Here is a 117,959-nt window from a genome sequence, read left to right on the forward strand (position 1 = left end):
GATGCCAATGAATGAAAATGAAGTGATTATAGCTTACAAGAATGATTCATCTTCTCACTAGTGTTTGTACTTTTATTTTTCTCTCAACCAAGGCTAGACATCTTTTGTAATTTTTTATTAAAGTCTTGTTGCTCATCTTAGAAAGATTGTTGTAATTGAGAGTATCAACTCTCAAATTAATCTTGTTGTAATCCTAGAGGTTGTATATTTCTAATGATTTTTTTTAAAAGGTCCATTTGGTAAAGTATGAGTTTTAGTGGATTTTAAAATCTCTAGTGAGAAGCTAAAGTAGTGGAGTAGGCTCGGTTCAGCTCAACCACTCTAAATCTTTGTGTCTCTTGCATTCTTAGTTTTTCCATTTTCTAGCTCATAATTCACTATTTTATTATTTATCTTTAAAAATCTCTATAAATTCTTAAAATTTATAAACACCCAATTCACCCCACCTCTTATGTGTGAGGTGTCATTGATTACACAAACCTTACATCTTCCTCTTTTATTCTTTCTATCACTTCATGATATGAATACTAACGCATTCTAAAAAATTCCTCTTTGTCCAACTCTCCCATGGGATTGTTTGATTTTGCATTATCTTAAGAACAAAGAACAACATCAAAACAACCACCTTTTAATCTCCCAAGGGATCTCAAGTAGAAAGGGTTTTTCAAGCCAACCCACAATAATGAATTCATTTTAAAAGATCATTTGAAATTTGTAGGTCCCAAATAAAATTCATATATTCTGATGGAGAGCAACTACCAGTTCCTTGCAACAAGAACTAATATGGCAAGAAGAATAACAGGAACTTTTCCTCTATGTGGCATATGTAACGAAGAAAGTGAAACCAAAGTACATTTATTTAGGGATTGCTCCATAGCTTAGAAAGCAAGGTTGGAATTTAACCTACGTAACAACAATTATACAAATTCTTTAAAATCCACGTAATTCTAAAGGACAAAGGATTCAACTATCAGTCGAGTCGAGTTCCTTCCCTTTCTTCTCCATTCCCGGATCCTGCTTCGTAAGATGAACTTGGGGGAGAGCAAAACGACTTTCTTTACATATGAAATCTTTCTTTATTCAACAGAAAGAGCTACTGCAGAAAGGGGGCAGGACCCGCGGCACCTCCTATACCACTTGGTGAACCAAGGGCCCTTGGAAGACAGACTGATTGAAGCTAGTCGGATGCTTATTCGAAGACTTCTTGAATGGAAGCTCCTTGAGCGGATGAAAGCACTTTGAGCAATGGGGCTTCCTGTAGCGCAACTCTATTAGCCCTTTATCTGGAAAAAGCTGGAAGAAGGGCGAGAAAGAAAGGTTGCCTACTACTAATAAGGGCGAGTAAGAAAGAGAGGTGAGGCCGTTAAGGGCTTAGTAACTTTATTCAATCTAAAAGGTTGGCTAAGTGGGTTGGTTTGGCCGCCTTGTTGTGAGTTGGGGGCATCCACCGAAGATGGCAGCGGGAAAGACGGGAGCACGAACGAGGTAGCTTATGCTTTTGTTTTTCATCCTCACTACCCGGTGGCATATGTAATGAAGAAAGTGAAACCAAAGTACATTTATTTAGGGATTGCTCCATAGCTTAGGAAGCAAGGTTGGAATTTAACCTACGTAACAACAATTATACAAATCTCATCTCACAAGAAATTGTTAGTGAAGATTAACAAATTTCTAATAAAAAGCAATCAACAATCTTCTCCAATTGTTGGAGAATTTAGTATCTAAGGAACCTATGAATAGCTCTCCCTCTACAATCTTAGATGCCTATATAGTTGACTATACTAATATATGGATGAATTTTGATTAGCCAAGAAGTTACCCCTTCAAAGCAATACAAAAAATATGGTGGTGCCCACCATTGCAACATTAGACTAAGTTGAATTTTGTTAAAGACATTATACAATAAGGAAAGAGGCAAAGTTAGCTTTGTAATTAGAGACTATTGATCGTATCGTAGTGGCTCTAGTTGTTGAAAATAAAAGATTCAATATGTGGGGCCATAAATGTATTTTTAAATATGCAATACTATCTTAAAGTTTAGCCAATTAAAAGTGATCTATAAAGTTTAATTTTTGAGCTATTGGGTATTAAATAATCTTGGAATTAATGTGTAGAGATAGAAGTTGTATTTCTAAATTGATGAGCGACTAATTTGAAAGTACTAAAAATTGTTAACTACTATAAGCAGTTATATATGGGTCATGATCCCTAATTGTATTGAAGTTTTTTTTTTTTTTTTTTATCTCTTTGCATCCCCATTAACAGAGAAATTCCAAAGGAACTACATATCAATTGGAAGATCAAAAAGCCTGTTCAATCAGCCACAACAACAATGAATTTAGATATGCTTCCACTATTCTTATTCTTCATTTTCTCTTTGAACCAAGATGGGAATCAAAACCATTTTTAAGTCATTATGTTTGGATATAATGGTTTCAGTAATTTTCTACAAGTGGTATTAGAGCCACCTGTACTTGATTCATAGAGAATATTCGAATATTAAAGATTTTGGGGATTAATTTTAGGTTTTAGAAATTTAGCAATTTTGGGTTATTTGATCTTCTTTTATGTAATTGGTAAAATAGTTTTCTAACAATTACGATATACATACAGTTTTCGGTCATTTATGGTTGCTTTTGGGATGAATTTTACATAGATAAGTTTTTTGAGTTATGTTGTTCATCACCATTTTTGGTTGAAGAAGAAGAAAATATATATATATATATATAATTATATCATTAGGTTTGTGCCTACCTGCGCAATTTCTGTTGGTGTGTCTGCATTAGTGTTCTTCTTCTGATGCGGTTGCAGACAACACTTGGGTGTTCTTCCACTGCCACTTCTTCTTTTCTCTCATGAATCTCTCTACATTTCTATTATATTATATATATACATATAGCATGAGCCCTAGTCTTCTCCAGTTTCATTCGGCCACCCATTAATTGTAACTCAATTTGGACTCTTTCTCAATTCGTGGGCCTTCACATATCCATTTAATATTATAATATATATAGTGCACATGGCGACCTTCACATCCAATTCCAATTTGATAATAACAGTGGCCCGCACATTAAATTACTTATTTATTTTTTTTTTTATTTTTCTTTCTTTCTCCTTTGAATTGTGATAATAAAGAATAAATTAAAAAATCAATTATAATTCAAATACATTGTATATCATATTATTAATTACTTATGGTTGTCTAATATTCTAAATAGGCTAACTGACACAACATGTCACTAAAGTGACCTCTCTTGTGGAGATTAGTTTATTGGGAATAATTAGATGATTATGTGTGTGTGTTTATTCATGCGGGTATTAACTGGCCCAAATGAAGGTTAATATTTGGCCGAATTACATACACACTTGTGGTGGTAAACATGTAACAATTATCAAATTTTCATGTAAATAGTAAGTCAATCCAAAGATGGCCTCATTATTTGACATGAGTTATTGTTAATATTTGATCAGTACAACAAAAGTACCACTTACAATTAATATTACTCTCCAAAGACTTGATATTACTGTTGTGCTAGGTATCTTGAGATGGGACATACCATTATTTGAATTTATTGATTATTAATTATGGATATTAATGTGAGTATGTTTTTATTTGGTTTTTTTATTCTTTATACAACTAATGTGTCTGTTACTACAATATCTGCCAACATAAATTCAATTCACATGCTGAATGGGACAAACTTCAAGGATTAAAAAGAGAACATATAAGTTGTTCTTGGCTGCATGGATCTAGACCTTGCACTCAGGATTGAGCAACCCACTCCTCTTACGGATGAAAGCTCACCTGATGATAGGAGGAACTTTGAGAAGTGATGGATCACTCAAATCACATGAGTCTTATGATCATTAAGTGCGGCATTTCGAAAGCCTTTAAGGGCGCAGTGATGGGATAACTAATGCCAAGGAGTTCCTTGTCGAAATTGAGAAGCATTTTGCGAAAAACGATAAGGCTGAAACAAGCACGCTTTTGCAAAGTTTGATTTCAATGAAATATGAAGGCAATGGGAATATAAGGGAATATATCATGGAGATATCTCACATTGCTTCAAAACTTAAGGGACTAAAGCTAGAGTTGTCTGATGACTTGCTTGTGCATTTGGTATTGATCTCGCTTCTAGTATCTGATAGGATAACTAATGCTAAGGAGTTCCTCACCGAAATTGAGAAGCATTTTGCGAAAAACGATAAGGCTGAAACAAGCATGCTTTTGCAAAGTTTGATTTCAATGAAATATAAAGGCGATGGGAACATAAGGGAATACATCATGGAGATATCTTACATTGCTTCAAAACTTAAGGGACTAAAGCTAGAGTTGTCCGATGACTTGCTTGATCATTTGGTATTGATCTCGCTTCCAGTATCTGATGGGATAACTAATGCCAAGGAGTTCCTTGCCGAAATTGAGAAGCATTTTGCGAAAAACGATAAGGCTGAAACAAGCACGCTTTTGCAAAGTTTGATTTCAATGAAATATGAAGGTAATGGGAATATAAGGGAATATATCATGGAGATATCTCACATTGCTTCAAAACTTAAGGGACTAAAGCTAGAGTTGTCTGATGACTTGCTTGTGCATTTGGTATTGATCTCGCTTCTAGCACAATTCAATCAATTTAAGGTCAGTTATAACTATTAGAAAGAGAAATGGTCTCTAAATGAGCTCATTTCATTTAGAACTAAAAGAAATGTGTGCAAGAGGAATAAAGCTTGAAGCAAGATAGAACTGAAAGTGCTCACTTGGCAAGCACCTCTAAAGATAAGGGCAAGAAAAGAAAGAAAGGATATGAAGCTACTCCTAAAGGTCCAGCACAAAAGAAACAACAAGACAATGGGGGTTGTTTCTTTTGCAATGAGATTGGACATGTGAAGAACGACTGTGCCAAATATCACACTTGGCGTGCAAAGAAATGTACGATTCTTACTTTAGTTTGTTCTGGGGTTAATTTAGCTTTAGTACCTAGAAACACTTGGTGGTTAGATTCTGGTGCTATTACTCACATTAAGTGTTTCTATGCAGGGTTGCTTAAGCTACCGAAAGCCAAATAATAGTGAAAGATACATCTTTGTGGGTGATGGCAAATCAATGGAAGTTGATGTAATAGGCACTTTTAGGAATTGGTTATTATTTGGATTTGAAAGATATTTTTGTTGTACCGTTTTTTCGACAGAATTTGGTTTATATTTCTTTATTGGACAAATCTGGATATTATTATTCATTTGGAAACAATCAGTTTATTCTTTTATTAAATTCAAATGTTTTTGGTACTGGTTAATTATGTGCATACGATAACCTATATTTGCTTGATACTATTGCGTCATATAATGAAACCTTGCATGTGGAATCACGTGGTACTAAATGCAAATTAAACAAAGAAAATTCAGTGTCATTATGGCACAAGTGATTAGGTCATATCTCAAAAGCTATAATTAAGAGACTTGTGTTTGATGGTATTTTGGATTCCCTTGACTTTACAGACTTTGATGTTTGCATTAATTGCGTCAAAGGAAAACAAATCAAAACTAAGAGATTATGTGCCAACAGAATTTCAGACGTCTTAGAATTGATTCATACAGATATTTGTGTACCATTCCCTATGACTTTTTGGAATGGTCGACAATATTTTATATCATTCATAAATGATTACTCACGTTATGGGTACCTATATCTCATTCATGAGAAATCTCAGTCCTTGGACGTGTTCAAAGCTTTTAAAGCTGAAGTTGAGAATCAACTCAACAAAAGGATTAAGAGCGTCAGGTTTGACCATGGTGGTGAGTACTACGAAAGATATAACAGTTCAAGAGAACAACTTTCAGAACCATTTGCCAAATTCCTAGAGGAATGTGAAATCTTCCCATAATACACCATGCCCGGATCCCTTAACATGAATGGTGTAGCTAAAAGACGAAACATAACTCTTAAGGATATGGTAAGGAGTATGATTAGTCATTCTACCTTACCAAAATCACTGTGGAGAGAAACATTAGAGACTATAGCTTATATTCTCAATAGAGTACCAACTAAAGCAGTTGTCAAAACACTTTATGAGCTTTGGACAGGCAAAAGACCTAGTTTAAAGCATTTTCACATTTAGGGATGTCTAGTTGAGGCAAGGGCTTATAGGCCACATGAAAAGAAATTGGACTCCAAAATAGTAAGCAGTTACTTTCTAGGTTATTCTGAGCGATTTAGGGGATACAAATTATATGACCCCACACTTAAGTCAATTTTTGAAATAAGAACTACAACATTTTTTAGGATGTTGAGTTTGGGGGGAGAAATAAGGTTAGAGGCATTGTCTTTGAGGAGAAATCGATTTCGATTCCTACTATTGTTTCTATACACATGTCATTGATCAAGAAGAAAATCAGGAACCTAAACAAGACAATGTTAATCAACCTCTCATTCAGAATGAAGTAATTATTCTTGAAGAATAAACTCAACAACCTCAAGAACTAAGGAGATCGAAGAGAGAAAGGAGAAGTATTATCCCAGATGATTATATAGTATGTTGCGCAAACAGAAGGCAACCCAAACATACACACAATCTGAATCTCTGATATAAAATCCTTTCTAACATACAACAGAGTCGAAATCGGAAACCAACATACACCACAAACAAGTATGAATAAAAAATGGAAAGCAGAATGAACACGAGAGATTTATCGTGGTTCACCCGAAAGGGCTACGTCTACGTTGAACTCCGATAATTGAGAGCTCACTACACAATCGGAGTTAAAAATAGGGTTTACAAACACACTGTATACAAGCCTCACAATCACTCGTATTTACAGAGACAATTTCTCTATCAAAAATGCCTCAAAATCATAATAAGAAATAGATCAAAAGCTTACCCTATTCGAACCAGAGAGAAAACTAGAAGGAGCCGAAGAGGGTCTGATTCATGGAATGAGAAAAACCCCCTCAAGCCCTAACGAAAACACTCTCTCTCGTTTGTCGTTGTACATATCCCGATGCACAGTAAATAAATAGGGGTCGCATGATGCATTTGAAGGGCTCAGATTGCTCCAGATAAAAGGCAGCATCGACGGTCCGGATTACGAAAGGACAAGACAAGGGGCATGATCGAGATGAAAGATGCCCGGGCGGTTACCGAGCTACCCTTCAGTGCCATGTGGCACTGTTGCAGCTGACCCTCCTGCCCGGGTCCTTAAGTGAGAAACGGTGTCGTTGGGTGCTTCATTGCCAACATAGTATTTCTCCAAGAACGTGAGGAAGACATTGGTATGGTGGATGATGATCCAATCAACTTCCATCATGCCATACATGATTCTAACTCTCAAAAGTAGATTAATGCCATGAATGAGGAGTATAAGTCTATGCAAGACAATAAAGTTTAGGATCTTGTCCCATTACCAAAAAAAGCAAAGCCCATTGGTTGTAAATGGATATTTAAAACCAAGAAACATTCGAAAGGTAATGTGGAAAGATATAAGGCTCGTCTTGTAGCTAAAGGCTTTCCCCCAAAAGAGGGTATTGACTACAAAAAAACTTTCTCTCTAGTTTATACGAAAGACTCTTTCAGGACTATTATGGCGCTTGTTGCACATTTTGATCTTGAGTTACATCATATGGATGTTAAGACGGCATTTCTCAATGGCGACATTGATGAAACAATTTATATGGTGCAACCAGAAAACTTTGTGTTAGGACCTAAAGAATATGGTTTGTAAATTAAAAAAATCCATATATGGGCTTAAACAAGCTTCTCGTTAGTGGTACCATAAATTTCATCAAGTAATTATCTCATTTGGTTTTGAGGTAAATGTTATGGATGATCATGTGTATCAAAAGTTCAGTAGGAGTAGCATGAAACCAAGAGATATCTATCAAAGAATTTTGATATGAAAGATCTTGGTGATGCCTCTTTTGTATTAGGGATTCAAATACACCGAGATCACTCTCGGTATACTCTTGGATTATTACAAAATAGCTATATCAATAAGGTGCTTAAAAGATTTGACATGCAGAATTGCTAAAGGAGACAAATTTAGTCTCAGTCAGTGCCCTAAAAATGACCTTGAAGTTAAGGAGATGTAGAAGATTCCCTATACGTCAGCTGTTGTGAGTCTAATGTATGCTCAAGTTTGTACACGTCCGGACATAGCATTTATTGTTTGAATGTTAGGAAGATATTTAAACAACCTTGGCATGGATCGTTGGAAAGCAGCAAAATAGATTATGAGGTACTTACAAATAATAAAAGATTACATGCTCACATATAGAAGATCAGATTAGTTGGAGATCATAGGGTATTTCGACTTTGATTATGCCGGATGCCAAGACAGTAGGAGATCCACTTCAGGGTACATTTATCTGCTAGTTGGAGGAGCCATTTCTTGGAGAAGTGCCAAGCCGACACTCATATCATCTTCCACCATGGAAGCATAATTTGTGGCATGTTATGAGGCATCCAACCATGGAATATGGCTATGAAAGTTTGTCACTGAGTTGCGCATCTGGGATGGTATGGAAAGACCACTTAAATTATATTGTGACAATAAATCATCAGTTTTGTATTTCAATAACAACAGGAGCTCATCTAAGTCTAAGCATATTAATATAAAGTTCCTAGTTGTGAAGGAAAGAGTGCAATGTGAATAGATTTCCATAGAACACATTAGAACAAACTCCATAATTATGGATCCTCTTACTAAGGGATTACCACCTAAGATATTTCATGAGCACACTGTTCATATGGGTGTTGTATTGTGTGAGGGTGTTATATTTTAGTAAGAGTTTGTATTCTCATTACTTTATGTTTGGTTTTGAAGACATTCTTATATTTGGATATTTTCTGTATAGAAATGAAGTATTAGTTCATGTCACTCTGTTATATTATGCTCAGTATCAATCTCACTAAGGAATAAGGTAGGATTAGTTGGAAATAAGCATGTTTGGATCACATCACATGTAATTTTCATGCTACACATCCATGATTAATCTATGTAATTTAGTTGTATTGGTATACGTGACCATTGATGGATTTCAGTTACGCTAAATGTGACAAAGATGGCTTTGATCCTATATCAGTATGATTAATAGATGAAATTATTCGGAAATACCCTTAATGGTGATAGCAAAATTTTTTAAGCTCATAAGATTGTGCACATTTGTAAGGTTATATATGTGGCCTAGTAGGAGATTGTTGAAAATAAAGGATTCAACATATGAGGCCACAAATGTATTTTTAAATGTGCAATACTATCTTAAAGTTTAGTCAATTAAAAGTGATATATAAAGTTTAATTTTTGATCTATTGGATATTTAAATAATCATGGAATTAATGTGTAGAGACAGAAGTTATATTTCTAAATTGATAAGGGGTTAATTTGAAAATACTAAAAATTATTAACTGCTATAAGCAGTTATATATGGGTCATGGTCCCCAATTATACGGAAGTTTTTTTTTTTTTTTTTATCTTTTTGCATCCCCATCAACAAAGAAATTTCAAAGGAAATATGTGTCAATTGGAAGATCAAAAAGGCTGTTCAATCAGCTACAACAACAATGGATTCATATATGCTTCCACTGTCCTCATTCTTCATCTTTTCTTTGAACCAAGATTGGAATCAAAACCATTTTTAAGTCATTATATTTGAATATAATGGTTTCAGTAATTTTCTACACTAGTTGCAAACATAGGCTATGTGGAAAGTGTGGAATACAGGAAACAATGGTTGAATATAAGGGTTTTAAATGCTACTGTAACGGCCCGTGATTCGGGATTTAAATTAGTTATTCAGTTATAGTATTAATTTAATTTAAATAATATGTTAATATATTTTATTCCTGATGATAATAATAATAATAATAAACTTCATAATAGGGCTTGAGGTAATTAATTTCTAAATCTTTGGGGATGTATGAGAATGTGATAATTTATGAAATGTTGAATTATTTAATGGTAGATGGAAATAATTATTTATTAGGTTAATTTAAAGAAAATATTTAATTATTTTATTTTTGGTAGGTAGGTATTATTTGGAAAGAGTTAGGGTATAAGTGTAATTATCAAAGTGGGGCTTAAGTGATAATTCTGAAAAATTCAGGGTCTGGGAGTAATTTTTGAAAATGGTCGTGAGGCCTTTTTAAAAGTAATCGGGTGTGTATTTTATAGTGAATGATGGCTAGAGCAAGCGATTGGCACACGTGAAGAGCGAGAGGCAGACATGGGTTCAATTTTGCTGGCGTGCGCGCAGTGGGGGAAGAAAAGAAATTATTTTGGCAGCAGAGGGCGGGCCAAAACGACGCTGTTTCGAGGTGCCAGTGCAAGCTATTACGCGACCACGTGGCATACGCTGGCGTGTCCGTGCTGCTGCTTCCATGCCTCCTCTGTATTGTGATTTTCAAGGCCAAATTGGCCATGCTTTCTGGCCGATTTTTAATGCTTCAATTGAAGCTAAATTGGAGGCAAAACAGAAAGCGATTGGGAGAAGAAAAAGGCTCGCAGACACTGGCGAAAAAGGGAGAAAATAGAGGAAAAATTCAGAAAGTTGATTTTATTTCGTGCAATTGAAGATCTGAAGGATGAGGTAGGTTAATCAGCTAATATTAAACATTTTCTACAAATTAAATCTTATTTTTAGGCTGTATTTTGGCTTATTTTAGTGTTATTATTACTTTGCAGTGCGTGGGCATTTAGGGCAAAAAATCTGCGCAATAAGGCAATCTCTCTTCACTTTCTAATTTTTAGTGACCTCTTATACCCATGATAGCCTCGATTTTATACCGATTTAACTAGATTATTGGAGATACACGTATAGGCCTTGTATCGAAACTTAGTGTAATTAGTAAAAATTACTAATTTGTGTAGCGGTAGAGCAAGAATGTAGGAATCTACTATTAAAAGGCAAGTTCTAAACCCTCTCTGTAAAGCCTACAACCTTCATGTAAGTCCCCGTTGTTTCTTGTATTTTACCCCTCCCTTACTCCAATTCGACTCCTAGCATTACTTATTGAGTTATTATTCATTTGGTATAATTTAAATTAAATTCGGGACTTCTAGAATTTTAGTTGTTGAAAGCCTACTGGAGTTTGTACTGCCCTCATTCCTTTCGGAATGATGCCGAACCCAAATTAGGGACTAAGTTCTTAGAGGTACGGGTTTATTTATGGAGTTCTCGTGTGTGGGTCGGCTAGGGCTATCGAGCAGTAGGGCAGGGGTCGGCTGTCTAGTGATGGAGTAGACTAGTATACGGCCTTGAAGTGGATCAGCGGGCGGACACTCCTAGTCACTAACCATTGACCAGTGTCGGACACTGCTGACTAGCTCTGCCATTATGTGATTTACTGCATAATTCGATATATTGTATTACAGTTCATGATTTAATATGCACATGGGTACGGGATGCATGTTAGGTATTCATTTATTAAGTATGCTTGGACATGGACATTCTAGCATGGTTAGATTGCATCTGATATGTGCATATGCATCGCGTGTGGTTTACTATGTGGGTGGAGTATGGTCTGATGCCTAGATGTATGGGCGCCAGTGTATCACGTTGATACTTACTACGCCATTTCATTTTTATATGTATTGCATGGTTACCGACAGTTCACAGGTTTTGGACGGGAGGATCGTTCTGAGGGAGCCTACGGCTCGACGATTCTACAGCTCAGGTGTTGGGAGGACCGACGTGAGCACCCAAGTGACAGGAGCACCGACCCGGGACGACGCGCACAGGTTTGTTGGAGATATATGTTGTCTTTCAGGACAACGGCAGGTTGGTATGGGACTTGCGTGCCATGTGACTTGTGTGGGCCCCAAGGACTGATACGTGCTTTTATTTACGTTTTTATACTGTGTTGGGTGTCTCATGGCTTGTGTGTGCTTGGGGGTTGGTGTTCTGGGGAGAGTTTACTAGATATGTTCAACCTACAGCTTTCCTTTCTTTATACTTGCTGAGTCTCTTGACTCACTTTGCTTTCCATCATTCCAAGTAGTGGCAGCGTGGGTTAAGGGCAAAGGAGACAGCACCTAACGGCAGAGTCGATATGGTGTACAGTCAGTCCCGTCAGTCCTCGTCATTCCCCCGTCAGCCCTAATTAATTTTGATGTTTGAGAGGGATTTACTCTATTATTTTTTATTGAACCAGGTCATTCCTCGTGTCTCATGTATGCTTGCTCAAGAGTCTGTATACATTTATTTATCATGTGACCGCTATGCTAGCTGAGTACCCATGGTGCATGCATGTGTATAGCTTAGTTTCCGCTGTTTTAATTATTGTGTATGCATGCCAGGATAGTTTCTGACTTGTGTTTCATTCTTTCTCCTTCCGTAGGCGTTCTCGTTCAAGTAGTCCAAGTGGTTGGGATATCCGGGCAGGGGTGCTTACAGCTACAATAAACATTGCAAACATCATAATTGAAAGGGATTATTTTATGACAATCCCTAACAAGATCCAATACATGAATTTACTTGCAATTTGCATGTATTACACTCAAGCAATTCATAACTAATTGAACATTTTTTAATAACATTATAGTTTAAAACATCTAAAAATATGGGACCAAGCTTGTCCATTTCTTTGCAAAACTAAGCACCAATCTAATTGGATGAATAACTTCTAGTTAAAGGCTATTTTCATTGCTTTGAAAGATTCTTGTTGTTAATACTCCTGGTTATAAAAAATGCATGTTTCAATAATATTCAATATACATGCATATACAACTAATGATGCAAAGAAAAAAGACCACCAAAACATTTGTTCGGAGAAGGTGGTAACTAGATTGAACCATGAGTATAACTTTAGGTTATTGGATTTGTAAAACAAATTGTGATGTTGCCCTAAGGCTCGTTGGAAAGTTACTCTGATTCCTAAATTAGACACGAAGCAAAGAACAATATATGGAAGAGGTGAACGCTCATCTTGGTGGAGGATAAGTCTTCCTTTATTTATACTGGTTTGAGATCATCCTTCACTTATTAGGATTAAATCTCCTTAGTTAATATCAATTAGGAACAATAATCTTGGACAAATTTTAGAAGACTAGGCTTGTCAGTGGTGACTATCTTCCTAAGTTTTTAAGAAAAGGAATCTATCTTGAGATTATTGGGATTAACCTTAAAGTAAATCAAGTCTATTGCAAATTATAGGAGAGACTCCTAATCATGGTTGGATTCAACCCTTGTTCAAAATTTATCACAAGAGTTCTTATTTGCTAAGACAAGCTCCTAATTGTGGATACTTAGTAGGTAATATCTTATGATTCTCACGGCTCTAACTAAGCTCTCCATGATATTGGTATTCAAGCCCCAAGCTAGCCCAAAAACCCTAGAGCTAAGCTTAGCCCATATGGCTGCCACAATTGAGCTTACCCCAAATGGCTAACCATATTGAGTGAGGTTAGTCACCCTAGTCTATGTAGTTAAAGAGGTCGAGTCTAACCCATAAGGACACGTCATGCCTACAAACTTGGGGAGTATCAACAATAATATTGAAATAAAAATTTTACACAAAAATAAAATGACTTTTCAATAATAATGTTTTAGGAAGAAAAACACATAAAATTGATTTATAATTACAAAAGTGCAATTACCATGTTATTTCCACTATTTGTATACCAATTTAATGAGGATTTTATTTTTATAATTGCATATATGAATAGATGAATTTGGATTTGGTTGAAGTGAAAACTAGTTTAACTTAAGTGGTAGTAGAACAGAAAAATTTTAACTTTCTCAAATCATGAAAACACCAAATGACAATTTCTCAAGACTCGACCGTCATATTTTGGGTAGAATCTTACTCAATCCACATGTTTGGATTCATAAGAATTAATTAGATAAAGATTAAAACTCTCGAGTCACCAAAACAAATAAAAAAAAAATTAACAAGTTCGCTTAAAATAACAAATATTAATGAGTTTACTTGAAATAAAAAAATAATTATTAGACTATATAAATATGTTTAAAAGCAAAAGTTAAAATTGTCCTTTCACTTAAAATTATGGATCTGATCATGGACCTCTATGTTTTTAATTTAAAGCAAAGATCCCTTCAAAAGTCCTTATGGTGCTTTAAAATATGTGGTGGATCTAGGACTTCTAAGTCTAATGGTCAATCACTTTTTAAATAATAAAAAAATATTCTTTTAATTTTTTAAAAAATGATCCCATTAAAACAACATTAATGAAGCATTATTTTTATAATTTTTTAAATACCCTTAGAATTTAATTTGATAGTGACGTAAATATATTCCTTGCCTTACCTATTAATAATTAAATATCTTTTCAGAAGCGAGTTTATTAATTTTTAATTAACTTATTTAATGTAAATAATTTGCTTAGGTATATTTTGGAAATTACCCTTGAAGAAGAATAATAAGTGTGAATTTTGTATCATAAGAATTAAATATAAAAGAAATATGTTTTAAAAACACTGCAATATCAGTTGAGCTTAAAAAGTAACACCAAAATCAACCTATAAAAGGAATATTTTTTTTCCAATAAAGACGTGCTGTGGGGCCCGCCAAAGCCACTGTGGCATTGGGCTGGGTCACCAAATTGGAGAACTGGCTGGCCCAACATTAATCGGCCATCAGCGTTACAACCTGGATTACTGAATTACAGTGTGCCATTCTTGGAAAAAAATAATTTAATTTACGGTTCGACCCAAAATTGGGCATCCCTTAATTTTGTTTATTTTTCTTTTTTTATGTATTATAATATTGATAAATAGATAAAAAAAATATTTTGATTATATTTAGTTTTTACAATTTAATTTTAAATTTCTTTAGATGGTGTTGCTAACTAATAGTTAGATAGAAAAATATAAGATATAAAAAATATTATAAATTTTTATCATTTCTAGTATATTTATTAAATTTATCTAATAATAATTGAAATAAAAGTAATGTTATTTTTTATCTTAATATTTTAAAATATGTTTATGTTATATTCTATTCTAGCATCATCCATTTATGGTCCAGACTCAGTTCAATGGGCTGGCCCAATCACCTAGAGCTTGGAAAGATCCTAGCGACCTCGTTAAATGAAACCCATACATCACCGAAGCCCGAAGCCTGTAACGCAAGCACCTTACGGGCTCTTGATAAAATTCCTGGCGAGCTCTCAACGATCGACTAACGGGTTCTCTATAAAACCCTCAGTTCGCTGTACCACCTAGGTCGTTGGCCTAAGACCATCAGCTCGCATAAGTGGTAAAACTGTTGAGAAGTCAAAGGTAGGGACTATTCACTTTATCTGCAACAACTCATGCCTCTCGTAATAAGGATCCCACTCCCGATTTTGTGTAGACGATAAGGGTTATTTGTCCCCCATTATACACTCATTGTATTCCTTTATGTTATCTAAATTGTAAAAGCCCCTCAGTATAAATAAGAATGATAGATATCATGAGGGGCAGAGACAGAAGGAATAATCAGATATCGCCATTCTAAAGGAATAATCAGAGGGCAATCGTGAAGTGGACATCGTTCTGGTCGAACCACGTAAAAATCCTAATGTTGATTCACTTGGGAGTTCTTTGTTTTTCTTCCTCTTGATATTTTGGACTTATGCATTGCGGCCCAAAAAATGAATCGGGATTGGCTGAAATTGAACGTTGACAGTTTATCTCTTTTCTCTTAGGATAAAGATATTTTAATTCTTACAAATAAAAAAAAAGACGTTGGTGTCTTTCAATGTATTTCAAAATATTTAACAATTAATTTGATAAAAATATTAAAATATTTTTAATATTATCTTAATTATTTTATATTTTGATTCAAAAGTATTTTAATTTTATTTTACTTATTTTAATAAATAATAAATATAATTTTAATTAAAAATAATTTAATCTCTTATTTTATTTCCGCCCGCCTGCATTTTCTATTTTCTTCGTCTCCGTGAAGCAAGCCCTCGTATCCATCCGCGCTCTCCCTGTGATTCATCCAAGCAAATCCAATCACTTCCGGCCAAACCCTAGCGAGAATTTGCGCAGATATAGAGAAGAATTTTATCTGTATATGCAGAGAGAGTGAAAGTTGAGGAAAATAGAGTGTTTTGGATGTGATAAATGGGTGCTGCAGGGTCCAAACTCGAGAAAGCGCTGGGCGATCAGTTTCCCGAAGGCGAGCGATACTTTGGCCTCGAGAATTTTGGCAACACGTGCTATTGTAACAGCGTTTTGCAGGTCAAAAACGTTTGCCCTTCACTTGGATTTGATGCGTTTTCTTTGATTTTTATCCGTCTACGCTGGCTCGTTCAATGATTGATAGATATGGTACGACGTTTGTACCGGGCTTTTTTCAGAATTAGTGAAGATTTGTTGCTCTTGAGTTGAGAATAACAGATTCGTGTCTAGTTTGATCGGAGCGTGTTGACAGTGTGTGATTTTCTCGTTTGATTGGTGCAGTTTCTTGCATTTGCTTGTGGTTGTAGTTGTGGTCTCCTTCTTGGATAATTGAAGAGGCGTTTGCTTAGTGCCTGTGGCTCTTCTCTTTTCCCTTTGCTTCCTGTGATTTCTTCTTCTTTCTCTTGTTTCTTTGTTTATTTTTCCCCTTTTCCTTTGTCTTTTCAGTTGGTTGTGGCTGCCCAGATATGCATACTTTTGCATTCAATGTAAATGGTTTGGCTCTTGTAATGTTTGGATTGAAACATTACATTCATGTATGCTAGATGGTCACTCTGAATGTTAAGTTCCAAAACTTTGACTCACATTGGTGATTACTGATGCCATGTCCCGTTGACACAGCGAGATGCAGAACAAATTTACCTTGAATATGATGAAATAATCACTTTTATGTATGCTAGGTGGTTACCCTGAATGTGAAGTTTTCAAACTTAGGTGTCATTTGCCATGATGATTCCATTCCTAGCCGTAGGCTCATTACCCAATACTTGGCTTTCATAACATCTATATGAAGCAATTACCTGAAAAGAAGTATACAAAATAAATAGAATTTTGTTCTTCACAGAATCTCTGTTAACACTTCATTAACATGGAGTTAGCTAAATCAAACTCAATTAATTTTCAATAAATTTTGTCCTTTGATCATTGCAGATGGGTCCCACCTGAACTCTTGGTTGGTGATTCCCCTAGGAAATGGAGGGAACCAGGCCCTTTTTTTTTTCCTTGCTAAATAATCATTCTGAAGCCTTTTTTTGTAGCACAAAGATTTATATGTGGATTGTAGAGGTTTTAGACTCATGAAATAAGTTTTGACTTGCAACACACAATTTGCATATTTAAGATTCTCTAGATGGTGAATTTCACGAGCATGAGGGAAGGAAAATTGAGTGGTATGCCTTGATAAAGGAGTTTTTTTTTTTTTTTTTTTTTGGGGGGGGGGGGGGGGGGGGGGGCTGTTTCAAAACTATAGGTTTCTACCATGGTTACTATTTTATGGTTTACAAGCCATTAGAAGATCCTTACAGTGAATTTTTTAAGGAAAGATCCTTCTGGATTGGTGTGTCATGTTCTAGGAGTTGGTCATTCTAGCTGTTTTATTACGAAGTCACTTGGTTTGGTCTGAATTGTGGTGGCATTACATAATGTTTAAGATGGGCAACATTAGGAGAAAGAAGGGATAAATTTGGATGTTATTTGCTCAATGTGTACTTGTGTAGTATTTCAGAGAAAGGAACCTCTGTCCTAAGGATTGGGGGCTCAAGGCTCATGGATTGAAGAAATTTCTTTTCTTTTAGTGGAGAGTAATTGGGATAGCATTATGATATTTTATTGAACTCTTGATTTATTTTAAAATAAGAAAAACACAAACACTTTTTAGGAAGGTGCCATATCACTTGGGAGACTATTTAGGTGGCACCAAATATGTGTGAAACACTTATCTAAACTTGTGCTAATACTTTTTAATTTTTCTAGAGCTTGAAACTTCTTGGCACTAGGGGCAAATATGTCTTCCCATGATGGAAATACATGTACATTTTGTAAGTACATAACACTTAAATTATAAGTTTGAAACAAATAATAAGTACAAGATGGCCAAAATATTTTGAATTAGTTGTTTATGTTATTGCAGATGATATTGTCTTGATAGATGAGATAAAAGAATGTGTGAATAAAAAACTTGAATCATGGAGACATGTAGAATCCAAAGGTTTTAAACTAAGTATATAAAAGAATTGATCCATGCAAGATGTTAGTTCAGTAAAGACATAAGTGTGGATGATATTATTGTGAAATTGGGAGATTAAGTTATTTCTAAAAAAGATCAATTTCAATATCTTGGATCATTTATTTGAAGGAGGGGGAGATTATGGAGGATGTTGTTCATAGAATCAAGGCGAGATCGTTAAAGTGGAGAAGTGTGTCCAATATTTCATGTGATTTTAAAATCCTCTTAAAGTTAGAGGGGAAGTTTAACTGAATAACTCTCAAACCATCTTTGTTGTTTGATTTAGAATGTTGGATTGTTAAGTGCCAACATGTGCAAAGTAGGAGTGTAGCTAAAATGAGAATATTTGGTGGATGTGCATTCACATAAGAAAAGACAAAATAAAAAACAAGATCATATGTAATATTTTTGGAGTGGTGCCTATTGAATATAAAATGAGGGAATCACTATTAAGATGGTATAGACACACCTTTGAGGTGAGTGAATGAAATGGAAGAAATTTGTAGTAAAAGAGGGAGAATATAACCAAAAACCATATGGTGAGATTTCAAAGGTGATACAAAATGAAGTCCAGGAATCAGATGGTGGATTTAAAAGGTCAAAATCAAACGATTTTTAAGGAAAAAAATGTGGCAAAAGATATTAGAATGTTGGAGAGGCTAACTAAATGTGGATTGAAATTACTACTGTTATTTGAAATATGATGAAAATTGTTTTGGGAGAATCGAAAGGAAAAAGTCCCAAACTAAAGGGTTTTGTGGTGGGATGAAGATGTACATGGAAAAATCAAATCTAAGAGAGTTTGGTACAAGAAAATCTAAAGAGGTATATTTTGGCCACAAAAGAAGCAAAGAAAGAAGTTGGTCAAGCAAAGTCAAACTTTAAAAGTTTATACCAATTACTTGACACAAAAGAAGGGGAAAGATGTGATATATAAAACTAGCTAAGGCAAGAGAATGAAAAACAAGGGTTTTGGGCCAAGTGAAATGCATAAAAGACGAAAACAAAAAAATACTTATAAAATGAGGGGGGCAATCTAGGAGAGAGGAAGTGGTAATTCTTGATTATTCACTGAAGGCAGACAAATAAGTGTTAGGTTGGGGCATTTTAGTAATTCTGAAGAAGATGGGAATTGCATGTTCTATAGATGTATATGTCTAAATGAAACAAAGTAAGCATTAAAAAGATGAAGAATACAGTAAATCAGTTGAACTAGATAATATCTTGATAGAAGTATGAGAATGCATGGGAGAATAGGGCCTTTTTGTTAACAAAATTATTTAATGTGCTCCTTAAATCAAAAAAGGATGTCAAATGAGTAGAGGAAGAGCAGTTTAATTTTTATTTATAGGAATAAAAATGTTGTTCAAAGTTGTCAAAAGTATAGAAAAATTAAGCTAATGAGCCACACTATGGAACTTTGGGAGGAAGTGATAAAAGAAAAGTTAAGAAGAGATGTCAAGGCGTTTGAAAATCAATTTAGTTTCATACTTGGTAGGTTAACAATGGGAGCTATATACTTGTTGAGATGCCTAATGAAAAGATATAGAGATAAACAAAATGATATGTATGTGGTGTTTATAGATGTAAGAAAAGTTAATAACGAAGTTCCTAGAGAAATCTTATGGAGGATCTTAGAGAAGAAGGGAGCTTGAACTACTTATATACAAAGTTATTAAAGAGATGTGTCTTAAAATAGAAACATGTGTTGGAACATGTACGGGAGAGATTAAAGCTTTTCCAATTACAATTGGATTACAACGAGGATCAATATTAAGCCTTTATGTCTTTGCCCTAGTAATATATTAACTCCCTAAGCATAACCAAATAGAGGTGTCTTGGTTGATGCTATTTGTAGATGATGTTGTATTGTTGGATGAGGCAAAAGGAGTTGTCAAAAGGAACTTTGAAGAAAATATAATTCCTTACTTCATTTCGTGAGTAAACAAATATATTTACAAGAGTTCCTAAGAATTCTCCTAGGTTTTAGGATTAGATTACACTCCTAAAAACTAGGGATAGATTACAATCCTAATTGGTAGGACTAGATTACAACAATAGCTTTATAAATTACAGACTTACATACATAGATTAAATTTAAAAACAAATCAACTTTAGCTTCTTTATCCTTTAGGCTCCTTATCTTCTATTCAACACCAATTATTCAAACTTCAATCGTTAACACTCCCCCTCGAGATTGAGAATGGATATCATCCATTCCAAGCTTGCTAGTCATCATTTGATACACGACTGCAAGTAACCGTTTAGTTAGAATATCTGCCAGCTAATCATAAGATGATATGTATGGTGTACAAATCAAACCACTATCCAACTTTTCTTTGATAAAATGCTTGTCTACTTCAACATGCTTAGTTCTATCATGTTGGACTGGATTGTGAGCAATACTTATTACTGACTTATTGTCACAGTAGTCTCATAGGTGCTGTCAAAGTGATATTCAAGTCGTCTAGTAATATTTTCAACCAAAGAAACTCACACACTCCTAGAGCCATGGATTTGAATTCAGCCTCCGCACTTGACTGGGCCACTACACCTTGTTTTTTGCTCCTCCAAGTCACAAGGTTACCCCTTAGGAAGGTACAATAACTGGATGTAGATCTCCTATCCACTAATGCCTTTTCCTGGTGTCCCTTTCAAATAATGCAGTATTCTATAAATTGCCCTTAGGTGAGTTTCTTTGGGATTATGCATGAATTGGCTAACCACCCTGAAGCAATACCTGAAAGGTTAAAGAAAGTGTAGAGCACAAAGTGAGAGAAAGAAAGAAAGAAAATCAGCTCTCAATATTCACCAGTGAATCAAGTAATACAAATCTTAAGTAACATAACAACAAGCTGAATATTTATATCCAGCGAGGATCTAAGCTAATGAGCGCCAAACACAAATAATCGTAACTCTTAAAGCAACAAAACATAAGATGTACAATAAGAAACAACAAATACAAATACATCCTCTAATATTCCCCCTCAATTGAAATTGCTCCTTGACTGCTGAGTCGAGAGAAGACCTTGGTAATACTGTCTTCGAAATAAGAGAGAATCTCAGATGCAACTGATCACGTAACGGCTAAAAATGACTTTTTGCTAAGCCTTTAGTAAACACATCCGCAACCTGATAGTGAGTAGGAACATAGCGAATTTCAACCTCCCTTTTCTCAACTTTCTCCCGCACAAAATGAAGATCAACCTCCAAATGCTTAGTGCGAGCATGAAAAACAGGATTTTCAGCAATGCTTTTGACTGGAAGATTATCACTCCAAAGAACAGGAACCTGAGCAGTGGAATAACCAAGCTCAGAAAATAAGGATTTTAACCACATAACCTCAGTGATGCCCATAGCAATGGCTTTGTATTCAGCCTCCTACGGACCGAGCTACAACCGACTGCTTTCGGGAGCTCCAAATAATCAAATTACTTCCAAGAAACACACAAATCCTGCTAGTAGATCTGCGAGTAACTCTACAGCCAGCGTGATCGGCATCAGTGTACATCGTGAGAGAAAGATCAGGAGAAGAAGGAGAGAAAAATAATCCCAAACCAAGAGAATCTTTAAGATATCGAAGCAGCCGCTTGCAGGCAAGACAATGCTATTGCTTGGGAGTGGAGAGGAACTGACTGAGTCTAGTTACAATGAAAGCAATATCTGGATGAGTATAGGTAAGATATTGTAAGGATCCAATGATAGTGCGATAAAGAGAAGGATTAGAAAAAGATTCACCCTCAGCAGTTAAAGATTCAGCCGTGTTCACCGGTGTCTCACAAGGCTTACAATCCAACATGGCTTCCTTCTTTAAGAGATCCATAGTATATTTGGTTTGAGTGAGATAAAGACCATTAGGGTTACGGTGAGCCTCAAAACCAAGAAAATAGCTAACAGAGCCGAGAGTTTTGAGAGCAATATGAGTATTCAAATCCTGAATACAAGCTTTTAGAGTTGTGGGATCTGAACCAGTTATCAATATATCATCAACATAAATCAAAACAAACAGCACAAACTTAACAGTCCTCTTAATAAACAAGGAAGCATCAGAAACAGCCCGATTGAAACCCCAAGACTGTAAAGCACATCTCAGCTTGGTATACCAAGCCCGAGGAGCCTGTTTTAAGCCATAAAGAGATTTCTTTAACTTGCAAACATGAGTAGGAAACTGAGAATTCACAAACCCGTCTGGTTGAGACATGAAAACATCTTCATTCAAATCACCATTTAAGAAAGCATTGTTAACATCAACCTGTTGAATATCCCACCCAAACACAACAACCAAAGAAAACAAGACTCTGACGGTGGGAGCTTTAACAACAGGGCTGAAGGTCTCAGAAAAATCAATACTGGGGGTTTGATGAAATCTCTTGGCAACCAAACGTGCTTTGTAACGAAGCACTGTACCATCTGCCTTAAACTTTACCCGAAAAACCCACTTGCAGCCAATAACATTCATGTCCTTAGAGAAGGGAACTAAAACCCAAGTGTCATTACGTTACAATGTAGAATACTCTTCTTCCATAGCCTAGACCCACTATGAATCTAAGAAGGCCTCACAAACAGTGGTAGGTTCCAATGAGCTCACTAAGGCATGAGGAGAGGATGTGGAAAGAAGTTTAGCCTTGGATCTGGTGAGCATAGGATAAAAAGAAGGTTTAGGAACACGAGATGAAGGAATAGAAGAATGAGAGGCAGGGGGAGGTAGCAAGGACTGAGATAACTGAGGAGGCAACTTCTCCAAAGAAAGAGATGATGAAGTTACAGGAGAAGAAGAAGTAGCAGAAGGTAAAGAAGAATTCGGAGGTTGTGTTACTGCAAGGGAAGAAAAGGTAGGAAATGACTGAAAGAACAAAGTAGAAGGACGATCAGAAGTGGTAGAAGTAACAAAAGACGAAGAAGATGCAAATTGAAACAAGCTAGGATAAGGAAACTCATCTGGATTAAAAAGAACATGGCGAGAAACATATACACGACCAGAAGAGTCTAAACACTTATAGCCAGCATGTCCATGACTATACCCAAGAAAGATACATTTGGTGGAATGAAAACTGAACTTATGTTTGGTATAAGGATGAAGATAGGGAAAGCATGCATAGCCAAAGGGCTGAAGATGCAAATATGAGGGTGATTTACGAGATAGCAGCTCAACTAGTGTGCAAAACTGAAGAGGAGCAAAAGGAAGTAAATTGATAAGATAAACTGTTGTTTGGAAAGCCTCAACCCAAAATTTAAGAGGCATAGCAGCATGATTGAGTAACGTGAGCCCCATTTCAGCAATATGATGGTGTTTTTTTTCAGCTACACCATTCTGCTGAGAGGTATAAGGGCAAGTAAACCGAGGTTGAATGCCATGTAATTGTAGATAAGGTAGAAAGACTTTAAACTCCCCTCCATTATCTGCTTGTAAAGCTTTGATCTTAGCATTATACTGAAGTTCAACGAGTTTATGAAATGTGGTAAAGACAGGCAAAGCATCAGATTTTAACTTGAGAGGATAGAGCCAAGTATAGCGAGTGTAGGCATCAACAAAGATAATGTAGTAACGATATCCTTCCGTAGACAAAGTGGGAATAGATCAGAATAGACCAGTTCAAGTAGTCTAACTGCTGTGATTTCACAATTAGAAAAATGAAGCTGATGGAGTTTACCAATTTTGCAAGAGTCACAAAAAGAAAGAGATGACAAGGAAAATGGAACATGGATTTTATTCAACACCAATCGCATTACATTGAGTGAAGGATGCCCAAGCCTGGCATGCCTTTGTTTGCACAAATTGCTTGTTTGAGCAACATTTACATGTACAGTGGAAGAATCTAACTGATTACAATGGTGAAAAGAAAGACTATCACATGAAGAAGATGTACTACATACAAAAGACCTAGGATGAAAAGAATGAGCTGAATGCCTGGAATCAGCAGGAACAAAAGTTGAATTCAGTTGATATAGACCATCCTTAAGCTCCCCTTTGAGTGGCACTTGTCCGGTATTCTTGACCTTAATCACACAAGAATGAGAATCAAATTCAGCAATAAGACCATGATTCTTAGTTAATTGAGAGACACTGATGAGATTTTTCTGCATGTTAGGAACATGCAAACATTTGGTAAGGTAATGGAAGAAAAAGGCGGAGAATGAGAATATAACTGACCAAGGCCAACATTAGAGATTGCTAATTTCTTACCATTTCCAACAGATACTTTATCACCACCATTGTAAGGAGTATGCAACAAGAGATTTTGAAGATTAGTGGTGATGTGATTTGTGGTTCCAGAATCAACAAACCAGGACTGATCTGAAGCAGATGGTTGTCGGTCTAAAGGTTGCTGAGGAAAATAAGGCTGTTGAGGAAAATGAGTATAGTAAGCACTCTGGACCGAACCAACATCATTCGAGTAGACCTCATTAGAGTCACTTAAGGAGGCTAGATAAGCTCTAGAGTCTAACTGTTGATTCACTAGTGAATTACCAAAACTAGTCTGACTTGAAAAAGATTCAGACGTCCTCTGAAAATTCTTGTCAAAGCGATGATAACATCGATCAACCAGATGACCTGGTTTACCACACAATTGACAATAAAAGCGTCTACCAGACTGACGACCACGGCTGCGTCCTCCTCGTGGACCAAAACCACCTCCTCTTTGATTTTGACCACCTCTCATATGCTGCTGGAAATTATTACCTCCACTTTTCTGATTATAATCAGTCAAATTGACTTGCATAGAGGATATACCAGAGTCAAAGTTAACAGTCGACAGTGGTAAGTTTTTAAAAGCTAACCTCTGTTCATGTATCAACAGCAAATATTGGACTTTATCCAGATCTATGTCATTCATCTGATACGTCACCAAGCTAACTACAGTCTCGTAGTCATGATCTAAGTCATTTAGAATTGCAAGAAGCAATTCTTTGTCATCTAAAGGTTCACCCATAGCAGCTAATAAATGGCCGATAGTCTTAATCTTGAGAATATAGTCGTTAATCGACAAGGCATCCTTCTTAATTAGCCGTAACTGCTGCTTAAGTTGAAACGACCTAGCAATGGTTTGCCTCAAATACAAATTCTCAAGTGTAGACCATACCTCAGCCGATGACTCGCAGTGTATTACCTGCGCTAGAACGTCTTTATCTATCGTGGAGAACAACCAGCCAAGAAGGAGCTGATCTGATCGCAACCATGTCATGTACTCTGGATTCAACATCGTTCCTCCAGCATCCTTACTGCTAGGATCAGCAACATACTTCGACGGTGGTGAAACTTTATTCAAGAACGAAAACAAATCGAAGGCGCGAATTGTGGTTAAGATTTGCGCCTTCCAAAAAATGTAATTTCCAGAATCCAATTTGATCGGAATGAATTGAAAAACTTTCGCAATCGCACCAAAATCAGATTGCGAAGAAAGAGAAAAGACAGATGCTGAACGAGGTGGTGAAGAGGAGGAAGCACTTTGAGCAGACAGATCCATGACTTACGTCTTCAGCTCTGATACCATGAAGCAGTACCAGAAAGATTGAAGAAAGTGTAGAGCACAAAGTGAGAGAAAGAAAGAAAGAAAATCAGCTCCCAATATTCACCAGTGAATCAAGTAATACAAATCTTAAGTAACATAACAACAAGCTGAATATTTATATCCAGCGAGGATCTAAGCTAATGAGCGCCAAACACAAATAACCGTAACTCTTAAAGCAACAAAACATAAGCTGTACAATAAGAAACAACAAATACAAATACATCCTCTAATCCACCCCTTACTGCAGATGCAATATCTGGCTATGTTATGATTAGGAGCTCTTTTGACAACTCAAACAATGTTTACAAGTGCCAATTCTCTCAACTCCTCACCTGAAATCAATCCAAAACAATAGAAATAAGAAACTGAAATTGTAAAATCAAAATTAAAAGAATGAAAATAGAAATAAAACGTTCAAACCACAAACACGAGACAACAGTTTATCCTAGTTCGGATTGCTTGAAAGCAACCCTACGTCCAGCCTTGAAATCACCCCAAGAGCAGTCTTGATTTAATTAGAAATCAATCAGTACAACAGTCTCTCCTTCTTCGAGTACACCCATACAATTCTCTCCCAAGATTACAAAGTGCTATCAATCATCTAGCCTTTCCTCTCAGAGAATACATGCACTCGACAGAATTTCATATCCATAAATGACTCCCTTTGCCTTTTATTTATAACATAAGGCAGACATCCCAATGAAGACTTTTAGATATTTACAGTTTAACCCCCCAACTATCATTAATTACAGATTGTGATATAATCTTTTATTTAATTCTTCATTGACCCTCAAGATACACTGCTTTCACTAATCTTATTATCCTATACTCGAGACAACTTTTTAACAGGCCGAGTATGAGCTAGGTAAATCAGCCTACCCACTAGCCTTTGATAGGACCCCTTATCAACTTTATTATCCTTTAGAACTTCTCCCAATTTGTGATTGGATTCAATTAGAGTTTCAGCTGCCTTACAACCTAGTAGCCCTGTTTCTGTTAGCAAGTTCACAATGTATTTATGTTGAGAGATAAAGATGCCTTCCTTTGAGTGTGCAACTTCTATGCCCAAGAAGTATTTTAATCTCCCTAATTCTTTAATTTCAAACTCATTAATCAAGCATTCCTTGAGTTTATTACTGCCTTCTTCATCATTTCTAGTCACAACAATATCATCCACATACACAAGTAACATTGTCACTCCCTTTGTGGATGAGTGGTGAATAAAGAGAGTATGGTCCCCTTGACTTTGTTTATACCCTAGGATAAGCATCACCTTTGTAAATTGGCCAAACCAAGCCCTTGGGGATTGTTTAATGCCATATAAAGCCTTATTCAATTTGCACACTACATTCTCCTGAGTGGTTGGACTATATCCAGGTGGTAAATCCATGTACATCTTTTCTTCTAGATATCTGATAGGTCCTGATTCATGGGACTTACCAAAGAAGGTCTAAGAGGCAGGGGTGGGGTGGTAAATTGGCTGGCTGGTATAACAGCCAGCCATATGCGTAAGGGATAGAGTGGGGAAATTGTTGAGTTGTTGCGTAACAGAATGCGATTGAGGGGGGAGAGAGGGATATGTGTAGAGGGTGAAGATATTGAGAAGGGGAAGATGATTTTGGTATTGAGTCTTAGGGAGAGTTAAGGGCCTCTCGAATGCCCAGTTTTCTTTTCATTTTGTTAATTTTCAGCTTGTAGTTCCTTTCGATAATCAGTATCCTATCAATTTCCATGCAAAAAGACATTTTTGGCATCATATTGATGCAATGGCCACCCAAGATTAGCAGCTAGAGATAGGAGTATCCTGATTGTATTTAGCTTTGCAACAGGAGCAAATGTGTATGGGTAATCTATGCCATATACTTGAGTGTATCCCTTGACCACTTGTCTTGCCTTATACCTGTCTAATGTCCCATCAGATTTATATCTAACTGTGTAAACTGATTTACATTCCACCGGGTGTTTTCCTTTAGGCAATTGGACCAACTCCCAAGTTTGGTTTTTTTCAAGAGCTGATTCCTCCAATTCTCATCCCCTATAGCTTTGGTAAAGTGTTTGGGAATAGGAATGATATGCATGTTGGTCAAGAAGGTTTTATGTGGGGTAGATAATTTGGAATAGGACAGAAGCAAATGCAAAGGATGCTTGGTACAGGTTCTAATGCCTTTTCTAAGGGCAATAGGCCAATCAAGGTCGCTTTGAGAAATTTCAGTCTCACACACAGGTTCAATAGGTTTAGTTATAAGTATTGTTAGGGTTTGTCTAGAGTATTGATGGCAGTGATAGCAATGTTTTGAACAGGTTAGTATGCGATTTTAGAGGGTAGAGATAGGCGGTGGCCTCCCTTGCAATTAGAAATTAAGTTGGGGGTTAAACCGGTAATATCCATATTGGTTTTGTAATGGCCTAGGAATTGTCGCCCTAATATTCTATAAATAGGAAATGGGGGACTAGGCATCATTAATGCATGATGCTATTGTTTCATGAGAAAGCTTTGAGAGAGGAAAGGCTGTGATTTTAGAATAGCTTTTGTAATCTTGAGAGAAGGCTTGTAATCGTGGGGTGCAACCGGGTGTAGTGTCATTATTCTTTAAATCAAAGAAGGCTGCTCTTGGAGGGTTCTTAGGCTAGATGTAGGGTTGTCCTAAGGGGCAATCCGAATCGGGATAATCCGCTTGTCTCATGTGGTTTGCTTTACTTTCAGTTTTGTTTAATATTTCAGTTTGATTCTTTAATTTGTTCTTTCAATTTTGTTTGTGAATGTGTGTGGTTGAGAACGGCATAATTTCCATCTAAGAAATTTGATCCAGTGACCCTAGGTATAACAGGTATAGAAGTATCAATGTGAGATTTACCTGATAAGATTTCAAGAGGGTTGGTAGTGCTAGTATCAACAACAGGTTCAGGAGTTGAATCAGATGCTTGGACTTGTATAGGACTAGAAACCAACCTTCTCCTTCTTGAATAGACCTGTAGGGGAGGAGCACTTGGAAAGGGCTCCTCCTGAGTCATATTTGATGAATCCTTAGTATTAGTCGGGGGAAAATAAGGTGGAGAGAAATCCAGGTCCGGTAGAGATGGAAATTGATCCCTATATGTGATTATTTGATTGTTATGAGAATGGTCAAAATAGGGCATGTTTTCAACAAAAGTCACATTAGTCGACATAAAGAATTTTTTGGAAGGGGGGTGGTAACACCTATAGCCTTTTTGAGTAGAGGAATATCCAATGAAGATGCATTTTAAAGCTCGAGGTTTTAACTTACCTCTATTAGGATTATGAACATGAACAAACGATACACACCCAAAAACTTTAGGTTTCCAACAACTAGAAATTTGAATGTTAGGAAAGTGTTTGATTAGGAGTTGAATAGGGCTATGAGATTCAGGGGTTTGGGAAGGCAACCTATTAATAAGGGACATGATTGTTAGAATTGTTTCTCCCCAATAATGTTTAGGAACATTATAGTGGGAAAAGAGTGCTCTAGTAACTACAAGTAGATGCCCATTCTTCCTCTCAGTCAACCCATTTTGTTGAGGAGTATAGGGACAAGAGGACTCATGGATAATCCCTTTTTGTTGGAAAAAATTTGATAGGGATTGGTTGAAAAAATCTTTGGTATTATCAGACTTTAGTCTCTTGATTTTCACCCCAAATTGGGTCCTAATCATATTATAGAAATGTCATGACCCAAGGAATAATAGAAGGGCATCATTGTAATAAGGTTGCAATGGTTTGTTAGGATATTTTTACAAGTTGTTAAAGCACATGGGTGTTGTTAGGATGCTGTTAGAAATTAGTTAACTAACTACTATACCTATAAAAAAGCCTATTGTAAGAGGAGAGGATATGCATGAATTGATGAAATGAAATTCTGATTCTCTCTACAATTCTCTCCCTTCTCCCTCTGGTTTCTCCCTACTATTTCTCCCCCATTTTCTCTTAATATCTCTCCCTTTTTCTACTGATTCCCCCTTTCTTTAATTTTGATTTCTTCCCCAATTCCTCTTCTAACCTATCACAAACCCTAGGTTCGTGACAAGAAATTAGGAAAAATGGTGCTCACTTTAGATTTATTTTTCATAAGAAATAGCCACATCACTCTAGTGTAATCATCCACAAACACTATAAACCACTATGCCCCATAAATATTGGGAACGGTTGAAGGGCCCCAAACATCACTATGAATAAGAGAGAATGGAAGAGAAGTTCTTTTATTTGATAAAGGATAAGTCACCCTCTTATGTTTAGCAAATTCACAAACATAACACTGAAAATTTTTAACATCAAAACCCTTAAACAAAGCTGGAAACATGACACTAAGAGTGAAAAATGAGGGGTGACTGAGGCGATAGTGATGCAACCAAATCTGATCTTTATTAGATTTAACCAAACATGACACATAATTAACTTTTTCCTTTTGCTCCTGCACACTTGGCCCCTCAAGATAGTATAGACTAGCCCTAGCCTTAGCAAGCCCAATCATCTTCTTCGATTCCTGTCCCTAAATTTCACAGAAAGTAGGATAGAAGTTAGCACTGCAATTGTTGTTTAGGATCAGCTTTTGAATGAAAATAAGATTAGTGAATAGTTTAGGGACATGGAGAACATTCTTGAATGTGAGATATTCATTGAGAATGGCATCTCCTTGCCCAACAACAGTGGTTAAGGACCCATCTACCATGGCTATTTTCTTGGAACTTGAACAAGGGCTGTAGGTAATGAAATAATGGAAAAGAGGGGTCATATGATCTGTTGCCCCTAAGTCTAGGATCCAAGAGTTAGGTTGGGCTATTCTCGAAGCATGTAGGGTAGGAGAATGAGAGGAAATACCTATAAGTGCAAGGGAATAGGTATCTTTTCCCTTTTTGTTGAGAGATTCTAGAAAGTTCCTTAGCTTCTCAATCTCTGCCTTGTTAAGATCCAAGCCATCTCCTTGTTCTGGACTCTTTTGTTTAGTTTGTTGTTGGTTGCTAGCCATATAGGCTTGACCTTGGTCCCTTGATTGTCCTCCTTTGGATGGTTTTCCATGTAACTTCCAGCACCTCTCTATGGTGTGCCTAGTCTTTTTACAAAAATGTACACCACTTCTCCTCTTTATCCCCAGCATCACTTCCCTTCTCCCTTCTTCGACACGAACTATAAAGATTACTTCATTTAGAGAGAGTAGATCTTTCTTACCGAGGATTTGAACTCTTACCGTATCAAACTCCATATTAAGTTCAACTAGGAAGTTATAGGTTCTTTCTTTCTCCACGAATCTCTTTTGTAATGCTGCATGTTCACAGCATTTCATCTTTAGGCATTGGTAATGATCCAATTCCTACTATAAAGTTTGTAATTATTGGCATATTTAGTGATAGATCTTACCCCTTGTTTAGTGGCTGCAATTTTGGTCCTTATTTCGTAGATCTGTGCAGCATCTTTCACCTCAGAACAAGTGAGTTTGACTATCTCCCAAATGTCTCTAGCAGTTGTTAAAAACATCACCGTATCATTTATCTTTGGTACCATTGAGTTCCACAACCATGACATCACTAAGAAATCCTCCTTATCCCATGCTGTAAACATAGGATCTTCCTCTTTAGGACCAATCCCCAAAAGATGGCTTAGCTTCCCTTTTCCCTTGAGAAAAGTACGGATTTGCTGTGACAACTTCAAATAATTTTTTCCATTCAAACGTTAAGCTGCCGAGAGATTTTGCAATTCTCCTCCCAAGCCTATTTGCCAATTCCAGTAAACGGAACTTTCGTGGTGTTGCTGGATTTAGTTGTATTCGGCATAGGATTAGGGTCAGAGACAGTAGACATTCTATCGGGTGAAGAAAAGGGATCAAAGAAAGCCTTAACCCAATAAAGTGGTGACAATGGAAGCCTAAGAATGTCAATGGAGGCTGGAGAAAGGAAAAACAAGAAAGGCAATGAAGGTCGGGAAAAAACCCTAGAAGGATGGATGGCTTTGATGCCATGTCAAAAGGAACTTTGAAGAAAATAGAATTCCTTACTTCATTCCATGAGTAAACAAATATAAATATACTAGAGTTCCTAAGAATTCTCCTAGGTTTTAGGATTAGATTACACTCCTAAAAACTAGGGATAGATTACAATCCTAATTGGTAGGACTACATTACTGTTGTAATAGATCTCACCAACACATACCCCACGATTTCCTCTTCAAGACAGAACACAACCTCTCTTCATGACTCAGAATAGTAAACCAGAAAGCCACAAGAAACAACACAGAATCACAAACACTCACACACCAAAACAAGAGGATTTATCCTGGTTCAAAACTCTTGAAAAAAGATCCTACATCCAGACTGGTATGACCTTGCTTACACTATCTTGAAAACAGAATACAAGATTACATATGCTGTTCACACACCCTCAACCCTATTACCAGACCAAGTACTAATCGGAGATTACAAAGAAACCCTTTCCTCTCACCTATACACAACACATACTCTTCTCACAAGATAGACCGCAAAAACAAAAGAATAAAGAGACCCCCCACACCCTTTTATTTATAGAACATAGAGGGCTTGAGTTACAAGATTGAAATAACCGCATGCCGCTATTACAAGACTACCCCTGACTAACATGGTTCTAGAAGATTTATTCTAACTACTTCTAATCAACATTATGTTACCGAGTCCTAGTCTAATCCTTAGGCAAATATTTCAACAATTACAACAATCTCTTTATAAATTACAGACTTACATATGTAAATTAAATTTAAAAACAAATCAGCTTCAGCTTCTTTATCCTCTAGGCTCCTTATCTTCTTCTATTCAACGCCAATTATTCAAACTTCAATCGTTGACAGGAGTAAATACTAAGATTGAGATATGGAACAATACTTTAGAATCTAAAGGTTTTAAATTGATAGGATTGGGGACCAAATACATGGAATGCAAGTTTAAAAATATAAGTGTGGATGATGTCATGATGAAACTTGAAGATCAAATCACTCTTTAGATGTCTTAGATTTATCATCCAAAAAAGGGAGAGATTAATGAGGATGTAACCCATAAAATTTAGGCAAGATGGTGCGCTAGGCATTTTATGTGATAGTAAGATTTTGGTAAAGTTTAAAGGAAAATTTTATAAGATGGCAATAAGATGATCTTTATTGTATGAAATAGAATGTTGGGCAAAAAGTGCTAATGTTTACAAAATATGAGCATAATGAAGATGAGGAAAATTACAAATGAGGTTTTTTTTTTGTAATAAATTTGGAGTGGCTTCTCTTAAAGATAAGTTTCTTGAAATACAATTAAAATGCTTTGGTCATGTGAAGAAGACCAATAGAGGCTCTATGAGGAGAGTGGATGGAATGGGACAATTTTTTAACAGAAGAGGTAGATGAAGACTCATGAAAACTTGGTGGGAGACTCTTAGCTATGATACAAGTTATAAGGGCCTTACAAAAAATATAGCCATAGATAGAAATGAATGGCAAGCTAGAATTCATGTAGTCGACCCTACCTAATGTGTATAAGTCTTGCTGTGTTGTTATTCTTGTTGTTGTAGACATGTAAAAAGAAGACCAATAGAAGTACCTGCGAGGCGAGTGGGTGAAATGGAAGAAAATTTAACAAAAGAGAGAGAGAGAGGAAGACTGAAAAAAAAAAAAAACTTGGGAAACCCTTAGACACAACATAGGATATAATGGCCTTACAATGATATGGTCATGGATAGAGCTGATAGGAGATTTAAAATTAATGTAGCAGACCCTACTTGGTGGGATTAAGGCTGATGATTGTTGCCGTTATCAACTTGTTTATGAATGGATTTTTCTGATATCTTTAGGATTTTTTATTCACACATCTTTTGTGATATGCCAATATGTAAAGTGTAACAAATAATTTCTTATTAGTTTAATATACTAAAATATGAGTGCTCCTCGTGGTGGAGTCAACGCTTATGCTTGTTGTTGTATCCAGGGTATAACTCTGTGTAAACATAAATGAAGAAACTGTTGTCATTCATGTATGCGTAAAATGCATACCTATTTATTAGCATGTCCTTATCATATCATGTTATTAGTTCTTCTGAAAATTTTTATGTTGCATCCATGTGCTTCTTAGATTTGATTATGTTAGATTTGATCATGTTATAATGACTGTGCATGACTTTTACACAGAAAGATGGACTGCATGATCTTCACCAAAAGGAAGGACCTTACGTTTGCTTGATTTAGTTGCCAGTTTTGTCAATAGAATCCAAACTTCTATGGTCATTAGCACGAAGTCTTTGCATGTTACCTGCATTGGTTGTTAACTAGTGCCAGAAAAGGAAATCCATTAACATTTAACAGTGTCTTAACAAATATTGGCAAGTATTTGAACTTTCACAAAAACCATTATATTAACTTTGGGGAGTAAATCTCTAGAATCAAACAGTCACGTTTTTCTCTTTTGCCTGCCAACAAACCTAGGTTGGTGAAATAGCAGTCATTGCCCATTAAAAGCCGCACTGACTACTTTTTTTTATTCATAGAACAGAGGTTCGAGGCATAAAAAATTATCACTTGAAGATGGCTAGGCCTTCAGGGTTAATCTGCTCTTGGATCTCTTGAATCCATAGTGGCAGCACAGCTGTACAAGGAATTGCTTGCTTTGAGATACATGCAGTCTGTTGTGTATTTTTCTTTCTAACATCATCCCTTTCATGCAGGCTCTTTATTTCTGTGTTCCATTTCGGGAGCAGCTGTTAGAATATTATGCAAACAACAAAAATCTTTCAGATACAGAAGAAAATCTATTGACATGTCTGGCAGACTTATTTACACAGGTACAACTCTTATCATGATTACTCAGTAGTTACATCAGTACTTTGGAGAATTGTCCTACTTCCTTGACCTTTGTGTATTTTTATTACTGACCTATGTCAATTCTTTCTCAGGCAATTTGATTGCTTAACTGCGGAATTGGTCATGTAAATAAGATCATTTTTTGCCTCCTTCATCCTTGCTTAATTCTTTCTTGTTAACAGTATAGAGATTAGTTATCTGATATTAATTGCGGTAGTTCTTTTAAAAAGAAAAGTCAGCTTTGTTTGTTTACTTTTACCCTTGTGGATAGGGTTTTTACTTTTTTTTTAATCATGCTTCTACAATGTAATAGCCCCACCTCAATGATTAATTGTACTAAAGTTGTGATATTATCTTCCTTTTGGTTATTTAATTATACTTAAACTCTCTCTCTCTCTCTCTCTCACACACACACACACACACACACAAAAAAGGATAGTGGGCGCTCTCGCATTTGCATGCTCTTTGAACCACTATTACTGTTCTCAAGTGAACTAAAAAATGTGCTTTTTTGTATGTTTCCTTCTACCATGGTCTACAAGAAGTAGAAGATGCAGAATGTTAGTGTCAACTCCCCCTTGCTTCCAGTTAGTCATCAACTTTTCTTGTCAGCCTTGGGATCTTAACTATCTTAGGATGCATTTTATCAATTGTCATTTGTTCCAATTTTCAGTTAAACAGTGCAGTTAAAGCTGAAATGTAATAATAGGTCTCTCTTCCTCTTACAGCCCACATTGGCCCCTTTCTTGGAGTCAGACTTCTGAGAAATTTTGTATAGCTTTCCTTTTGTCAGGTTAAGCCTATATGTACATCTACAATCTCTGACAAATCAGATGTCAAAAGATGTTGGAATAAAAATGTCAAAAGCAAAATTATAACTTATTGATTAAAAAGGTGGTCCTGAGTTCAAACTGGAGGGACTAACTGCATTTTTTTTTTTTTGGGGGGGGGGGGGGGGTTACTTTTTGGTAGATCTTGCATCAGTTGTAGTGAATTGTTATCTTCCAAAATTGTTGGTTTGAAATCTGGGAGATATTAGAGTTGCCCAGTCCAATATTTCCAAAGTTATGCGTTAAACTCTAATTGTTGTTATTATTATTAATTTTTTTTTGGTGGGGGGCTGGGAATGCACGTGATTATGGTATTTTTTCTTTTTCATGGTGGGTTCTGGTTTGGAGGCTATTTGCTTAAGTACCTTGCTTGAGGAATTGCAACAACAACAATCACAAATCTTAACCCCACTAGGTAGGGTCGACCATATGAATCCTACCTCTCCAACCATCTTTATTGATGTCTATATCTTTTTTAAATGTAATATATCCCTCATCATATCAAAGGGTTTTCCACCAAGTTTTCTCTAGTCTTTCTCTTGCTCTTTTGCTATAAACTCTCTTCATTCTGTTCACTTACCTGTTGGTGCATCTATTAATCTTCTCATTTATCCAAACAATCATAATCACATGTTGCATGTCTTATCTTTAACAGGCCCTACTCAAACTTTATCATGTATGATCTCATTTCTAAGGGCCAGTTTCTTGTTTCCAGTTTTCATCTTCAATTTTATGTGTTCAGTTTCGTTTTTATTTTTTTTAAATGAAAACTTTTAACATGTTTGACAACATTGTCTTCATTTTCAGTTTTCTATTTTCCTTTTTAATTTTTTTATTTTCTAAATTGTTGGCTACTGGGGGTGGCGCTAGAGGTTGCCAACAACTCCACTGGCCTTCTCTTAGTTGCCAGTCAACTAAGAGTCTTGTCGAGAGTCAAGACTCATGGCCCTTAGACCAGATCTGATGGGAGTCGCTGACTCAAGGGAATCGACAATGTTGGAGCTTACAGGTCTCCTCTCTTGGTTGTGACTCCCTTGGTAGTTGTCAATGAGTGATGTGACACTGAAATGTGTGCCCGGTGGTGAGTAGTGTTTCCAGAGGTGAGGAGTGTGGGAAGGGAAGAAATGAAAAAAAAAAAAAAACTAAAAATGAAATTGAGTAACCAAACGGTATGTTCTTGTTTGTGTTGTCAAAATAGTGAAAACGAAAGCTCTACCAAATTGGCCCTAATTATATCTTTGCTTGTCTGGCTGGACGTCACAGTTAGACCACCTATATTATGCATATAGTGATACTTAACTATCCAACAATTTGAGCCATACATCAAAGAAGGTCATGTAGCTATTTGAGAAAACTTTTCTTTCAGCTGTAAACGGTTTTTTTTATTGCATAAAATGTTGGATGCACTTGTCCACTTAACCATTCTGCTTTGGTTCTATAAGTAACATCTTCAATAATCTTTCCTTCTTTTTGAGTAATTGATTTGAGATATCTAAATTGGTCTATTGATCGAGGGTTTGTTCATTTTGTCTTTGCATCGCGGTGATTGTTAGATCCCTAAGAAAAGTTTAGACTAACATAGTCATTTAGAATCGTTGTATTTGTGGTTGTTCATTTAAATGATTTTCTAGGTTCTCCCATGTCAATCAGATCCAAGGATTTGGCTAGGCTTGTCCTCAAAGAATTGCATCAGTCTGTCTATCTTCTACTAACATCACTTTCAAATGGGTTTCTGTGCAGAGAACAAATATTGTTACTTTTTCATCAAGATGATCAAAATATTTGTGTGCATGATGGAATCAGAATACAAAATGCTGGTGGGAAACTGAACTGCTATTATTCACTTTTCACAAAGACATTAAATGCATTATATATGCCTTTTTCACCTACCCAAAAAAAAAAAAAAAAAGAGCTTTATAAAAAGACAAAATACTTTGAAACCATAAGTTGATTCTCATCATTTGTTAAGAATATTTTTAGTAAGTTCTTCAATTTGTCTCTTGTTATTAAAAGGGAAAGAATTGAGAACTAAGAGATCTTTCAAATTATTAGAGAATATGTGAAGTATAATTGAGATTATGAGCCTTGTCTTAATATTGTTAAGCAATAAGAAAACTAAGAAATGAATTAAGTCATTTACTTTTTTTCTGAAGGACCTTTTAGAAAATGAATAAGTCATTTACTTTTTTTCTGAAGGACCTTTTAGACTATACACATAATTTGACTTTTCCCACTGCCAATATTGTTTTTGGTATACTAATGTCTTTATAAATCTTGTTTGGTTGGAGGTTTATATGTGCTTGAACCTGAGAACATTGAACTTTCAGATTATAAGCTGTTGTGTAAAGCAATTTTCTGTCATGAAATATCTCTAGGTAATTTTGTTTCCAAACACCTCACATTTCCATAAGTTTGATTACTTCTTGGCTTTCTTAAATTTCAGAAACATTTTTAGAACTTTGTTTCTGTGAGGATTTATATTCACATATGGGTTGATCAGTTATCAGGTTTGATCTTGGTATTTTGGCTCAACAGGATTTTAATGTATACAGTTCTTTTGTGATTATCTTTCTACAATTTCTACTGCCTTTTGCTGCCTTTTACTGGGGGTTGCCTTTGAGCTTAATTCTTGAATGATACCCTTTTGACTGATTTGTGGAAGATTACATTTAGTCAATTGGAAATTGTGATTGGGTATTATCTAGTCTTATAACAAGCATCCATGTATGCCCACACATTCAAGTGCTCCTATTTAATTGTCAACTTATACTTTTACTGAACCAACGCTTACTCCTCCATAGATAAGTTCACAAAAGAAGAAGACAGGTGTCATTGCTCCAAAGCGCTTTGTTCAGAGATTGAAGAAGCAAAATGAGATTTTCCGCAGCTATATGCACCAGGTATGCCCTTAATATGAACTTTTGGTACTTGCTTTTGTATATTGAGTTTAAGCTACATGGGAATATTTAAAGTGGTATATTTTAGAGGCTGTGGCCAATATATTTGTCTTGTTCTGTCTTCAATTTCAACATTAAATGTGGGACCTTGGCTTATTCTAGTTGTACTGAAAAATTGATGATTTTTCTGTTATGGATTTCCTGAATGAATTTGATTACACTTTGAGGCAAATTCACTCTATCATGACACCTGCAATACTCTGTTCTTTCACATGCTACTTCAAATATATATTTTCCCTTTACAAAGCTTATAGTCTTCACAGCATCATGTAGCCACCAAAGAAATTATTACAATCATACAATGTCCTTGTTAGATTAGATTCAGTATATGGTTACAGGCCTTTTTCTTTACAAAATGGAAATTGGCTCTTGCTTTGAGGGAAGCAGATATGTGTTGTTTGTGAGATTCAACCCATGAACTTTTTCCTGGTTTCATCTATGGTATGTGACCTGTTCAACAGGGCTTCGCTAGCAGCACACAGAACAGGGATTTATGGGCTTCTCTATTTTTGCATTTGGTTAGTAAAGGTTTTGAGGAGGAAGCCATGGGGTTCTTCATACTTATTGAGGTGAGGATGAGGATGAGGATTAATAGTGGTTGAAAAACATAGCCAATGGGCTCACTTATGACTGGAGAATGAAAAGGGCAGAGGGGAGTTCTAGAAGAGTGTCAGGATCTCAATCTTGACAAGGGATTAGGGTTTGATTCTAAGAGAGAGAGAACGAGAGGGAGAGAATTGAGAGAGAGAGAGATTAGAGAGAAATTGAGGGAGAGATGAGCTGGAATTTCATCAACAAATTCATCGATAATTCTCATTGAGAGGGAAAACCTCTGGTATAGGCCCATCCTCATTACAACTAGCTTCACCCGCTTAGCGCCCTTGTCTCCTACTGTTATTTTTGTTACAGCCTTCTAACTGATCTAATTGTATCAGCTTTGCTAACAACTTCTTGTTATGCTACCCCTTACATGCTACAACTTACTCTATACATCTAGCTACCATAAGAGTCCTGACAATACCCCCCGGTTCAGAGCTTTTTTGACTTTCTTGTCCTCAAGAAAGCGAAAGGAGCCTGGTAGTTTGTGGGAATTGCTGCAACAAGTCAAGAAGGTATTCCCAAGTATTATTGCGGGGATGGAGGTGTGTCCACTGCACTAAGACCTAGGTAATAGGAGCGCCATGCTGATAGATCACCCGCTTATCCAGGATCAAGGTTGGCTCGAACGGTGGAAGAGATTCCCCACCCCAATCCGGTAATGTAAAAGAAGCTTGCTGGTCACCAATAGACTTCTTAAGCAGCAAGACATGAAAAACCGAAGAATATGAGAATTGGGCGGAAGCTGCAATGGATCCGAACTTGGCCACAATTTGGGAGGGCCCAAAAAGTTTAGGGCTCAACTTAGAAATTGGAGACTTAGTGAAGGCCTTGGTGAGCATGCCTTAACTTCAAGTAAACTGAGTCACCCACAGAAAACTCCCGCTCGTTACGCCTACGATCCGCAAATTGCTTCATCCGATGTTGTGCATCAGCCAACTCCCATCTTAAGATTTGCAGCACCTCCTGCTACTGCTGTAAGAACTCTTCGATTGCAGCTACGGACAGTGATGACATGGTGGTAGACAAGTAAGAGGGTTGGTAACCATATAAGGCCTAAAACGGGGACATCTTGAGGGAAGTGTGGTAACAGGAATTATACCACCACTGCGCCAAGGAAAGCCATTTGTGCCATTGACGGGGATGGGCTAAACAGAGGCAGCACAAGTAATTCTCGAGACATTGATTACCCCACTTCGTTTGGCCATCTGTTTTCAGATGGTAGACAGTAGACATGTGTAAGCGAACCCCCAAAGACTTAAACAACTCCTACCACATGAGACTAGAAAAAATCTTGTCCCGATCCAAGACAATAGTCCTTGGCACCCCATGCAAACTGATGATCTGATCCAAAAAGATCTGGGCTACTTCTTGAGCCATAAAAGGATGGGAGAGGCCAATAAAATGGGCAAATTTAGTAAAACGATCCACAACCACCATCACACAATTTTTACCTTCCGACCGTGGTAGCCCCTCTACAAAATCCATAGACAAATAGCTCCAAGCCTGCTCTGGATGCTCTAGAGACTGCAACAACCTAGGGTACGCCATTGATTCTGGCTCACATCTTTGGCACACATCACAATGTCACGACCGTCCCTAAGCAGCAACATTTTAATTTTTTCCTTGCAGTGTAATTCTTCTGTTTTACTTTCTACTTTTGGGGTTTATTGTAATTTCCAGCACCAAGTTTGTTAGTTGAAGATTCCACACGTGGGGAGGGGCTGGAATAGGACAAAACTTATGGTTACAGCCGTTAGGAAGGGAGGATCCCCTGTGGCGCGGCCTCCCAGCTATATCAGCTCCGAGGTTGCCCTGAAAAGATTATCGAATATGAATATTGCATTCTGTTTTCCATCTATCTTCTAGCTCTCCTCTCTCTCTCAGACTCTTCCTCTCTATTTCCCTACCTCTCTTTCCCTCACTTTTTCTGTTCTCTCTTCATTATCACTCCTATTCTCCTATTGTCACCTACGGCCGTGACAATAATTGGTATCAAAGCCACAGATTCTCAGCCAACACTTGTAGTATCGGGAGCGATGGCAGATGATACTCGCATGAAGAGCCTGGAAACGCAGCTTCAACAAGTCAGCTCGCCAGTGGCAGATTTTCAAAATTGAACCAATCAACTGGAGCTGGGAGCCACCCGGAATCATGAGGCGATCATAGCCATGGACCACAAGCTAGAGAGTTCCATGGAGGGATTGGAATGAAGACTGAATTCTTCAATCGCGAGAGTATGAGACGAACTAGGAGCTCAAATGCAGCAGTTCATGATGATGTTCACTCAACAGAATTCGGTCAGGATAGCATCGGACTTCCCTCCTAGGGAGAGAAATGAGCTTGTTCTGCAAAGACATAGAATGGATCGGGGAATTGGGACATCCGAACTGGAGATAAACCTAGAAAAGGAGTTGGAGAGGATGCTAGGGAGGGATAGGTTAGAACCTCCCAATCACCATCAACCGGGGTACCCAATGCCTCAAATGGAGATTCCTACATTTGAGGGAGTTAACCCGCGTTGGTGGGTAAGAAAATGCGAGAGGTTGTTCGACTGGTACAACATCCCGCAGGCACAAAGGGTATCGCTGGCCACTGCTTATTTCAATGAAACAGTGGACGCATGGTTCCAGGGGTGCCTTAGTGTAAGGAGCATACATGGGATGAGTTCTCGAAGAAGTTGTGCGAGAGGTTTGGAGGAAAAAGCATGATGGATACCATAGAGGAATTCAACAAACTCAAGCAAGTGGGAGGTGTTGAATCCTATCTGCAAAGGTTTGAGGAGTTAAGGTCGTTCATGATTTGCCATAACCCCCACCTCTCGGAAGCTTATTTTGTATCAAGCTTCATGAGTGGCCTTAGCGAAGAATTGTGGCCAATGGTGAAAATGATGAGGCCGAGAACGGTGGAACAGGCTTTGGAGAGTGCCCGTTTGCAAGAAACCTTGGTGGAGGCAATGATAAAGAAACAGAGTCAACAACAGAGAGGAATGGTTCTGGGCACCTCTAATGCCAGAGGAAAGAGCTACAACCGGGAGGTGACGAAGGGAAAACATGTGGGAGGATCAAACTCAGCTCAATATGGGGAACAACTGTGAGAGCAAAGGAGGTTAGCAGGCCTTTGCTTTCGTTGTGGAGACAAATACCACTCGGGACATCAATGTAGAAGACAAATCCTTCTACTAGAGGGAGACGAAGAAGAAGATCAAAGAGGGATCGGGGAGTTAAACCCCGAAGATGACGACAAGGAGGATAATGGGGAAATTTCCATTCATGCTCTGAAGGGGGTAGCTAATAATAAGATTATGAAAGTGGAAGGCCGATCAAATGGGTGTAACTTGATGATTCTTATCGACAGTGGGAGCACCCATAGCTTTCTGGATGAAGGCATTGCTAAGCGACTGGAATGTGACACCACCCTTAAGTGTGACAGTGGTAAATGGGGATAGGGTGTTGAGTCGGTCGGCTTGTAATGGCTTCAACTGGGAAATGCAAGATGAAATGTTTGTGGCGGATCTAAGACTCTTACAGCTCGGGGGCTACGATGTTGTCCTCAAGGTGGATTGGATGAAAGGGGTGTGCCCCATAAGCTTTGAATTTAACAAAATGGGGGTCTCTTTTGAGAAAGAAGGGAGAAGGATGATGCTGACAGGAGGGAAGGAAACGGGTAGCTGTACAATGATCAGTGGAAGAAGGTTGCGGAGATTGTTCATAGGGAGATGGACCCAGCTGGCACACTTATTCTCCATAGTGGCCATCGAGGAAGACAGAGGAGGAAATGAGGTGCATGGGGAGGTGTTACTGACAGTTATCTCCCCTCGCCATCAAACTGACCAGGTATCATACTCAAACATTCTTAATACATTGTTGTTAGAATATGAGGATCTATTCTTAGAACCTTTTGCTCTTCCCTCTTCCCGAGTTCAAGACCACACCATCAACCTCAAACCTAACACCGAACCCGTTAATATCCGGTCTTACCGTTACCCTCCTGCCCAAAAGAATGAAATCGAGAGAATGGTCAAGGTAATGCTTCAACAAGCCATAATTCGTCCCAGCCAAAGCCTTTTTGCTTCTCTGATTTTATTAGTAAAAAAAAAAGATGGAACATGGTGGTTTTGTGTGGATTACTGCCAACTAAACGCCCTAACCGTCAAAGAAATCGGAGGACATCCCTAAAACAACCTTTAGAACCCACCATGGACATTTTGAATTCTTAGTGATGCCTTTTGGGCTCACTAATGCCCCCGCCACCTTTCAATCACTCATGAACCGTATATTCAAGTCTCACCTTTGCAAGTTCATACTTGTATTTTTTGACGATAACCTTATCTATAGTCCCACCTTTGATCAACACCTATCTCACCTAAACACCACTTTTAATATCCTCAGATCTAACCAGTTTTTTATTAAGAAGTCTAAGTGTGTTTTTGGTCAAGGGCAAGTGGAATATTTAGGCCACATCATATCTAAAGGGGATGTCAGCACAGACCTGAAGAAACTAGAGGAGATGGAATCCTAGCCAAGGCCCAATTCAGTAAAGGCTCTAAGGGGATTTCTGGGCTTGACGGGGTACTACTGACGATTTGTGAAGGGGTACGGGGCCATCAGCAAGCCATTGACGCAATTACTGAAGAATGGAGGGTTTGAATGGGGGCCCTTTGTAGAGGAAGCATTTGTTGAACTGAAAAAAGCCATGAGTAAGGTGCCGGCCTTGGGGCTACCGGACTTTAGCAAACCATTCATCTTAGAAACAGATGCAAGTGGCACAGGTATTGGAGCAATGTTAGCTTAAGGGAGACCGCTGGCCTTTCTGAGTCAGGCCTTAAGCCCCAAGCATTTGAGGCTCAGCATATATGAAAAGGAGTTCATAGTTGTTTTGATAGCAGTGGACAAATGGAGGCATTGCCTAGAAGCGAGCAAATTCATCATTAAAACCGATCATGAAAACCTAAAGTTCCTGCTACAACAAAAACTTCACTCCTAGTTGCAAAAGAAAGGAATGTCTAAACTAATGGGGCTGGATTACACCATACAATATTGGAAAGGGAAGAAAAACATAGCGGCGGATGCACTGTCAAGGTGCCATGAAGAGGGAAGTGTCGCAGCCATATCTTAGGTGGTGCCGGAGTGGTACAATGAGGTGATTGACAGTTATGAAGGGGATGAAAAGATAAAGGGGATAATAAAAAAATTGACGGTGGGAACACAGGAGGAGAAGAGTACACGTTAAGTGGGGGATTGTTGAGGCGTCACGAGAGGTTGGTGATTGGAAATATTATCGGGCTCAAGAACAAGATCATGCAATCTTTGCATGAGTCGCCACTAGGGGGGCATTCCGGCATGCAGAACACTTATGTACGGGTTAAGAGGGTATTCCATTGGCCAAGGATGAAGGCTGAAATTCGAAGATATGTGCTGTCTTGTGACACTTGCAAGAGGTGTAAGACCGAGAACATAGCCTACCCAGGGTTGCTGCTAACGTGTCAATGGATTTCGTGGAAGGCCTACTGAGATCGGAGGCAAGGGACAACATATTGGTAGTGGTAGACCGGTTGACCAAGTTTGCTCACTTCATAGGGCTATCTCATCCGTATACCGCTCAAGATGCAGTCAGGGCCTTCCTTGATCGAGTGGTAAAGCTGCATGGGACTCCCAAGTACATTGTCTCAGATCAGGATCGGATCTTCACCAGTCTAATGTGGCAGAACTCATGAAGGCGTTGGGGACCAAGTTGAGCATGTCCATAGCCTACCACTCTCAATCAGATAAGCAAACGGAGAGGGTAAATCAAAGTTTAGAAACCTACTTGAGGTGTGTTTGCCTCTTACAACCCAAGGAGTGGCATCGATGGTTGTCCCTAGCCCAATGGTGGTATAACACCAACTATCATTCCTCTATTAAAATGTCACCGTTTGAAGCCTTATTCGGGTACCAACCACCAACTTTACTGGTTGTAGAAGAGGGATCCAATGTAGCAACTGTAGAGGAATACCTTTAGCAGCGAAGGCAAGTCACTCAACAACTCAGGCAAGAGTTGGCATCAGCTAGGAACAAGATGAAGCAAGTAGTCGATCGAGAGAGAAGTGAAAGGGAGTTTGCTGTGGGAGACAATGTGTATTTGAGGCTGCGGTATCCCCATCTCAAGTCCCTCACTAAGGGGAAGGTGACTAAACTTAGCCCCAAATATTTTGCTCCTTTTGCCATAGAAGCTAAGGTAGGACAAGTGGCCTACCGCCTGAAGTTACCTGAAGGGACCCAAATCCATCTAGTCTTTCATGTCTCTCTCCTCAAGAAATCCGTGGGAAATCATCCAATGAGCCTGGCCCTCCCTACATTCCCTAAAGAAGTTACTGGGGTGGTGGAACCAGAGGCTATACTCGAAAGGAGGGTGGTGTACAAACTGGGAGCCCCGCTCATGCAGGTGCTGGTCAAGTGGCGAGGCAGCACTTCGGGCTGCAGCACCCGGGAGTATCTACCCGATCTCCCAAGGCAATTTCCCTGAATGACCAGTCTCCTTAGCATTTCTTGAGGATAAGAAATCGATTGAGGGGGGGGGGGGGGGGGGGAAATTGTCACGGCTATCCCTAAGCAGCAACATTTTAATTTTTTTCCTTGCAGTGTAATTCTTCTGTTTTACTTTTTACTTTTGGGGTTTATTGTAATTTCCAACACCAAGTTTGTTAGCTGAAGATTCCCCATGTGGGGAGGGTCTGGCATAGGACAAAACTTATGGTTACAGCCATTAGGAAGTGAGGATCCCCTGTGGTGCAGCCTCCTAGCTATATCAGCTCCGAGGCTGCCCTGAAAAGATTATCAAATATGAATATGGCATTCTGTTTTCCATCTATCTTCTAGCTCTCCTCTCTCTCTCAGACTCTTCCTCTCTATTTCCCTACCTCTCTTTCCCTCACTTTTTCTATTCTCTCTTCATTATCACTCGTGTTCTCCTATTGTCACCTACGGCTGTGACACACAAGACAACACATAGTCCTATAATGTCCGCTTAAGACCAGGCCAATAGAATAATTTTTTGACCTTATGATAGGTGCTTCGAATTCCTGAGTGCCCCCCTATCAGTGAACCATGTAAAGCTTGCAAAATTTTGGACCTAAGCTGTTGACACTCCCCAATCACAATCTGGCCATGGAATCTCATCAGTCCACCCGAAATGGAGTACCCTGGCTTACTGGATGGGTCAAGCAATAACTGCTCCTGCAAATCCTTGGTCCATCTAGCTAATGAATAACTTTCCGTCACCTCCTACAGCCAGTCAGGAATGATAGTGATTATGGTTGCCACTGGCCCTTCCTCAAAACAACGGGATAGTGCATATATAGCTGCATTTTATTTGCCCCTGTCTATATTGGATAGTGTAATCAAGCCCCATCAATTTACTCATACTCTTCCCCTGTAATTGAGTTTGGAGCTTTTGCTATAAAAGGAACTTCAAATTCTCGTGGTTCATGCAGATGATGAAGGATCCTTCTTCACTTCTCTATTGCTATTAAAACAACCAGCAACTCTTTGTCATAGATACTCAATCCAATATGTTTTGGCCCAAGAGCCTAACTGAGGAAGGCTATAGGTCTACCTCCTTGCATCAAAATAGCTTCGACTCCCACACTGCTTGCATACAAAGGGTTGACTGAAATCGGGTAATGGCAAAACTGGCACCTCACTCATAGCTTTCTTTAGCTGCTAAAATGCCTCATTTGTCTGCGTATTCCATTGAAAATTATCATTTTTTTAACAGCTTTGTCAGTGGCTTATGTTGAGGTTTGCCTAGAGTTTTTCAATTGGAAGATCAGTGGAAGCTATTAGACACAGTTAGGGTTTTTTAAGCCAAAGTGTAATTAATGTAAATTTTGGGGTCTAACTATAAATTCCCTATAATTGTTAGTTTTAAAGGGATTCCGCCTCCTCTATAAATAAGAGGGCAAGGCGGCAGTCGAGTATCATCTTCTTCTTTCTTTTCAAGTTCTTGGTTACTATTGTAAGTACATTTGTTCTAGAGAAAGTGAGACTTGTGTATTGAGTTCTTAGGCTTTCTTGGAGTGAACTATGGATTGTACTTGAGCGATAGGATTGTATGAGGGCTTGGGTTTTGTACTGATCAGTTTCTTATCAATAAAAGCTGCTCAATTGGGGTGTTGGATTATTGAATGTAGAGCCAATTAAATTGGCTTGAATCAGGATAAATCTGTTGTGTCTCCTCTATGGTTTGATCTTTTCAATTCTGTTAATTTCTTTCTGCTGTTCATTTTTTGTTCTTATAATTCCATTGCATCTGTGAGTGTTGGAGAGGGTTTATGAGAGAGTTTTATCGCCTAAGGGTATAATCTAAGAGTCCTAAGGTTAACAACTTACTTATGAGCCCATAATTGCGCACAAAACGACAATAATAACCCGTCAACCCAAAAACTCTCGCATTGCCTTAACCATAGTAGGTGTAGGCCAATTCTGCATGGTTGCCACTTTGGCAGGATCCATAGTTACTCCTTTGGTAGAAATAACGTGACCTAAATATTCCACTTGCTGTTGGCCAAAGGCACATTTCGACTTCTTTACATAAAGTTGGTTAAACCTAAGGATCTCAAATGTAGTTCAAAGGTGGCTAAGATGTTGGTCAAATATTAGGGTGTAAATAAGTATATCATCGGAAAAAACCATAATAAATTTGCAGAGATAAGGCTAAAAAATTGTCATGAACCTAGGATTCATAACAGGTTTAAGAGGTAATTGGGGAGAAATTGGGGAGTTAGATCTGAAGAGATGGGAGGAAGTTAGGGAGAACAAAATAGAGAGGGAAAGAAAGAGAGAGATTAGAGAGAAATTGGAGGGAGATTGAGAGAATGCGAGAGAGAGAAATAATAGATTTCAATTATCAATTCAAGCATGCCAACAAACTCCTAACAACAGCCTTATATGGGCGTAATTGCCTTCCAACAGCCTAACCACTTGCTAATAATATATCCTAACAGTTATTATAAACTTATTACAAGATTACTCCCTTTATTATATTCCTATTACAACATTGACCCTCCTATATGTCACGGTGCGACAATGTAGTTGGCCTCAAACCAGTGAAAATACAGAATAGGACCGAGCTAAGAAAGAGAGAAGAGGGAGAATGTAGAGAGAGAGAGAGAGAGAGAACAAGGAGGAAGGATAATTGGAAACTGTTCTATTGAATTTCGATAACTCTCCTACAGGCTAGGAGAGCTGATATACTCGCTTAGGCGGATGCGAATGCAGCAGATTGCTCCCATCGAACGGTTACAACCATAACTTTTGTCTTTTCCTAGGGCCTGTCACGTGGCCCTTTGATTCTAACAAACTCACAGCTGGAAATTAAAAATACAATACTAATAGTAATGCAATAGTAGCCCTAACAGCAAGCAATAAAGAAATAAACAAGAATTTAAAATAGCATAGTGGTGACAATTTCCCCCCCTTTAGACTTTTCTTGTCCTCAAGAAACGTTCAGGAGGCTTGCAGCCCTTGGAAAACGCTGCAACAAGGTGGGTAGATACTCCCAAGTGTCGCCATTAGTGCCTTCTAGTCCCCATTTTACTAGAACTTGGATGAGGGGAGCTCCTTGGTTGTAAACCACCCTCCTATCCACTATGGCTTCGGCTTCCTTCTGCCCATCCTTCTCTTCTGACAATATAGGTAACTCTGGGTTGGTTTGCTCAACCCCATTGGCCCTCTTCAATAGGGACACATGAAATACCGGGTGTATTTTAGTTCTCTCAGGTAGTTGAAGCTTATAAGCCACATTTCCTATCTTATCAGTTATAGTGAACGAGCCAAAGTACTTGGGGGTCAATTTACTCACTGGCCTTTGGCTGATGGACTTCAAATGTGGATACCAGAGCCTCAAATACACCTGCTCTCCCACTTCCAACTCCCTGTCGCTTCTTTTTCGATCCGCAAATTGCTTCATTTTGTTTCTAGCTGAAGCTAATTCCTGTTTCAGCTGTTGCAAGACCACTCTCCTTTGCTGCAAGTATTCCTCCACCGATAATTCCGCAAATGGTCCTCCCACCGCTGGTAATAGCGGGGGTTTGAACCCATAAAGTGCCTCGAAGGGAGACATTTTTAGAGAAGTGTGGCATGTGGAATTATACCATCACTGAGCTAAAGCCAACCACCTATGCCATTGCTTGGGCTGTCTAATACACATGCACCTTAAGTAAGTTTCTAGAACTTGGTTAATCCTCTTCGACTGCCCATCTGTTTGTGGATGGTAAGTTGTCGACATATTGAGTTTAATTCCCATAGATCCCATTAGCTCCTGCCAGAAATGGCTTGTAAACACTTTGTCCTGGTCTGAAATAATGTTACTCGGTACTCCATATTGAGCAACCACTCTGTCCACGAACGCCCTAGCTACCTCCTTGGCTGTATAAGGATGAGCTAACCCAATAAACTGAGCAAATTTTGTAAATCAGTCCACCACTACCATCACGCTATCTTTACCTTCGAACTTAGGCATTCCTTCGACAAAATCCATTGCCACACTAGTCCAAGCTCTTTTTGGTATTGGAAGGGGCTGCAACAGACCTGGGTAAGGCACATTCTCCAGCTTACACCTCTTACATATGTCACATGCCAGCACAAACTGCTTAACGTCCCTTCTAAGGTTGGGCCAATAGAATATCTGTTTAACTCTGAGGTAAGTGTTTTGAATACCCGAATGCCCCCCACTGGTGATCCATGCAGAGTTTGCATTATTTTCTGTTTGAGGTTTCCTCCACCTCCAATTGCTATCTTGCCTTTAAACCTTAGCATTCCATCAGATATGGTGTATCCGTCGACCCCATTAGGTTCCAATACCACTTCTTCCAATATTTTCTTCTTCTTCTTCTCGTCATTGGCATAGCTGTCAATAACTTCTTGGCACCATTCTGGCACCACAGCAGTGATCGCTGTCGAACTCCCTTCCTCTTGGCACCTGGACAATGTATCAGCGGCCACATTTTCTTTGCCCCGCTTGTATTGTATCAAGTAATCAAGGCCCATCAGATTGGCCATACCCCTTTTTTGTAGCTGAGTATGTAATTTTTGCTGTAACAAAAACTTAAGGCTTTCATGGTCAGTTTTAACAATGAATCTACCTCCTTCCAGGTAGTGCTGCCACTTCTCCATAGCTAATAAAACGGCTAGGAACTCCTTCTCGTAAATACTCAATCCCACATGCCTTGGGCCTAAGGCTTGGCTCAAAAATGCCAATGGTCTACCTTTCTGAACTAACACAGCCCCAATGCCAGCCCCACAAGCGTCTGTTTCCAGTATGAACGGTTCATTGAAGTCTGGCAATCCCAAGGTTGGGACTGCACTCATTGGTGCCTTAAGTTTCTGAAAGGCTTCTTCGGCTTCCTCTCCCCATTTGAAGTTCCCTTTCCTCAAAAGTTCCGTCAACGGTCTGCTCATCACTCCATATCCCTTTACAAACCTCCTATAATAGCCGGTTAACCCTAGGAACCCCCTCAATGCCTTTAGAGTCGTGGGCTTAGGCCAATTGATCATGGCATCTATCTTCTTGGGGTCTGTTTTGACCCTTTCTCCCAATATCAAGTGACCCAAATATTTAACCTGTTCCTGGCCAAAGGAGCATTTAAACCTTTTGATGAAAAGCTAGTTGGATCAGAGGACCTCTAGGGTGGTTCTTAAGTGTTTAAAATGCTGGTCCAAGGTGGGGCTATAAACAAGAATGTCATCAAAGAACACAAGTATGAATTTTCGCAAGTAAGGTTCAAATATTCAGTTCATGAGTGATTGGAAAGTGGCCGGGGCATTAGTGAGCCCGAAAGGCATCACAAGGAACTCGAAGTGTCCATGGTGGGTCCGAAAAGCGGTTTTGTGGACATCTTCCGACTTCATTTTAATCTGGTGGTAACCTGAACGAAGGTCTAACTTGGAAAAAATTGTAGCGTTGTTCAATTCATCCATTAGATCTTCTACTAGGGGTATGGGAAATTTATCTTTTATGGTTATGGCGTTTAACTGGCGGTAGTCCACGCAAAATCGCCAAGAACCATCATTCTTCTTAACTAGGAGCACTAGCGAGGCAAATGGAGAATGGCTGGGCCTTATGAAGGACTATTTCAACATTTCCCTCACCATATTTTCAATTTCCGACTTCTGGGTAGGAGACTACCTATAAGCTCTGATGTTCACAGGTTCAGAATTGGGCTTAAGGTTGATGGAGTGGTCTAGGTTACGGGTGGGTGGTAAGGTTTTAGGCTCAACAAAGAGGTCCTCAAATTCCAACAACAATTTATCAATAAGGTGTTGAGAGTATACCTGGCCTTTCCCTCCATGAGGATTGCTAGCTGCCAGGTTGAGCTCCCCCATCACCAGCTTCTCCAGTCCTTCTTCTACAGCTACAATCGAGAACAACTGAGTCAGCTTATTCCAGTTGTTCCTGAGAGCCTTGTGCAACCTCTTTTCGGATATCATCCTACACGTGCCCGTTTCTCTTCCCCCTTTTAGTGTCATCATTTTCCCACCTTTATCAAATGAGATCTCCATTCGATTGAAGTCAAAACTTATGGGGCTCACCCCTTTCATCCAATCAACCCCAAGGACCACATCACAACCGCCTAGTTGCAACAGCCTAAGATCCGCCTCAAACCCTTCTCCTTGCATTTCCCACTTAAACCCATAGCAAGCTGAATTGCTTAGCATCTTGCCCCCGTTAGCCACCGTCGTGCTCAAGGGTATAGTGTTGGAGAGTGGGCACTTCAGGTTTCTGGCCGTATCCTCATCAAGGAAGCTGTGGGTGCTCCCACTATCTATCAAAATTAACAAGCTCTTTCCCTTCACTCTACCTTCCACTTTGATTATCTTATTGTTGGTCACCCCTTTCAATGCGTGGAGCGATATCTCACCACTGTCCTCACCCCCCGAGTCCGCATCTTCTTCTATTTCATTCTCTTCTTTTGCTCCTACCTCCCTTGTACTGCCCTCTAGAAGCAGTATTTGTCTCCTACATTGGTGTCTTGGAAAATACTTATCCCCACATCTGAAACACAACCCGAATTGTCTCCTTTGGTCCATGTTCCGGCTTGAGGATTGGGGTATCCCCTATGGCCTGATCCCGGCATTACCCCTTGCCCAGTCACGATTCACTCCTCTGTCACTTGAGTGGGACGCCCCCCCGGTCATGGTTTTAGCTTGTTGCCTCTGTTTTTTCATCAGGGCTTCCACAACCATTTCTTGTAGCCTAGCACTTTCCACTGCCTGTTCTGGGCCTGATCATTTTGACCATTGGTCGTAGATCATCACTCAGCCCACTTAGGAAGCTGGACACAAAATAGGCTTCCGATAGATGTGGGTCCTGACTGCTCATAAGAGACCTGAGCTCCTTAAACCTCTTCAAATAGATTTTCAACTCCCCTACCTGCCTCAGTTTGTTGAATTCTTCAACAATGTCCGACATACTCCTCTCCCCGAACCTTTCACATATTTTTTCAGTAAACTCACCCCACGTAGGTTGACCCCTTACACTGGTCCAACATTGGTACCAAGTATCGACTACATCATCAAAATAAGAAGCCACTAGTGACACCCGCCTAACTTCTGGTATGTCATACCATTCAAACATCCTCTCGCACTTCCTTACCCACTAACGAGGATTGTCCCCCTAAAAAACGAGTATCTCCATCCGAGGCATGGGAAACCCCGTTTGATGGCGCGGTCCCTGCTCCCCACGACCCTTATCCTGCATTCCTACTTCCTCATCCTAGCCGCTCCCCACATCAAGAGTTACTGGCCTGACATGACCCCTGTTGTGTCGTAACAAAGGTTCGATTCTATCCCGAGGAGGGAATTCGGGGGCCATATTAACTGGGTTTTGACGTGTGAACATCAACATGAATTGTTGGAGTTGGTTACCCAACTCTTCCCTCGTTTGCGCCATCTCTTCTCGCATTTGAACCAGCATACCATCCAGCTTTTGATCGATCGCCATGATAGCTTCATGATTACGACCATTTCCCAACTCGAGCTGGTCGACTTGCCTCTGAACTTCAGATATGGATGAGCTGACTTGTTGCAGCTGAGCTTCCATGTTCTTCATACGCGTACCTTCCGCCATGGGCTAGCAACAATCTGGTCTGAGGTCGAGCTCTGATACCAAATTGTCACGGTGCGACAATGTAGTTGGCCTCAAACCAGTGAAAATACAGAATAGGACCGAGCTAAGAAAGAGAGAAGAGGGAGAACGTAGAAAGAGAGAGAGAGAAAGAGAGAACAAGGAGGAAGGATAATTGGAAACTGTTCTATTGAATTTCGATAACTCTCCTACAGGCTGGGAGAGCTGATATACTCGCTTAGGCGGATGCGAATGCAGCAGATTGCTCCCACCGAACGGTTACAACCATAACTTTTGTCTTTTCCTAGGGCCTGTCACGTGGCCCTTTGATTCTAACAAACTCATAGCTGGAAATTAAAAATACAATACTAATAGTAATGCAATAGTAGCCCTAACAGCAAGCAGTAAAGAAATAAACAAGAATTTAAAATAGCATAGTGGTGACACACTGACACTATACTCCTAGGTACATGACAATTCCCTCCGCCTTAAAATGTTTCTTGTCCCCAAGAAACTTATTATCATTTAGCTGCTCTTTCTTCATCCCACTCCTACCTTCATTTTCTGTTCAATCTCTTTTTCCTTCTTTCTCCTTCTAGGCTTCTTCTTCTTTGTTCCTAGGATTCCAAGAATTGTCACCGGCATAACTTGGACCAGCACTTCAATAGGGGCAACCAGATTGACCTCAGTGGCTTCAAATTCAAATCTGAGTGCTTGAATAGCAGATCGAAGCTTATAGTCCTCAACATTGTTGTCTATGTTTCTTATGAATAGAGTTCGAGATGGTTGTTCCCCATGAGGATGTTCTCCATAAATCAAACTAATAGATCCTCCAGAATGACAATAAGGGAAGCTATCTTTTCCCAAGTCCAATTCTCCAATACTGCCAAAAAAATCCAAATCTTTAGTATCATCTCCAGCCTTAGATTAGGGCACATAGTCAACCCCATCAGTCACCCCCGACAGTAAGTCATCGCCATTAGGGGAAGGTTTTCCAATAGTTTGTGCCTCAATTCCCTCAAGGGATTCAAAAGGTTCCTCTTCCTCATAGTGAGATGTTGCAACACCAATAGGATGGCTACCTGGATCAGAAAGTTTAAAGAACTTCAGTATCTGGGATTCCACTGCCCTCGGTTTCTCTAGGGCCAATGAAGCAACTAAGTTTCTGTATTTTGTTCCTATTCTTCCATCCATTTTCACACCAAGCTTCTGACCAGATAAGGAAGGAGGTTCAACAAAGTCATGATAACCAAGCTGTGATGCCTCAATGCTGTAATTCCTATCATTGTATCGAGGTTCCCCAACAATTAAACCATCTTCCCCTGTTGGTAATTCTACCACATCTTCGTCTCGTTTATTGGAATTTTTCTAAAGCTCACTCTCAACATTTTTGTCCTTCACATCAGCAACATCTTCTTCTTTTAGCTTACTAGGATTCACTCGTGCTGAATAGTTGTCGGAATCCATCCTCTTTTGGTTAGAATTTTTAGAATGATCATCTGCAACATTCCTTCTCGGTTTGTTGAAGAATTCTGCTGGAAACTTGTAGTTATACTCCTTACTCAGCATCCTTGCAAACTCTTGAAGCTCTTCTCATATTACACAGCCAAATTCCTCACACATTTTGCTAACCCAAGGGTCTAATGTTCGTTTCCGTGCCTCATGATTCAGCCCAAACTCTTCACGTTTTTTGTTGTATCCCACTGAAAATGCAACATCCTTTTGCTGCAGAGGAGACTCCAATTGTTTCATACGCAAGCTATCCGTCATGGCAGAATTCTCAAGAGCAGGACAAGTCAAAGGCCAAGGCATAGGAGCTTGATACATCCTTAATCCAACTCTTCCGTGAACAAATCGGGTTCTTAGTTAGAATCGCCTCAAATGCAATTCACTACCCTTGGAATTCTCGTCTCTGATTTGCTAGTATGCAGTGTCGGACTTCTAATCGGAATCTCCTAAATTACCACTAGATCAGTTCCGATAATGATTGAGGTTCCTCAACTGCTACTGCAATAGCTTGGAAAGTAGCAACGAATCAAACGACTACCTTGCCTTCACAGTCGAACCTTCTATCTTTTCTCAGCAAAGAGATCGACGACTAAGAATGTTCAATGGAACTCGCCGGAAGCCACTCCTCCTACTTCTCCTTCAGATCCGAGCTGACCTCTCCTCCTTGTGCGTCGGAATCAATTCCGCAATTCACCACAGCAAAATCAAGATTTCGCCAATCTCTATAAGTTTTGCCTGCCTCACTCCTCCTTCAGTGATCAACCTCGGCTGCAGCTTCTTCGAAATTCTCCAGCGGACAACTTCAAGGTTGGGATGGCCTTGTTCGTCTGGAAATTCCGATCAACTGGACTTCCCTATCAGTCGTCTTTATCAAGCCCGTCTCCCAAAATCGGGGTCACCTTCACTGCCTCCACAATATGGATCGTAATCACACCGCTGGAATTGCTGACTGTGAGGTAATTGGGAATGACGAATGAGTAGCGGAGGACGGTTGCTAGAGATTTGTTCAGATCTGTCTTCAAATTCTGCCTCGTATCTCACAGCCGAGAGTCATTTATAGCTCAACTTCCTAAATTCGCTCCCTGTCCGAAACTAATTCTGGGATGGCGAATTGCAAGCGTTATTCCGCTTCAAGCCGAACTTGCTTTGCTCTACTTCGCCTTTCAAGAATCAAATCTAGAGGTGCTCGACCCGCTCCACCTTCAATTTTCCAAGTTCAATTCCAATTACTGGTTCAGCTATGGACCTCTATTAACTGGATTGGCGACAAAAGTTAGCTCCTCATTCGATCAACGCTGATTTGGCTTGCCGAAAATCGCTTAAGGCTCTGCTTCGCTCGCGTCTTCCTTCTCGTCATCTACTCACGATCAAAGTGAATTCAAGATCGCCAATGGAGTTCCCACCCAATCACCGACCACTGGTTGGAATTCACCTGGATTCTTGAATCGATCTTGATTCTCTACGGATGCTTGCACTTGCCTATCACACCGTAACCAGTGGAACTTGTTGGAATCCTTGTGTTTGCTGGAACCACTTGAAGTCTCTGCTCTATCGATTCCGCCGAGAGTCGTCGGAATCAACTGCTACCAATTGCAGGAATTTAGCCAAGGAACATTGCTCTGATATCAATTGTCATGAACCTAGGGTTCATAACAGGTTTAGGAGGTAATTGGGGAGGAATTGGGGAGTTAGATCTGAAGAGATGGGAGGAAGTTAGGGAGAACAAAACAGAGAGGGAAAGAAAGAGAGAGATTAGAGAGAAATTGGAGGGAGATTGAGAGAATGCAAGAGAGAGAAATAAGAGATTTCAATTATCAATTCAAGCATGCCAACAAACTCCTAACAGCAGCCTTATATAGGCGTCATTACCTTCTAACAGCCTAACCACTTGCTAACAATATATCCTAATAGTTATTATAAACCTATTACAAGATTACCCCCTTTATTATATTCCTATTACAACATTGACCCTCCTATACTCCTAGGTACATGACAAAAATTTGGTTCATTAAAGATTGGAAAGTGGCAGGAGCATGTGTTAAACCAAAAGGCATAACATTGAACTCATAATGCCCATGGTGAGTCCAAAATGCAGTTTTGTGGATATCTTTAGGTTTCATACAGATTTGGTGATAACCAACCCTCAAGTCTAATTTGGAAAAGATAGTTGCATGCTTGAGTTCATCTAGGAGGTCTTCTATTATAGGTATAGGGAATTTATCTTTGATGGTGATTGAATTCAATTAGCGGTAATCAATACAAAAACGCCACGAACCATCCTTCTTTTTAACAAGGACAAGAGATGTGAATGGACTGTAGCTAGGCTGAATAATAGACTGCTGCCACATGTCTTTAACAAGGTTTTCGATTTTAGTCTTTTGTTTTGGTGGATATTTGAAACAAGCTTTGAAAATCTCGAAAGCTTACTTGGAAAATACATTGATCTAGGGTATCAATATATATACAGTACATGCTATCTTTTCTCCTAGAAAATAGGAGAAATATTAGACTACATGTCTCCTAAAAATTGGGAGTGTTTATCTCCTAAATAATGGGAATAGATAGTGTTCTAAAAATCGGCCTAGGCGGCCCCTCTAGGCACCGGCCCAATTAATCAGGCGGCGCCTAGCGCGCCGCCTGGGATGCCTAATTTTTGTGTTTAAATTTTACCTTTCGTCGATTCCGAAGCCTCTTTTACTCATCTCAGTCGTCGCCCTCTCATACTCCTCTCAGCCCAAGGCCGTCGTTGCCTCAACGCCGCTGGTACCTCCTCACTGCCTCGAGCTCCATCGCGACCTCCTCACCGCCTCTACGCTGTCAAGCTCCATCCTTGCTACCACGTCCTCGCTGCATCAACGTCGCCGCCGCAGCTGTCAAGCTCATCTTTGCTTCCGCTTCCGACCCCCTCCCCCCCACTCTCTCACTCACGCGCGCTAGCGCTGTTTGATCTCTCTCTCTCTCTCTCACTCTGTTGGGGTTAGTATTAGGGTTTATTATGTTATTTAAATTTTTTTATTTATAGGTTAGATATATATATATTTTTATTTATATGTTAAATATATTAGATATATATTTCTCTATTTCAATTTATATGTAGATATACATATATATATTTTTCTATTTATATATATTAGATATATATATTTTTATTTATATGTTAGATATATATCTAATATATATATATATTTCCATGCCACTTTTAACTATGATTTAATTAAAAATAACATTAAGTTACATCATAAAATTGAAAAATATAAAAAAAATCAATAGTTTTTCTAAGCCCGCCTAGGCGCGAGATCCCAGCCTGGCGCCCGACTAGCGCCTAGCGCGTTTTAGAGCACTGGGAATAGATTTTTAGCTTAATCTTCTTTGGATTATCTGTCCATTTATCTTGATTTATTTGCCATGAACTTCTTTAAATCTTCTCTTTATCTTCCATCTCACTTATCTTTATGAACTTCAAAACTCCTCAATCTCGCCGACACTCCCCCTAAGATAGGTAATTGTTAGGAGGCTAGCTGCTCTAGGAAACTGATTAAGCAAGTCTGGGAGATACTCCCAAGTGTTGCTGTCCTAATGCATGTTGGACCACTTCGCACTCCATGTTGATAGATCACTCGTTTTTCCACAATGGCAGTTGGTTTAGGGGAAAGGCTGGTGTCCATGGTTCCCTAAGGTAATTGTGAACTGATCTGTTGTGCCCTTATAGCTCTCTTCAACAATGACACATGAAACACCGAATGGATCTGGGTTCCCTCCGGTAATTGTAGTTTATAGGTCACATTACCTATCTTAGCCACAATGGGAAAGGGGCCAAAATACCTAGGGCTCGGCTTAGAGATAGGATCGGTAGATAAAGACTTGAGATAGGGCCCCTTCAGCTTCAAATAGACTACCTCTCCCACACTGAATTCTCTTTCACTCCTCCCATTGTTCGCCAATTGCTTCATTCAATTTTGAGCCATGGCCAGGTCCTTTTTAAGCTATTATAGGATCTGCTGCCTCTGTTGCAAATGCTTATCCACGATTGCCACACTTATGAGGCCTGGTAGGGCTGGTAGTAGGGGCAGCTTGTAACCAAAGAGGGCCTCAAAAGGTGGCATCTTAATGGCACTATGGTAGCAAGAGTTATACCACCACTTTGCCATTGATATCCACTTGTGCCAGCCCTTAGGGTGTGCAAAACACCAGCACCTTAGGTAAGTTTCCAAGCATTGATTGACCCTCTTTGTCCGCCCATCGGTTTGGGGATGGTAAGCAGAGGATAGGTTAGTTTAGCCCCCAAGGATTTCATCAAGGACTATCATAGAAGACTAGTGAAGACCTTGTCCCTATCAGATACTATAGTTTTTGGGACCCTGTGCACCTTCACCACCTGATCCAAGAAGACCCGAGCCACTTCTTGTGCAGTGTAAGGATGAGTTAGGCCTAGGAAATAGGTAAATTTTGTGAGCCGATCCACCACTACAAAGATACAATCCTTGCCTTCATACTTTGGAAGTCCCTCGATAAAATCCATTGATATACTCTCCCATGCTTGCCCTGGAATAGTCAAAGGTTGTAAAAGTCCTTGATAAGCCACAATTTCATATTTGCATCTTTTACACACATCACATGCTAGGACAAACTTCATCACCTTCTCCTTGAGTTTAGGCTAGCAAAATAATTGTTTCACCTTATGATAAGTGTTTTGGACCCCCAAATGACCCCCCAATAGGGGATTCATGTAGGGCCTGTAGTATCTTCTTCTTCAGTTTTGTGTCGTTCCCAAACAACTAGCCTTCCTTTAAACTATATCACCCCATTTGCCAATGTATATCCTGCCTTGCGGGATCAACTATTAATTGCTCCAAGAGGGTCTTGATATGCTCATCTCCCTCATAACTCTTGGACACTTCTTGGCACCACTTTGAAACTAAGGCTGAAATAGAGGTAGTTGTTCCCTCTTCATGGCATCAAGAGAGCATTTGCTACAATGTTCTCCTTACCCTCCTTATACTAAATAATATAATTAAGGCCCATCAATTTAGTCATCCCCATTCCTTTGCAAATGAGTGTGAAGTTTCTGTTGTAGTAGAAACTTCAAACTCTCATGATAAATCTACTCCTCTCCAGGTGGTGCCTCCACTTGTCCACGACAAAGATAACTGCTAATTACTCCTTTCCATGTATGTTGAGTCCTATATGTTGTGGGGCTAAGGTCTGGCTTATAAAGTCCAAGGGCCTACCTTCTTGCATGAGGATAGCCCCTATTCCCATTCCACTTGCATTAGTTTCCACCACAAATGCCTTATTGAAATCCAGTAAGCTTAAGACTAGAGCTTCACTCATTGCTTTCTTTAATAGTTCAAAGGATGCCTCAACTTGTTGATCCCACCTAAAGTCGTCTTTCTTCAGCAAATCTGTGAGTGGTTTGTTGATTGTCCCATACCCTTTCACAAACCTCCTATAGTAGCCAGTTAGCCCCAAAAATCCCCTCAAGGCCTTAATGGTCCTAGGCCTTAGCCAATTGGTCATGGCTGCTACCTTTTTCGGATCCGTACTCAACCCCAAGCTAGATATGATATACCCCAAGCACTCCACTTGACCTTGTGTAAAGGCACACTTTGACCCCTTAATATACAACCAGTTGAGGTTGAGAATCTCAAATGTAGTCCTTAAATGCTTTAGGTGAGTGTCAAAGGTCGAGCTATATATCAATATATCATCAAAGAACACAAGTATAAAATCTCTGAGGTGGGGTTCAAAAATCTAGTTCATTAGTGATTGGAAGGTAGCTAGGGCGTTTGTTAGGCCAAAGGGCATGACAAGGAATTCATAGTGGCCATGGTGGGTTCGAAATGCAGTTTTGGGTATGTTGAGGGGGTTCATTTGGATTTGGTGATAATCGGATTTTAGGTCAAGCTTAGAGAAAATAGTGGCATGTTTTAACTCATCCAATAAATCTTCAATGGGTGGGATGGGAAATTTGTTTTTGATGGTTATTTCATTTAACTGACTGTAATCAATGCAAAACTACCAGGAACCATCTTTTTTTTTTAATCAACAACACTGCGGATGCAAAAGGGCTATGGTTGGGCTTTATAAGTGATTTGTGAAGCATCTCCTTAACCAATTTTTCTATTTTTGTTTTTTGGTTAGGAGGGTATCTATAAGCACGAATATTCACAAGGTCTGTATTGGGTTTTAAGTTGATGGTGTGGTCAATAGACCAGGTTGGGGGTAAGGAATTAGGTTCTACAAAAAAATTCTCAAACTTAGCTAGCAGCATATTAAGTAGGTCAAGGTTGTGTACCTCAATGTCAGCTTGTGGGGGGCTACCAACAGTTAGCATAAATTCTCCTTCAACTTCCATCTCCCCTTCCTTTCTTTTTATGGCTTGGATAGAGAACAGCTGAGCCACCTGGTTCATCTTGAGTTTGAACATCTTCTGTAGCTTTCTCCCTATGATCGTCTTACAATTCTCCAACTCTTTGCTCCCTATCAGTGTCATCTTCCTTCCCTCTTTCTTGAATGTCACCTCCATTTTGTTAAGTCAAAGCAAATCGGGCTGACATACTTCATCCAATCAACCCCTAACACCACATCACACCCTCCCAATTTTAAGAGCCTTGAATCAGCTTCAAACCCTTCTCCTTGCATCTCCCAGCAGAACCCTGTGCATGCAGACCGGCTCATAACTTCATTGCCATTGGCTACAGTGACTGTCAATGGTTGTGTAGGGATCAAGGGGCATTTCAATGTCCTAGCTTTGCCCTCATCCAAAAAATTATGGGTGCTCCCACTATCAATTAGGATCATAAGTCGGATATCCTCCACCTTCCCCTCTACTTTGATTATCTTACTGTTAGTCAATCCTTTTAAGGCGAGCAGAGATATCTCTCCATTGTCCTCCTTTTCCTCTTCTTGGGCTTGGATGTTTCCCCCTCCTCAGCTATATCTCCCTCTTCCCCTTTCAGTAACAAGAGTTGTTTCTTACATTGGTAGTCGGGGAAGTATTTATCCCTGCACTTGAAACAGAGGCCAGCCTACCTGCTCTGTTCCATAGTCTTTCCACCTTGATTGTTGGGAGCAAGTAATGCCAATTTCTTCATCCCGAGGGATCCCCTTCCAAACTCCTTAGCGTGGCTGCAGTAGGTTCCCTGGGGCAATTCCCCTATTCATCATCCTCTGCTTATTCATCAGCACTTCCACCATTAATTCATGGAGCCTGGCACTATCAGCAGCATGCTTGAGAGTCCTAGGCTGGAGCACTTTCACCATTGGCCTCAATTCCTCGTTCAAGCCACTTATGAAGCTTGAAACGAAATAGCCCTCTGTCAAATAGGGGCTATGAATAAGCATCAGGGCCTTTAACTCTTCAAATCTCAATTAGTATTCCATCACCGTTCATGAGTGATCCAAGAGAAACTCACATGGAGGCAGTTCTCAAAATCTTAAGATACTTGAAGCTAACACTCGAGAGAGGTCTCTTCTTCAGAAAAGGTTTCAATAGAAAGGTGAAAATCTATAGTGACACAAATTGGGCCGGTTACTTTTACATTTGGATATCATACCTATGTGTAGAGAAACGTAGTTACTTGGAGCAAGAAACAATCAGTGGTCTCCAAAAGTAGTGCTGAAGCAAAATTTCGTGCCATGACTCATGGGATTTGTGAAGATATGTGGATAAGAAGGTTACTTGTAGAACTTGGAGCGAGAACCGAAGGACCTCTAAAAATCTTATGTGACAATCAATTTGCCATTAGTATTGCCAAAAATCCAGTTCATCATGATAGAACTAAGCATGTGGAGATTAATCGTCACTTCATTAAGGAGAAAATCAAAGGAAATGTTATCAAGGTAGTCTACACACCAAAGAGTTCTCAAGTTGCAGATATTCTAACCAAAGCCCTGCCACGAAAATGCTTCAAAGATCTAAGTTCCAAGCTTGGCATGAATACTATCTTCACCCTAGCTTGAGGGGGAGTGTGGATATATCTTATTTCTCAGCATTTAATCCCTTACATTTAAAATATGTACAGCTAGGCTGATTTACAGCTAGGAAGATTTGATTTGTTTTCAGTTATTTGATTTTATTACTTTCCTTGTGAGTTGATTGATCAATCTTAGGAGATTGATTGATGAATCTTAGGAGTCCAATCCAGTGACATTTGATTGGGTTCTCCTTGTATATATACCCCTTTCTACAGTGAATGAAATATGAAAATATACTTTCAGTTCTACACTGGGATCCGGATCTTCCCAGATAAGGTTCAGACCTTATATTATGGTTTTGGAGTGGATACTTGGGTAAACAGAGGAAAAAGTGGAAATTTGACTTCATTTATTTTCATTTGGCTTTATTTAGATGAAAATGGAGGGGGAAGGGGGGGGAGGGGGTGTGGAGAACCTTTCTTGAAGTTGAGAAGCCATTGAATGGGTAGAAAAATAAATTTTTTGCATATGGTTACTTGAGGCCTAATTTAGAATTAGTTCTTATCCTGATGCTATAAGTAGACCGTAGCGCTATCTAGCCCCTCTATTTTTGTCATTCATTTTCTACATGAACATCATCCTCTTGATGCTTCTCATTTATATGCATTGAAAGAGGGGAGACTTGAAAAATAAAAAGGTAAAGGATTATTTTGTTCCTGATAGCTATTTACTTTTTCAGTGGATAGGAGCATACTCTGGATTGGAATTATGGGGAGTACTTCTTGATCATTTCTACTAATTTAAAGCCCCAGCTAAAATTGTGTGTGTAGAAATATCCAGTTGAATAAATTTCATAATTTTCATTAAAAATCCTTTTTGCATCTTGGTGTTCCTAACCTCGGTGGAGCATCATTATGCAAATAATATATTACTTCTGTCCATGTAAATATTTATTCATGGTGAATCACACTATAATATTACCTACCAACTTCCTTTCCAAATTGATGCACTGGATTTTTGGTTTACGTGGCAGGGACGAGCGGTTTGATTGGAGGGACACTTGTCCCTCAAGATTATTAAATATAAGAGTAATTAAATTAATGAAGCCCTACTACATAGTGGATGTGGACCTGCTCCCTATTGCTGTGATTTTTGTCAGATTAAACTTCCTAGGCATTCCTTTCTAGATCTTTCTTCTTTTAATATGACAGGTAAATTAATTCATTGAGAAAGCTGAGTTCCTTTAAGAATATGAAAGAAAAAATCAACTGCACCTTATCCTAACCAAATTAGGCTTGTTGGCACAACATTCACAATATCAGTTGACTTCTAAAAGTCACATAGACAGTACAATTCCATGCAAAATAACAATGTGGCCAAATTTTATGCAAAAAAATAAAAATCAAGAAGTTTTAATTCATTGTAGGATACACAAATAAGAAATCTAACAAAAATAAAGTTTGGCCTGCTTTAAAGTATTACTCCATTGATATATACATAGAAAGCAACTTTTGAAGGAAAATTATAATTAAATTATTTCATCACCAGGTAAATTTTTGCTCAACTAGGATATTTTTCGGTTCATAAGTTACCAGCTGATTTTTATTTGGGTGGTAGATTTCATATTTCTTAAAATAAAAGAATAATGTTCTAAAACCTATTCTTTTTGGTGTTCCAAAGGCCCGAAAACTGGCTGCATTTTTTTTGCCTCTGCCGCACCATCCTTTTTCTGTTTTGTAGAGGGGGTGTGTAGGAGAATACATACTAATTTAGTTATCACACATCTGTATGTGCCTCATGTTTACTTCTTTATTTCTTCCTTATATAGCATAAGTTCTCCCTCATCCCCCTCCCCCTCCCCCTCCCCCTTCCTCTGGCTTGCTGTATAGGTCTTCTTTTACCTGCCTGCTCATTGCAATCTGAGAATGTCGTCATCTTCCTCTTCTTTGTAGGATGCTCATGAATTTTTGAACTATTTGCTAAATGAACTTGTTGACATATTGGAGAAAGAGTCCCGAGTCATAAAGAATGATCAAGAAGTTTTATCACCATCCGAAAAGGTTGCAAATGGGCCAAACACTATTCATGCAAATGGTACTCAGAGAGAGCCTCTTGTCACTTGGGTGCATAAGAACTTTCAGGTAACTTCTCTGGTGTTTCTTTTGTTCTCTGCAATGGTGCTCATTATATATGATGAATGGTATGAATGCAATCTTCTGAAATGGCAAATCAATTTAGAAAGTTAAGTTCTTGAATTGAGGAGTTCGTCCTGAGAATGACTCTGTTTCTTGGTTGCTTGCCTTCATGCAATACTTTGTTAATTTTTTGTTGTTTAACCAGGGAGCTTCTTGGAGTGGGTACGCCCTTTCACATTTGCAAATATATAACTCCTCTGGTAGTTCCTTTTCAGGGTATTCTCACAAATGAAACAAGGTGCTTGCGGTGTGAGACAGTGACAGCAAGGGATGAAACCTTTTTAGACTTGAGTGTTGATATTGAACAGAACAGTTCCATAACAAGCTGTTTGAAAAACTTTAGTTCCACAGAGACTCTAAATGCTGAAGACAAATTCTTTTGTGATAAGTGTTGCAGGTATGTGGCATTTTGTGATTTTTCTTTGATATACTAGTGAAAATTCAGTATTGTTGGTTAAGTTAGTGTTGATTATGTTTTTAGCACCAGCCTTCTCTTTTGAATGACACAGTTACTTAATATGTTGGGTTAAATGCTTATTTAAGTTGCTAATGGCATGATTTACTAGACATGCTGGCCAGTGGGAGCACCTAAGTAGGCTGGCTTTTAGGATAATTTGATTGTCTTGATTGCAATTTAACAAAAATATTGTAATTACATTTTTTGTGGTCTCTGCCTTCCTGCTTGATGTTACTCCAACTAGAATTTATTTGTCTTAAATAGGACAAAATCTGGATTGCCCATGCAAAAGTTCTTGTTTTATGTCAACACCCTTTCAAATGGGTTGATTTTACTTTTGCCAGATGTTGGATGAGTTGAATGTTTAAGACCTCATTTAGAGACATAATTCTACCTAAATAGCTCTGATCATTCATGTGTATCTGGAATTTTTATCTCAAAAGAGGGCTTTTGGAAATTTCCATTTATGAGCTGATTGCAAAAGGAGATGCAGCTGGCTAGTGCAATTGCAACATTAATCGATTGGTCAAGGGATAAAAACAAGAACTGGTCTAGATTTTATGCATCAGTTTTTAGTCAGGTAACTCATTTTGCTCTGGTATTTTATCATGTAGTTTGCAGGAGGCCCAGAAGAGAATGAAGATTAAAAAGCCACCTCACATTCTGGTGATCCACCTTAAGCGGTTCAAGTATATCGAGCAGCTGGGCAGATACAAGAAGTTGTCGTACCGCGTTGTGTTCCCACTCGAACTCAAACTGAGTAATACAGTGGAAGATGCAGATGCTGAGTACTCCCTGTTTGCTGTAGTCGTTCATGTTGGGAGCGGGCCCAACCATGGACACTATGTCAGCCTTGTGAAAAGCCATAATCATTGGTTGTTCTTTGACGACGAGAATGTGGAGATTATTGACGAGTCTGCCGTGCAGACCTTCTTTGGCTCAGCTCAGGAGTATTCTAGCAATACGGATCATGGTTACATCCTCTTCTACGAGAGAATTGCTGCAGGCAGCTCAAGCTGAAAAGACGAGATCCTGGTTTGCTATGAGAGTCGGCATTTTCTGTTTCTGAACTCGTTCCATTTTGATTTCTACGTGTCATATCATTTTTACTTTTTTCTTCTCCTTGTATCTGGAGAAGACCCTGTGTGTCATAGGCAGGTGAGGTGAACTGTAATAGAAAAATGTACTTTCCCTGTACAGCGGAATCGGATGGTGGAAGTTCACTATCCCTTCTGGTTACAACAATAAGGTGAAAAAAAAGAGTATTAAATATTGTGGTGCAAGAATTGGGAATCTTTGCAATTCAGAATGTGCTTTTAAGTTGCAAATAGGGGGAGCCAATGGGATCAATTTTTACTCCCTTGCATTCTTCCACCTTGTAATTTATTTTAGTTGCATTTTGTTAGATCTACAGAGTGACGTGAGAGAGTTGCCTCTTTGCTCCTGTTTCCCCTGGCCCTTTGGCTGCAGATGTTTCCTGATATGTTCTTTTATCTTAATGTTTATTAACAAACATTTATAAGTCTTGTTTGCTTTTGATCCTATTAGCCTATCCAAGACTGTAGAACAAAGCTGAAACTCGGTGTCAAAGAGCAGTGGTGCCCAATCCTATTATTGTTTTAAGTGTTTTAAAGTCCTCAATTGTACAGAACAAGATAAAAGACGAAATAATGCCTATGTGACCTCATTCCTATCCTTTGATATTTCAGTTACATTTTTACTTGGTCTGTCATTCCTTGGCTAGTTGGTAGAGAAGTATGAAAGTGCTTATGATTAGAGCAGCTAATGAGTTGTCTATTTATTCATTTATATATTTGTTTTAACAAATTTTTAAATAATTCTTATGCCTACATCTTTATATTTATATTTGTTTTAATATTAAATGAAAATTTGGGACCCATTAGAAGGCTATCGCCATCCCTGTTCACGAGCTCCAGAATTGCGGGAACGTGAATAGAAGATTATGATCAATACGAATAGCATATTGACCTGCAAAATGCCAAAATACTTCTTTTCAAAACATTTGATGCTATCATGGAATGCTTGGATAAGAAGCCCCTGTAGTTCAGAATTCTTTATTCAGCGTGAGAGAATAACAAATATTAATGGACTGTAATGAGGGCTTACACTTGCTGCACAAGGAGACATATAACACGGCTGTCACCATGAAAAACAAGACGTGTTGTTTTCGTGTGAAGCATCAAAGCGGCATCGTTTAATTGCAGGAGCTGGAAGGTTGCATGGGCAACCTTGGGCTGCCTTTGGTGCCCGATGGATAGCCACGTGGCAACCATCCATGCATTCCAGATGGCGTCTATTTGAGCTTTCCGTGCTGAGAAATATCGTGTTGCACGATTAGATCCCAACCCTCCATCTTGATTTATGTTGCCTCATCTCATCCGTCCAAGATAGCTATTTATCTCTCTCTCTCGGGATTTGAAGCAGATTTGATATACCCCGATTTCGCCATTGACAGAAAGAAGAAGGTAAGGCCGAGGATCAGAGAGAGAAAATGAGAGGAAGAACGTAAGTCCTTCAGGTGTTTGTCGTTTGAGGTAGCCTTGTGGCTTCCCTCGTTTTGTTAGTAAAGCTCTGTACAAGCTCTGTGTATGTATGATTTTCTCTCTAGTTTGATAGTTGTGCCCTAATTTGTATTAGTGATTTTGGACGATTTTATTTATCAAATCAGTATTGTACAGAGTATTTTGTGAGCTTCTTCCGTGGATGTAATCTCTATTTCTCATATAGTGCAGTGAGCTCTTCTCACTAGAGCTCAACGTGGACGTAGCCCATTTGGGTGAACCACGATAAAATCTCTCGTGTTCTTTACTTTCTGTTTTTGCATGTTTGCTGTTTGTGTTTATTTTCAGTACCGATTATATCTTTGTTGTTGGGACAGAAAGGGCTTCAGTGGTATCTGTGTGGGTGTGCGTTTCTGTATTTTGCGCAACAAGTGGTATTAGAGCCATTTCTTTCATACGTACTGTGTAAGTTCTTGATTATTTTATTCCACTCAGAGTCGGTTTAGGGCTGTTCGTCGCCTGGTTAGTCCTATTTTTTGAGCCTCTAGGGTTTTCTGAAGAGTCACGGCCAGTGAGTGTTTTCTGTGTGTCTCTGTCAGTGTCTAGGGTTTCATTAGGATACCTTCATGCAAGGCGAATATGACAACAACCCGATTTGAAATCGGTACATTTGATGGAAAGGGGGATTTCGGAAGTTGAAAAAAGAATATGAGAGTATTACTCTTTCATCACAAAGTGCTTATTGCACTTGAACCGGATGACAAAAAATGGTCCACTGAGCAATCAGCTAGGATCGATGAGATAAGAGAGGAGGCACTCAACTTGATATTTCTCCACTTTGGGGATACTATTATCAGGAAGGTAGACGGTATGACTAACCCCCCTGATTTATGGAACAGGATTGAATCTTTGTATACTGTTGTTTCTGCTCCTAACTTAATTTATTTGAAAGGTATGTTGTTCAATTTTAAAATGAATGCATCGAAATCTATGGATGATAATATAGATAAATTTACTAAACTTACATTAATGTTAAAAGGAACTAATCAAGCCTTAGGTGATACTAGTGAGGCAATGATATTATTAAACTCATTACCTAATGATTACAATGTAGTTAAACATGCTTTACAGTATAATAGTATTATGCCTACATTAGAACTTGTAATCTCTAGTATTAAGGCTAGGGAATTAGAACTTCACACATCTAAAAAACCTAGTAACAACTTATTTGTAAAGGAAAATTTTGAAAAGGGTCAGAGTAGCTTTAACAACAATCAAAATGGGGGTACAGGACATAAGGGAAACAAAATGGAAAGAAGAGAAAACAAAAACAATCTAAATGGAAATGCTACCATTGTGGGAAAGAGGATCATATCAAAAAATACTGCTATGATTTTATTAAAAAACAAAAACAGGGTGGGAATGTGACAGTAGCTGCCAGTAACTCAAATTCTCTAGCTGAAGTTTTAAATATCTCTTGTACATCTACTGTAAATGAATGGATTATGGATTCGGGATACTTTTTTCACATGTGTCCAAACATAGATTGGTTTCAAAACTTTAGCACTAAAGAAACTGGTACAGTTTTTATGAGAAATAATCATTCATGCAAAATTAAAGGTATAAGTGACATCTCTCTGAAATTACATGATAACAAAATTAGAATGTTAACTGATGTGAGATACGTATCTGGATTAAAACAAAATTTGATCTCTCTTGGCACCTTAGATGAGTTAGGGTTTTCATATAAAGTTGAAAATGGTTTTCTGCATGTGTTTAAGAATGATGATCTTATTCTCTCTGGTACAAAAAAATATGGTTTATATGTGTTGAATGGTTATTGTCATATTCCATCTGCATGCATAGTTAAATCTGATAGAACAGATCTGTGGCACTTAAAACTTGGCCATATGAACCAGAAAAGGCTACAGGCACTGTCCAACCAAGGTTACCTTGGTCTAGTATCTGCAGATGCCTTAAGCTTCTGTGAGCCATGTACACTAGGCAAGCAACACAGGCTGAGTTTCCCAAAGGGAACTCACCTGGCGAAGGCATGCCTAGAGTATTTGCATGCAGACCTTTGGGGTCTCTCCGAAGTTCCCTCACACGACGGTAACAAGTATTTCTTGTCCATAATTGATGATTTTTCTAGAAATGTATGGATATTTTTAATGAAATCTAAGGATCAAACTCTAGAAAAATTTAGATCATAGAAAACTTTGGTTGAAAATCAAACTGATAGAAAGATCAAAACTCTAAGAACTGATAATGGATTGGAATTTTGTAATAGAGATTTTGATGAATTGTGTAAAACCCATGGTATTCTTAGGCATAGAATAGTAAGGAACACCCCTCAACAAAATGAGATTGCTGAGAAGATAAATAGAACCCTCTTAGAAAAGGTTAGATGCCTTTTGTTTACTGCTGGAATACCTAAAACTTTCTGGGGAGAAGCCCTATCTACAGTAGCTCATCTAGTAAATAGGAGCCCTTCTACTATTATCAATTTTAAGTGTCTTGAAGAGCAATGGACTGTGAGAAAATTGAACTTAGACTATCTAAGAATGTTTGGTTGTGAGGCTTATGCCCATCAATCAGTAGGAAAATTAGATCTCAGGGCTATTAAATGTGTTTTTGTTGGATATCAAGAGGGAACCAAGGGTTATAGGCTATGTGATAGAACTTCGGGTGGAGTTAAAATCATTATTAGCCAAGATGTAAAATTTAATGAATCAATTTTCTCATGCAAATCTGACAATAATAAAGATAACTCAATACCTAGCAACCGTAATGACCTTATATTAAGTGGCAATACCCAAATTGTAATACCCCAGGAGCCTAGAGGAGAATAGTATATGTCGAGGATAGGTAAGGAAGGAAACAACACCAGCTGGATACCTTTTGGGCTGAATGTTGGCAAAGAACTCCCAAGTTAAGCGTGCTTGACCTGGGGTAATCCAAGGATGGGTGACCCCCCTGGGAAGTTCGTGTAGGTCCATCAGGGTAAGTTGATCCGGTCCTTCCTATCGCTCGAACGGGATGTTACAAATGGTATCAGAGCCGACCCCCGAGCCTCTGAGCGCGATGGTGGGGCAAACCTCAGCGAGGACGCTAAGTCCCTGAGGGGGGGGTGTGTGTAGGCACCTTAGGCGAATCCCACATTGGCCATGCATCGGGGGGAGATCTGGGACCGGTTGTAAGGTCGCATGACGAGGACGTCATGTGCTCAAGGGGGGGAGAATGTAATACCCCAGGAGCCCAGAGGAGAATAGTATACGTCGAGGATAGGTAAGGAAGGAAACAACACCAGCTGGATACCTTTTGGGCTGAATGTTAGCAAAGAACTCCTAAGTTAAGCATGCTTGACCTGGAGTAATCCAGGGATAGGTGACCCCCCTGGGAAGTTCGTGTAGGCTCATCAGGGTAAGTTGATCCGGTCCTTCCTATCGCTCGAACGGAATGTTACACAAATTGAGGTGGAGCAACAGGATTTTCCTGCTATTCCAGCCTCCAATAACCCTCACACTCTTGATGAGCCTTTAACCCAAGAAGAGACCTCTGATTAGGAAAGTGATCATGAGGCTCAACCTGATGACCCGAAGGTTGAGGAGTATGACTCTCCTCAACAAGACCTCAGTAACTATCAACTCACCAGAGACCGAGTGAGGAGGTCTATCAGGCCTCCTATTAGATACGCATACTTAGACCTGGTATTTTATGCCTTAGTTGCTAGAATGGAGATGAGGAGCAGTGGACCTACCTGCTATGAAAAGGCTGTCAGCTCCCATGACAATACTAAGTGGAAACAGGCAATGGATGATTAAATGACCTATTCGAAGGTCAATGAAACTTGGAAATTAGTTCCAAAACCTGATAAGCAGAAACTAATTAAATGTAAATGGTTGTTCAAACTTAAAGAAGGAATGTCACCATCTGATCCTCTAAGATTTAAAACAAGACTTATAGCTAAAGGTTTTTCTCAAAGAGAAGGAATAGACTACACTGAAATCTTTTCACCAGTAGTTAAATTTAAAACCATACGTATGATGCTTGCTGTTGTAGTGTAATTTGACTTAGAACTTGAACAAATGGATGTCAAAACTGTCTTTTTACATGGAGACATTGATGAAATAATTTACATGGAACAACCTACTGGATACATTGACAATAATCATCCTGATCATGTCTGTTTACTTAAAAAAATCATTGTATGGGTTAAAACAATCTCCTAGGCAATGGTATAAAAAGTTTGATATTTTTGCTGCTAAGATTAGTTTTAATCGAAGTAAATATGATAGTTGTTTTTACTATATACTATCTGATATCCCTGTTTATCTTCTATTGTATGTTGATGATATCTTGATCATTAGCAAGTCCAAGTCAAAAATTTGTGAATTAAAGTCTCTGTTAAATACTAACTTCGACATGAAAGACTTGGGATCAACTAAGAAAATCTTAGGGATGATAGTAGAAAGAGATAGAAGTAAAAGCAAACTGAAAATACACCAGCATGATTACCTTTGTAATATCCCATGTTCGTATGAAGTTGCCACGTAATTTCGATGAGTATAGGATACCGAAAAATTGACTCAATAGCAGTTATTAGTATCGAATTGGTTGTAGGGAATGCCTCGGAGTGAAATTGTCTAAGAAAAATTACATGGTCTCGATATACGTTCTGAGTTAAGATTTATGGTATCAAAAGAAATCGAATCGGGAACAGTTTTCGGTACAGCTAAAATACAGCTACTAATTAGGCTGTAAAACCGAATCGTTGTAGGAGACTCCCGAAAAATCAACGGAACCCTAGGGGGGCTCCGATTTTGCGTAACAAGCAATCCTTCAGCGATTTCGGGATAAAACGATAGCCCAGTGAGGACACTGGGGCGAAATCGTCCAAATCAAGTAACTTTAAAGTTATTAATTTTGCATTTTCGGTATCGTAATGACAATTAATTCAGTGTTTGTGGATATTATTATAATTAGAGAATTATTCTAATAAATTTAGGATTAAAAATGAGATTTAAATATATAATTTTTAATTTATATAGTACAATATATAACTATATATATGTATGCAAACGTGCTGTGCGTGCACGTGAGTGATGGCAGCCAGCCATCTCCATACTTCATGTCATTTCCTATTAGAAGGATTTACACACAATGGCCGCTTCTGCAAATTTTGGAAACCATTGCACGCAATCAGCCACGCCCTGTAATGGGCCACGTCTCTACAATATTTGGTTAGATTTGCACGCTAAGAGAAATGGGTAGAGGTTGGCGTTGGCTATAAATAGATGAGAGGTTTGAGCAGAGCCTGAGCTTGAGAAAGATCGAGATCGCGAGAGAGCTGGGATCATGATGGCTGGCCGGAGAGCATCAAGCGGCTGCCATAGCCGCAAGTCCAAGCTTCCAGCAAGCTCGGCCATGGCAGCCGCTGCCGTTGCAGCTGGGTGGCTGCGCGCAGGCCGTCAGCGGAGGCGGGGGTAAGCGGCAGCAAGTCCGGCGAGGTGTGAGCAGCAGCCGACGAGGCTGGTGAGGCCGAAGGCGGCCAGAATGGTCTCGAGCTCGCAGCAGCTGGGCAGCGAACCCGTGGCGGTCGCGAGCAGCAGCTCGCAACGGTGTGTGGTGCGGCGGTCCGGGAGGCCGAGGGCTGCTGGCGGAGGCGCGGAAGCGCTGGCAAGCGGCGGCGAGGCCAGGATCGCGGGGGCACGGCAGCTGGTGTGCGGGCAGAGGTTGTTCACGCAAGAAAGAAGAAGAAAATGAGAAGAAGAAGAGGAAGAAGAAAAAGAAAAAGAAAAGAAGAAGAAAAAGAAAAGAAGAGAAGAAAGAAAGAAGAAAAGGAAAAGAAGAAGAAAGGGTTGCTGTGCGCGCGGATGCTGTGCAAAACAGAGGAGGGAGATGATGAATAGTAGAAGAGGAAAAAAAAAAGAAAAAAAAAAGAAAAGAAAAAGAAAGAACAAATAGGAAAATAATGGGAAAAATTCTAGAAAATAGGAAATTAGGTTTTAGTAATATCCCGGAGATTTTGGCGAGAAAAATGGCTCGGACACGCGTTTCGAGAATATGGCACGCATACCAAGGAAATCAGAGATGCTAAGTTAAGGTGAGTAAAATTTCCTAGAAAATTCTAAAAATTTCAGAATATTATTTTATGAATTCTCGTAGTGAAATATTTGAGAAAATATTTTTTATATTTAATTTGGGAATTATTGAGGGAAAATAGGAAGAAATAGAGAGAAAATTATAGAAAATGCCAGAAATTATGAAAAAATAGGTTTTAATGTTTATTTAAATAATTATGGTGATTAGGATACTTTGAGGCTGAAGTTGAAGAGATTGGTACAAATTTTGAGGTTGGCACGCAAATCGAGACAAGGCATGGATATTGAGGTAGCCCGATAAGCTTGAGAAGGTAAGTGGTACTCCCTAATTAAAGTTATTTATGGAAAATGCTTGGTTTACGTTCCTCAAAAATGTTTTCATCATATTGACATGCTCTGATATGTATCCATCACGTAGACTACATACATGACATGACTATGAAATGCATGAATACATGTTGATATCGTTGATCACTCGCATTTGAGGCCGTAGGGAGTACGAACTGGCACCGCTACTTTACCAAGGGTGCACCCATACACCTCGGCTTCGAAAGAGGGGGCCGCAAAAATGGTATGTAGCATGAGGAATGCAGTTGACACCTATGATAAAAGATATTGCATACACCCATGACATAGCATTATGTACCCTTACTTAGATGATTCATCATCTAACTTGGGTTTTGCCCCTAGACTATTCAAATGTTCCAGGTGGAGATTGTAGCAGATACGAGGATAAATGAGGCATGAAATGGCACTTAGCAGAGTGCACGAAGAGTAAAATGTATGTAACGTAGCCCCTGTATTTAAGTTTTGCTACTTTAGATTCTGAACGTTTTGAGGAATGTTGGAGATGTAAAAATTTATTTATGATTAATGTTAAGATATCAGGTTTCGATCTTGCTTCTGCATTTGATATGTATAGTGATTCTCTCTCGAGATTAATAGATGGGAATTCTGGGATGGATTCGAGGTATGATGTGATTGTCCCGGAATTGTTCCAGGTTATAAAACGCGCCCGAAAAAGCCAGGTGTTACAACCTTCTTAAAACGGTTCAAAAATTTGATATGGCTGAGTGTAAAACTATTAAAGTTCCCTTAGCTGGACATTTTATATTGTCTAAAACACAGTGTTTATCATCTGAATCAGAAACTCTTAAAATGGAAAATATACCATATGCAAATGTAATAGGGACCATAATGTATTCCATGATAAGCACTAGGCCAGACCTAGCATATTCAATATCCCTACTTAGTAGGTTTATGTCCAATCCTAGAAGAATTCACTAGGAAGCTATAAAATATGTATTTAAATACATTAATGGTTCATTACATGTCAGCTTAAACTTTGAGAAAAGAAATGATACTCTTGACCTAGTAGGATATGCAGACTCAGATTTTGTAGGAGATAGGGACTCCCGTAACTCCACCACAGCATACTTCTTCACATTGGGTGGTAACTGCTTTAGTTGGAAGTCACAGATGCAGCCTGTGGTTGCCTTGTTTTTCATTGAAGCAGAGTATGTGGCTATTATTGATGCTTTTAAGGAAGCTATTTGGCTTCAAGGACTGTTGTGGGAAATCAAGCTTCTACAATGTAAGGTCAAGGTATTTTCTAATAGCCAGAGTGCTATTCATTTATGTAAAAATCTTGTTTACCATGAAAGAACTAAACATGTTGATGTAAAATATCATTTTGTAAGAAATCAAGTAAGTGATGGAACTGTTGTAATTCTTAAAGTGCATACTGAGGATAACCCAACTGATGTTGAAACAAAGGTAGTGACTGCAGCTAAGTTCAAGTACTGCTTAGGCTTGCTGCATGTTGGAGTAGGTTAATTAATCAACCTGCTCGAGCAATGAAGGTGAGAATATGAGCATGCTGCACATAATATGAGTGTGAGGTTACCCACCTGCTTGATGCTTCAAGGTGGAGATTGTTGTTTTCGTGTGAAGCATCAAAGAGGCACTGTTTAATTGCGGGAGCTGGAAGGTCGCATAGGCAACCTCGGGCTGCCTTTGGCGCTCAATGGATGGCCACGTGGCAACCATCCGTGCGTTCCAGATGGTGCCTATCTGAGCCTTCCATGCTGAGATATATCGTGTTGCACGATTAGATCTCAGCCCTCCATTTTACTTTATGTTGCCTCATCTCATCCGTCAAAGATAGCTATTTATCTCTCTCTTTCTCTCGGGATTTGAAGCGGATCTGATATACCCCGATTTCGCCATTGACAGAAAGAAGAAGATAAGGCCGAGGATCAAAGAAAGAAAAGGAGAGGAAGAAGGTAAATCCTTCGAGTGTTTGTCGTTTGAGGTAGCCTTGTGGCTTCCCTCGTTTTGTTAGTAAAGTTCTGTACAAGCTCTGTGTATGTATGATTTTTTCTCTGGTTTGATAGTTGTGCCCTAATTTGTATTAGTGATTTTGGATGATTTTGTTTATCAAATCAGTATTGTACGAAGTGTTTTGTGAGCTTCTTCCGTGGGTATAATCTATGTTTCTCATATAATGCAGTGAACTCTTCTCACCAGAGTTCGACGCGAACATAACCTATTTAGGTGAACCACGATAAAATCTCTCATGTTTTTTACTTTCTGTTTTTGCATGTTTGTTGTTTGTGTTTATTTTCAATACCAATTATATCTCTGTTGTTAGGTTAGAAAGGGCTCCAGTGGTATCTATGTGGGTGTGCATTTCTGTATTTTTCGCAACAAGACTGTGTGTGTGTGTGTGCGCGTTTCTGTATTTTTCGCAACAAGACGTGTGTGTGTGTGTGTGTGTGTGTGTGTTGGTTTTTGGGGGGTTTGGCGGAGGGGGGTGTTTGGGATTCTCTTCATACAATCCACACGAGAATGCAAAGGGTTCAGCAAACCAAATATTTTAAGCCTACATGCTGTTTACATTACTACAGTTAACGGATTGCTTGCTGCACAACCCCACATGTAATCACAAATATGCAGATCTATGGGGACAAATTTCACACTAGCAACGCAGCCCGAGCCCTGTACTGCAATCCCTGACCCACTCTTACATATAAGTAGATCAAGTAGACGGAGTACAAAATTTACAGATGAATATCAGTCCAACCTATTTTTACAGTCCTCCAGTCAATTGAAGCAGATGTCAAACCACATTTGACAAGAAGCAGAAGGGTGGTGATTCTGTCAAGTTGCTGTTGGCATGAAGGTATCATCATCCAACAATGCGTCAATATCAATCAGATCTTCGTCAAAATAAGCTGTCTCTTCTGTGTTGTCTAGAACCCTCTCATCCACAGCCTGCAAGAAGTACCGAAAAGGAGAAAGTACAATTTCAGTAAGGAAATCATGTTTAAGCGAGAAAATTGATGTCTCAGTATGCAAACAACTTGATGCTAAGGAATCCACTCAGGAGGAACATTAAGTCATCTAAAGGTTACTGATTATAGCTGTCTTTGTATCCATATCTAAGCTTGAAGACAGCTGTCTTTGTATCCATTCTCCTTGAGCTGGAATGCATAGTTGATACATTTCACTGAATGGTCATTTCCAATCCCAGGAACATACATAATTCCACATAAGATACATTCTTGTAACAAGTATTTATTCCAGTGGAAATAAGGCCTTGCCATCCTTTCTCGTGCTGTGTGCATGAACCAAAATGACAAAACTCGGGTAGAGAGATTACTATTCCTTCGGATACGTATTCTAGCCTGCATAAGCTTTACCAATGACTGCCTTCTGCTTTTGTTTTGTTTTTCACTACAGGTAGAACTGACAAAGATGCATAGAGACACTAGCTTTAACCAAGTATTAGCTACAAAACACGTACAAGAGATGAAGGCCTTATGAGTGGAACAAAAATTGAACAAAAAAATTTACTCAAGTTATCTGCATGCCGTTGTACAAGCACATAAGAATATTTATTTTCCTCCCATTTCCTGTTCCTTGGAGAATCCTAGTTCAAAACATAGCATAAGTCTCTTGTTTCCAGACCGATCTAGAATTATACTACCAAGTCCTAGTGGTGTAGGACTGAATAGTAAATTTTAGGAATTAGTATTGTTTATTTTATTTATTTAGTTTGTTTCCTAATTTCTTTTGATTTCTTTTAATATCTTTTTGTGCCCTTTAGTTATTAGAATCCTAGTTAGATTGGATTAAGAAATCCTACTTGAGTAGATTTTTATCTATTAGTTGTCTATATATAGTCTTTTAGATTGTAATCGAATTTAACTTCTGATTTTTGACATTGATTAATGATATTGGTTTGAGTAATCGGGATTACTATTGTATTTTTGTTTCAGGTTCTGCATCACCTAAGACTCCAAAACAACTATATATTGCATACTCTTCCTGGGAAATACAAAAATGAATGTGTGTCAAAGTAGAAATACCTTGGCTTCCTGCATCTCAGTGACAACATTCAGCAGCCTACGGTATTGATCTCTCGCTTCTGGATACTGAACCATGGACTTGACCCTTGCAAGTGCCTTCTGCAACCTTTCTTCTGTTTGCTTCCTGCCTTCTTTCAAGAAATCATAATCATCCTCCTTAGAGGATGTACCCACGATGCTAGACCCTTGAGTCGGTGCTTCTTTTTTAAATCCACGCAAACCACTCCCTTTTCTTCTCCACCGCAAAATTATCTTCTCTAAAATTCCAACAGACCAAATTATCTTTCTATAATTCTTCCTCACCTGGTGTCCTCTGACATGGGCCTATCCACCAAGAGCAAAAATTGGTATTCAAAAACAGAACTCAGGGAGTGATATGCATGACAGCACATAGGAAGAAATAGTGTGTGTGATAAAAATAGTGAGAAACTTTGCAAGGATGGAAAAAATTATCACACCTGAATTTTCACAATTTGCTCTCGGATTGTCAAAAATTCTTTTCTGCCCTTCCAACTACGGAATTTATTTTGTATCCGTATTGCCGCAGCATGTGCTGGCACCTCATGTTGTCCGAACCTGCTTTTCTTAAGAGCAACAAGTGAAAGGGCACGCTCTTCAGACAATCCAAATTTTTCATCACCATATTCTTTGATCTGCTTTCGTTGGAATGATTGCACCCTAAAGACCTGATGAATTCTATCAGCAGCTTGAATAGCATTACATACAGCAGCCAATGAGTCCTTCATAGAATCCCCATCACTGACTGGAGTAGCAGTCCGTTCTGAAACAGTGAGTACAGCTTTTAACCCAGAGCTTTCTCCAGCTCCAACCTCAGAACCATCCTTAAGCTCAAGTGACCACAGATGAGAGCTCAAGGCAGATTCTGCAAGAAAACCTGCAATCCCCTTGTGCCCTTTGCTGGAAGCTAGATCTGCAGGTGTTTGGCCAGAAAGATATATGGGAGTTGGATCTGCCAATGCTCCAGCAGCTGCACCTTGCGAAATGAGGAAAGCTACTGTCCGCTCTCTAGAATCACAAAGTTTGAGTAAGAACATAACTACCAAATACATGAAAAAAAAAAAGAAAAGAAGCATTCTCAATAGTTAAATGAAAGTGAATTCAAGAACAGTGTATATAATTGTCTTGTGCACAGAAATGAAGATGACATAAGAGTAAGAAACACACACCACCAACAATAGAAAAACAACTAACAATAAAAATTCAAGGCCTTTACCTTCCACAAAAGGCTGCCCAATGGAGTGCTGTCCACCCATTCACATCACGGAAGTTGACATTTACACCTGCAGCTAGCGTGGGTGGAATAGCCCAATGATAACCAAGTGCTGCTGCAAAATGTAACACACCTTGGCCTTCCTCATCCAATACATTAGGGCCTTTTCCCCCTTCAGCAATCTTCTGAAGGAGCCACATATGCAGCTTCTCCTTCAGTAGCTTTTCAAGCAGCTGCTCCTTGACTTCCTCCACAGAGAAAAAATCTTCTGAAGTAAGCTTTAACATATCCTCCCACCCATTATCCTCTTTTAGTAGAGAACTGATTTTCCTGCTCAAATGGGACTCCTCGCCTGGAGTACTTGGAACAGAACTTGGGCCATTGGCAGATTCTAGAGACAACAATTTTCCAAATCTCATACGAAGAATAATTTCATTAGTGTAGATATCCGGAACATCTACATCTTGATTATTGTCAACTCTGTATTCAAATTCTCGCACTTCACTGCATGCCAACCTATTGGAGCAAGTCACGTAAAAAGGAATCCTCCCAGCCTTGTGTAATGGAGTATGGCAACGAAGTACACCATCTGCTATAACCTCTGCAGGAATTTCTACTTCTCCAAACATGCATGACCACTGGCACTCCTCCACTTCTTTTTGACTCTTCAAAAATTTTCCCGTAATCAAGACCTGGATGACAGATGCGTGACAAGATAATAAGACGATCATTCATAAGAAATAGGTAATCTATTGATCACTTCCCATTGCATAACAGGAAGCGCAAAAGATTATAGTATACCTTTATCTCTGAGCCTGCATATGCCCAGTTTGGTGAGAAGTCAATAATGCTGAAGAGCTGGTCCTGAGACAGAGAGGGACCTAGCATGTAGGTGTCTAATTGTGGGGCAATGCTGGAATCATCTCCTCCATCTTCTGTTTCAACAGCCTCCCAGTAAGTTCCAGAGCTGGACTGGATATGTGATTCATTTACATCCCCCAATTCCTTGCTCATCCATCGGTCAAAGCTATCAAGCTTCTTCAGACCTTCTCTTAGTAAGCCATCTAACAAAGGCTGTTTCAATGGAGGATTGTCTGCTTTTCTCTCTTCTGTCAGATTGCTTTCTTCTGATTTGAGATCACTTACTCCAGGATATGCAAGCTGTATCCTGGAGTCCTTTTGTGCATTATAATTGTTCTGCTCAGCAGGATATGAATTGCTGGGCCCCCCAGCGTTCAGCAAATCCACAGGGTTAGTGCCTTCCCCATTTATCCCAGTGGTAAGACGATATGCCGAGTCTGGCAACTTCTGATCCATAGGCCACTTCGATATGTATGGATAACCACCTTCAGAATTCTGTTTGAGAGTAAGTCAAAAGGCTGAATATAGATATTCAATTCAAGAAGGCAAAAAACAGTATTACAACTTGATGTGATAAAATGCTTAAATTAGTACAATATTTTCAAATTGGCAAGTTATACAAACACTAATAATATAAGTTAAGAGATTAAACTATCAACAAAAGGTAACTAGTGGAATAACTTCGTTAAAAATATACTTTGCACGCTGAGCATAATAAAAAACGTGAAGAAAGATAGTACCAATGTGCAGTGATTCTCCTAGTCAAGATAATGTCTGAATTACTTCAATGTTGAAATTACATGGATGAAATTACATGGAGTACCAATGCGGAATTTCCAAAATATACAAACTAACTTCTGGTTTTAGAAAAGCTACACTGACTTCTCCCATCAGATAACGTCAGTTCACATAATCATCATATACAATAACAATAACCACATGCCTTAATCCCATAGGTGGGGCCAACTACACAAACTCTAGACCTCCAGCCATCCTATCCATGGCCCCGTCATTATATTCTATGAAAGTTTTCATACAATGACAATTTTGATTTTGTCCTTAAGTTCTAAAAATGTGATTACTCAATAGAGTACATGCATACACACAAATAATGAAACATCACTGCCCAACCCTTTCAACCTCACTCTTGTTCGAGTCCTGCTGCTGCTGCTCCTGTGTACTCCCCCCAAGGGCCGATGGACCTTACCCCTTCCTATAAGTGTTTTTTGAGAGGTATGATGGATCAATTAACTATTTACTACTTCATTGTACAATGTACAGTGGCTGAAGAGATCTGGGGAGCTTCTATCTTCTTCTTCTTTTTTTTTTTTTTTTTTTTTTGTGCCTGGGGCTCAATCCATTTCAATTTCATTTCTGTATATAGTGGGTGACACTAATATCAGTGATGGATTTTTGTTTCCTCCTCTTGGTTTGCTCTTGGGGCCAAGCTGTTCAAAAGCCAAGACAGAGTTAAAGCATCATGTCAGTGACCATCCTTTGAGTTCAATGGTACATTTGGCATGAAAAAAAGGGTGATTTTTCTATGTTATGAGATAAATTGTCCAACGTGAAATGTAAGTACAGTGGAAAATAGAAGCACGGAAGACACAACATTTGGCCCTCAAAATGTCTGGTTATTTCTACACCAGATGGGGTTTTCATAATTCAGACAATTTGAATCTTGAAAATCCTAGTCAGGAAGTCAACATCTGGACAATGGAAGATCTGACAGGTTTGGAAGTTTCTTCAGAAATTGAGGCTGAGGCCAGGGCAACTTGGTTCATTGGGAGAGCCTTGGGTCTGTCTGCTAAGGATGAGACTGGTGTTTTAAAGGCTATTATTGATCGTGGTTCAAGAGAAGTGTGCTGCTATGAAGTGAGTGGGGTTTTTGCTAGCCATTGAATTTTCTTATTGTCATAGGATCACATTGCCTCTTGTTTTGGGTCTTTGGCTATATGGATGATGCCTAGTCATTTTCTAATTTTTCTACTTGTTGGGATTGGAGGCCTTCAGTTATTGTTAAAGCCAGAATCTCGGAAAGGGCAATTTCCACTCAGCAGATCTGTTTCCACAGAGGGTGAGTCTTATCCTGGGTCTAGTGCAACTTTCAATTCGATACGGTGGCGCATGAAGATTGAGTCCTAATGAAATTCCGCTCTTAAGCTCTTGATGCTATGGTCCCTACTTTTTCCTTGGCACATGAACTTTGGCTGGAAGTTCTATTTGTTGGTTTTGGGCAGCCGCATTTTGATCAGCCTAGCATCTGGCTCTCTTTCTCTTTGATTGCAGCTTTATCAGCCTTTTGGGATGTGTTGGTTCTAGGCATTTTTTTATTCTGAAGGCATTATGGTTTTGAGTTTCATTTCCTTTCCTAGTTTGAGGTCTCTGCTGCTCTTTTTTTTTGGCCGGGGGGGGGGGGGGGGGTTGGGTTGAGGTGTTTGGTTACAGTTGTTGGCGTGTTTGGTTACAGTTGTTGGCAGACCTTTTGGTGTCTTTCAGTCCCATCTTGGAGTTAGTTTTGGTTTTCTTCTGGTCTGTAATGGTCCTCTTTAACTTAATCTAATAAAAATTTAAACCTTCTTTTTAGAAAAAACAAAAAAAAAAACTTGAAGATTAAGATTATTCCAGGAAAAACTCAGACATCTCAGATCAATTTGAGGATGTTACTCATGGAATTATCAGGATGGTTAAAATGGAGAAGTGCTTCCAACATCTTATGCAATTGTAAAATCTTCGTAAAGCTAAAAGAGAAACTTAAAGCTATAAGACCAATATGTTGAATGACAATCAAGTATTAACATGTGCAAAATAAAAGCTACCTGAGTCAATAATGCTATGCAAGATATGTGAGCAAACAAAAATAAGATGTGAAAAATGCATCTAAGATCATTTGGACATGTGATATGAAGACCAATAGACCATGGAGTAGAGTGGATAAAGTAAAAAAAGTAAATGAAGACCAAAGAAAATTCAGTGGCCAGTAATAGAAAGATGATTAGCCGACCCCACCTAGTGGGATTAAGGCTTGCATGCTGCTATTGTTGAACAGGAAATTATTAACAAGCTAAATACATGAAACCGATCAACCTAATGTGATTAAGGCTCAGTGTTTTTGCACCAGCTGGCATGGTGTTTGGTCATCTTCTGTGAAGTATTAATAGATTAACTGCCAGCCAAGTGCCTACATAATATAATTTATTTTTCAACAAAGATATCAAACGATTCTTAAACACATCTAGGACAGCCAAATAGGTTTAATGACAGATATAAGATGCTAAGGATGTAGTTCCCTATCAGAAATATTGTGTTTCTCCTCCAATAGTGCTTCCCAATCAACAAGGAGGTCACTGATTGCCGTAGGAGTCAGGACTCCACATCTTAAAGGCTGGCTACAATTGCATAATGTCACAGCCTGGGGGCATAACTGTAATTAGGGGCAGGATATACTTGTAATTAGTTGATATTCTGAGGCTAGTAGGACTCCAAGCGCATATAGCCACTTGGCCCTAACTGCCGAGAGAGGTGGTTAGGAGAATACTCTAGAGATGTAACTCTCCTATAAATAAGATGAATGCATGAGAATGGGGATCATATGAGGATTAATACCACCGATCTTTTCCCTCCTAATTCTCTCTCTCTTCTTTCTCTCTTCTTTCCCTCTCTTTCTCATGTTTGTCTTTCCTGCCTATTCTCTATTCTTCCTCAATTACAGAAGAGCCTCCCCATCATAGTTATCAAAGGCGCGCCTAGGCGCGAGGCGCCTCGCCTTGGCCAAGGCGAGGCGGTTTTGGCGAGGCCCTCGCCTTGCGCGCCTAGGCGCTGAGGCGTGAGGTGCGCCTAGGCGTGCCTCATGAAACTGAGGTTTTCTACTTAAATCTTGCAGCCCAATCGCGCTTGCCTCTCCTCCCGACTGCATCCAGCCGCGCTTGCCTCTCCTCTCCAGCTCGCTCCTCACTCCTCCCGACTATAGCATCTACCGTGCTTGCCTCTCCTCCCAACTCGCTGCTCGCTGGCCCTCGCTGCTCGCTCACCCTCGCCCGATCTTCCATTCTTCCTCTTCCTCTCTAGCCCTAGCCGAGCGGCCGCGCCTGCCTCCTCTCTTCCTCTTCTCTCCAGCTCGCCCTCGCCCGATCTTCTTCTTCCTCTCCTCTCCAGCTGCGACCCCCTCCTCTCTTTCTCTCCAGCCCCAGCCCGATCCTCCTCTTCCTCTCTGCCGCGCCTGCCTCCTCTCTTCCTCTCCTCTCCAGCTCGCTGCTTGCTCGATCTTCCTCTCCAGTCTCCAGCCGCGCCCTTTCTTCTATTCTCCTCTGCTGAGTCTGCCCACGCCACGGTCTTCTCCTCTCTTCCTCGCCTCTTCTCATGTGCTCTTGAGCTCTTCAAGTTGAAGCTGCTAAGGGCCTAAAGCTGCCGCCGCCGCTGCCCACATCTTCTCCTATATTCATAATTTCATATTGTAAGTTCTTTAGTTGTATTTTATTTGTTTATTTCTTGCATTTTTGCTTAATTTATTTTGCTGGCAGCTGGTTGCTGAAATTTGCTTTTAAGTCTTTATAATTTATTTCTATAATTAGGATAATTTTGATGAAATTGACTGTGTTGCAACAACCCAATAAATGTCGTCAACCACTTCCAAAACGGACCCGGCATGGAATTATTTTGAAGCTGATCCTAATGATAGAAATACCACCACATATAAATTTTGTCGTAAAGTAACAAAAGGTGGTATATTTCGGGCGAAACAACATCTTGTGGGCGGTTTTAGGAATACTAAAGCTTGTCCAAAATGTCCTCCATCAGTAAAAGAAGAGATTGGAGAGTACATGCAAAAGAAGAAAAATAACAGGGATGAGCGAAATATAGCATCGTTAGATGATGATATTCAATTTGGTGAAGGGTATGATGATGATGATGATGAGCCGCTGCCTCAAAGTAGAAAAAGACCCAATGTGTCTACCGGAAGTGGAAGCGATACTAGTAGTATTGGTAGTGTTAAAGAGCCAACACAAAAAGGTCCACTTGATGTTTTTCTTAAAGACCCAGAAGTTAATGTGTTGAAAAGCAAGGGCAAAGGAAAGCAAACAAGGTTGGGTGAGCATGATTTTGCAAAAAAAGAGTTAAGAGCTCGAGTTTGTAGAAGCTTTGCACGATGGATGTATGATGCAGGCATTCCATTCAATGCAGTGATATATGACAGTTTTAAAGTATTTATAGAAGCAGTTGGTCAGTATGGTCCGGGTGTGAAGCCGCTAGTTACCATGAAGTCAGGGTTCCCCTTCTCAAACAAGAGGTGGAAGCCACTCGTGAAATGATGAAAGATCATGAAGAGGCGTGGGCCAAATATGAATGTTCCATTTTGTCAGATGGCTGGAAAGACAAGAGGGAAAGGACATTGATTAACTTTTTAGTCAATTCTCCTAAAGGAAGTATGTTCTTGGAGTCTGTTGATGGTTCTAGCTATTCAAAGACTGGGGAAAAGATGTTTCAATTATTAAGTAAATGTGTGGAAAAGATTGGAGTAAGAAATGTGGTGCAAGTGGTCACCGATAGTGCTTCAAACAATGTTTTAGCAGGTATGAAATTCATTTTTGTAATTTGTATTATGTTTATAAATAGAACAATTTGAATATTCATTAGATATTTATTATTTACTAATATCTTGTTAATTTCACTCTAAATAATAACAGGAAGATTTTTGGAGGCAAAATATCCTACGTTGTTTTGGACACCATGTGCAGCGCACTATTTGGATTTAATGTTGGAAGATATTTTCAAGTTACCTAATATGAAGAAGACATTTGAGAGAGCTGTTATGGTGAATAGCTATATCTATACTCGTTCGGGTCTAGTAAACATGCTTAGAAGGTTTACTGACAAGAAAGAGTTGTTGAGGCCTGCAAAAACACGGTTTGCAACTGCCTGTATCACTTTGGGCAGGATGTATAGTCTGAAAAGCAACCTTAGAAGGATGTTTACCTCCGAGGAGTGGATGACAAGCAAGTGGGTAAAAGAAGCAGGGGCTAAAAAGGTTGTAGAAGTGATTTTGATGCCTTCACTTTGGAACAATGTTGTATTTGCTTTAAAGGTGGCTGGTCCATTGGTGCGTGTATTGCGCTTAGTGGATGGTGAGAAGAAGCCTGCTATGGGATACATATATGAGGCCATGGATAGGGCCAAAGAAGCGATTGCTAACTCTTTTAATGGGGATGAAAAGAAGTATGCACCCATTTTTCAGATTATTGATAATCGATGGGATGTTCAGCTTCATCGCCCCTTGCACGCAGCTGGTTGGTACTTGAACCCAGAATATTTCTACAAGGCTGAACGTATAGATCCAGAGATCATGACTGGCTTATATGAATGCATTAGAAAGTTAAATCCAGATATAAAGGTTCAAGACCAAATTGATGCTGAGCTTTCGATGTATAACAATGCAGATAGGTTCTTTGGAAACTATATGGCTATTAGAAAGAGAGCTGAGAAATCACCAGGTACACATATATATATTACATTATATATATAATCATTCTAGATAATAGATAATAACTAACCCATGAATTTTATTGGACAGCTGAATGGTGGGCTTCATATGGAATGTCAACACCCACGTTGCAAAAATTTGCAATTAAAATTCTTAGCTTGACTTGTAGTTCATCTGGGTGTGAACGTAATTGGAGTGTGTTTGAAAATGTAAGTGCATTGTACATATACACTTACAATTTTTATTAGTAGTTGGTTTGTTTCATGTAACTTATTCTTAGTATGTTTTTGCATAAATTGTTGCAGCTTCATACTAAACGGAGAAACAGGCTTGATCAACTTCGTTTAAACGACTTGGTGTTTGTGAAATACAATAGAGCATTGAGGCGTCGATATCAAATGCGTGATACCATTGACCCTATCATATTGACCGACATTGATGAAAGCAATGAATGGTTGACTGGAAAACTTGATGAGGAGAATGATAAAGATGATGAAACTGTTTTTCCAGATGACATTGGGGATGGGTTGACATGGAGTAATGTTGCTGCGGCTGCAGGAGTTGGAGAGCCTAGTTATCAATTTAGAACTAAACAAACTCGATCACAATTGGGATCAACTTCGGTTTCGACTTCAAAGCGGCGAGTAACTCAAGAGATTGAAGAGGAGGAAAGTGAGGCAGGGACCGAAGATGATGAAGACTTGGAAGAGGGAGAAGAATTGAGAGATGAAGAAGAAGATGAAGGGGTGATTGAAGGGGATGATGAAGATATTGACCTTGATGTTGATGATCTCCTTGATGATGATTGATTAAAAAACTTTTTTATATTGATTGTGGACTTGTAGTGTTTATGTGTTTGTTTAGAACTTTGCATTATAATTGGTACTTGGTAAAGTTTAAGACTTTAAGTTTGAACTTTGATGATGTTTCTAGTTTAGAATTTGCATGATGAATGAATTAACTTTGATGTTGTTAGTTTATAGAATTTGAAGATAATGAATCATGAATGATATGAATGTGTTATTATTGATAATTTGATAGTTGTTTATGATTTTACAAGATTTTGAGTTTTTTTCCTAAAAGGTGCGCCTCGCTTCGCAAAGGCGCGCCTCGCCTCGTGCGCCTCGCGCCTCAGGCTCCAGGACCTTTTGCGCCTCGCGCCTTTCAGAACTATGCTCCCCATCAGATTTGAGATCTAACACATAACTTAGTACTCTCCTTGAGATCCTTATCAATCATGAATAATTGGTATATACAGAAACACAATGGCAGCTGTGTCAACATTTCCTAGACCAGCTGATGTGGATTATGTCCTAATGATCAAGAACTTCTTGTGTCGTAGGAAATACAGTTTAGTGAGTCATACACTAAAATCCCAGCTTTCAGTGAGTTCCTCTCTGTGTGTGTGTGTGTGTGTGTGTATCTGGTTGGATATATTTCTCATTGCTCAAAAAATGATTTATAGTTGATCTTGACTTTCTCTCATTTTTATCCTCCAGAAGTAATTCCCCGTCACCTCTTCTCCCTTCCCACCTTTTCTAGTATCCACATCTGCCCTGTAAAGTAAGCATTAAGTTGTAAGGTTGATGCACACAGGTTATTCTTAATTCCTTAAAAACAAATCGACCTTACCAAGTGTTCACAGCATAGTTCACAAGGAGCCAATCCATACAGTTAAGAAAATTAGGTCATTAAGTTAGCTGGATGAACTATTGCAATCTAATCTTGCAATTTATCCCATTAATTTTTAATTAGCACTCCTGCAGGAGTGCTTACAGGAATTGTTTAGGGCAACAGTCAAAGAAACTGAAATTGTGGGATTCTCACAGTGACGAGCGCTTTCACAAGCGATCATGATAGTCTACCACAAAGCATCCCTCAATAACTTCATGCAAGCATCCTTTTTTTGCTTTCTTCTTCTTCAGAGGTAGGTCACAGATTCAACTTGTGGAAATAGCCTTTTTGCAACACGCGCACAAAAAGCAAGGGGAACATGGCATACAAATACAACCCTCCCCCAACACTTGCAAAGTGGGGATCCTCCTCCATTGGGATAAACCAAAGGTGTAGAAAAACCAATTTGATTTCATGCCTGGTAGGGTAATAATGGAAGATATATATTTGTTGAGGCACCTATTGGAGAAGTATAGAGATAAACAAACAAATCTATATATGGTGTTTATATATACAAGTTAATAAAGATGCACATCATGGAGTAGAAACATGTGTTAGAATATGTAGAGAAGATATTGATACTTTTCCAATTGCCAAGAGATTATATCAAGGATCTACATAAAATCCTTACCTACTTGCCCTAGTAATGAATGAACTCACTAAGCATATCCCAAGTAGAGATGCCTTGGTGAATGCTATTTGTTGATGACATTGTATTGTTGGATAAGACAAAAGAATGTGTGAATGCTAAGTTCGAGATATGGCAGAACACTCTAGATCTAAAGGCTTTAAATTAAGTAAAAATCAAATATATAGAGTGTAAGTTTAGTTAAAATATAACCACGGATGATGTTATGGTAAAAATGGTAGATTGTCATACCAAGAAAATATTAGTTCAAATATCTTGGATCAATCATCCAAAAAAATGAGGAGATTAATGAGACTGTTACCCATAAAACTAAGGCAAAATGGACAAAATGGTACAGTGCATCTGGTATTTTATGTGATAGTAAGATTATATTCAAGTGGGAAGAAAAATTTGATAAAATAGCTATAAAACCAGCTTCATTGTATCGCAAAGAATGTTGGGCAGTAAAAGCACCAACACGTGCAAAATATAAGTATAATTGAGATGAGGACGCTAAGATGGATATGTGGTCATATAAGAAAAAATAAAATTAGAAATAAAGTTATTCATGATAAGGTCAAAATGGGTCTTATTAAAGATAAAATGTCTGAGACATTATTCAAACGGTTGGGTCATGTGAGATGAAGACCAATAGAGGGTCTTGTGAGGAGAGTGGATAGATTAGAACAAGTATCTAGCAAAAGAGGTAGTGGAAAACCAAAAAACCTTGGTGGGAGACACTTACACTTGATATTGAATATATAGGTCTTACAGAAAATAAGATCATACATAGAAATGAATGGAAAACTATAATTTATTTAGTCAACCCCATATAATAGGATAAAGGCTTGTTATGTTGTTGTAGCCTTATAGGATTTGCCTTGAGTTACCTTATGTCACGACCCCAAGGATCTCCAAGACTATAATTGTAAATATAATAGTAGTTACTTTAAATGCATTTACTATATTGTACTCTAGGTTGCCGTTCATGTTTGTACCTTTCAGTTAACAGCCTATAAATAGGCTAGATGAGTTTGAGAATTGTTGAAGAAATAAAGACCGGGCCGGGCCTTAAAGATTATCCATTATCATCTATTTATTTTTTGTTATTTTGCTTTGTATAATCTTGTATTATTTCTTAGATATTTCTTAGATTACCTTTGTATTATCTTTTAGTGTTGTAATCTAGTAGAATAACATCTAGTTCTAGATAATAGGGTTGTAATCTAGTCCTAAATCTTAAGAGAATTCTTAGGAATCTTCTTGTATAAATATTTCTGATTCATATCAATAAAGTGTGTGGGAATACCACATCCCTTTCTTCCTTTTTACATGGTATCAAAACCTCGTTAATAGGCTGATACAGTAAACCCTAGTGCTTTCATTGCACTATCGCTTCATTCTGTTCAAGTGCCTTCATTGCACCATCACTGTCAAAGTCGAAACACCATTGTCCAACCACCACCTACCAGCATAGCCACCACCATTGGGTTCGTCGTCATTAGATTGGCCAACCACCGGAGACCCACCTCCGCTGGAGTCCCCATGCGTCACCGCCAATCTGCCTTCGTCCCCATGCGCCAACGCTTGAAGGCGCGTCCGCTATTGTTTCACCTCCAGCTGCTCTAGATCAGCCCTCCGACGTCTTTTTAGCCCATCCCTAGTGTCGAAATACTTCATGTTCGTGCCTTCCAGTTGTGTTCGTGCCTTCGTGTTTAGCTGTTTGTCATGCCTTCTATCTACCTTTATTGCAGTACCGAGTCTGCTCCTTTTTTTCAACTCGTCATTGATCTAACTATTCTTTAAAGATCATGACAAAAACATCCTCTTTGAACGCCCCATCTTCTAGTCCTTCGTCCAACATAGCCGGAGAGCTAAATCTAATTGATCAAAACCCTATAGCATGGGACTTGCCGAGCCTTCATCAGTCCTACCAATTAGATGGTAGGAATTATCTTCAATGAGCTCAATTGGTGAAGACCCTTCTTAAAGGATGCGGTAAAGGAAGTCACTTGACAAACAATCCACCGAAAGAAGAAGATCCATCCTTCACTGTATGGGATGTGTGAGGACTCAAAGATTATGTCCTAGTTGTGGAGTGCAATGCAACCGGACATAAGTAGGAATTTTATGTTCCTAAGCACAGCCAAAGAGATCTAGGAGACAGTCCAACAGACCTTCTCCAAGGTTAAAGATGCCTCCATGATTTTTGAAGTGAAAACAAAGATCAACTCCACCAAACAAGGGCAATTGACAGTGACCAAATACTACAACCAAACGAAGAGCTTATGGTTGGAGCTTGACCAATAGCAAGCCATCAAGATGGTGTGCCAAGAGGATGTTGCAACTCCCAATCAAATAATTGAGAGAGACTGAATTATGGAGCTCCTAGTCGGGCTCAACCATGAATTCGACCAAGTAAGGGTGCAGGTTCTTGGTAAGGACAAACTCCCAAATTTAAATGAAGTTTTTGCTATTATAAGAAGTGAGGAAAATCAAAGATATGCGATGCTAACTGAGAACAGCACCAAGGGATCAGCATTGATCATCAATTAGACTGCGTTCTCTTTGTTTTTCAATTTTGAGTTTTGAATTCATTTTCAGTTTTCTATTTTGGTAGTATGTTTTTAGAAAATTAAAAACGCGTTCTTTTTGTCATTTTGAAAAATTATTTTTCAAAACAAAAAATTAGAAAACGCGTTTACTTTGAAATTTTGAAAATATTTTTTTAATGATATTTTATTCAATAAATTTGATTATTAAGTAAATTATAAATATTTAATGTTAATATATTATTAAAAAAATATATACATTTTAAAGTTAATGAATTTTGTAATATTTTTTCCCATTACAATAATAAAATATGAATAAATAAATAAATAAATATGTTTTGAGTTTTAAGTTCATTTTGGATGAAAACACTCAAAACAACTTTTTGTTGTTTTGAGTTTTCTTTATAAATTTTTTTTTGTTTTCAAAAATACCTTTTTAAAAATAGCAAAAAGAACGTGTTTTCATTATTTTAAAAAATTAAAAACTAAAAATGACTTGAAAACAATAAAGAGAACGCAACCTTAGGTTTTCAGAACCCTAGAAGACCTGGACCTGTTTTTCAGAACCAGGGTGCTAGCTCTAATCGTGATGGACAATGGTATAGCTATTGCAAAAAGCCTCGACACACTAGGGAAACTTGTTTCAAATTACATGGGAAGGAAACTGTCTTGAGCAGGACTGGAGGCTTCAAAAATATGAAACCCCAGAGTTATCTATCCAGCAAGGATCCAGAAGAAGAAGCTAATAAAGGAGAATCAGAGGCTGATCTAACTCAATTAAATACCAAGGAGTTAGGCAAGCTAAAGGCCTTTCTCCGAACGTTCCAAGATGGAGCCTCCTACTCCTTAGTGCAGCAAGGTAATACTCTTTCCTATACAACTTTTACAGCTTCTAAATCTGATAAGAATAGCATTTGGGTCCTTGATTCAGAGCTACGGATCATATGACCCCTAATATCCATTGTTTTGAAACCTATGAAACCCTTGAACCTACCAAACATATCACCATTGCAAATGGAACAACTGTCTCTATCTCTGGAAGAGGTAGAGTGTCATTAAACCCACAGCTTCACCTTGAACAAGTTCTTCATGTCCCAACCTTAGCAACCAATTTGATCTCTATACATAAACTAACCAAAGATCTTAACTGTTTGGCTGTTTTTTCACCTTCAATGTGTAAGTTTTAGGGTAAGGAAACGGGAAAGATGATTGGTGTGGCTAAGGTTTGGAATAGGCTCTATCTCTTGGACGGGAAGAGTGATTGTTCTACAAAGAGACAGCAGCAACTTGTGGCCTTCTCCTCCCAGTCAACCTCTAATATGTCTTCTATTTGGTTACACCATATTAGGTTAGGCCATCCTCCATTTGGAGTGTTAAAACAATTATTTCCAGATTTGTTTAAGTCTTTAGATCCTAGTAGCTTTAGGTGTGATGAATGTATTGTTGCTAAACATCATCGAGTCTCATTTCCAATTAGTAACGAGTTAACTTCAAAACCTTTTAATTTGATTCACTCTGATGTTTGGGTACCATCCAGAATACCCAATTGTTCTAGGGTAAAATGATTCATCTCATTTATCAATGATTGTACTCGCATGTGTTGGGTATTTCTTCTAAAAGATAAGGCTGCCATTGGGTTAGTGTTAATCACATTTTGCAAAATGATTCAAACCCAATTTGGTACTCCTATAAAATGGTTTCGGACAATGCAAGGAATTATTTCAATACTAACTTGCATACTTATTTTCAACAAAAAGGAATCATCCATGAGTCATCTCGTATTGATACTCCCCAACAAAATGGGGTGGCAAAGAGAAAGATGCGACATCTTCTCAATGTCACTCGAACCCTCCTTCACCATCATCATGTACCAAAAATTTTTTGGAGGGAGGCAGTGTTTGATAGCCACCTATGCCATTAATAGGGACCTAGGATTCTTAATGGTCAAAGTTCTTTCCAATGTCTAGCCCGTTTCTTTCCAGACCTCAATCTTCATGGTCATTTACCCTTAAAAGTGTTTGGATGTGTGTGTTTTGTTCACATACTCAAAATCCATAGAGACAAATTGGACCCTAGGGCCCTTAAGTGTATCTTCCTTGGATATTCTCCAACACAAAAGGGGTATAAATGCTATCACCCTATCACTCGGAAATTTTATGTCTCTAAAGATATCACATTTAGTGAATCACAACCATACTTTACTCCAATTCCAGATAGGCCAGATGTCATTGGACAAGCTGATATGGATTGGGAATTTCTCAATCCTAGTCTTGAAACAGTAACATCCAGTCAGAGTCTCTATTCACAAGATCCCAATCCTATTCTATCATCTCAACCTTTGCCATCTGATTTTCCCACTGAACAGGCTCACTCGAGGCTTAGTTCTCCTATAAGATACAAAGGCTCTCCCTATGTTTACAAGAGAAGGCAACCCATGGAAGACCTGGAGCCAAACCCATCATCAATCCCTAACACTAGCTTGAAAATTTCACATGGTGAGAACTCTACCAATACTTCTAACCCATCTCAGACTCAACCGGAATATACAGATCTAAACATAGCAATTGCCATCCGGAAAGGTGTTAAAACTTGCACCAAGCACACATTGTCCAACTTTTTATCCTACCACTGCTTATACCCTAACCACCGAAGCTTTCTAGCATCATTGGATACAATTGCTATTCCTAAATCAGTGGAAGAGGCTGTAAAAGACCACAACTGGAAAAAATCCATGATGGAAGAAATGAATGCCCTAGAAAGAAACCATACTTGGGAGCTAGTTCCTAGACCAAGGGATGCAAAACCAATGGGGTGCAGGTGGATTTTTAATGTCAAATACAAGGCAGATGGAACACTTGACAGGTATAAGACACGCCTAGTTACCGAAGGCTACACTCAATCTTATAGTATTGATTATTTAGAAACAAATTCTCCTGTGGCCAAAATGACTACTATTAGAATTTTTATAGCATTGGCAGCTAAATTTGGTTGAAAATTGCAACAATTTGATGTCAAGAATGCCTTCTAACATGGGGATTTAGAAGAAGATGTCTTTATGGAAATACCTCCAGGTTTTCAGCATAAAGAAGATGGAAAAAATCAGGTTTGTAAACTTAAGGAAGCCTTATATGGGCTCAAGCAGGCCCCTGGTGCATGGTTCGGCAAATTCTCAAAGGCCATGTTATCTATGGGATACCACCAAAGCCGAGGGGATCATACTCTATTTATCAAGTATCAAGGAGAGGAGGTAACAACCTTACTTGTATATGTGGATGATATTGTGGTGACAGAGAATGATACAATTGAACAGGGTTGTCTAAAGCATAACTTAGCTCAAGAATTTGAAATCAAATACCTTGGCCAATTAAGGTAGTAAGGTACTTCCTAGGCATTAAAGTAGCTCACTCAAAGGAAGGTATTTTTCTGTCACAAAGAAAATATGTTTTGGATTTGTTTGATGAAACCAGTTTATTAGGAGGAAAAGGGGGACAAATACCAGTAGATCCCAATACAAAACTGCAAGCAAATAAGGGTGGTCAAGAGGTAGACTGTTGGACGAAATTCAAAGTTAAATATTAATAAGGCCATCTAGCCATATAGATTGAATTAGTGTATCTTATAATTTAAAGTTTGAATGTGATTGTTTAGTTTTTAGGTTATCTCTATAATTTAGGAGATAGTATTTCCTAAATTTTAGGAGATAGAACATCCTATCTCATCTCCTATTTTGTAGAAGAAAAGATAAGGATAGGTAGAGTATTTAACTTCTTGTTTTTAGCATCTTTGAATTAATTCAAGCATTCTTTTTCTGCTTGTTTCATGGTATCAGAGCGCCTAGGTTAGGCCGCAAGAAAATTTTGTTTCTCTGCCATTTGTTTGTTTCTTCAGTTTTTCCGAAAAACAAATCATGGCCGATTCAACCCAAAACCCTATCTTCACAGAAACTTCAGTCACCAGTTCTCCAAGTGTTGTTCACCATTCGACTCCTTCACAAGCCGTTCCTAACATGTCCAATTAGTCTATCGACAATCACCCACTACAAATTACTCACCATAAGTTAAATGGGAGTAATTTTAGGGAGTGGTTTCAATCAGTTTTATTGGTGATCAAGGGTAAAGGGAAAGCTGGATACTTGACTGGTGCGGCTCCAGCTCCTTCGCCAACAGATGCTTCCTATGGCATATGGGAGGCCGAAAATTCAACCATAATGGCATGGTTGATAAATTCCATGGAAATTAGGATTGGAAGGACATACCTCTTCCATAAAACAGCCAAGGAGATTTGGGATTCGATGCAAGAAATGTATTCAGATTTGGAAAATTCATCTCAAAGCTTTGAGGTAAGGTCAGCCATAAGGAATACCAAGCAAGGTAATCTAAGTGTTACAGATTATTTTAATACTTTGGTAGAGTTATGGCATGAGATGGATTTGTTTTATACTATTACTTAGGAAAGTGCTACTGATAGTGTTAAATATAATAAGATGATCGAAACAGATCGAATTTTCGATTTTCTCCATGGACTTAACAATGATCTAGATAAGGTACGTGGCAGGATCTTAGGCACTAAACCTCTGCCCAATTTAAGGGAAGTTTTTGCAGAAGTTAGAAGAGAAGAAAGCTGCCGAAAGGTTATGCTTCAATCAACTGCTGATTTGACTAACCAACATTCAGCCCTTGTTACTGTTAAGCAAGGAGATTTTGGTCAAAAATATTTTGGGAGAGAAAAGCAATGGTGTGATCATTGCAAAAAACCATACCACACCCGAGAGACTTGTTGGAAGATCCATGGCAAACCAGCTGATTGGAAACTAAGGAATAAACGAGAAGGCAGCAGATCAGCATATGTGACTGCTGCATCTGGTGAAGATGGCCCAAAATTAGGTGGAGAAAAAGGGGTAAAATCAGACTTAAATCTAACAGAAGAACAGATAAAGACATTGTACAGGCTGCTTAGTCAAGGAACAAATTTGGCTGATTCTTCTAATCCTCAATCTACAGCCTCTATTGCTTTGCAAGGTAACCCTCACTGCTCTTTAGTGTCAAAACAAATTCCTAAGGATGTATGGATAATAGATACAGGAGCATCTGATCATATGTCAAGTTCCATGGAAGGTATGACTGAATATAGACCATGTAGAAAGCAGATTGAGATTTCTATGGCTGATGGTTCTACCTCTCCTGCTTTGGGTCTTGGTAAAGTGTGTATTTCAAAGTTAAAACTTGATTCAGTTCTATATGTTCCAGGATTAAGTCACAACTTGTTATCTGTAAGTAGGATTACAAGTGACATGAATTGCGAAGTGATATTCTTTCCATCCTACTGTTTATTTCAGGACCAAGCCTCGGGGATGATGATTGGCAGTGCTGAAGCTAAGGATGGTCTCTATTGGTTGCCCAGGAACTCTTTGGAAGCTACTCATCCAAATAAATTTGTTTTCAATGTTAACGCCAATGCCAAAGCTATGTTATGGCATAAGCGGTTAGGACATCCTAGTTTCCCTTACCTTAAATTTTTGTATCCCCAATTCTTCATTAATAAAGATCACATTTTTTCATGTGAAAACTGCACTCTTGCAAAACAGTCTAAGGCCCATCATTCCATCCAATATTACAAACCCTCATCTCCATTCCATCTAATCCATAGTGATATTTGGGGCCCCTCTAAACTGCCAAATATTTCAGGTTCTAGGTGGTTCATAACTTTCATAGATGACCACTCTAGAACATGTTGGGTGTACCTTATGAAGGAGAAATCCGAAGCTAGTGTATCTTCAAACGATTTCATCAATTTGTTGTGAATATGTTCCAAGCTTCAATTCACATCCTTAGGACTGACAATGGAAGGGAATATTTTTCTCATGATCTAACCAATTACTTGCTTGACCATGGGATTTTACATCAAAGCTCTTGCCCTTACACACCACAACAAAATGGTGTGGCCGAACAGAAAAATAGGCATCTCTTAGAAGTTGCAAGAGCAATGATGTTCACAACCCATGTCCCTCATTCCTATTGGGGGGAAGCGGTTCTTACAGCAGCTTTTCTTATAAACCGCCTACCCTCCAAGACCTTGAGCTTCAAAACCCCCATTGATACCCTTTGTGCCTTATATCCTCATGCTCCTTTTCTCCACTCCCTTCCGCCTAAAGTATTTGGCTGTGTTGCTTATGTTCACAATCACAGTCCCTCTCGTACTAAGCTTGATCCCAAGGCTTTAAAATGCCTTTTTATTGGATATTCTCCTACCCAAAAAGGATACAAATGTTACAGCCCTATGAATCGAAAATACTATATTTCCTCCAATGTTACATTCTATGAGGATATTCCCTACTATCAGTCCAAATCACCTATGGATCCTCCCAATAATCCACTTTCTCCTCCCACTCTTTCACTGCCAGTGTATTCTCAAGGGGGAGAAATGATTAAAACCTCTGATAACACACTAACAGTGACTTCTACAACAGCAGATACAGCTCCAGCAGTCCATAAATTAACAACTGATTCTAACATAGCAGCTGGCCATTGTTCTGATTAGCACAATACCACACCACCAGCTGACCCTCTGCTTGTTTATTCCCGACGACCAAAAGACCAAACTAAGCTACAGCAGTGTCAATCATCTCTACCAACAGCTGCTGGTCCTTCAGAAGATGCATACAGGACTGAAGAAGAATGTCTAAAAGACAGCCCTGAAGCAAGGGAAACTCTCAGCAAGGAGCATGACACTAGCAGTGATGCAGCACCAGAGGACGGACTGGATTGGACAATGCCCATAGCTCTACGAAAGGGGGTAAGATCCTGTGCAAAATACCCACTGAAAAATCATTTGACCTATGCTAAGTTGTCTCCTAAATTCAGAGGGTTTATTGCTAAAGTTAACAGTGTAATTATTCCAAAAGATATCCAAGGAGCAATGCAGGATCCTAAATGGAAAGCAGCGGTTATGGAGGAAATGAAGGCCCTAGTGGAAAATGGCACTTGGGAAATAGCAAGGAGACCTTTAGACAAGAAGATAGTTGGATGCCGATGGGTATTTACTGTGAAGCACAATGCTGATGGTAGTATTGAAAGATATAAAGCCCGGTTGGTGGCCCAAGGATTCACTCAAACATATGGGATAGATTATGAGGAGACTTTTGCACCTGTGGCTAAATTGAATTCTATCCGGGTAATTCTTTCTATTGCAGTAAATTTAGATTGGTCATTGTTTCAGTTTGATATTAAGAATGCATTTCTTAATGGAGACTTAGATGAGAAAATATATATGAGGATCCCACCTAGTTTTGAAGAGGAGGCTGGCATAGGAAATGTGTGCAAGCTGAGAAAATCTCTATATGGATTAAAGCAGTCACCTAGGGCATGGTTCAAAAAATTCAGTATGACCTTAATCCAATTTGGGTATCAACAAGGACAAACTGATCATACGTTGTTTGTGAAAACCACAGAATATGGGAAGAAATCTATTCTAATTGTTTATGTTGATGATATCATTGTAACAGGTGATGATCTACAAGAAATTGAAACTTTAAAGGGGCAGCTGAAGGCAGAATTTGAAGTCAAAGATCTCGGATTTATGAAATACTTCTTGGGTATGGAAGTGGCTAGAAGTCAAGAAGGGTTATTTATATCACAGAGAAAGTACACCTTGGATTTACTAAAGTACACCGGAATGTTGGCATGCAGACCTACTGGCACTCCACTAGACAAGGGCTGGAAATCTAGAGAAGAAGAGGGTGATACTCCCGTAGACAAGGAAAGGTACCAACGCTTGGTGGGAAGGCTAATTTATTTGTCTTTGACTCGGCCTGACATTGCCTATGCAGTAAGTAAAATAAGTCAATATATGCATTCTCCCACACAAAAACATATGGATGCAGTATTTCATGTACTAAGGTATCTTAAAGGAACACCTGGAAAAAGATTAATGTTTCGAAAAACAAAAGAAAAGGGAATCGAAGGATTTGTGGATGCAGATTGGGCAGGCTCAAATGAGGACAGCAGGTCAACAACGGGATATTGTACCAAGGTATGGGGAAATGTTGTGACATGGAGAAGCAAAAAACAATCTGTGGTGGCCCGTAGCAGTGCTGAGGCAGAATTTCGAGCAATAGCTCAAGGAATATGTGAAGTGATATGGTTAGAGAGGCTATTGAAGGACCTAAAGATACCCTTGGCTCAACCTACAAGGGTCTACAGTGATAGTAAGTCGGCAATATGCATAGTTAAAAATCCTGTTCAACATGATCGCATGAATCATGTGAGGATAGACAGAAGTTTTATAAAACGAGAAATTGAAGAAGGAGGGATAGTCTTGTCTTATATTTCCACCAAAGATCAAGTAGCAGATGTGTTCACAAAAGCTATGGTGAGACCAGGATTTGAATTTCTAATTGGCAAGCTGGAAATGACGTGCATCTACTCCACAGCTTGAGGGGGAGTGTTGGACGAAATTCAAAGTTAAATATTAATAAGGCCATCCAGCCATATAGATTGAATTAGTGTATCTTATAATTTAAAGTTTGAATGTGATTGTTTAGTTTTTAGGTTATCTCTATAATTTAGGAGATAGTATTTCCTAAATTTTAGGAGAGAGAACATCCTATCTCATCTCCTATTTTGTAGAAGAAAAGATAAGGATAGGTAGAGTATTTAACTTCTTGTTTTTAGCATCTTTGAATTAATTCAAGCATTCTTTTTCTGCTTGTTTCATAGACAATGGGAGATTTCAATGCTTGGCAGGCCAATTAATATATCTAGCACACACTAGGCCTAACATATCCTTTGTTGTCAGCCTAGTCAGTCAGTTCATACATGATCCTAATGAGGTACATATGGCAACAGTTAGGAAGATTCTATGTTATCTCAAAGCTACACCTGGAAAAGGGATTCTATTTGCTCCTGGGATAGACTTGAGGCTTCAAGGCTGTACGGATGCTGATTATGGTGGTTCTTTAGTTGACCGAAGATCCACAACTAGATATTGTGTATTCTTAAGAGGGAATTTAATATCCTGGAAGAGTAAAAAACAAGGGGTGGTGGCTAGATCAAGTGTTGAGGCTGAGTTTAGAGTTATAGCTCTAAGTGTGTGTGAACTCTTATGGGTTAAGATCATTCTAGAAGATTTAAAAATTTTAGTGCCAAGGCCAATTGAAATTTTGGGAGATAATCAATCGGCTATAAGCATAGCCCACAATCCGGTGCAACATGAAAAAACAAAGCATATTGAGATTGATAGGCATTTCTTAAAGGAAAAATTCGATGCAGGTCTCTTGCAAATTTCCTATGTTCCATCTACCCAACAAGTGGCTGATGTCCTTATCAAAGGTCTCCATAGTACTCAGTTTGAAGCCTTAGCGACCAAGCTGGGGATGATTGACATCCACTCCCCAACTTCAGGAGGAGTGTTGAAGAAATAAAATAAGACCAGGCCGGGCCTTGAAAATTATCCGTTATCATCTATTTATTTTTTGTTATTTTGCTTTGTATTATCTTGTATTATTTCTTAGATATTTCTTAGATTATTTTTTAGTGTTGTAATCTAGTAGAATAACATCTAGTCTTAGATAATAGGGTTGTAATCTAGTCCTAAATCTTAGGAGAATTCTTAGGAAACTTCTTGTATAAATATTTTAATTCATATCAATAAAGTGTGTGGAAATACCACTTCCCTTTCTCCCTTTCTACAAGAATAGATATAAATGAATGATAATTTAATCTCAGATTTCTCTCTCTCAAGTCTGATCTCTCTCATTTCTCTCTCTTTTGTTCTGCTCTGACAGAATTTTCACCTCCATTATGTATGTTATGTAATACCCCAAGAGCCTAGAGAAGGATAGTATATATTGAGGATAAGTAAGGAAGTAAACAACACTAGCTGGATACTTTTTTGACTGAATGTAGGCAAAGAACTCCCGAGTTAAGCGTGCTTGAACTGAGCAAGCTCAGGGATGGGTGACCCCCTGGGAAGTTCGCGTAAACCGATCAGAGTAAGTTATTTTGGTCTTTCTTATCGCTCGATACGGGATGTTACAAGTGGTATCAGAGCCGACCCTTGATGAAGGCGGTCCAATGAGCGCGGGGAGTGACGTCAGGGCCTGAGCAAGGAGCGACTCCTGGCAAGCTTCTAGGATAGCAACCCCCAAATGGGAGAAGATCTGGGACTAGTTGTAAGGTCGCATAACGAGGACGCCATGTGCTCAAGGGGGGGGGGGGGAATGTAATACCCCAAGAGCCCAAAGAAGAGTAGTACATATCGAGGATAAGTAAGGAAGGGAACAACACCAACTGGATACCTTTTGAGCTGAATGTAGGCAAAGAACTCCCGGGTTAAACGTGCTTGAGCTGGGGAAGCTCAAGGATGAGTGACCCTTTGAGAAGTTCGCGTAGGCCCATCAGGGTAAGTTGTTCCGGTCCTTCCTATCGCTTGATGCAGGATGTTACATGTTCTCTCTCTCTTTCTGTCCAATTCCCCCTCCAATTCTCTCTATTCTGGATAATTTCCTTTCTAATCCCTAGCCCAACTCTAGGACGTGACATTTGGTATCAGAACCAACAATTCTCGACTGTGATTTCAGAATTTTTTGCAATTATATCAAGGTATAGAATCAGACAGCGACCGTTAGCAGCAATTCAGGATTGCTGATTTCTCGAATTCTGATCGAGTCTTGGCTGTGAATTTTGGCACTTCTTGCTTGGATTTGAAGGCGAATCAAAGTAAAATGACTCTCGGTTCAAATCTTGAAGGTGAAGCAGGAGGATGATTCTCATTTCCAACACTGATTCAGGTTGAGTTTTGAAGGCGAAGCTGGAAGTTGCAACAAAAGAGTCGATTCTCAAAAAGCTCAATAGAGCCAATCAAGTCACTGAAATTTGTGGATGCGAAGGCAATTCTAATCCAAGCAATACTCATAGGCTGTTTCTCAATCAAAACGGAGCAAAGCGACTTCTGGCGACCTTGCTGATACAGAAATGAACGATCCAGAGCAGCCGATCCTAGGCTACTGCAGTGTGACTCTGAGGCAGATTCAGTAAGTGAATTGAGATAATGGCGGAAGGAAGTGTACAGTCATCAGAGAAAACACTCAAGAAATTTTCTGTTCACATCAACCAAAAGTTTGACCAAATGGACGAAATGCTGATTCAGCTTTTAAAGAAGTATAAGGTCAGTATAATAGTGGATCTTGTAGAAGGAAAATAATGATGTTAATTTTTGTTGTGTGTAGTTTTTTGTTGTGCTACAATTATAGCTACTGTTAAGTTGTTTTGAGTTTGTTAAAGATGTTGTAATCTGTTATATCAGTTGCCTTTGTTAGTTAGGAGGCTATAACTTGCTGCAACTTGCAAGTTTTCTGTCATCAAGGGTAGCTGAGTATAAATACTTAGCTAACCCTCATTTCTGTAACTTTTGTGAATTAAGAGAATTCTTTCAGCGAAACCTCTCTTCCTCCTCTCTCGTAATTGCTTTCTGTTTCTTTAGCACCTTGAAGATCTTGCTTCAGATCTTTATTCAAGGTCCACTGCAGAATCGATTCCAGCAAGAGCTGGAATCCTACCTAAGACATCTGATCAGCAGGAAGTTGATGAAGTACCTGCAATGGATCAGGAAATTCAAGATGACTATCTCAGCAGCAGTTTTGATCATGAGATGGTTGATTCAGCCATTGGAGATGATATTGTTGGAGATATATTGGCAGCTGACGCTGCAGAGGAAGGCAGCTTGCCTATTCGTAATTTTCCTACTGCAGCTGAGAATATAGCTCAGACCGGAGAAGTTATTGAGGCACCACTGAAGGAGAAATCTGTTGAAATGACTTTGGTTACAATTGTTAAGAAACTAGAAGAAGAGCTAATAAATCAAGATGTACCTATTGAGAGGTTGCAGGAGAAAAATGAGGAATTATTAGGACTGACAGAAGAAGCAAAGTCCATTGCATTACCCCTGTGCCTAGTCCAATATCTGAAGAACCAGCTAATGTCCAGGAATGGAACCTTGAGAGGAATGGTTCTGAGAGAGAAGATTCTAAGAGCAATGTTTCTTTGCCTTTGGTTTCGGAGAAAGCTGAGGAGTCCATAGCATTGGTAAAAGCAGGTATCAAACAGCTTCTGGAGCTGGTTTTGGAAGAGAAGGTTGCTGCCGGAATGCTTATTGCTACCACTCACTGGCATAATTTCTGTAAGAAGGTCAAGGAAATTACTGGAATTGTTGGAGAAGAGAGCCTTGACATGGAGATCATTAAGGAATACATTTTATATTTGCAAGAAAAGCAAAAGAAAGAAGAGAAAAACAGAAGGGGGGTAAACTAGATAGTGAAGGCAGGAATTGGATGAAGAAAACAGTGGTTGTTGCTATAAGTTCTTAGGGACAAGAACTTTCTCAAGGAGGGGGGAATTGTCACGACCCCAAAGATCCCCAAGGCTATAATTGTAAATATAATAGTAGTTACTTTAAATGAATTTACTATGTTGTACTCTAGGTTGTTGTTCATGTTTGTACCTTTCAGTTAACAGCCTATAAATAGGCTAGATAAGTTAGAGAAAAGATATAGATAAATGATAATTAAATATCAGATTTCTCTCTCAAGTCTAATCTCTCTCATTTCTCTATAATTCTCTCTTTTGTTCTGTTCTGACTGCATTTCCTCCTCCATTCTGTTGTTATCTCCCTCCAATTCTCTCTGTGCGCCAAGGTTGTTAAAATCGAGAGTTTAAGTGGGATTGAAATCGTAAACTCGAATCTTAAAATCATAAAATTTTAAAGACAATTAAAAATACTCTTTAATGTATGTAAATATATTTTTATAATGACATAATTTTATAAAAAATGAATTAATATTGCTTAATAACATGATTATTGCAACCTTATTCATTATAAATGAAATACATATACCTATTTTAAAATAACTTCATCTATTAATTTCAAAAATACTAAATAATATGAAATTTCTAAATATTAAGTCAAATCATTCATCCATCCATAATAAAAATTCCAAATATTAGTTCATATAATGTAAATTTTCATAAGAAGAAACCGGTGTAGTTTATACTTTATTTTTAAAAATTGAATTCACGGTTTATTATTTAGTTTTAAAAACCGTAAATCGATCTTTTACATAGTATCCTTTGCACAAACAAACAAATAAATATCTATTTATTTTAGAAATAAAAAAGAAACCACAGCAATTTCTTCTTTATTTTTAAAAATTGTATTACCAATTTATTGTTTATTTTTAAAAACCATAAACCAATTTTTCACCTAAGCTCACTTGTTGTGAAAAAAGTAAGCAAAACTAGTAATGATTTTTTTTAAATATAGAAGAAATTGTTGTGATTTTTTTATTTTTAAAAATATATTAACAGTTTATTATTTACTTTTGAAAATTGATTGTTTTCACTTCACATTGCCTTCCAGGACTGAGTCTCTCAATTCCCCCACCGAGTCAACTCAAAATCGCTTGATTTTCTTTGAAGGTCCCTCGTCATCATTTCCGCTGTATTTTCTGCCACCAATCATTTTTATTTTCGATCATGTCAATGGGTTCTACATCCACAGGAGTTTCATCTTCTCTCGACACCAAAGCTCTCAGGCGGCATCAATTTGCGTTGCACAGAAAAGGCAGCACCGAGCACGGAAACGTCAATTCGTATTTTTGAATCGACGGCGGCACTAAGCAATTAGAGTTGTAAATCGACAGTGACACTAAGCACCGAGCAATCAAACAGTAATGGGGAACAATGATAAGGGTTCGTAGAGGGCAGTTGTGATGAAGGTAAACCTGAGAGAGATAAGGGTTCATCGAGGGCAGCCCTCGAATCAGAATTAATATTATGCTGGTTAGAGACAGAAAAAGTTTCGTCATAAAGACGGAAGTTTTTCCGTCTCTAGCCATTCTGTGCATGAAACCTAAAATCGTTAAAATCTCATATTAACTCGTGATACCAAGTTGATTAGCGATTCACTCTGATTCTACTACAATTTCGATTTTATATGCACATTGAGTCGATTATAAGTTCCTGACACATAAAATTATAAAATCATACAAGTTGAATCACGATTTTAACCATGTTGTGCACAGTCCTAACTCCATCGGATTCTTTCAATTTTCCCTTCTAAACCATAGGTAAACCCTAGGATCCTAACACCCTAAAAAGCAGCAAGCATAAGGACAATGACACATATATTGATAGAATTATCTTCAAAAAAATTTGTAGGTACACACGAAAACACTAACAACCTCTTTACTTTCTTTTTCCATTATAACAGAAATAGAAAAAATATCATTTCTTGCAATTTACATATAGAACTAGTTCATCCCCCGTACGATGCACGGAAGTTCATATATATATTGAGTTTATTTAAAATTGACAACCTTACAACCATAAATTTCATCTCCAGATTTCAAGAACTACACATTTTCTACAAACTAATAACTAATTTAACATATGATAAATATAAATAACTTATATAAAATAATAAATAATATAACAACATATAATAAATTAGTAACATAAATAATAAAAATATAAAACATAATAAAATTTTCAAAAGAAATATGACAACATATGATAAATATAAATAGCCTATACAAAATATTAATTTTGTCAAAATAACTTAAACAATTTATTTAAAATAATTCAATTTTACCTAACTAACTAATTTAACATAACCTACAAACTAATTATTTTTCAAAATTAAGTAATAACATAAACATATAATATTTGTACTTTTTTTTGCATGGTTATGAAACTAATTAAGGGTTTTAGAATTTTGAGTGGTGGCTTTATTGAGAGAAAATGAGAGGTAAATTATGGAAAATAAAATAAAATAATTAAATTTATTTTTTAAAAAAATTTATTTGGTAATCAGTATTTGGCGGTATTAAATTTAATAAAAAATTAAATTTATTTTTTTAAAAAAATATATATTAATATTTCAAAATTAATAATATGGGTTAAATCTTGCCTCTTCATATACCAACATGCTTACACATTCTCCAAACACTATTCAATTATGAAAAAAACCATTTACAGGTTCCAAGAATTACACGTTTTCCACAAACCTAGACTTAATTAATGACTTATAAAAATTTCATTTCTGGTAAGCAAAAAAATAAATAAAATATCAAAATAGAAAGTGAAAATGGATGGGAAAAAATTTTGACGGCTATTTTGTTATAATATATATATAGATTACAGAGCTTAAAAAGGAATTTCTTTGGGGAAGTTTCAAGAAATAATTTAAGATTCATTTAGTGGCTTTTAAGAGAGTTTCCCAGCCATTGTCAAAGGTGATATAGGGGTTTGAAAGTTGAGAATCTTCAAGAAAGCACTTCTTGGTAAGTTGCTTAGGAGGTTGCTTCTATGGATGATAATATTTGAAAGGTGTTACTACAGGAAATATGGGATATGCAGGGGAGGCTGGTATGGAGGGAACACTGGGCATTTTTGGTTCTGGACTTTGGCAGGATTTTTCCTTTGGGGTGAAATTGTTGAAGTACAGCACGAACCAGAGTAGAAATGGGGTTACAATTAAATTTCGGTTGGATTTTTCGAGGTGTAACATGGGGTTTTCCCTTGTCTATTTCAATTAGCTAGAGACAGAATGTTACTTCAGTGACTGCTTACAATTATCCTCTGATGGAATTATCTCGTCTTAGTATTTCAAATGAAACAGCGAGATTGGGAGATTGACTCTATGACAGGTTTTTTAGCAATCTTCAGGACCAGGTTATTACAAGTAACACTGATACAGTATGGGAGGAAGGATCTGAAAAACAAGTGCAAAACTTAGGCAAAAACAGTGTATGATCAATTCTGGAAAAGAATCTTACAATTAAGGTTTAAGAAATCCTCAAAGTTGAAATAGAATAAAATGGCTGCCTACAAAGTCTCTTAAAAGACTATCTATACTAGGTTACAGCTATAATAGATCTTAATCTTTGATCACAATGGAATCCATCTAAGCTTAGGAATCTATCTATTTTAAAAGCCACATGCTAGTAACATGACTAATTATTAAAGCCAATAAAACAAGAAGTATTTAAAACCTAATAACTTAAATACTAAGCAGAATTAAACAAATAATAATACTAATACAAAAAAAGAAAAACTGCTCCTGCATCAAACAGGAGGATGACAGATGGGAGTAGTGCCCTTCAGGAGAGGGGTCTGGTTTGGTTTGTTCATTCTATAGCATGATCACTAATGAAGGGAACTCATTTGCTTGGAAGATAATTTGAAGGTCAAAAACTACTCCTTGAGTTGGTTTCCTTGCATGGTTGGCTGATATGGCACCACTTTGCTACAAATCATCTTAGAGAAGATTTATAGTCACTGAGTGGTGTTTTTTTGTGCAAGAAAAGCAAGGAATCTATTGGACATCTTTTACTTCATTGTCTGACACAGTTTGACATATTGAAGATGGGTTCGACTGTTTTTGTTGTATGGTAGGCAATGCCATTTAGAGTTTTGGATATTAGGTCCTCTTAGAGAGAGGGTCATACCTCTAGAAGGCAAAGATGGAAGCATGTGGACAGAGAGAAAAATTAGAGCTTTTGAAGGGATTGGGAGGCCAGTTCATTGCTTGAATCTGAACCATTTTTGTTTTCGTTCATTTGTGGCTTGGGGCTATTCCTCTACTTGTCCCTTTTCTTTTGTGTCAGTTTTTGAATGATTTAAGTCTATGGCCAATTATTTCTTGCTCTTTGTCTATACAAACTTCTTAGGCATTTTTGTCTATCTAATATATTCACTTATCAGAAAAAGATTGCAACAAAAAATTCTACAATCATTTTAGAGAGCTCTACTCATAAACATCTTGGGAATTCTCAATATTAAAAAGCTAAAATAAAGATGATATCTTAAGTTTCAGGTTGTCCTTGGGGCACTATCTTAAGTTATATCATATTTAATTGCTAAAATATAATGATTGCAGTAGTAGTACAAGTTCAAGACTTGAACTCCGATATCTATATCCATTGCAACAGCTTCTCACCCTGTGCAAATTGTTTAAACAAACAAGTGATATTTTCTGTAGGCCCAGGACAAATCACCTAGAACACGACCCATAAACAACAATAGGCACATGCATCCCCTCTTATCTTCAGTTGTACAAAGAAGATGAGATGAAAAAGACTGAAACAAAGTCCACTAAGGTAACAGTTACCAGCATATGTTAAATTTAATGCAGTAAGAATATATTACCAACAAATATAAGAACTGCATCATATAGGAGACATGGATAAAGAAAATTTTGCAAGATTCTGTGTACCTGCCACTGGTCTTGGCGTTGTGGGTAAATCCCAAGGTCTTGTTTTTTACCAATTCCATCTGTCAAAATTTGCCCCAGAAGCTCATTTCCTTGTGCTAAACCAAAGCTCATTCTATCAGAATGATTAGAGGAAAATGATGCCTGAAATGGGACAGATTGAGTTCCAGCACTGCTACTTTCTAATATGTCCTTCCATGATTGGATGTTTTGGGGATCATATGTCAAAGCAGCACTACCACCATTCTTATCCATATTTCCTTGAGAGTGTGGGACAAAATCTACACCAGGAATACCATCCAACTTTCCTTGATAATCATCTGCAGCAAGATGCATACAACAAATTATGCTCAATTACCAAAAAACACAGTCAAAGCAACAACTGTTAAATGATGTAAGATGAAAAGAGAATATAAAATACTTGAGTAATGGACTGGATAATATGGGACAGGGAGTCCATTGTCCATCTTTTCCATTACACGTGGCTGCTTGTCAAGGAAAGAGTGGAATCCTGAACTTGCTTGGTGATTATATGCTGCATCAAAATTCACTTATCATGAAGAAGAATTATTGTCAATCAACAACAGTATCCACGAGTAACAAAATTCATACAAGAGATAACATCAGCCTTCTGAGCTACTTTGAAACTAGAAAATGAAAATTGTACCATAAACACACCTGACTCAGCATCTTCATATTCTGAGGCCTGAGTGCTGTTCAGGCTTGTTGTATCTGTGTTTGGCGAAGTTAGTTGGTAGTTGTATGGGTTAAATTTAGAAGATATAGAACTGTCCACCTCAGAATAAGGTACAAATTCTTCACTTTCTTGGGAATTGGGAATAGCTGCCTCAACATCTTTAACACGGTTAAAGTTTGCCCTATTTCCCTGAGAATAAACAATGATGCAAAATATGATTATCAATAAAGATATGATTAGTAATAATAATCATAGGAAGAGTATGAATATGCTATCAACAAATTATTTGACGAAACAGTTAGAGATGATTATCCCAAGAAGAAAATGAATGTGGATTTTCCATAAGTATGTAAAAAACCATGAGGGTAAAGTGGATTTTGATTACTATCTTCATAAATAATATTGTTCTGTCCAAAAGCAAAAGAGTAGAGGAAGGTGAGAAATAAATCTAGGAACAAACTGTAACCTTTACTTCACGGTAGTGGACAAGAACGATATTTGATTGTTCCCTGCAGCGTCACCCAAATAAGCAAGTAAGAATATGCAAGACAAACCTCCAAATACAGATACTAAGAAAAATGACAATTGTAACATTTTTACACATTTTCGGTAATTGCTTCCAGTTTCAAGGTGGTCAGGAGGTCTGAAAAAGGTTGAGTTTACAACTAGAGGCATGGCCCCAATTCCAAAAGAAGAAATACATATTGGTTAGTAGGAAATAATAATTCAGGTGGCAAACATTAAAATCAGAAAGTGATGTTCATGCAAGGAAAATAGCATCAGAATCTTGCATTGATGCTTGTACATGCATGATCATGAAAGCTAATATCAAAGTGCTTGGCTTAGAGATGATCCAATACCAAATGCAGAAGTAGAGAGACAGAGAGGGAGGAAGAGAACTGAAAATTGGTCTACAGAATTGAGAGAACAAGAAGAGAGGAAAAAAATAAATTGAAAGGAAAAATAACTGTTCAAATCTATTAAGCTAGGTTTACAAGTATTTATACCAAAACACTTAACTGCTATGTACAAGCTATCTATGCTAGGTACAAGGTACAACTAGTCTATACAGCACATCTAATACAAGCTAATACAAATTTTCAACAAGAATGAAGTACAATAATTTGGCGTACTACACCTGATAAACAAAAGGCAAACTATGAGACTTACTCTTCAAGCAACCAATAGCTGCGCCTTTGAAAACTTTCATTTTCTTCTCCATGAGCATAATAGCAGTGCAACACATCAACGCTTCCAGCCTGGTGGATGTTATACAGATGCAACACTTTAAAAATAGACACAAATATACCGTAAACTACCTGTTATGCTAGATAATGAAGTTACCAGATGAAATCAGAAAATCTAAACATAACCAATTTTAAAAACAAAGCCTGTCTTTGATAAAAATATAAATGTCACCCTTGAGCCATACTTTGAGCCTTTCATGTGCCTCCTTCACTGTCTTTCCATCTTTCTTCTTCCTCCAGTTATGGCCATCTTTCCTGAAGTATCTCAACACCTTCCGATCAAAAAGAAAAAGTGAACCACCTGAAAAGCAACATGCATGTCAAACCCAGATAAGATACTAAGTTTTTGCAAAGACACCAGCTCCATCAAGTCTAAAGAGTAAAGACAAATGCCTGATAAAATTTTATAAAAGAATGCTGCAAAATGAACATAAATGTTAAAATATGTTCACAACCTAAGTTTTCACGACCTAGGCTGCTTTTTAACAGAAAGGTCTCTTCTATTTAAATGTTAAAGAATGGTAACAAATAGGAAAGGAAAGGATATAGAATATGTAAGAAAAGCAGTCACGGAATATCAAATATGGGATGAAATGGCACATCTTTCAAAATTTATGAAACAAAAACGAATAAAAGTAACTGGTCCAGAAACCCTGAAAAAAAACTTTCAGAAGGAGTGATAAAAGAAAAGTATCTGCATTAGAATCTTTAGCTAAAAGTCACCTCATTTCAAACTTCTTTAGTTTCTCCCTTTTCTAAAATTTCCCAGGTCATAAGCAAGCAATTAGCCTTACACAGCATATGTTACAGAGTTTTAAGGGAAATTTTGTAATCACACAGCATGCAACAAATACTAGTCTATGAATTAAAAATAAATAAATAAAATAAAGAAAGAAGAAGATGATGAGGAGGGGAAAAAAACTGAAGCAGTGAAAAGAATAAAAAATGAACTAAAAAACAACTTGACCAAAAGAGAATTTCTAGAACCATAAGCAATTTCGTCAAAAAATAGGTTTTTAACAAGCCAATCCAACCAAAAAGATCATACATAATCAAGATTCAAGATAACAAGAGGTTTGTTTCCATGAGAATTTATGTAGCTAAGAATCATACTTTGGGGCATATGTGGAGGCTCTGGAGCAATATTAAAATTTTTGTAATTTCGAAGAATTTCACAAATTTCAGCAGGACGTAGCCATCGATGCTGAGCCTCCAAAAGTATCTGCTCAATGTCTGCATTCAACCACAAACTCAGTTAATGATCTGCTGTCTTAGAGTGTTGAACTACAAAAGAGCAACCAAATAAAAGAACTATTATACAACAATGTTTTAAGTGACAATTAAACAAATCAAATTCAGTTAAGAGACAACTACTCATCTACTTTAACAGTATAGAATAACAAAACTTGGCAATTTGATGCATTTAATCTACACAAATACTTTCACCTGCTACTAAGCAAATATTTTGCTATCAACTCATCCCTTTAATTCCCTTAAACCTAGTTGAATAAATAGTACAACTCTTACAACCATTCAAGCTCAGTGGTTTCTTCCTATCCTGCATTTTTTCAAGGTTTTTCAATTATTTTTTTACCGTTGCTAGTTTAATCTGCCACAAATTCTGTAACTGCATATTTTTCTTCACAATCTCTTAAGCCATTATATACATACTCTATTTTCTGGTGAAGTGGCTTGCAGTATGAGACTAGTGCTCAAGTTATTTAGTGCAACGCAAGCATTCAAATTTATCCTAAATAATAACTGAAGAGGGGCTTGGAGACAAGGTTTAAGATACCAAAGTGTAGGATATGAGGAATGTGAGCTTAGTAAAATAGGAGTGAGTGAATATAAAAAACAAAAAGAATGAAGAATATGAGAAGTCTATACAGGCTTTTTTTTTCACTTAAACAGCTCTGGTAACCCATTGGAAAGGGATCGTTGAGAAATACATGTCATACTAAAGTAAAGAAAGTTGAATACAGCAAAAATTATTCTGGCCTTATAAGATTGACATACATCAATCAGAGAAAAACCTTTTATTATGGCCTCAAACAAGTAATGAATTATCATTCAGATATTGATTATTGGGAATAAATGTATGTAACATGAGGGTTACCAAAAACTCAAGCACTTAGGTATACCATAGAGTATAGTAAACAGATGGAATGCAATTATAAGAAGCCATATGCAACAGAACTGTAGACCTGTTGAATTAAAACATCTATGATAATTTTGTGATAAGCACCTAGGAAACGATCTGCACTATTAAAAGTAATTTGTTTAATTTAACATACTCCAAAGTTTTTTAACCAAAGTAAATTTGGTTTAATAGATGAAAAAGGAATAACACAATTCACTAGAGATGACAACAATAGGGCTTTATGAAAGGACTTAGTAAACATGTTGATAAACCCAAAGAACTAAAATCGTTATCATGTTTTTCAGTCAATACAGCACAACGCAGTTCTTTCAACTTTAACCATGCTCTATAAAAATAAATGATCAGGGTACCTCCAGTCATTGTTGAATTGTCATCATGAAGCAAAACAAGGATCAAACATTGTCAAATATCTTTCCCGTTTGAAATCTAATGAATACGTGCTCCTCGACACGTTTTCAGGAAAGTTCACATAAGTCCCAAATCCATAGACGAGACAGATGTCGCAGTTACAACACATATATTGTGAAAGAGTTAATAAGAATTGGTTCCAGAAGAAGCCACATTGGTGGGATTGACCATGGAATCACCGCCAAGGCGAAATGGTCGAAGGCCCCCAAAACCCTCAACCCCCAGGGTCTCATCAGCTGTAAAACAAGTTTAACTGGTACTCATGATCTGCATGTGATTGCTTCTTACTGGATTAATGATCGAGCATGGTGGACTTCTCTATCTTCAAAAATTAAAAAAAAAAATAAAAGTACCACTAAAAAGGACGATTCTACATCTACAGTAACTTATCAAAACAAAAAAAGTAAATTCCAGAAGCAAAAATCAAGCATAAAAGATAGACCAAAAAAACTACCAGAAATCAACTCGAAAAGCAAATCAAGTCAACACAAACCGTGAAAAAGGAAAAAGGACTTGCCAAGCCAAACAACTCACCTAATTGAGCACCGAGGGGGTACCGCCGAGACTCCGCCATGAGCAAACCCGCTCACTGTTCCCCGCTCCACTTCGATCTCCTAAACCTAACCTAGCAGAAATAAACAATTCAGAGCTCGATCGCGGACTCAGAACAGCCAAACCGAAGTCCGAGTGAAGTGATCGGGCGGAGGAGATCCCGCCTCAGAACCGCTGCCCGAGATCGAAAATCAAGGGAAAAAAGGAGAAAGAAGAAGGGGAAGAGTGGATAAATCTGAGGACGACATTGGGGCAAAATGGAAGAGACGAGGAAGGACACAGGGGAGACCAGCCGCCGAAATGGAATCCAGTTATATTCGGACAGGGACTTTCACCACTCACGTAAGCCTCCGCTTCGCTTCGATGTAAATTCTGGGATATTTTTTGTGCGGTGCTGTCCCCCATTAACTATTTTCTATAATTTCTCTTCGTGCCCCCGTACTATCTGTTCTTATCACTTTGGTCCCCCAAACAGCAAACGTCTATTCTTCTAATTTAATGTTCTCGTCAATAAAATAAATTCTCAAATTCTCGTTGCTAAACAGCGCTCCATGAACTCTCATTGTATTTGAGATTATTTATGATCAAACTAATAAAAATAAGAAATGTTATATCCACTATAAGTAAGATAAATAATTTTTACACATTAATATGATACAAATAAATTTATAATTATTTAATAAATTTATAATTAATTACATTACAAAAATTTCAAATTTTAATGACCAAACAGCGACTGAATTAAGACAGATTATGAAAAAATAATTTTATAAAATTAGCGATGCAAATTAGTGGCGAAACAATATTCCATCGTTAAAGTAATAAAAAAACAAAATAAAATTTAAAATTAATGACAAAAATTTCATTCTATCGCTAATTTTAGCCACGGAAAAACATGTTTGTCATTAAAATAAAAAATTATGTATTTAGCAATAAAAAATTGAAAAAGTTTTCCATCACTAATTACAAAATAAATTTTTTTTTATTTTTAAAATTTAGCGACGAAAATTTCAATCTATCGCTAAAATTAGATAAGGACTTAATTTTTTGTTACTAAATTTCAAAAATAAAAAAATTGTAATTAGCAACGAAAAACTTTTCTCATTGCGAATTACAAAAAAAAATTTATTTAACATTAACGACTAAAATACTAGTTCATTACTAAAATTAATGACAAACTAGTATTTTTGTAGTTAATGTTAAATAAAAAAAATTTGTAATTAGCGACAAAAAAAAATTTCCGTCATTGAAATATTCTGTTGCTATTACTAGCGACGGAATGTGTTTTAAAATCAGTCTCAAAATTTGTCTCTAATTTATTTAATAATATATTTAGTATATTACTCGATATTTAATTAATTTTTGAATAATGTCAATTATTATTTTCAGTGTAATGGTAAATTTTAATAAATGCATTGTGTTTTAATTAAACATTATCACCTTATATATTCATTAATTAATTATTGGTGAACATTATAACAAAATTTCTCTTTCTCCATATTTAATAAAGTATTAAATTTTAAATAAAACTAATGCTTATTTGTACTATTGATATTGTACTCATTGTTTAATTCTATAATAATAATTTGTCATGAGTTAGCGCATAGAATAGACACATCAATTTTATAATAACTTGTTGAATTAAGAATAAAAATATATCAAATATAATCAAAATGTATATTTCTTTATATAATATACATCAAATACAACCTTAATTAATAATACATTCATTTATTCAATAATATATTTTCATTATGTAATATATGTACTCAATTAATACGAAAAAATAAAAAATTTAAAATTAAATATATATAAATGTAAACTAAATTCAAACAAATTTCTTCTAACTAGATAAAAGATAACACACTAAATATAATGACTTTAACTTAATCTCACTAGTTTGTATTCTTCTCCCTTATAACTATTAATCTATAATAATTTTTTTATATTTTTAAGTTATGACTTGTAGTATAAAAAAATAAAGAGACGTTAATAATAAAAGACTAACAACAATAAATTTAATGGTTAATGTAATATTATTAATGACTAAATATATATAATTTCCCTCGTTATAGGATAATTTTTTACGATAAACTGAATAAGTCATCATTAATATACCTCTTGTGCCATAAAAAATTGGGAGGGGAAAAATGAGAAATTTTTTCTATAACAATAAAAAATAAAAAGTTTAGCTGCGAGGCAAGGCTGGCCACGAGGTGAAACTGGCCCGGGTGCCAGCCCTGCAGTAGCCTGTCGCGAGTTGCCTCGCAGCGGCTTCATGGCGATCTCACTCTTCTTTTGTTAAGTTCGACTCATTCAATAATCAACACGTGTCAACACCAACCATCATTGAGAGTCGTGCCCTATAAATACCCAACTGCAAAACAATAAAGGGGACTTCCAATTTCAATAAAATTTAGATACTTTTAATGCATCTTTACTGTTTTCATGAATAACTAATGGTAAATCCGTGCCATACATAAGAGAGTTTAATTTAAAAATAAAAGATTAAACTCATTATTTTAAATAATTCTAACAAAATTGATAATTATAATTTTTTTCTTTTAATATTCAGTCTTTTATCAAAATTTAAGTATAATTAATTATTCGTTATTTAATATGCTAATAAAAAACACTCTTAATTCAATGTATCGCCGTTCAATGTGATAAAAAATAATTAACACATTAAATAGATCACTTGACAAAATACTTATAAATTTTTTTATTTATTATATTATATTTATTTATAAATAAATATTATAAAATTTATAATATATCAATTCAAAGATGTTCGTTATTTTCTATTTATTATATTATAAATATAAATTAAAACTCTTAAATGTGAGTAAGAATAAGTTTTTCAATAATAACAAAACTTTTAAAATATGAATTTTGATTTTTTCGATAGTCTTAAAAATGTGATATTTTAAATATTAATTAGCATTAAAAAAACCCAAATATTTGACAATCTTAAATATTTTTTTATGAATTTGTTAAGATATCACATTTTTAAGACTATAATATAATTATTAAAGTAAAATTAATAATTAACTAATCATTACATTTGATTTAATGCAAGTTTTTGAAGGAAAAAGTTCATCATTGATTGACACTTGGCAAAATATTTTGTGTGACTATCATGTTTTAATATTATATATATATAGAATAAAGATATAAAGATTTGCATTTAAATAAATGAACAATTTTTTATGACTTAATTAATAGTTCAAGTTGTCTATTAATATTTTTTAGAAAACCCATGCAAATTTAATACAAATTTTAGAGGCAAAAAATAGCTTAACAGATTTTTGGAAGGAAAAAAATTTGCAAACTATTTTACTTTAATATAATATATTATATATTATTATATTATATAAAGATAAAATTTTATTTAATAGACAATTTTATGTGACTTAATTAATATTTTAAGTGTCTATTCATATTCCTCATAAATAGTATTTATTGTTGATTGATTGACGGATTAATTAAATATTTAATATTCACATAATAATGTATTGAAAAACTCATTATTAGCATTGAAAAACTCATGTATTTAAAATTCATTATTAATTTTACAGTAATTAATACTTATTATTTCAAATCAATTGGAAAATTAAAATTATTAATGCAAATTTTGGGGGGATTTTTTTTTTCCAACTATCATACTTTTATATATATAAAAATCTTTGGGATCCGAGACTGACTTTGGTATCGGAGAGTCTTCGAGGAGGAAGATTCTCGCGAGTCTTCTAACTTATTTTCTGAGCATCAACATGGTCAAATCCTTGCGACGAAGACACCTTGTAGCGAGACCTAGTGGCGAAGACAAAACCTTATGGCGAGACCTAGCGGCGAAGGCAAAACTTTGCGGCGAACCCTTGTGGTAAAAGCAAAACCTTGTGACGAAAGAACTAATGACGAAGTCTGATGGCAAAATCCTTGCAGCGTGCATCCTAGCGACGAACTCCTTTGAGGCAGCTTATCTTACGACAACCTAACTTCACTTGACACCAAGCTCGAGTAGACCTCACATTATAAATTTTAATTGTTGTATTTTTTGCAACAACAATACCACTTTCTTAACGTTATTGATTAACATTTTTAATTCAAACAATGAAATAATAGAAAATAATTATTAAGATGTAGTCATTAATAATATTACATTAACCTAGAGAAGTCAAAAGGGT

The 117,959-nt window shown here is 38.0% G+C and overlaps 3 protein-coding genes across 4 annotated transcripts; 2 read left to right on the top strand and 1 right to left on the bottom strand.

The window, feature by feature from the left end:
* The first annotated feature begins 15,877 nt into the window (after positions 1-15,877).
* Positions 15,878-66,541, top strand: LOC127803577 (ubiquitin carboxyl-terminal hydrolase 4). Its single transcript, XM_052339915.1, has 6 exons — positions 15,878-16,183; positions 34,319-34,435; positions 38,086-38,184; positions 64,320-64,508; positions 64,778-64,959; positions 65,634-66,541. The coding sequence occupies exons 1-6, from the start codon at positions 16,067-16,069 to the stop codon at positions 66,037-66,039; spliced, it is 1,110 nt and encodes a 369-aa protein (XP_052195875.1). The 5' UTR covers positions 15,878-16,066; the 3' UTR covers positions 66,040-66,541.
* A 9,964-nt stretch (positions 66,542-76,505) lies between these two features.
* On the bottom strand, positions 76,506-114,095 carry LOC127803451 (calmodulin-binding transcription activator 3). Of its 2 annotated transcripts, none has more exons than XM_052339676.1 (13): positions 113,755-114,095; positions 111,765-111,884; positions 110,837-110,952; positions 110,575-110,663; positions 109,871-109,913; positions 109,386-109,593; positions 109,129-109,242; positions 108,711-109,027; positions 80,051-80,605; positions 79,253-79,941; positions 78,477-79,044; positions 78,019-78,342; positions 76,506-76,921 (listed from the first exon to the last, which is right to left on the bottom strand). In XM_052339676.1, exons 1-13 carry the CDS (start codon positions 113,792-113,794, stop codon positions 76,808-76,810), a joined length of 3,297 nt encoding a protein of 1,098 aa, XP_052195636.1. In that variant the 5' UTR covers positions 113,795-114,095; the 3' UTR covers positions 76,506-76,807. The 2 variants fall into 2 exon arrangements, with proteins under 2 accessions (XP_052195636.1, XP_052195635.1); XM_052339675.1 differs by having other exon boundaries at positions 109,129-109,257.
* On the top strand, positions 86,063-87,739 carry LOC127803452 (uncharacterized). The gene is made up of 3 exons (XM_052339678.1): positions 86,063-86,598; positions 86,679-86,797; positions 86,894-87,739. Exons 1-3 carry the CDS (start codon positions 86,076-86,078, stop codon positions 87,395-87,397), a joined length of 1,146 nt encoding a protein of 381 aa, XP_052195638.1. The 5' UTR covers positions 86,063-86,075; the 3' UTR covers positions 87,398-87,739.
* Positions 114,096-117,959: the final 3,864 nt, after the last annotated feature.

Source organism: Diospyros lotus, chromosome 6, assembly GCF_014633365.1.
Source record: "Diospyros lotus cultivar Yz01 chromosome 6, ASM1463336v1, whole genome shotgun sequence".
Taxonomy (NCBI): domain Eukaryota; kingdom Viridiplantae; phylum Streptophyta; class Magnoliopsida; order Ericales; family Ebenaceae; genus Diospyros; species Diospyros lotus.

Coding starts and splice junctions, on each gene's coding strand:
- LOC127803577 (XM_052339915.1), top strand. CDS start 16,067: ATGGGTGCTGCAGGGTCCAAACTCGAGAAAGCGCTGGGCGATCAGTTT. Junction 34,436..38,085: donor TGGCAGACTTATTTACACAG/GTACAACTCTTA, acceptor ACTCCTCCATAG/ATAAGTTCACAAAAGAAGAA. Junction 64,509..64,777: donor GGGTGCATAAGAACTTTCAG/GTAACTTCTCTG, acceptor GTTCCTTTTCAG/GGTATTCTCACAAATGAAAC.
- LOC127803452 (XM_052339678.1), top strand. CDS start 86,076: ATGTTTACCTCCGAGGAGTGGATGACAAGCAAGTGGGTAAAAGAAGCA. Junction 86,599..86,678: donor GAGAGCTGAGAAATCACCAG/GTACACATATAT, acceptor TTTATTGGACAG/CTGAATGGTGGGCTTCATAT. Junction 86,798..86,893: donor ATTGGAGTGTGTTTGAAAAT/GTAAGTGCATTG, acceptor AAATTGTTGCAG/CTTCATACTAAACGGAGAAA.
- LOC127803451 (XM_052339675.1), bottom strand. CDS start 113,794: ATGGCGGAGTCTCGGCGGTACCCCCTCGGTGCTCAATTAG. Junction 79,942..80,050: donor ATGCAGGCTCAGAGATAAAG/GTATACTATAAT, acceptor TCTGTCATCCAG/GTCTTGATTACGGGAAAATT. Junction 79,045..79,252: donor TGGGCAGCCTTTTGTGGAAG/GTAAAGGCCTTG, acceptor TTGTGATTCTAG/AGAGCGGACAGTAGCTTTCC.